Below are 131,921 nucleotides of genomic sequence, written 5' to 3'. Positions count from 1 at the left end.
TTCTGCTCCACCAGAGGCCAAGTTTGTTCATTACAAACATTAGAAGACTCTGTTCTCATGCATTTGCAGCTGAATAAGGTCCATAGCTACAAAGTAGCACAGAAGAAGCTACTTTTTTTTTTTAATGGAAGGTCACCCAGATGGCTTCATAGGCAATTTAGAGACCTTCCTAAGCTGCTACTTTTAAATTACTGCAATATATCTAGACCTACAGATAAGAAAAAAAAACATTTTAAAAAGGAGAAAAACATTTATATTAGGAATTTCCATGCCTGTGTAGAAGCACAGTGCTCTCTCTGACTGCATCAATCATTGTATGTTTCTCCTTCCAAGTTTTACTTTCCAGTAGTATACTATGCTTATAGAATTTAAATCTTTTTACAGCTGCATCTCAAGTAGAAGCATCCTCTATGTTCCTGATTGCTAATGACTCAACACTTGAATCTTCACCTCTTAGACAAAGGTAAATAATTTCAGTATTGCAGTTTTAGCCTTGTTTGCTGTAACAATGACAAATTCTGCAAAAACTTTTTTTGCATTCATAGTCTAAAGTAGGTGTACATTCTCCTTCAGAACACAAAATTCAGGTTTGATCCCTCTCCTAGATCTTACGGCGTCCAGGTCTCTATACCAACCAAACACATCAGCTTCTCTGGCTGCTCAGCAAAATCTTTATAAAGCAAAACAATCCCTCCTAGACCAGATGATGAATGATGAATGTGCTGCAAAGTGATACAGAGCTTTCCCTCCAGGGATGTTCCACACAGAATGAGCACAATGTATGGGTAATTGTTCAGTTGAAGTAACTGTACTCTGACAATATTAAAACACTTTTTTTTTCCATTTTCTGTAGCAAATTCATGGACATTCTGGAGCAAAAAGTTTATTAGAAGTGGCAATTATGGTAACAGGCAGGGTCCTTATCATCCTGCTGTGAGACCTGAGTTCACCACATCTTGATTGTCTGAAGACAGTGACATAGGTTTATTTCTACATCAGTCTCCTATTTAGAGACTTCTTATTCTTGGAGTTGAGCAGAATGAGCATAGCTCTTGTGCAGTGATCGCTTTCTTGCCTTTTTTTTTCTTTAAATAAGTGACCCCCACATAGTGATCCTCTTTCACCAGATAACTCCAGAAAAGATATAGTAATTGTGACAAGTATTTTACATCCAGTCTTAATCCTGTTTGGCAGCAACTTCACTCCCTTCCCTTTTAGGGAAATTGTTCCAATTGGTTTAGCAGAAGCAGGATGGATGACCATGTTCTATTCAGCCCTGCCTTGCAATGAAAGATTTAATTTCTGTAAAATTAATCGGGATGAGATGAAAAGGGTGTTTCTTCACAAAATTTTCAAAATCTTGTCCATGCCATTAACTTTGACCCTTTAGTTCTTACCAGCTCAGAGAGCAATATGATTTGTACTTTTTGGGTCGCTTTTTTGTTAAAAATTTCACATATGAGTAATTAAAATTGAGTCTTAACATCTACATACAAGGAATAACAAAATCTACATTCTTGATTTCAGATTTACATGTCTTGCCTTAGTTATTTCGGGTAAGAAATTCTGGCCAAAATTACTAAGCAATAATAGAGAAAATAGTTTCATAAAGAAAGTATGGCTTACTTGGAAAGGCGCCATACTGCAACAGGGGGAAATGAAGACAGGAGAGATAGAGCAAGGCAAGGAAGAAAATGACAGCGGCAGAAGAAACAGATAAACACCACAATTCCCCGTGGTGATTTGGCTCTGAAGAATCAGTCCTTCCCCCTTTATTATCCTAGCTGAAATCAGCAAAATTACCCTGCTCATCAGTAAATTGGTAATGCCAGTAGTATTTATCCTGCAGCTTTAGGCAGGATTCTAGTTCATAACCGTTTAGTGGTGAAGTTCCGTAGCACCCTAGAATCTTCCATCTATTACAACATTATATTACAGATTTGGAGCCTTCACCTTGGCACATGCCTGGCTTTATGAGCTGCAAATAGCCCCACTGAATTCAGCAAGGTAGTGACCCCCCACTTTGGGAAGCTGACCATATAAATTAGTCTTCTTAGACTTTTTGAGCAGCATCTTCAATAAAAGATGTGGGCCTGATCCAATTCCTAGTAACGTGCATTAAAATCCCAAATAAGGTAACTGAAAGCAAAAATCTGGCTGCATGCACTTACACTTGTTGGGTAAGTGTACACTTTCAAAATGAAGGAGCTTATTTTCACCATGTCAGGAGCTGAGTGTTAATGACCCTGGGGCTCTCTGAGTACTCTGGGAATGCTGACTGATGAGATATAGAGCAAGCGCCACTGAAGAAATGCTGTATTTTTCAGCCTTTTGGTAAAATGATTAATAAACCATCTTTTCTCATTCACAAACTGCCTATAGAGGAAAAGGGAGCTGGATTAAAAGATGACAAGAGATGAAATTGTCTCACAAAAGTTCTTGCTGATGCAGCCAAGGGAATAGGGAGAGCTGTCTCCAGCCCTCTGATAAATCACCCTGCACGTTTCGATAGGAAATGGACTAGGGTATAATTAGCAAGTGAATTCTCTCCTGTCAGCAAAAAAAAAGGTGTGTGTGTGTTGGGGGGGGAGTTAATTTGAAAAATAAAATCAGGACTTCAGATGCCAACTGACAAGTTATAAGCTGAGACTGAAGCTTATAGAGCATAAATTCACATGGAGATTCACCCCCATTATAATCCATGCCGTATTGCTAGGAATTTCCATAGCAAGAGCTACAGTTCAAATAAATGTTTGTGTTGTGATGGGATTAGATTAGCTGCTGGACTACTGAGGACTCTGTTTGCAGTCCAAGGCATACAGAAATCACGCAATGCTGTGTTGGCAAATAAGTGACATGTCTGTCTCCCACTGAGGTATATTTCATTTAGTTACATCAATTCACAAGCCATAGCCAAAGGTTTAGATACTCTGGTCCTTTTGCCTCCTCAGAGCTAAGGCTAAAAGGCAGCTTCAGCACACTGTATAAACACTAAAATAGGATGATGATGTATGATAGGAGAGACCTGCTTAATCTAGGTAGGCAAAGCCAAAGTGAGAGCTGATGGCTGAAAATTAGGGTTAAAGGAAGTGGAGCAGTTTACCAAAGAGCAAACCAGACCTGCATTGCCTTAAGTCAAAGCTGTGCATCTCTCACCAACAGAGATGCTCTTACTCCAGCAGCAGGTGCAGATTCATGGAAAGACTTATCAGATGGAAATTGATGGCCTGTGCTATGCAGCCAGTCATATCAGATGATCACAACAGCCCCTTCTGACCCATAAAAATCTCTCTTTGGTGCTGTGAAAGTCCTATGTGTTTGGTGATGGCATTATGAATAGCTGTGCTTACTACCGTGCTCAGTGGGATCTGAATTGTATTAGGTTCCTCGCATGGATGGCATTGAACAAGATCTGCAATTTTGTAAGAGCACAGCAAATTTCCTGTAGAGCCTGGGCTTCAGCTACAATAAAGCCTCTGAGAGTCTGCAGTAGCCTTCCCCTGGACCTGCCACCAGACAGGGTGGCAAGCGTATGGTCAATAGCAGCAGTGCCAGCAGTGGCTGTTTATTCCAGCATTTCCAGTAACAGCGACATGTTTCAGGAAAACACCCACTGATGAAGCTGCTGAACTCTACTGGCTTTGTCCATACAAACTTCAAGGACAGCCTCCTTGTGGGAGGTTGTACATCCACTTCTAAGGGGAGAAGGGGACACTAAGCGCCAGGCAAAGAACAGGAAGACACCAGTGAAAGAAAAACTGACCTGTATTGCCTCCCAGTGGATGCATGCTACAACACACTGCGGAACAGCTAAATTCATCCCAGTAGCAGCTGCTAAGATTAGACTGACAGGCTAATTCCAAAGTGGATCTTACGCTCACCATTTAAAAATGGTCATTTGCAAAGATCTCAGCGGGCTCAGGAGAGCTGCATTCTATCATGCATACTGTCATCCTGTTCCTGACTTCTGTTTGTAGCTAATTCACAAAGCCTCAACTTCGAAGTGTTTATATATTTCTTTGCTACTGCTGCAACAGCCTCAGTAATGCCAAACATAGTTACTGTGTGGATGAAGAAGGCTACAGTCCATACCTCAGACCCCATGCTGCACTAAGCCATGTTGCTGATAATGCAAGAGGTTAAAAATGAGTGTGCAGCCTAAGCTGACTCTTGAGCAGCCTTGTTCATCATTCAAGCCAGCTCTGCGCTTTAAGTCAGACAAAGCACACTATCTCCTGGCAGAGTTACATAAAGGCACAGTTCACCCTCAGCACCCTGAGGATATCCCATCTGTGCTAGGTTTACAGCATCCTCCTAGTTCTCTGGCTTTAGCCTTCATGTTTCTGAAGTGCCTCCTGGACTTAGAATCTTAGAATCAGTATGTTTGGAAGGGACCTCTGGAGATCATCTAGTCCAACCTCCCTGCTCAGCAGAGTCACCTAGAGCATGTTAGACAGGGCTGCATCCAGGTTGGCCTTGAGTATCTTCAGAGAAGGAGACTCCACAGCCTCTCTGGGCAACCTGTTCCAGTGCTCCGTCACTCTTACAGTGAAGAAATCCCCCCTCACATTCAGGCGGAACTTCCTGTGGTTCAATTTCTGCCCATTGCCTCTTGTCCTGTCACAAGAGACAACTGAAAGGAGTTTGTCCCCATCCCCCTGACATCCTCCTTTCAGATACTTACAGTGATCTATCAGGGGTTTTGGCAGAAACCTTTCCAAAATCTGCTGTGGACTGTCAACTAAATGTTTTTTTACATCTAGATTAAAAAAACGCTAAATTAAAACTGTTCTAGAACTGAAAGCTGCATTACACTCACTACAGCCCATAGCAGAAAGCATAAGATGCAAGGATACATCTTTGAACTCTATTTGTAATAACGAGTGCAATTTCCCTGAACAGTTCAAACAGCCAGAGAGGGGAAATGATAAAAATAAATAAATAAAATTAAAAAAGAGAGAGAAAAAAACACTTCAGTGGACATCCCCAAGCCATGGAGAAAGCAAGGAGAACAGAAGAGCAGCTGTGCCAAAAGCACGTCTTTCTGTACCACCATGTAACACAGAAGTCAGACAGCTATTGGCATCTCCAGATCTCACTGCTCTACCTTGCTCTGTTACTCATACCAAGACAAAAGCAAGCAGTAAGTGCTCAAAATGGAAGTTGGGTAGCACAGAAAAGAACATTTTATGACAGTGACTATACTGGGGCAAAATTCAATGTGCAAGCCCCTCACACCCTGGTTGGTGGCTCTTAAATCCAGATGACCACGTGATCTATGAAACCTAGAGTAAAGACATTCTCCTACTGTCTTTGGAGTTTTTTTTCCACATAGTGCTCAGGGCTCAAGGGCATGACTAACACCTAGAGTACTAGGGACATTTACAGGCACATTCTAGCATAATACGAGGCAAATCTTTCTGAGGAGCCATAGGTATGTTCCTACTCCCCCCCCCCCCCAATTTGTATTCCATGCTTTCAGCAAGGAGGGAAAAACCTGGAGAGTAAGGCAGAGTTCTAAAATGGCCATGGGACACAACTATATGCTTGGTCCTTTTTGTATATGCTCGCTCCTTTTTGGGCACAAGCCAAGCAGAAGTCAGATGAATGCTCTTACCAGTAAAAGTTTCTCTGAGAAGACTAGGGGTTGAAATTTGTCAGCAAATGAGTGTTACTAAAGGACAGTTATTTTCCCTACTTGGGAATGCAGGCAAATCAGAGCTTCTCCTTACCAATTCCTCCTGGTGCCTGCTGTAATCTTGTTCTGCTCACTCTGAAATTATTGGTCATCTTGCTGTGTCATTCCCCACCTGGGTGGGGTGAGCAATACTGGTTACAGTATTCATAAAGGGTACACTTAGTTTTGGAATGGGTGTCTGGCAGTATCTGCAGAAGAACCAGCTGCACGGCCCTGAAGAACACTGTGAGAATGACGCAAGAGGCTCATATTCAAAAGGAATAGGCGTTAAAAAACAAACAAACAAACAAAAAATGTACTAACAAACAGCAACCATTTCAGAAAGGCTTAGACACTCTGCAGGGGGTTTTATAGGATCAGCTGGAAGCAATGAATTTTCCTTCAACATCCCAATAGCTGAAGGAAATCAGCTTATGCCAAGAAGGATGAAAATAACTGGCTAAAAACCTGTGATACAACATTCACGTAAGATTACTAACTCCAGTGATCACAGAACAGCTACAGACTTTTTTTAAAAAAAAAAAAAAAAAAAAAAAAAAAAAGCCTAGTTTTCAGAGCTGGTGAACGCACAGAACATTGAACATTGAGTCCAGTCAATGACTGGAACTGAATGTGATAATTAACCCTGAGACTAATTTTCAATTTAGCAAAGATCTCGAGCTATCACAAAAAATGTTCTAACTTGGAGACCTACCTCTAACTGTCACAGTATAGTTAAGATTCTCTTCTGTGACACTTGCAGCACAAAGAAAAAACCTGGTCAAGACAAACAGTTAAAGAGGAAGAAGCATCTTCTAGAAACATAGCTTGAAGATGGACTAAGAGCTATAACAATTTTCACATGAAATGACACTTGTTTTTTTTCTCACTTTTGCTGTAAGTACAGAAGTCACATTCACATATTTTGCAGAAGAGTAGACCATGAAGGGACTACCTCATGAAAGATGAAAGCCAACTACTCTCTGCTATTAGCCTTATGTTTTTTTGTAGAAAAGCCTTTCACAGAATTACCATGGGAAGTAAGTATCGTATCATCAGTGTGACCTTTCTTTCCTAAATTATCTCAGCTACATGTGCCGTCCACTGCAGGGCAAGGGGGAACCACCAGGCCTCACTTCACCACTGCATTAACATGTACCTTAAGTCAGGAAGAATTACTCATACTATAAGCTTCTAGGCTCTTGCTGGCTTTAAACTGGGGGATGCCCAATTCAAAGGGATAGGTGGGCTACTAAACTGTCTACTGTATTATGCAGACTATGCTATTGCACTTTAAAAATAAACTCTTAGCGTGATATTCCAATATTGCTCAAGACTCACAAGAGCACAACTGCCTCCAAAGAACTCATCTTTTGCATTGGCTACACTTAAAGTAAGTGTATCAGCCACTTTAGCTTCCATTTTCCATGTCTCAGAAGGTCAGAATGATTAAGAACCAAAATTCAAAACCAAAACAAAAAAACCCTACCATTACCAACTTTCCCCTTTCCTCCTTATTCTGTCTGTTTCATTTCTGCGGGGTTTTTTTCTTTCAATAAAACAAACTTTCAAAGTCCATCAGTCCCCTACAGTATTAATCTCCAAAGCGTTACCCTCCCCAAAAACACACCAAAACCCATATTACTTTTGGCAGCAGTTTGCTTAAGGAATTTCAACCAGTCAGCAAGGCATGACCTCTCATTCCTGGAACCACACAGCCCTATCTTTGATCAAATTGTGTGTTCTCACTTGTCCCGTATTTGATCCCTTAAAAATAGTTCCTAGGTGTCTCTCCTTCCTCCCACCCAACACACAGTAAATCTAGAACAATCGCATGCCTCTCCACCATTAAAATAATAATTATGCTCATTTCAATCTGCATGGAAATTTGCACATTAAAAGAAAGTTGATGAAACCAGCAATGAACCTTCAAAAGCAGTTTCATACTGTGATGAAAAAAAGTTTTTTTCTTCTCAAACTGGACAGAAGGAGGGATATGGCCACACTGTCTTCTACACTAAGCTAAGACGCATCAGAGGCTGTGCATCATGAATTAGAAACAAAAAAGACCAGAAATTCCATAAATTTGACAGCATCCAACTCTTTATGCAATGATTAAAAGTTATATTTAAGGTCTTCTAAGCTGTTTTGGAAAGCTAACATGTAACTGGATAACACCACACCCTGTTTCTGCAGTGTCTTGCTTAGTACATAAAAGTGTGTAGAAAACAAACTGCAACACGATTTCTCCTTCCATGTAGTTAGATAAGGATTTGTGTTTCCAAAGAAAATTAAAAAGTAAAGGTGTCTTGTGGAATACTGAACAACTTAAAGTCATCTCATTTTGTCATGCATGTTCTGTATAAACACACCATTTATGCTTCTCCCTTCCCCCTCCCCCCATCTTCATTATTTGGAGATTTGTTAAAATCTTCCTCCTATCTCTTATGTCTAATTGATTCACCATCTCTTTTAAAATCTCACTGAAAACAGCACTTCTCAGGCTACTTTCTATGCCTTCTAATTTCCTGCTCTCTCATCTATTACAGCCAGCTGGAAGCAGCTAGCATTCTAAGGGTCGCAGTCACTCAGGAAGAGGAATCGTGTTTAAGAATTCCAGGCAACCTCTCTGCATTCCTCATGGGTGGCAGCTATCACTTGGAGGCAAGCTCCATTAAAGGTTTGGGATTTTTCTTTCCCTTACTCTCATCAGTTGCTATTTTCATGTGCAAAAACATGCATTTTGAAGTTGGCTAGACCACAAGCTGCATTTATACATTCAGTTACCATTATTAAACAGACTCCATTTTTATACAGGAAGTATTGATATCCTGACTTTCCAGAGGACAGTCCCAGAAAAGTGTCTGCTTGGTGTAAACTCGTCAAATCATTGATAAATTTTCCAGCAAAGTTGTCTTACAAGAGTTCTTTAGTATTCACACTAGTTTGCTAACACTAGTTTGATAACCAAGATAAATAAACCATTTAAAATACCTCCAAGTCCCTCAAAGATCACCTGTACATGGTGATCATAAAACATCAGAAGCCAATTGTTAGTGATTTAAAGTCTGCCTATGTTGAGGGTACCTACATAAAAGTACTTGTGAGAGTAGGATCATACTGCTGTAACACAGCTCAACAGCTGCAACCCAGCAGAACAGTGAGGTCAGGTTAGTTACCAGAGCCCTCTGGGAAGAATGTATACAGCTTATTAAAGGCCAAATTGAGCATAAAAGCCAACTGGAGTTCTTTTGCGAGCCATGTGTCATCTCATCCACTAAAAATATTCATTTATGACCAAAAACAGCATAGTCAGATCTCCCCACCACCACTGTTAAATCATGCTGGTACTGATCCCACACTTAGAGAATATGAACGCTCACATTACCCTTCTTCCCTTTGTTAATAAATGAGAAAAAAACTTGATATATATTTACTTATAAAATAAACTTTACGTAAAGTAGGACTTATGCACCTTGTGCTTTAGGGATGGTCATGAAAGCAGTAAGCAAAGGTCTAGTTTGTTCTGTGCCAGCTTCACCATTCTACGCAGTAATGATTTTCCAGAAGTTTACAATAGTCTTCCCCCCTACAGCAGACTGGCCACCTACTTCAGCTGTAGTGTGCACACATTCATTTTCACTGGAAAATATTTATATTTAGGAATCTTTGACAATAAAAGAAAACATTATTCATTACCTTAGCTCCTCTATCTGGTAGGTTTTAATAGCAATAAATTTTCCAAAACCAGCTGGGTCTAGTGTTTGAAGAGGTTGACCAAGGCTGTAATCATACACCCTACTTTGGCTGCAAACAGTTGACTGAAAGAGTTACTGCCTCCGATTTCACTTCACCCCCTCTTCCCAGAGGCTAACACCCTCCAGATACACATGCACATTCCCACTGGCCTGTGATACGGCATCACAGACAATCTACATAAGGGGCAGATCAGCAGCATGGCGGACTGCTCCACGGCAACTCACAATGGGCGAAAGCATCAAGGCCAGTATCTCTCCCTTCCAGCATCACAGCACAAGGCTGAGAAATACCACTTCCCCAGAGCCAGGCCTTCACAATGGGGATATTTAGTGGGGGAAGAGAAGAATGAAAGAAAGCCTCTGGGACAACAAATCATGGACCATATTCCAGGACTGTTTTAGTCAATCCAGGGTACTGTCATCTTAACGTAGTCACTATCTGACCATTTTCTGCAAGAAGTCTGTTGACATATTTGAATAGAAGTCCACACTGACTCAATGCCCTGGGTAATTTGTATATTCTTTCTGCAAAGTCAGCCAAGGTGATCTGTCAGGGAACTGATCATCTGACAGAACCAGGCTTTTTAAAAGAAATTGTACCGAAGCCTTTAAATTTAGAATTTTAAAGAACTGCTTCCCATTGGCCTCTCTGCTCCCTCGTGGTAAAAGACTAGCTTTGGATTTGACTGACGCAGGCACCTTCACATTGTTAACAAACCATTAAGGTAAAAGAAACCTGGAGAAGTATTTACAGTTTCTTGGTCGTCATGAATATTCTCTTGCCAGCAAAGTATCTGTTCTCCAGTCACGGTCTCAAAAGCAAGAGTGATAGCTTACATTGTATGTCAGGTGCAGTAAATGGATTTACTCAGCAGAGAACTAGGTCCTACATGCACTAATATTAAATAATACTGCTAATTTCTTATGATGCTTTGCTGAGAGAAAGACTACATTTGAACAGATTGTTAACACATTATTTGAACAGCTGAGTGTTAAGGTACAAACTGCACACATTAAAACCTAAGGCAAAATACTGATTGCCTTGGAATCTAATGTAAACCTGTCCCAAAGGGCTTTCAGCGAGTAGAAAGATGGTTTCATGGGAATATGACTCATTCCACATTTATGAAAAGGCAATCAATTTGTGAATACCACCTTGTATCACTTAGCAAAACAAACAACTGCAGTTAGTTGAGGCATCATTCAACATTTTAGGAGAGTGCTCTTCACACATCCTACAGAAGCCCCAAATACTTTGAAATTCAGCAACAGACACTTGGGAAAACAACAGTCTGCTTCTCAGGAAGTATTTCACAAACAGACTCCTCTCTCAAGAGGCCTTTAGAAGAATGTGACTTCTGAAAGTTACAGTTAGAATACAACCTGAACAAGACTCCCTTGAGAAAGAGAAAGAAGCTCTGTTTAGGAAGCAATGGGTAGAGCTTAAGAGCTTTGGGCTTTGACTCTGGAATATGCCACCATTGGTATGACTACTTCTGAAAGCAGTAATACTGAAGTACTAAGAAAATACCTTGTTCATGGAGAGAAGCTCACATGAGATTCTTGTTGCATGTAGCATACTTCTAGATGCTGCTAAATTAAATCAAATTTGCATTAAAAATAGCAGTCTTTAATAAGAATACTACTCAAAGTATGTTTGTCCTAAATAATGCACCGTTCAGTTCCTTAAATGCTTCTTGTCCCCATATGGATGACAGGCATTTTATACAAACATTTATGCTTGAGAACATAAAAGTAGTCAGTACTGCTTTGGAAGCAGGTCACTCAGTCTCTGTGCTTTTGGTCAGAAAGGGTTGCTGTTGACCAGTGGAGACAAGCACGGCACTGAGGAACTAAATAGAGGAGTCCACAGTGAAGTGCCCATTCTGAGAAAGTGTTCTGCGGTCTGTAGTGTTTAACTTCACTACTGTAGGGGTGTATCTGGAATTCCTATAACAGATGAAGCAGAGGATCCTCCGGAAGGTGCTGCGCATCTCATTGTCCCTGTAAGAGTAGACAATAGCATTTATCAACGAGTTGATCTCTGCCAGCAAAAGGACGTATTTCTCCACAGCTAGAACATTGCAGCTCTTGCAGCCCAAGCCATCCAGTAGGAGCACAACTTGTCCCGGTGTCCAGCAGATAACAAAGGCACCTGGGAAGAGAAGAACCCTTGTTAGAGAAAATGCAGGTTCTTGGCCCTGCCTGGCCACTCATCTAAGAGATGGATGCTCAAGGGAATTATTGCCCTTTGGAAACACCAATGAAAATGGAAACACCATTTGGAAAAAAAAAAAAAAAAAAAAAAAAAAAAGGTTTCCCCAAGCATGAAGCAAAAATTTAGAGGAGGAAGACAGGATTCAACCAGAAATCATTCAAAATGAAGGCAATGATTCTTTTATCTAAATTACTTTCATTCAGGAAAAAAAAAAGTTTCAAGTGGCATTGCTTACCTCCCTTTGTCCCCCTTATTCCATTTACAACGTAGAAGATAAAGCATCCATATTTTCTACTTATATGCTACTCCTTCCAAAAGGGGGAATGGGTCATAAAGTTAAGAGTCAAAGAAGTACATTTTGAATGGAGTCATCTCTCCAGTTCATACAGTTATGGGGCTTTCAGTCAACAGTATAAATTCAGAAGAGTCCTAGCCAAGATTTGGGGCAGTTCAATGAAGTCTGTTTCATACCACTGCCTGCTGGGCAGAAAGTAACCAAACAATGGGCTGGTCAGCATGAAGACAGAGCTGGACAGGCTCCACAACTGAGTCAGTCAGGCCAATACTGTGTTCTTGCCACCACCTGCAAAGCTCTTTAGCAAAAGGATAATTGCTGTTTTGCATGATGGAGTGGGAGGTGCCTGCAGTTCCTAAAACCCTGCTTTTTACGGTCATGATTTTAACTTTAAGGCTGACGTAAATGGAGCACTCACCCATCAGTGCTCCTGGAACTCATGCATAAGGTTCTATCTTAAAGCATGGGAGCTGCACCCTGCTGTGCCTCCTGGGAAAGGGTGGAAAAGAACGGACTCACTGGGAACTTTAAGACTGCACCTTTTACTGAAAAATAGCTGACAGGAGAGAAAAACAGCCAGAAGAGTTGCACCAGAATGAGAGGCTGAATTTAACATGCTCATTAAATGAAAGTCAAAGAAACACAGGGAAAGGATCTCCTAAATTTCCGGTTATATGTTCCCTGCTGATTACAGGCAACTGTATCATGTAACCCTTTTTATTTAAGCTAATCACACAGAGGGCCAGCACAGCAGCCATCATATCCGGGCCAGGCAGCTTTCTCTGCGCTCACAGACATGACTTTGCTTTCTCCCAATTTAAAGTTATCAAAAATATAGACTTCTGGCTGTCCTGAAAGCAGATCCTGATACTTGTTCTTGTAATTTGTGTGGGCCTGCAGAAAAGGGACTTCCTTGCTTAGTGATGTAATGTTTAGAAACAGTTTATCAGCATCCACAATGAAAGCTAGATTCTGTACAGAGACTGGCTCCCAGCAGCATTAAATTAAGGTACATCAAAGATGGGAGCAGTGAACAGGTACCTAAAGTTTTAGTCTTGTGCCTGCAAGTCTAGTATTAATAAAGAAAACCAAATTCTTAACAATCTCTGCCCAGAGTGATCATTAATGACTCAGCTGAGCTATTTGCTCATCATTATATCCTGTCCAGCACAACTAATCTGTGGGAAAATTTGCTGTTGGTTTCTAGATGTACCTTAGACTTTTTATTACTGGTTTTCAGATAGGCTTCCGTAACTATTCTTAATGCTCATGACCTACAGGATTATAAACTGCAGGTACCTTGCCTTCCAATGAAGTGACACATACACACAGCTTCTACTACTCCCTCAGCTTCCTTACACACTCACCAGCAGCTACGCCCTCTGATGCATAAGGTGCAAAGTATTTCTCTGTGCAGAATCCAACTTTGCAGACGCCAGGGATCTAGGGTGGAGGAGGAATTACACCAGGGCTTTCACAGAGGAGAAAAAAAACCTCTGCTGTCACAATTGTCTGTACTCTGAGTCTGAACTGAGAGGTATTTTCCCAAATTGAGCAATTAAACCCTCTCGCTTGCTCCCTCTGCCTGCATTTCCTCCTGCAAAACGACTTATACACAACTCATTACCACTTCTGACACTGCCCCACTGAGAAAGAAAAAAAAATGCTTGCATTACTTTACAAGAATCACAAGGGCCTGACCACCACCCCTCACTGTCCCTCACCACTTTCCACATCAGGTACCTGCCTGTTCTGTCCATCCTAGTACTACCACCAGTCCCAATTCCTTGTGAAACCGCAGCAGCTCTTCTAAACCTTCTCTGATCCAACCTTTTTCGTAGCTTAAGGCAGAAGGCAAAGGCAGGCCAACTCAGGAGTATAAACATCGAGAAGAAAGAGACCTCCCAGAATAAGGAGATGCATTTTATTTTTCTTCCAGGCCAGTATTCCCATCCTGCTAACCCTGTCCTTCTGGTTGGTCTTGTGAGATCCCATAAAATTAAGCAGTCCTGCTGATCCCTCTGGGTGACCCTCTAATACTGTTCAGGAAGGAAGGGGAAACAAAACAAGCATTCCTCCACTCCTGACTATGCAAAATACATGAGGTAGCAATTCTTCAGCTCTGCTGAACCTCTGTGCTGCATCTGATCAGCTCCACAGCAGCTATGAACTCCTTGCCGACAAGAGATACGGAGCGACTGTCAGGAAGGGAAGAGGACATCACACAGACAGCAACAGGCAAAATAGCCTACTTTCGCTATTCACAAGTTGCAACAGGACTCGCAAGCTCATGTGCCCCCAACAGGGACGCAGGGAGGAGGCAGACAGCTCTTTCCCCATTGCCCCCGCCCCTCCCCTCCCCCGCCGAGCCCAACTCTGCCAGCGGGAGTTTGCAAGGGAGTAGTAGTCTTTGTTTGCAGCTACGAGGTTTTACTGACGGAGCAAATTCTGCACTTATCAGAAAAGATTTGCAAGCAAAGGATTGTCACCATAAGCCCGGAGTCGAGTTGCATTGTAGAAGATCTGAACACACTGACTAATTTCACTGAAAAACAGGGAAAAAATCTATATATTAAAGCATGAGGCAAAAGCAGTTGAGAAAAATCATGAATGATATGCTGCTGAAAGCACAATGCAGGAGTGCAATAGCCTCTGTTATTATAAAATCGCTAGTATTTCACAAACATACGGCACCTTTCAGAGACACCCGCAAGCTCTTTGCGCTGGTGTGCTGCTGCTTATGGGTTAAAGAGCAGAAGCCTCCACACAAAGAACCTATAAAATAAGGACAAAACTGGGGCCAAACTCCTCAGATACATGGAGCAGAACTGTTTCAAAGAAGCTTTACCAACTCATATCAGTAGCTTAGCCGGCTTACTAAGATGCACAGCACTGGGCAGAACAACATACACCTGAACAAAACTAAATATCCTGGAGAGGTAGAGCCTCAAAATCAACCACTTCCAGTTACTGATCTACTTCTATTGCACTATGAACTGCTAATGTAGACAGAGTAACTCACAGGCAGTTAGCACTTTGCTGGAGAGCCAGTGATCATGGAGAGTAGCCTTGACTAAGTTTAGAGTTTTCAGTGACATATTTACCAGAACAGATTGAGACCCAGTACTAAGCTGTTAAAGAAAGAAAGAAAGAAAGAAAGAAAGAAAGAAAGAAAGAAAGAAAGAAAGAAAAAACACAACACCTGACAGAAGCTTAGTGCTCTATTCCAGTAAACAGTCTGTAGAATTTGGACACAACTTCCATATTATTTTCCTGTTACCTTATAATGTCTGTTCTCTGCTCATTGTGCTTTCCATCCTTTAAAGAATGTTTAAAGTGCTGCTTCTTTATAAGGCCTCATTATAGCTCCTAATTTCATGCACATTTTTAGTGTGCCTTCTCCATTTAAGAGTAGAATGCATAAAAGAGCCTCTTAGTGTCCAAAGCATCTGCACTTTAGTAGCCAGAGACATTAAGAAATCAAATTAATAACAGTCCCTCTTGTCTCTGCTAACCAGAGGAGCAGCTCCTGAGCACAGCCATGTCAGAAGAGAAGAGATGAAGAGATTTAGGAGCTTGCGCTCCCCTCTTACTGCACAGTTGCTCCAGTTACAGCTCATACAAATTCAAGAAAGTTAAGTCAATGTTTTTAGCTCAGCTTCATTTAAGAAATAAACCTGACAAGTGTTGAAGAGAAGAACACACAATGATAATTTCTCCAATGACAAGAAAATAATAGAATGAGCTAACAGGACATTAACAGTTTCCAATACAAACAAAACAGTAGAAACAGATAGATAAACAATTTGTTATCCTAGCAAGCAACTAACAGCCCTGGAGCTGCTGTGCACGTCCTACAGTACCCACTTTTAATGCTCATCCAAGCATGGATTGGAGCAAGAACATTTCCTGCTCTTCCTGAGTAAAAAAGGATCCTTCATAGCACTACTGCAGAGAGTCAGAAGTAAGCACACTGACTAGCTGAGAGCTTGCCTAGACTGCAAGTGTTCCCTGTAGCAGCTGGTCACTTTTATAACCCCTGTGTCACTGTGGATGACACCATGGGTAGGATGGAGGCATTGGGAAAGAATCCAAGGAAATGCTAGCAGCCAGTATCCCACAAGACACTTCCATGAGGAGCTACTGCTCCCACCCATGGGCTAGAGCAGTTCTGAAACCACTGAGATACCCAACAGCCAAACCAAACCATCACCCCAGCAGCTTCAGACACCAGGAAAGCAGGAAGTTGCTTCGTAATAGTCCTAATTGTCCAGAGCACCTTCACCTCTCCAGCCCTGCACAACCCAGAACGGAGGCACAAAGCATAATTTAGATTAACCAAAGCAAGCAGACTTACTGAGTATAATAGTGACCGTCTTGACAAGGCTGATCATGGTCTCCTTGTAGCGGGGATGGAAGCTGGTGTGCTTGGACATCCGTGTCATCTTCCTCTTGACATAGATGAAGATGTGTGTGTACACGACCACCATGATCAGGAAGATGACCAGGTTGGAGATGGCCCAGAAGGTCAAGTAGCTCCTGCTGTAGAGCGGTGCCATGCTGGAACACTTTTCCAGGGCACAGAGGCAGTGCCAGCCATAGGATGGGATGAGCCCCAAGAGCAGGGCTGTGACCCAAATACAAAAAATCAGGATCATCACACGCTGGTTGGACATTTTGCTGTGTAACTGCATAGTGAAAACAGTCTGATGCCTTTCTACAGCAATTGCTAGTAGGTTCACCACAGAGGCGGTCAGGCTGGTGTCCAGCAGGCTCTGGCGGATGAACCAGGTCTTCAGGGAGAGCTCTGCTGTCCTGGGCCCCGTGTGGAACATGAGAAACATGTATGCAATGCCAGCAAAGAGGTCAGCAGCTGCCAAGTTCCCCAGCAGGTAGTAGATGGGATAGTGGAACCGCCGGTTGATGACAATAGCAGTGATGACCAGCAGGTTGGTCAGGAGCACAATGACACTCACTGTCAAGCCCAGGGCAACCACCAAGACATCCTTTGTCCTCCAATATGTGGTCAGCTCTTTACGGCTATTGTTGTAGAAGAACCCCACAGTCTCATTGTAGAAACAGTGCTTCATCGCTGCTGTCCTAAAGAGGGAAGAGAGTCTCATTAGCTTACTGTGTCCATAGACACACACACTCAGCTATTACAGCCCAGGGAGATACAGTGCAATAGAAGTGCCTTTGACACAGATGGACTTGGGAGTGGAGCTTGAAGCATATAGAAACATCAACAGGAACCACAAGAAACTACTTCTGTGCTTGCAACAGAACTATACATCTCATGGGCAGACTCCTCATCTGTCCTCAAAGTTATATTGAAGATGCAGTGCTGATGAAGAATAGGAGGTTTGCCCCAATCTGATAAGGGATTCTCCCTGTCCCAGTCCAAGTAGTTTTGCATGAGTGATAGACATAACTATTACTGTTGTCCCAGCTGTCCTATTTCAGGAATGTAAAAACAAAGAAGTAGCAGAGAAGTTTATCATAGTCAATCACTAAGCACTACTCTATGAGTCTTTGCAGCTGTTGCAGTCCCCAGGACTGCTGCTCCTAGTTCAGTGAGCACATCTTATGCTGCTTGGGGTAATTTTATCTTAAAGTCTAATGTACCTCACAGCTGCTTCTTACCACTGCTCTACATCCAGTGCTTGCTGATCTTTCCAAAACAGACAAGTATTTCCCAAACTCGGGACCTAGAGCTGGGCTGGAAAACACTCCTTAGCCCAGAACAGTAAACGGTAGGAAGAAGTCAGCATATACTGCCATGGGACTGGATCTTTGGAAAAGCTGGATAGTCTCTAACGTCTGCAGCAATCCTAGGCTACGTAAAAGTGCATGGGTCAGCACCCCATGCTTCAGAGTATCAACAGGTAAATCACTTGGGCAGGAAGCAACTCCCTCCTTCCCTTCCAGGTCTGGAAGGCATTGCAAGGCTGCAAATCAAAACTCATTGAACTCACTGGAAAAGCTTGATCGGAAAAGATACATTAGTATCAAGGAAGGGCTTTTCACATTTCTTTGAAGCACTAGGCACTGCTGGAAAAAAGACCATATCAGCTATTTCTCTCTGTCAGAACATTAAGGTTTAATTTTCAAAGTCCATATACCTCTCTGATAATCTAACTTTCTGTCCTGCAGAGGACCAAACAGGAAGCGATAATAAGTTAGAAGGTGCTTTCTTTAGTTTATGCATTCACAGTGTGAACTTAAACATGGTAATTGACACTTCTGTTACTTGTACATTTTGTGAAGTTACCCTATCACAGCAAGTGAAACAAAGTGATCAGGATTCTGTAGGAGAAGGAAATCAATTCATCATGGTATGCCTCTTCTTATTTGGAGCTGGATTTCCTTTCTTCTGTAAATAAAGAACTTTCATATACGCAATTATTACTCCAGAGCTACCCCCTTTTCTGCCCTTTTGTTTTCCACTTCCTCCTCCCCCTGTCCCCCCAAAAGTAAAACCTCCCCCAAAGAACTCAAAACATTTTTGGTCAAGCCTGAATCATTCCTATCTCTTTTCAATCTCCTAACCTTTTTAAAATGTAAATATATGAATAATTTGCAACCTCAGACAATTACAATGTCTCATTCTGTAGCCCAGGAAATGGACATGGAAGGGAACAGTGGGACCAATCACAGCTTCAGGACAGTCAGCAGGGTCATAGCGTTTGCTTTCTTAGAGCTGGTGGTTGTGTTCTGCAGTCAAAGAATTCCCTGGCACCTGGCTGCAGGAGTTTCCCCTGCCACATGGGTTATGAAAAGAATAATTGAGTTCATTGAACAGACTAATCTTGTTGTATAACCATAAAAAGAATACAGCATCATGAACAAACTAGAGGGATGAGGATAACCCGGATTATTACACCCTGCAACATACCAGAAATTTATGTTTCTTTCCTAACCAAGAGCTTGGAAACCTCAAGTCAGGGCTGGCTGCAATCCCTGCCAGAAAGGGCAAACTCAGTTTGGAGCCTCCCTCTTCACAGCACTGTGAGATGCTGTAATATGACACATTTTTTCCTTACTCTAGTGTGTTCTGCACATTAAGTCATTGGTTCTCCATGTCCTTTCATGAGCTTAACTGTCATTCTCATTTTAGAGAAAGTATTACTGAGGCCATGCAGCAAGAGTACCATCCTGTTCAGACAGGAAGAAGTCGCAGGGTTCGTGACTTGCAATTCACCATAATTGCCATTGAACCAAAAGCTCAGAATATTGCTCAGAAATCTTAACTGGTTGTGCCTCCCTCCATTCACTAGACAGCAGCTCCTCAGTTTTCCTGGACACTTGAGTAGCAACTCTTGGTGCAATAGCAACATGGTTGTTAGTAACAGGCAGGTGAGGTCATCACAGGCAGGCCAGCTTATTATCACCTGCACCGCACCCACCTCTGCCTGCACACATGCCTGCTTGTGCAAACAAGATGGCTGGGCCTGCAAAGCATATCATACTTGCAGCTGAACTTTTGATCTCAGCTGCTTAATAGGTTCTTTACCTGCCTGCTTGAGTATATGGCTATCTTTACCATGAGATGAGAAAGCTATACAGCCATGAACTAATTTACTTTAAAAACCTATCCCTGCAGCAGGTTAGGGAAATACTATTATTCTTACAAATACTGATGGGAAGAAGAAAAATGAGATAGAGGAATCAACCTGCCTCATGGGCAATCATGAACTGGTACTGTAACAACACATCCACCCTTCCTCTCCTTTGAGCCCTCAATAAGTAATAGGGTGTCTATAGATCCCAAGCTATAAAACTGTTTAGGAGAGCGACATGGTCCAAGTGCAGCTCAGGCAATGAAAGCAACCAAATAGGTTCTGCAGACTTACAGTGTGGCGAGTTGGCAGATGACTGGAGTTTTTGGCTTGAACAATGGAAAGCGATGGAAGAATAAGGAAGGAAAATTTGGGAATAGGAAGAACATAATCACTAAGAGTCACAGGCAGATAAATGGTCACCAGTGTAGGGCATCTCAGGGAGGCAGTGGTCATTCTCCATTCATGTGGAGACATAACATCCAAGGCTATGCTATTAAACTTTGAAATTTAAATTACAAATCGAGAAGGAAATTGCTGATGAAGTTAGATGAATCACTTCAACTTTTTAAGATTACAGATGCCTAGGAAGAAAAGCAGGACAGCAGGGGAGAAGAGGCTGGAGGAAGAGAGACTAAGGTATAATCTGGGTACAGAGCACCCCATGATTATCCAGCTGTATAAACAGGAAGCAAATGTCAAACGCCATTTAGCCCCGTTCACATTTTTGCTGTGGAGTGGCATTAAGTGTCTTCCTTCCCCCTCACTCCCATCCCCTCAGTTTATAAAAGAGTTATCTGACACAATGAAGATCATCAGGGAACTTGTCTGTGCACGAAGACAGCGTAAACCATGCACGTTTGTGGTTTTGTTTTGTTTTGGTTTTTTTAAGTATTGAAATATCAGGATGAAATAGCATGTTGATAGAGCTGGGTTTCTAGTCTCAGCCATTTTTAAACCAGCACTGTGAAAAATTAAATCTTGATAAGAACTAAATGTAATAGCTAAAATTATGGAGAGCAATCTTTTTTTGTGAAAATTAAGGATTCGGCAGTTATGATAGGCCCCATAAACTTCTTGTGTAGACTGTGTGCTTACTTGCAAATTGTGGACATTTTGTTCAAAACACTATACAGGTATTGGTTCAATGGTACTTTTAGCGGGGGTGGGGATTAGTGAGCTGTATAAACCCACTAAGGAACAGTGTTCTGCATGTATAATACTTGAATCTAGAGAAACAGTCCCCCAGCATTAATCCTAATGACAATGTCTTTAATGTTACTTTAGACAACACCTAGTTTGAGTGCAGGAAAGAGTTTGAGAGTTAGCAAATCCCTCCGAAATGTATGGAGGTTACAAACTAGATCTCTGCAAGACTAAGCTGGGTGGGGTCCAGGAGGTACTGACAGGTAAAAGCCTGTGACTGGTCCTGGGAGCTTGTGTGCCATTTCAGTGCTACTCTGCAATTAGAAAACTGACCTTGGAGCTCTGCATCAAGGGCAGACAGTGCCACAGATCAAAATTTAACAGACAGGCTGGGGAAGAGAAACACCCTACCCACAGCAGCAAGCAGATAGAAAGTCAGGCTGGTGCCATGATGCACAAAGGAGCTGGATGAATCTATTGTTCAGTGTCTGAGCAACCCACTTCCAAGGGCTTACAGTCTTCAAGATCTCACAAGATTTTTCCTTACCAGTGTTGTTTACTTGGTAAAATAAGATACTAGTTACAGGCAACAACAATTCAGCAGCCCCTTTTCTGAGAAACACACAAACCCATACTCTTCTCTAACCATACTACCTCAAACTCTGCTTAAGTCTCTTCTTTAAAACCAAACACTGCTTGCAAAGCAGTACTGGATAGGAACCACTGCTCTGTGTGAGCACACAAAATGAGTGCAAAATGCATCTCTTCTCCTTGCCTGAGCTGTTATCACTTTACACAAGCTATCTTCCTTCTTACTCAGTTAATTACTGCACTAGGTTCACAGTAAGTTCAGATTCCCGGAAAGTAAAGATGCAAGTGTCCTTGGTTTTTTTCTAATTTCTTTGCTTGCAAAAGTGGAAAATGCTACTCAGCTGCCTGAGGTCTGGGAAGATGTTCAATACTTGTGAGCAGAGCGATATCCAATGTAGTGTGGAAATGATTAGGGATGAATGGCTGGATTTTTTCTCCCACTAATAACCACAATCAGTGCTGACCAAAACAGAACAATGGATCTCTAGAGGCTAACTCAGCTCATAGGGACTCTAATCCAGCTTGTTTTACCACTGTCCACTGCACATGAATTTACATGGCCAGACATTCAAGTTCCTGCTCCCCCCCCCTCGCCTTTTTTCCTTCTTTCTGTTTAAGCCATAAACAGTAAAAGGTTTTACTCTAAAGAACAGCATTCTTACCTGAAAGCACAACCACTGCATCCAAACCTGACATTTAGCATTGGTCTCCCCACCACAGGAAACCAGGGCAGCTACTCAGCAAGGAGATCCTCATTTCTGGAGGACAAAGGTGCTTTCCAAGCAAGAGAGCCAAGGGCTTTACGGGAAAGTTTAAAACAAGCGTTATGGCCCCAGAGCGTGTCACGGACAGCTCTGAAACACTGCTGCTGAAAGGCAAGTTTGCAAGAGCCCTGAAGAGCCCGTCCCTCCTTGGGCCCTCCCCTAGGCGGGCCTTACGAGGCCGCACACATCGGCCCGGGAGGAGACGCGATCCACCCAGGGGCTGTAACCCGAGTCCTTGCCTCCTTTATCGAGGCCAGAGTCATTTTCCAAGCACCTCTGGTCCTGGAGCAGCTGGTCTGGTGCTAGCTGGAACAAGTTTGCTCCAATCTTCTGGTATCACACTCCTGGCGGGAGGAGCGTGAGCACGGCCCTGTTGTCCCAGAGCTGGCACCCCTTGGTCCTACTGCTGCTGCCGCACCAGCTCAGCCCACAGACTGCTCACTCATGCTCTGCCCGCTACCCCCGAGCTTCTGCCCCATGGCAGCAGTGGATTAGTTCTTCCTCTGGAAAAAACAGGCATGCTTCTCTGATAGAGGAGCCAAGTTTGTTTTCCTGGCATCTGGAAAGAGGGCCTAACCCGGGACAGCTCCCTTTCCAAGCAACTGTAATGCAGTGCTGAATACCCACATCCTAAGCAGACTGTTAGGTTAGGATCTAGCCCTCACATCCGTTACAGCAGCCACACTTACCCAGTGCTACACAAGAAACCTTGAACTGCATGGGCGAGAAGGGGAGAGTAAGACAGCTTTTGTGGTAGCACGTAGGAAAGATATCAGGAGACAAGAGAAACTGAGGCACAGATTAGAAGAGTTTTCCTCACTGTAGCCTGGTGTAAAGGATACCAAAGCTAGAAAAAGAGCTCAGGCTTCTAATGTCTGTCTAGCTGGTCCTTGACACATCTCACTGAGATTATTTTACCTGCTAAGTACTGCATAGATACCAAGAGTACACCTAGTGCTAACAAACTACAGCTGTATAAATTATGAAGGAAAAACACTGAGTTTGCAACATCCATTCATTTTGATTCATGCCTGCTGATTTTGAAGAGGCCCCAGTAATTTCCATTCTACTCCGATTTCCTATTCTCCCACCCTCCTTCTACCATCATCTGTTCCCAAAGGAACAATGTTATCACAAAGCACAGCCCTGATCTACTGCCAGTCAAATACTTCATGGAGCTTGGCAGAGCCAAGCAGTGTTATGTAAAGTAGGCAAGGGATTTACAAAGAGGGCCCGACACAAAAGGGAAAGAGATAGGGCCAAAGACCCAAGGAATCATTAACAGAACAGGGTAGCCAATAAATGGGAGAAGGTCACTAATAACACTGACAGAAGTAAAGATGGATGAACAGGACAGGCTGAGACAGTAATTCCACTGATATGAAAGGGGCAAGTATGGAGTACCACAGAAAGTGAAAGTTATCTCAGGTTCCCTGTATTTTCTCTATCCTGCAGCCCCCAAAAGGCCAAAATCATGTCAGAAAAAATCTGCCAGAATGTTACGTAGTCTACAAAAAAAAAAAAAAAAAAAAAAAAAAAAAAAAAAAGAAAGAAAAGAAAAAAGAAAAAAGAAAGAAGAAGGATCAAGAACCTACAATCATCACCTTTTTGCAAATTGTACACCTTCAGACTTGTGATGCCATCTACAAGATATAGGTACAGGGGCTTTTCAAGAGGTTTCTATATGCATTTTAGAAATACATAGAGGATAAAGTTGTGTAAACATATTCCAGAATCCTTTCTTAGGCTATCTGAATTCTAACAGACTTGCTTTCTCATAGCAGAGAGCAAGCAAGGTGTCAAGAAGTCAGGTCCTGACTTGGAGAGCGAGGAATACTCAAAGTGATTAGGCCCCTTGGTCACAGATTTACAACAATACTATAATTACAAGAAGGCATTGCAAATTTGAAGGAAGTGCCTTTCACCTTCCCATGAGTCAGTTACGAGCCTGTTGCCTATGCAATTAGTTTAAGACCAGCCAAGGAGATTTAAATCCAAGCTGCTACTGAATAAAGCAGTCCCACATTTCCTCTGCCCACCCTTCGGTGTGCTCCAATACTCATGCTGCCACCAATAGATTTAAGTGCTTTGATCCAGCTCACCACACTGCTGCAGAAGCAGCAGAGCAGAGAGAAACAGCAACCAGGTTAGGGCAACCATTTGGCGGCAGCACTGGCTTGAATAGGCTTCAGATAGTATGTTCACATGTGTTCTGCAGCTGTGCAGTTTGGGGGGGGCAGTAGTCTAAAAATACTTCTGATTTCTTTGTGCCTTTAAAGTTTCATATCAGCATTCACTGAGCGCTTTAGAGGCTAGATGCTCATAAACAATCAAACACTCACAGCAAACAGGAAGACTGCCCAGCATAACTGGTTTCAGCTGAAGTGTCAGCAGTCCATCATAATAGATCAACATGTCAGACAGACCCAGGAAGTTTGTAGCACCAAGGGCTGATAAAGGGTCAGAAGCATGTTTACGATTCTGTCCCCAGCGCACACAAGAGTTGGGGCATATGAAGCATAGATTGGATGAGGCCAGGGCTCATGTGGGCCTGTCAAAGACAGTATCTCGTTTCATAGGGAGGTGAAAGAATATTTAGGAATTCAAGGTCCTGGCCTTTATAATAGTAATTTTCCTAGTCCCTCTGTCTAGATATAATCAAAAAACTAACTTTACTTCCCTGCATAACAGAAGGAATAGAAACATAAAGAATGTTTCTTTATTTTCATGTTTTGGGGATATTTGAAGAAACTGAGGTGCATGTAGTTTATGTCTCTAACCTAATGATAGACAGAATTTTGGCCTGGCCCAATATAGACCCACTCTACCTGTGCAGGTATGCTACCTGCACAAAACAAATAAACAAACAAACAAAAAAAATCCTACATTGCACCTGAAAATATCACACTAGCTTTTACAGTCATGCAAACACTTTCTAAAGATTGAGCTCATATGTCTTCCAACAGTGGTACTGCTGGAAGCCAGTACCGAACACTGAACACTGGCAACATCAAAGAGATCAGATTCCCATCGGGTCCATCTCCTCTTTCCTATCCCTTCCAACCTTCAGTTGCTCCATGAGTCTTTCTAGTTTCACCAGTTCAGGAGGAGTCCATCATATATTGAGCAGCTTTCCCCCATAAGGAGAACGACTCAGCCTCTTGGCTGAGTAACCTGATCTGATGCAGTCTGCAGATCGGATCACATTCTGGTGCCTAGCAGAGAACTGGTAGAGAAACTTTTCCAAATGGGGATGTTTGCATTCCCTTTATTGCTCTTACTTACTTACTTAAAGAAAGAAAGAAAGAAAGAAAAACAAGCAAACAAAGAAAAGAAAGAAAAAAAGTAAAAGTTAAATTGTTTTAGTAGATTTTGGATTTTCAAGTAAAGTTGAAACCAAGATTTTTCTTCAGATCTCACAGCTGTGACTGTTCCTGTTCATGACAGTCTGAAATTCTCTTTACTGTGACCCCTCTCATGGAATCCCAGGAATGTTAGAAACCTTGTGGAAGGAGTTCCCCCTACACACTGCAGATCTCTGCAGAGAATCACTTGCTTAAATTGATACTTCCCAAGTTCCATCTGGCCCAGCGATTCCCAATCTGGAATGGGAAACACTCCCTAGAGTCTGACAAAGGGACAACACAGTCTTTACAATTTCAGCTAATAGCAAATCTTTAGGTGGAAAACAGCATATACACCAGCATTAAAAATGCAAGAATTTCATAACACCCACTGCTGCTGAAATGCAGCCAGTTCTGAGGTGGATCAGAGCTATTATTTGCAAGCCTACAGCATCAAAGAACAGTTTTCAACAAAGAGGTATGGAAGAAAGTGATCACTGCAGCCTTGCCTACAGTAGGAATTCTCTTTAATTCCAGCAAGTTAGCAACCATTTACAATCAATTGCTTCAGAACGAATTGCAAAGAACCTGGAAAATTTCTTTCCTATTTTCCTCTTTCCTTGAGGTTTGCCCTGGCAAAGCATTTACATGCTGCAGAAAACACCTTAAAGCAGGGAGATCACTGAAACAAAACATAAGATTGGAATTTGTCATGTTTGTCTTGTTAGAAAAATTTGACAAACAGCTGAGAAAAAGAACAGCCTGGAATATTTTCTTAAATGCCTCTGGGTCCTGGCAAAGTACTCTTACCTTCCCCCAGGTAACTATCTTGTGAATGGATTTTGATGTGTGTAGTGCTAACTTCCTTCTGCACAGTTACTGGATACTCGAGCACTCTCCAAGATGAAAACATTTGTTCTGCGGCAGTGGAAAGAAAACAGGGTAGGGAGGGAAGAGAGGGTTGTTCGCAGTGGTGTTTTGTTTGGAGTCAGGATGGTCTAGGGGCCCCTCTGCTGCTTCTCCTAATTCACACAGGAAGAAGGAGATTATCCTACACAGAGACAAGCAATACTGAAGGCAGAAGCAGCACTTCAGAGGAAGAATAGCTTGGCCCCTGAATGATGACACATTATTAGAAGCCACACTGAGGTTAAAGTCAAGTCGGGATGCTGTGTTTATGAAGCAGGACTTAGCCTCATCTTCACCCAAAGATAATTTCATCTGGCACTTTGCACTATTGTCAATAAAAACAAAACTGGATGGAAATTCCCTTCCTGTGAACCACATGCAGGCAGCACTAAGCTCAATCTCCTTTTGCAAGAAGGCTTGCACCCTGCTTTGCTCTGAACTCCTCTGATCTTGGCTGGGACCCAGCAAGATGAAGTCTCCCTGTTTAGCTGGCACACACTGGAAAGTAAGGGAACTTTACAGAGACTCAAGCTCCACATGCTTCTGCTTTTGCTTTTGTAGGAATTATTTCTGAAAACCCACTTCCCTCATGTCTCCATTTGGTTTGATGTCAGATGCCTGCAGCTTATGGCTGGAGAGTCATAAAAAGCATTTAACATGCCTTTCTGCTTAAGTCTGGAAATAAAAAACAAAACTAGTTCAGAAAAGCCTCCAGCCAAAGAACAAGCACACACAGCACAACTGCAACTTTATCTTGAAAAAGGAGCATCGGGAACTGACACTACTCTTACAGCTACTACTCTTAGCAAGAGAAGAGGATATCTGTCTCTTCACAGAAAAGCAACTTCCTCCACAGAGTCACTCTTTGGGGCAGTCTCAGTCAAGCAGAGTTATCAGTGAAGGCAACACGGCTTTTTCCCAGTTAGGTGAAAGTTTCAGATCGTGCCAGTGATATTTCATTGTATCTACAACCACCTTGCTGATGAACTGAACCACATCACCAAATTTTGTAGTTCTTATCAAGGATCAGCAGTAGTGAAGTTATGCCAAAAAGAACAACAACAAAAAGTTTGGGTCCCTCTTCAATGCTCAGAAGACATGGAAAATTCAGCCCCTGACACCTGAAAACTAGTAATAAAATTAAAAGAACACATTACTGGTCATTTTAAAATTGTTTACAGGGTTTGGGATCCCCTGACTAATGATTGCTCAACAGTGGAGGACCAGCATAATTAATTTTACGAAACCAAGTCTCCTATATTGTAGCATCAGAAACTCGACAGTCAGCAGCTTCTTCTGCTCCCAGAGGAAATACTAAAGCAGCAGATCCTAGGCAGATCTGCTTGGCCAGCACCCAAGCCCATTTGTTTTTCATTGCTCTCACCACCAGTGTCCAGATTCTGTTTGCCATTTACCATATTGCTAAGTGTGGACTAACTGAAATGACTTCACCAGATTACTCCATCACTCAGGCCACAGTCTGACCCATAATGTTGAAGATTTTCATTACAAATGAAACACAGCCTTTTCTACTGTTGTCAACAAGGACATGCCATTAGTTCTTCAACTTTTGATCATTTTTGGTGTCATTTTACTAGTTTCCAAAACCATTTATTAACTTTTTTTTAGTATGTTTCTAATGGGAAAGAAAATACTTGAGACATTTGCTTCCATGCCTTCTTCCATCGCAAAAGTATTAAAAGCAATGAGAAAACCATTGCTCCTTTTAAGACGTACTTTCTTAATTAAGCCATTTCTGTCAAGGGCAGAGGAAGCCTTTGAGTTCCATTTATTAAACAGATTTATATTGAGAAATATAACTTCTTTAAACCAGCTTGGAAGATATCTACAAAGCTGACTGTCTCTAGGGCCCTCATTGCTAGAGGTCTGAAACTCGCTGTATAAGCAAAGCTTGAATTACAGTTCTACAAGTCTTTTTTTAAAATAAATGATAGAGGAGAGCAGCCAGTGCCCTTAAAGGATTCCAGCCACAAGCTGTGGGTCTTAACAGGCAGACATGCATATTTGATTTAGTTCATTCCAAACTTTCTCCTTCCATGAGTTTTTCTTGAATGTCTTAAGGTATAATGCCCATGAGCATATATTCATACAAATGACAGGACAGAAGCATATTGTTATCCAGCATCTTTGGCAAAAATCCACTAAGTAGTGTTCTCTGAATTCCAGATTAGCAAGTTTCAGATGATTTGATGTTCATATACCTCATCTACTTCCTCTCACATCTTCCATGTTGCTATAGGTACTATTACTCTGTGCAGCCACACACACAAAAAAAAAAAAAAAAAAAAAAAAGAAAGTGTAAAATATGGAGGGGTAGGGGGATGGGAAAAGAAAATAGAAGCCATTTGTCTCCAGTGTTATGAACTCCCAGCAAGAGGTTCAAAGAAACTTGCTTTTCACTACCTCATCTACCCAGCATTCTGCCTCATCTGGTCTGCTAATTGATTGCTGGAAGACGTCTTTCAAAAACAAATAAAACAAGAACACAATAATGCTGACATATCTTATACCCTGCAGTATTCCAAATATGTTAAATATACAAAGTGTAGACAGGAATTTTTTCATTTGCCAATTGAAAGGAAGAAGTACACAGCCACTTCTGCCATGAAACTGCCCACTACAGTACAAGGCAACAAAACAGCTTAGAAGAAAGAATAGAAATGAATTCTGTACCTACCAGTAGGTGTGAGAATAATTTAGCAAGGCTGAATGTAGCGGCCTACACTGGTCTTTAGCTAAAATTGAGCAAGGAAACATCTTGTGCAAGAGTAACATTACTCTTTTTGGAATTTGCAAATTCTACAACCAAATATGAGTTGTGCCTAAGCTAGCTTTAGGAAGACAGTAGAGTTGCCATTTTATAAATAGTTCCCCATTCAGGCTTCTCCCTGACTAACAGATTTATAGAAAGACCTTTCTTATCTGCTCAAATAAGCATTAAATAGCAGCTTATCTTCTTATGAGCGTTCACTCAACATACCCTCTAAGGGCATATGTGCATCTATGCCACACAGCAAACACTGACCACTCAGAGTTGGCTTGCTGCAAGCACGTATGCCTCAGTGACTCCTCCTGAAGTAGGCAGCAGGTGACCTATAAAGGGACTCTAATCTATAAATCTGTTTCTTGTGACTCTACCTTGTCTTTGGGTTGGTTTTAAAAAGCAACAAAGACCATCTCATTTTACATTTTGGAGGCACAGCCTGATAAATGCTGCTGTACTCCTTACCCTTAGAGAACAGATCCTACAAAGCATGAAAGCCCATCAGAAGAGCCTGCTTCCAGGAAAACTTATTTAACAGGACAAACTCCAATAAGCTTTCATACTCCCTCACCCCTTAGAAGTTTCAGACTGCAAGCAAGGCAGTAGTCCCTAGCTTTATATTTCAGGGATGCTCTTTCAAAGACAAATGATGAAGTACTAGGGGTTCAAAAGGCAACACCTGAGAATGAAGCATGTTCCCAAGCAATAACTGGCATGAACTGTCCTTTGCAAAGGCCCTCCTCTGGTAGGTAGTTTTAGGAAATAGCTTGTGTATTATGAGCTCCATTTAGCTTCTGTCATTACATTGTAAGAAACAATGATATAGATGAAAGTCAAAATGAGAAAAAGAAAGGATCAAGAATTGCTCAAAGCCCTGAGCTCCTAGGGAAAAAAAAAAAAAAAAAAAAAAAAAAAGAAAAAGTAGTGCCTTTTGCTTCACTTCATCTCGGATTGCTGGCACACTGTAAAGGTAATTCCTCAGCAGTCTCTACTGGAAAACCCCCCAATTTTTCCCCTCAAGACCCCTGGTACATGCTGATCTATTTGCACTGACTTTTTAAAAGGACAGAGGAAAGAGGTTTTTTTGTGTTTTTGTTTTTGTTTTTTTTTTTGGGGTTTTTTTTTTTTTTTTTTTTTTTTTTTTTTTTTTTTGCGGGGAGCAAGTGTAAGGCAGGCCTGCTGAATTTGTCTGAGAACTCCTCTAACCTATCCTGTTCACAATTAAACATTCAGTGATCAGATATCAACAAATTCCAACTGGCTTCTTCAAAGAAAATGAATCTGATCTCTGTCTAAAATTTAACAGGTGCTTGAGTTCTCCTAACTCAATTAAGAGTTCAGTTTATGCATCCCAGCTGGCGTGTCACAGCAATGGTAGCAAGATGCTCTCAATGTGGAGCTAAGATCCTTCTTAGTGAGGTCCTGGGCTGGGGCGGGGGGTCCTTTAACTTGCTTACTGGCATGAGGGCTGCTGATTCTTTCTGAAGCTCAGAAACACCTTGACTATCTGAGATTAGACTGTTGCATTGTGCGCTGAATTCACACTGGCTGATGAAAATAAGCTTGAAGCAAGAAGTCAGTTTCTTGGTTGTTTTACTGATAAAAGATTTCTTGATAAGGTTACTATGGCTTTATGTCACAATTGTGTGGAAAAAAGTGCAATCCTATGATGTGATGTAGCTCCTAGTCAGAGGGTCAGACAGCCACCTACCCAAAGTGCTGCTGTGAAAGCAGCCAGCTGCAAGAAGTATAAGTAGCAGATAAGATATTTGCAAGGGCTTCCCTGCTTCTGCTTTGAAGTGGGAATTAGGAAAAGCAGTAGGAGACGATTCCTGTTCAGTGCTTCACAGAATTTACCTAGGACTGGTGCCTGTCCCTTGCCATATGCGTGTGCAGCTGAGGTTGTTCCTTTAAAATGAATATACAGTCTTAAGGAGGTCAGGGAACTTGGGATACTGACGCTCTCCCCCTGCGAATTTGTTTGAAATTTAACATCACAGTTTCCAAACTAGACCAGATTAATTGTGGCTGGAAGAGAGAAAATAATCGTGACAAGCAGAGGGAGAGATGTTTCTGACCATGCATCCAAACTCTCTCCGCACAAGTGAGACTTGGCAGCCATACAACTCTGCTTGGAAATGTTGCTTTGACAACTCTTACCCTCAACAAATTACTAGCTCTGCAGAAAGCAGCAAGCAATGAGGAGTTACCGGGGAAGAGTGAGCATGTTTTCTCTAATAGCATTTTTGTATGTATTGGACTCCTTGAAGGAAAAGCGAAGGGCAGAGGTGGATGGCAGAAGCTGTACAGCTTGTACAAGCCTGTAATGTTTCTCCTACATGGAATGAATCTTCTAATTAACTATTTAAGTGTGCAGCAAGAAAAGGAAATGAGGATTTTAACAAGCATCTTGTTTTAGCTCTGCTAGTTCCTCAGGTTATAAACTCTCCTGGGCAAATGCTACCTTCATTTCATAAATACGTGAGCACACTCGGCGTTTTAACAATAGTCCGATAAGTGTTTACTTAAGGTTTCACTATGCTTATTTAGCAAATACAGAATCAGCTTATAATAAAACACCCAGTAATTTACAGAAGCTCTACATTAAAAGATAACTTAGTATTCAAAAATAATATATTAACAAATACACATTTTTTCCAGAGATGCAAACTTTCTCTCTCTTTAGCCTAAACTGTACAAATACTATGAATAAATCCCTAGCATTTCTTTTACAACTATGTTAAGACACAGAACTAAAACATAATCTACTGATGAGATTAAAAAAAAAAAAAAAAAAAGCAAGGTGGATAGTTTAATCTCTTGAGCTGGTTGAGGCCAGTGTAATGTTTTCTTTTAGCATTCGTCTCTGATGTCTTCATATACATCCTAGCGTCTTTGCAGCTGATTGTAGTTGCTGAAATTTACCCTGACGTGGAAGCTCTTACACTGTCATCTGAATTTTACCCTACATACGCAACCAAACGGCAAGGAAATCCGTAGCATCGCCCGCTCCGCGACACAAAGCAGGCCCGGGAAACGAGCGGCGCCGCGGGCACCACCAGGGGGCTCTGCAGGACAAGCGCGGCGCTGCCGTCGGCGCGGGGCGGCGGGGCGGCTCCGGCGGGGCGGCTCCGGCGGGGCGCCGCGCCGAGGCTCCGGCCGCGGCAGCGCCGCCGGGCTGGGCGGGACCGCGGCGCCCCTCCTGCGGCGAGAGGCTGAGAGAGCTGGGACTGTTCGGTCGGGAGAAGGGAAGCGTGAGGGGGCAGTCTTGTCGATGTGTGGAAGTACCAGAAGGGAGCGTGTAGGGGGGCAGGGCCAGACTTTTCAGCGGTGCCCAGTGACGGGATGAGCGGCAACGGGCACAAACTGAAACGCAGGCAGACCCATCTGAATCTAAGAAGACCTTCTTCTCCTGTGAGGCTGTCTGAGCAGTGGTTGCCCAGAGAGACTCTGGAGTTTCCATCCTTGGAGATACTCAAAAGCTGCGTGGACAGGGTGCTGGGCAGCTTGCTAATCATTCTTGAGCAGGGAGACTGGACTAGATAATCTCTAAAGGTCCCTTCCAACCTCAATCATGCTGTGATTCTGTGAATATGAGGGTAATCCACATGCATGTGAGGCAGAGAACTAGAAAGTTAGGGTTACATAGACAGACCAACAAGAATCTCCCCATTTGTAATGAGGTTCAGGGGACTGACCTCTTGATGACAGCAGGAGCTTCACATGGAAGAAGCTCAAAATACTTCAAGGGAAATAGAATTAATGTTTTGGAGAAAGGAGGTCCAGCTCAGAATGCATCAGCGTCTTCTTGCTTTATAAAATGACTTTGTACTAACTAGAAATTTGAGTCTAACAATGGAAGCACAAGGACCTAGAGTACATGAACTTTGCCTTTGTACTCTGTTCTATTAGATTTACACTGAAAAAACGCTGTGAAATAAAAACATTTTTTTGTGCACATTGTAGCTGCCATAAAATGACTGTTTAGGAATGCTTTCTTTCCAATATCCTACATTTCAGTCACCTCCTTTCTGTCTACATCTTTTTAGCCAGACAATCTGTGTTTTCCTTTACTTCATGGAACCACCCTGAGCGTTCCCATTCAGATAGCCACCTGCTGTCAGACATTCACACACTTTTTTTTTTAATATATATATTCCACAAATAGAGCCTTTGAATTTGCTTCTTAGCACTCATACGGTTTCTTAATAAAAAGCAAATCCTGGGCTAGCTCAAAATCTGTCAGGTAGTTCACAATAGAAGTTTTTTTCTCCAGCCTGTGTTGTAAATACATGTTATCCTCACTCCATCACTATTCCTTTCTTCAGCAGAAAGCATGGTGTGGGATGTCAGTCCTTTCTCCCTTACCACTGCTATTATCTATTATCCTCAGTGTCTTTCTGTAGCAGTATCTCTGAGTTGAGGTTCACTGCTTTCTCAGTAGACTCTGTGCTCTCCAGAGACAGCTCAGAGGACGTTGAAGTGTCTTCAACTTTAAACTTGGAGACAATCCTGGCAGTTTCCTGTGTGATCTCAAAATGTTTGAGTTGCTGTTTCCCACCTGGGTGACACTTGAGTGTGCTCATGTCTGGTGAGCTGTTCCTACTCCTACTGCTCTCCTCCAGGTTGTCCTTTGTTGTGGAGCTGCTGTCATTAGGGTTGCCTTCTGCACCAAACTCCATTGCCATGCTGCATAAAGTAGTAGTTCTCAAAGGCAAACTGGAAGACTTGGGAATGACTGGTCTCATTTTTGCCTGTGTTCGAATATATTTTACTGGCTGACGGCTGAAATGGCCTCTGGGCTGGGTCCCTACGACCATGTCCAAATCACTGTCTGTCTTTTCCTGCACAGAGTCCTCCGGGTCCTCCAGCTCAGAGTCAATACTTCTATCCATCTCTGAACAAAAAATTAGAGAGATATCTTAGAATGGTGAGACATGGTAACTGTGACAGTATTAAGTACAGTTTTGTTTGATGATTTCTTTTTCTAGTAGAAAGGATATTGATAGCCCTTCAGTGCTGCCATGCTAAAAATCCTCCAACAACTTCATTAATCAGGAGCAATTGGAAAGATAAGCATTTAAAAGAGGTGTAACATGAATCAGGCTTACATTCTTAATGCTATCTGTAATACATTAAAGCAAGGAGAGTTTTCATGTGACTTCAGGCCTGAGAGCTGAGGCAGTAAAAGAGAAAAGCCTTTCCAGAGACAATGGAAAATGTGCTTGCACTTTCAGGCAAAGGTGGTTGTTGTTCTGCAGCAGGTTATCTGTACAGAGTGAAAGAGCCCAGCTATGCTTCCTCTGCTGTGTAATGTAGAGGCAGACAGAGACAAGAGGTGTGAAAACCAGCAAAGACAAAGCAAGACAAACTATACTAGCACCATGATCACCGCTTTTACCTAGAGCATCCGTGTTTAATGGACTGTGGGCTCTCTCCAGAGTCAGCTCATTGATGGCTTCCCTGGAAGACGAGTTATCAGACACATAGTCCACATTTAAATGATGTTTGGAGGAGAAATTCTGTTGGAAAAAGCCGTGAGTGTTTATACAGGACTCTGATATGAAGATACTGTCCACTCCTACTTCACCCCAAATGCTGTTATAGACAAGTGAATGGAGACAACTGACTGAGTTAAAAATGCCTTAATTTGTCTTACTTTACCAATAATGCTTGAGCTGCCTGGTTCAGCAAGATGGAGATGCAGCATAGCCTGCAATATATGCTAGCTTTAAGCCTGTTCAGGAAAAAAATGAGTTTTTATTATAAGTGCATCTAGAGATGCCTTGTCTGCTAGATATTGTGCTTGTATGTCTAGCAAACAGTCTCTGTCTGGAAGTGCTTGTGGTCTAACCAGACAGTATGGGTGAGGTGGGGGGCCGGGGCAGCAGTGAAAAAATAGGAAAGGAGCTTGCAGAAGATCACATGGCAGGGCCTTGAGCGCAACTTATGGTTCCCGACCAAGCAAGTCCAGCACCCAGACTAGCAGACTGCAACAACTGCCACAAAGCTCACCCTGGAAAGCAGACGTTGCTTTCTGTGGAGAAGCAGTGTGCTGAGTGACATCCTTGTGTCCTACATGATACTGAAATAACCCATTTTAAGATGAGAAAGGGAGACATCAGACATCAATGTTTACTATAGCACGGTAATTATGATCACATACAAATGGGACGATGAGTCAATTACTTGGAAGTTCTTGGGAATCATAGCTCATATGGAACCAGTGCAAGTTCACACAAGGATTATATCACCTGAACAGGGGCTCCAGAAGTTGGTTTTATTAATTACAAAATGAGAGTCACATTAAAAGCAACTCTCTTTTCAAAAGTTTACAACACCTTTTGTAGAATTCAGTTATGCTATAGAATTATATAAATTGGCTTTGAAAGTATAAATCTAGTCACAGGTAATAGTTGTGTATCTCTCAAAGTGTTCTCTGTGAAGATTTATTAATCCTGCAGGATTTCTGCATACCAGAAATGAATTGTATCTACTCTGGTGATTTTATTTCAGCTGTAATCACAGTTACTTTAATTTCTGCTTCCTCAGTGAGCAGGACCTGTACAGAAAGCAGGATTACTGCATGTCGGACATGCACGTGACCATTGAAGACATGGAGCGTCTCGCACATAAGAATCTGTGACTTAAAAGTAGGGAGTGAAGAGGCCTAAGAACAGGACCCCACTTTTTTTTTTTTTTTTTTTTTTTTTTTAATTTTAGGAAAGTCATTTCCTCCTTCTGGCTTAGCCAAACTAGCTGTGAAAAAGACAGAATCACCACATCCCAGTTCAGAGATGCTATGCCAATCTGTGTTTTTAAATTGCTATGAAATAAGCTGTGAACTGCTGTGAGGCAAGAGTTGGGGAGCTTTGGAAAGATACAGAGCACTCAGTAGCAAGAAGATAAAGGGTCTGTGGCTTCTGATTGGGAATGCAGCAGAGCCCTGTAGGGCTGCACAGAGGAATCAGCTGGGTCTTATGTGCACATATCTGTCTCAAAAGTTACAGTGCTGTTTACAGAGAGAAACAGCAGTATTCCAAGTAATTTAGTATGGAGAAACCCACAACTTCTCAGAATGACTGGGTTCTAAAACATGCAGTAAAAAACACCATCCAAAGTGGTCTGAGATCATGCTGAGTGATCTGTAGCTCAAAATTTCTTCAATTTCTCTCTCTCCACATGCAATGAGCTCTCTGCTCCTTCCTCTTTGAATAACTCTCTGATAGCAAATGGTTTCCCTTCCTGTGGAAAAAACCCCTTTAATTGCTAGTCCACCCTCCTGTCTCTATAGCAGGGTCAGTAAGCCCAGCTCGGTGTCTGGGAGCTCTACCTCTAGAGTTATATTCTGGACTTTGTCTGGGTTCTGATGTCCTTCATCCTTCTCTGTCGATGCTTCTTGCAAAGGATTTTCACATCCAAGGGACAGGGATGAAGGCAGGTCATCCATCCCAAACACCCTTTCGTAGTTCTGAATGAGAAACTCCACAATCTGGGCTTGATACCCAGAGTCAACAAGGCACGACATTGAGACATCGCTTCCTGAGCATGGCCGGATCAGAGTTGGCCCAAATATTATGCCCAAGTTGTTTGGGGACATCTTGTTCTCTTCGTATTTCTCTGCCACCCTGGGGAAGGGAAACATGACTGTTAGGGGCTTCCCAGTTCTCAACCCGAATGCACAGAGTGTACAAATGGAATGAACCAATACCCCCATTTCCTCATAGAGAAACCTCAGCTTTTACGGAGGAACAGCATTCTGGTTTGTGCACAGAAATTCCAGAGAAAAATCTCAAAAGTTGCCTGGATCTGTCTGGGTGGTACAGCTCTAAGCAGAGTGGCTGCTTCTTATGACTTGTGTTCAGAGCTGGGTGAAAGGGGCCTGCTTCATGTTCTTCCTTCATCTCTTGCTCTGCACTTTAACTATGAAGCATAATCAGTAAGAAGTTTATAGTCCTAACTGGTCATTAAGACCTTCTCCTTATTGCTGCAAGATGTCAAATAGTCCTTTCTACGAGTGATTTTTCAGCCTCCTCACAACTGCCTATAAGGCTTTAGATCAGGCCTCTCCCCAATTAAGGAAGCCCAGATGCTATTCTATACACATTTGATGCTGTGCTAGCTGCTTCTCTGGTAGTGAGATTTCAACAGTGATCTCCTGCGGTCAGCACTGGAGTTAACATTAGCCAGCATGACAGCCAGCACACTCCTCACCTGTACAAGTGTGCAATGAGATGCCGCAGGGTGTTGTAGTTGCTTCCGGGTAATTTGCTCAGCAAATCCTTCATGCACTGGATGGGGTCTGAAGGGAAGCCTGCACAGTCTCTCTTTTCTTCGTTGAGTTTTTGCAAATCTTTGGCAAGAGCAATGAGATCATCATAGAGCTGGTATAGCAGCACAGGTCCTGAAAGCTGCAGGGAGTGGGGAAAAAAGCTTGTCACTTCATCCTGTTGGTATGACACTGAGGAAAATCTCTTCATCTTCTTCTGTGGGCAAGTTGTACTTCAGCCTCACACGCTTTGACTCCCACCAGCTCTCATCCTCATGTCATAAAGGTTCCCTCATTCTAAGGGACTATAAAAAATGCCAAGCACTGCCAGAATTGCCACATACCTGGAAAAAATACTTGAGGCAGACTCAAAATCCTGTAAGACCTGCTACTGATTAGAGACTCAGTCTCATCATCCCACTAAAACTATAAGCAAGGAGCTCCAAGTTCTGGTGAATCAGAACAACTCTCAGCTATTGTTTTAATGTCACATATAGCATTATTGCACATGTCAAGGCCAGTGACTAGGAGGAAAGATCCAGCAGAACTAAGACCATCTCCCACCAACGATGTGATATACCTCAGCAACTTGGTACTTAACCAAGAAAACCGAGAGTAGCCTTCTTTGTAAGGGAGTGTCAGAAATTGAAAGCCAGTGTATGCAGCTGGCTGAGCTCTGCCCTCTCAACACAGCCTTGGTACCCACTTCCTTCAGAAAATGCTTCAGGACCCCGGTGATATCATGGGGGGAGTGCTCGGAGAGTTCCACCAGGCTCCTTCCATTTTCAAAGGCCTGGCACAGCTTTTCCACCCGGGCCTTCGATCCGCTTATCCGATAGATCCCCTGCATTGTTAAAAGGGGGAGACATTAGGAATTTGAGATACAGAATAACAACAGAGCAGAGAAGAAGAGAGGGTTAGAGCAAGATATTTGGCAGAATAACTTAGAATTTCTGGATCAGATTTCCCTTCAGGGTCAGTTAAAAAGAAAGGAAGGGAGAAAGGAAGGGAGAAGAAAGAAGATACCTTCTCCTTCTTGCTATGAATAATGAGGAGAGTGTCACAAAGTGTGACAAGATTTACTAGTTATCTTCTCTATGGTAGGACTTTACAAATACCCAAACAACAGAGAGTGGGGGAGATTTCTTCATTGCTGTTGTATTCTGTGTGAGGAGGGAAGGGTCAGAGCCACCATGGGCAGTGCATCAGGGAAACATCTCTTAGCTGTTTTGAGAGAACAGTCGCTAAGCAAATGTTTAATCAAAGCTGTGGAGAATTTTATCCTAAACTCCAGACTGAACAGAATTATACCCATCTGCACAGAGCTGCAGCCACGCTACTCACCTGCACTCCAAGGGCACGAGTTTCAATTTCTGAGGTGCATTTCACCACTATGAAGGGAACTTCCTCTGGGAAATCTCGAGGGACTTGCGTGAAGTCAATGCCAAAAAGAGGTGCTCGGTTAGGCAACTTCTTGTGGCCACAGGTGATCAACAGGTTCTCTAGACACTTCTTGTGGCAGGCCAGGTAGCACTGAAATGGCAGAATCATCCTTGATTATGGTCTGGTTATAGCCCAGACGTCAGCAGTGCCTGGGTCTGTTGTTCAGGTCTCCTTGGAGGACTTGTCCTGGTCCCCTCTCTCTACAAAACTACCACAGAATCATAGAATCGTTGAGGTTGGAAGGGACCTCTGGAGATCATCTAGTCCAACCCCCCCTGCACAAGCAGGATCACCTGGAGCATGTTAGACAGGATCACATCCAGGTGAGTTTTGAATATCTCCAGAAATACCTCCACTTAAGGTATTTGTAGACATTGATAAGATCCCCTCTCAATCTTCTCTTCTCCAGGCTAAAGAGGCCCAGCTCTTGCAGCCTTTCCTCATAGGTGAGATGCTTCAGTCCTCTAATCATCTTTGTAGCCTTAACATAGCCCTACCATGTTGCCTTCTCAGTATGGTGGAATAGCAGGGCTGTTTGGAGCAAGTGGCAGTTCATGGCTTATTTGCTCATGAACAGAAAAATGTGCCTCATGTAGTACATGGGGAGAAAAATCACATATTTTACAGAGGGGCCCTTCATTTCCACAGTCCTTCAGTGAGATAATAATTATGATTGGCTCCCTTACAAGGTATCTGCAATGACAGCTGATTAGTTCCAGCTCTCACCTCCTCACACTCAAAGCCATTGACCATGAAAGTGTCACATTCCCTGCATTTAGATGCCCCCCAGAGCTTTCTGAGCCGGTGGGTCTGTGCTGCACTGGAGAGAAGGATGTTCTTAAACTGCTGCTGGGATGTTCCATTTTCTGTGGAAACAGAACTGATAAATAAGCAAGAAAGAACAATTAGTTCCTCCATATCTGTGAAATACCTCTGTATTGCTCACCATTTTCAAAAGTTTGCAATGAATCTCTCTCTTCAAAATCATCGGAGGAGGACATGGTGCCAGTGGATGGAGCTTTTAGCAATTTCCTGTTAGAGTTTCCTTGAGACAAGAGAAAATACAAACAGTTATTCTCTACCTCATAATGCACAAAGTAGTTCAGTGTATTTTATTTCCATTTTAGTTTTTGGTTTCCACATTAGGCAGGAATTTTTGCTGTGCTCACCTGGGCTGGAACTGGGAGAGTCCATAGATCGTGATTCACAGCTCCCACCAAGACTTTCCGTGTCACTGCAGAGGGACTTGCTTATACCTGCGGAGGATGTATACAGTGACAGACCATGCCAGACACTCTTCTAGCTGAGGCAACTAGTGAATGCCTCTGCATGGATGTATATTCTTTTCAATTATTTCTCAAAACACCTGCTCATCTGGGACTTCCTTAAGCAGAAAACCAGGAAGGTACATAATGGACCAAAGCAGCAACCTATCCCCGTCAGGCTGAGCTTTAAAAGACTTCTAGGGAATGTCCTTCTGTATTAGAGAAATTTAGACAGTATCTACTCTAGAGATAGATGTATTTGAGATGCTGTTTGATGATGAAGTAGGTTTGAAATTTGTAAAGAAATGTGATTTTCTTTGCTAGAAAGACGTAGATATGCTAAAAGGACAGGCTGAAGCAACAGTTATGAAAGGCTCTCGGGCTACACTGCTACATCACAGTTCATCCTAAGCCAGGATTTGTACAAGCAACAGTTGACTATAAATCAAGGATGGGTTTACAAACATAGCTGTACAGACATATGTGTTGGTAACAAACACAGGGCCAAAGTCCAAAGCAAATTTCCAGAAAATCCATCCATATTTTTCAATATGTATAAAAACAAGAACAGAAAGATTAAGAGGGAGTGAGTGAGAGAGAGAGCTAGAGGGAAATCAGCAGGAGAGGTCTCACATCATGACAGAGGTAAAAGCTTCAAAAGCAGAGGGGCAGGTGTGTCCTGGCACAGGCCACAGTTAGCCTGGCAGCATGGGCGCAGCTGCATTTGCATCAGTGGTCACCGGAGACCAATGGTGGCTGCTGACTCGCTTCTCTGTGACACGCAGCATGTAAGATGCACGCCGGTGAGAAGCAACAAGAGTCTTGATTTACTTAAGGAATAGATTTTTTTGGATTCTGAATTCTGTTGTACAAAAGCATGATCTCCAGTGCTACAGCCTCTCCCAAACTGAGGAGAGCCTTAAGTATTGCCCTAAGAATTTGAGCTCTTCACCCAGTTTTTTTGGCTGTATCATTGTATGTATTAAACTACAGTGACTCAAGAGAAAATCAGATCTTTAATTAAGTTAATTAAGTTAAATTAAATTTAAGTTTAATTAAGTTAAACGTACTCTGTTCACCATTTGGGGAGAACTGCTTTCTTGATGTATCTTCTGGAGTGCTCACATCCTTTGCTGCAGAAGGGGCTCCTGTATAATGCAACGTCGTCTTTTTTTTGCCAGCCGGTGGGGACCTGAGGAGAGGTTGCAAACAATTTATCAGCAGTGAAGAATAATTGACAGTACCGCACCACAGAGGTACTTTATGAATACTGAGACAAAGCATCTGTTTCAAGGAGTTTACACGTAGGTATAGACTGAGTTTTTAAGGAGACCATAATAAACACTTCCACAAAACTAGGAACTGTTTCAGGAATTTGTTCATTACAGTTTCGCTTTTCTATCCACAGCAAAAGTACAGAACATAAGTCAAATATCACCTATCTGAGAAAAAAGCGATTCAGGCCCACAGTACATAACTGCTGCCCTGCTTTTGCTAATGCTGGTCTTGTGAGCTGCTGCTCATCCCAAGGAAATACATACACCTTGAAAGATCTGTTCTCCACTAGTGTTAACGGAACTATATATAGAGAAAAGACCCTAACATTTGAGGCTTCATGGTTTTTCCTGAAATTACCAACAACAATGCTGCAGCATTGTTAGTGACTTTATAGTCATCTGTGTTTTAAATTTGTCTTTTTTGTTCTGCACATTATATATTTTGACCTTTAAACTAGAATTTAAGATTTTCACTTTTTTTTTTTTTTTTTTTTTTTTTTTTTTTTACCTCTGCCCCCCAGAAGCAAGTGGCTCAAATTCAAACACCTCTATATGGACTTCTTTCTTCTGCAGAGTCTGAATGAATTCCAGGTATTTTTCGCCCACTTTGTATGGTCTGCAGACCTCAGTCAGATGCTGGTAATGCGCTGGAATCTGCTCAGACTGAATCTGCCGCTGCTTGAACATCCTTAATGTGACCTTATAGAAAAAAAGGAAAAAAAAAAAAAAAAAGAAAGAAAGCACTGAAAGTCAAAGCAGAGATAATCTTTCCTCCCTTGGATATCTCTGTAGTTAACCAGTCTGCAGTTTTTGTGTAATCCATGCTCAGTTAGCTGCACTTTTGCTTATTGATAGTTTTGCTTAACAGTGTAGACAAAAAATGTTTGTCATTGTTTTTTTGTGAGTTTTTTCCCTCCAAGTCAGTCTTTTCCTGTGGATATCTATATTCTCAAAGCAGCAGTAACTGAAAATGTGCTTATATGTCTGAGAATGGTCTTCAACAGGTCAGTAACAAAGCAATGTCCACAGCACTTCTCTTATTTTGACTTTTTGAGAATGGTTTGTTATACAGTAATTAAACCATAAAATAATGAAGGATATAGTGGTCTTATCCCTAACAGCAGCTTCCTTAAAGGTAGAATTGGAGGAGAAATTAGAAGACTGCACATACCCATGTCAGCACCTCATCTCCTTGGTAAATGAGTTTCCGAATATGGGAGATAATCCGTGCCCGCACTTTCTCCAGCTCTTGTCGGCGGAAGTTGGCATCACTGATGCACGTCTTGTACAAAGCTTCTGTTTCTTGAACCTTTGTGCGGTGAGACACAAAGCAAGGGAGGTGAAAACCCTCAGAATAAGGAGGAAGATAGCATAATGCAGTCAGAGTGCAGGTGTGTTGGAGGTAAGAGCACTGCAGTCTAAACTCATCACCTTTGCTTGTGCCTCCTCGCAAGACCGGCGGCGTTTCTCCAGCTGCTTGTTGGCACTGCCAGGATGAGTGACCGCTGTACTCTGGTATTCATCCTCTGCCTTGGCACTCAAGTGCTTTGCTTTCTCCAGCTCCTCACAGCGCTGTATATATTGCAGACGGGACTTGCGCAGGGAGGACAGGGATTCATTCTGCAATTGGAAAAGGAACAGATTTAGGAAACATGGTGAGGCAGTAGTGCAAATGGATACAAATTTGAACTGCATTCCCTCTCTTCCAGTCTCAGCAGTCAGTGGGAGGTAATGGGATCTAGCAGGTAGCACAGAGAGGATAGAACAGGAATGCCGCTAACGTTCCTCCCCAGGTACTCTCTAAAAAAGTGGAATATACTTTTATTCAATTTGGTAAATAGAAGGATGTATATTACATAATTAAGTTACTACTTGTTGGTACTGGAAGGTTTATGCTTCCAGTGTTTGGGCTGTAATTAGCATAAAGGTCAGGTCCATCTTTTGACTCTTACCATTCGCTTTTGCTCCTTTATCCACTGATCTTTGAATTCTTTCCTCCACTTCTCAATTTCGTTCTTCTTGGCTGACAGAGGCTGAAGAGGAATAATAGTTATGACAGCAACAATTCCTTACAAGGTAGGAAAAAGTATCTGACAGATGAGGTCATGACATTAAAAAACAAGCTTTGTAAGATACTGCATTCTTGAAAATTAATGCATCCTTTTCCCTCAAACTTGATGTGAATTCTTCTCTTTTTCCCCCCTCAAACTAAGGCATATCATTTCTATGAGGCCTTTGTAATGCTCTAGCGACTGCCTCTGTCTGATTTTCAGCACAGTTGTCTAATCTAAGCAGAAATACATTACCTGATAGAATTCTTTCTGTTGAAGCAATCCTGCAGCCTCATTAGCTGAGTTTCCAATCATAATGTCATGTTCCAGGACCTTTGTGTAGAGTGCCCGAAGAGGCATGTTGGACTGCAGAAACCAAAAAAGTCAGTGTGCAATGCTGGATACTCACTCCAGTTTTTCTAAATTAAAGGGCTTTTGTTAACTATGAACAAGATTGGTTACAGAAAGAGAAGAGTGTCTTCCATGGTTAAATTAGTGCAGGTTTTTTTCAGACAACTCAGACTGCAGAATGCTGGAAGCAGAAGAGCTGTTATGGTGTACAGTATTGTGCTGACTTCTTGCTAGTTCTTCCCTCTGTCTAATTTTCTAAGCAGTCGCTCTATATGTTATAAATATATAGAAGAAAAAAAAAGAAAAAGGAATTGTTCCAATACTGAGAGGCTTAGGAAAGTGTTTAGAGGGGTATTTGCAGTAGAGATATTTGAAGGAATATTTGTTGTTGCACTCTTAACTACAAGCAAGTCATGTGTGCAGATTGCCTCACATTTGCTTGCTGTAGGATTCTCTTCCTTCTTCTCTGAAATATCTAGTTCTTTTCCCCATCAGAGGCCAGACAGGTAGACTGCAGAGCTAGTTATTCTGACATGATATCGGCATTTAGAGTATTGCCAATCTTCTTACTTAGGACTGTCTGTTGAAAATTGCTGAGCTTCTCTGTATTTTCCTTGAACAAAGAAGAAATTCTGTCATGCAGGTCTTACTGCTATCTGGAACAGGCACACCTAGCTCCAGGAACTGTGTTTGCACAGGGCCATAGCAAACTCTGTGCCGTGCAGCAGTGAGGAAGAGCCATACCTGATGGATAATTGCATTTCTTCCTGATTCTGCTATCTTCACAATCCCTTTGGCAAAATCTGTTTCTGTGAAGGAGAAGAGTGGATTAAATGCTTTACATTTACAGTTTGATTTACAGTTGCACGGGTGTGTTTGTCAAAGCCAGAGGTGCTTTCAGGCAGTGTGGCAATAAGGATCATCCTAACGGAGTTCTGAAGGAGGATGAATTTCTTCTTCAGATAAGAAGAAATTCTCACTTGACACCTTCATCTTTATATTCATCCAAAAGCAGGTAAAAGGCTTGGCCTTTACTCTGTTTTTCACTGGTGTATTTTCATGCACAACTGTGTGCTCTGACCCTCCCAGTTACCTATGAAAAAAATAAAACAAAACACCCCAAAGCATACAGACTCTCAGCTGGTACTGTGCATGCTGATGACTCACCATAATTCAGACGTTTTTCAATCCAGCTAAGAAGCTCTTTGACATATTTACACCACATTTTGGCATATTCAAGTGCTGCATCAATGCCACCTTCACATTTTATCAACATTTCATCTGCCTCCTCAACTGCAAAAAATAAATCCAGATTCAGAATGGCTCTAGCTGACAGGCAGAGGCTCCCCCAAAAGTGATAAAACTGGAGTCTCCTTAATAGTTGGTGCTGTGAAATACTCAGATAACAGCCATAAAATAGATCTTCACTGAATAATGCCATTATGTTCTATTTCATGGCAATCCCATACAGTCTCACCTACAAAACCATTGCAAGTTCCCAGCAACTTAGACACATATATTGCCCACTTCTCTTTTTATTAACATTTTGATTTAATTTATCTTGAAAATCAGAAGTTCAGTACCTAATGCATTTTTGGGGTGACAGTTGCTATATTGGGGAATTGCAGTAATGATTCTTGTTCCTGGCAGAACCTAAGGTAGAACCATCACACTGTAGTGAGTAATTCTAAAATAATTTCAAGTTAAAGTCTGTCACTGAATACTTAGAAAATGTGTTTTTTTTCTTCATATAAAGTCCTCATGAAATAAGAAATTGCTTAAATTGCATAAATGCTTTTACATTGCATTTTATGATGCTAGCAGCAACTACAGAACAGATGAGACTCCCAGTGGCCACGAAAAATGCTTCAGATTATCCTGAGTTTTATTGGGTAGCCACTTACTGTGCATCAGACTAACAGATATTTTTTGTAATTATTGTCTCAGTACTTAGAAGTCAAGACAACATAAGGGTCTAGCTTAACAAGACGTTAATGGAGGAACAAGTAAAGGTCTGCAGAGACAGGGAGCTCAGCATGCGCTAGAGGAAGCAGGAAGACTGCAGAGCTCACTAAGCCAGGCATCAGTCTTGCTGGGAACTGGCCTGAGTTCAGTTTTAAACTAGTGGCAGCAGTGACACAGCTGCATTACTCGTTCTTGCTATGAGTCTGTAGGAACTGCTGCCAGGTAATTGACCAAATATTCTCATGTCGCCTTTTTAATTTTATTTCATTGTGTTACCTGTTATGTCTGTCTGCACTTGCTTCTCTGAACTGTTTTTACTCTTGCAGAAACTTTCACTCAGCTGTAGGGGGGGAGGGAAAAGAGAGGAAAATGGTAAACCAAAATGAGTATTTGGAAGTTTAGAGGATCTTTTTCAAAACAGTCATCTGCAGTGCTTCTTTTGTTTATCTAAGCAACCCAGTGCAGTTAGAATAACAGCCTGAGATTTGACAGAGGGAATGGAGCATGGCATAAAAGTCCACCACTAACAAAAACATGGAGGGAACAAACACATTGTCAATGCAGGGGGATTAAGGCCAGAAAAAGGCTGCTATGACTGAATATTTCCAGCTCTCTTTTTATCTCAAATCTCAAAAAATTTAAACTTTTTCTTAAATTTTAGTTCCAGGGATAATACAATTACATGAGAACATTGGCTGCCAGAGAAAAATTAAATTTCTAGCCCCTTTGTTTACACAGAAAAATATGAAATGAGGCTGATTAGCCTCCAAAAGTCTCACTCTGCCAAAAACAAGGAAAAGAACCATTAATTTGTATTTTAAAGGGATTCTGTTTCTTGAGGACAAAACTTTAATTTTTGAAGCTTGATGTGTACCTCAGGTATATTTTGGGCTTGAATGCTGTTGTCTCATTCGATCTTTTTCTTGGCACACAGAATTTGAGCTAGCAATATCCACATTTCCTTTTTCAGAAAAAAAAAAATCCAAACAGTACCTGCCTGAACAGTTCCACTAAATATTATCTGTTCTGTTGCCACCACCATTGTTTCAATAACTGAGTGTTAAAAGATTGTTATCTACTCAGATAAGAGACATAACTATTTTTTTCAGATGGTCACCGGAAAAACAATTTGAGTAACAGTCACTTTGGCATGGGACGTTGATTATTTCTTTTTTTAACACGGATCTCATTCTTTGCCTACCGGAACGATCTCTCTTTCTGGGGTCAAGTCTATGTTGTCAGTGCTATCCAAATCACCAATGAACATATCAACTGTCCTGTTAAAATACAATACAATACAATACAATACAGTACAATACAATGAGATTATAACAACATAGAAAACTTGTTCTGTCGCATTTCTTTACATACGCATTTCCAATTGAGATTTCTATGGCATCCAGACTCCGGAAAATCTCACTGTACCGCTTCTTATTTTCAGGTACTCTCTCTTGGCTGTCAAGACCTGGAGTTGGAGAAGAAATATTTTCACTAAAGTGCTTGGCCCAAAGTTTCTGATATCTACAGGACAGTTTCTGGTGATGCAGTGGAATATGGCTCAGCTCTACTCTCCTGGGTGAATTCACAGGGAAGTGAAAACTGTTGTGGCCTGGCAAAGTATAACAAGGTGAGGCCAACAATGAGATAGGATTTAAAAGAAAACATTGGAAATAGTATATTTATCAAGATTCCTTGGGCAGACCCCCCCCCTAGAAAATAAGTTAGTTGATGTCAATGGGAGACATCTAAGCCATTTTTAGGGCTTGCGATCTGACACAAGATCAACTGTGAAAACTGCATGGAATTCTCTGTAATAGATGCTCTGAGCTAAAGTCAGGACACTGTCATTAGTTCAGTGTTGGCAATGCGCTGGCAGGCCTGATAGAGGGATTTACAGAATACAATGGCCTGCTCTGTACTTAGATCAAGTAAATGATCAGCTTCTTATTTGGAAGCCAGGCCCAGGTAAGCAATGCATGTACATGCTGTTAAATGTGCATTTGGAGAACCATGTGCATATGATGGTGGAAGAGCAGACATTGGTGCAGTCAGAATTGTGGGGTACAGGCAGGGCTGAGTTGCCCAAGCTGTTCATTCCTTGCACATCACATGCATGTTTTGCAATGTGTTTGTGTGCAGTGATCATTTCTCAGCCTTAGGCATGCTTATTTATGGTGATAATCTACATTGGGAAATATTCATCTCATTCAGTCCATAGCAGGTGCAATTTATTGGGCATGCAAAGCATAAAATGTGCATGTCTCTGCTTGAGAAGTTTTCAAACTAGGCAATGCATTTCTGCCTTGGATCTTCATAAAGGCTAAGAATATTCTACCAGCAGCTGGACAAATAGCAGGGTGGAAGTGAGCGTAGGCATTTTACATGGGTGATCTGCGCAGTTAATCTTGCTTTCCACTCAATCATGCATTGTGACTGAGGACAGAAACTAAAATTGACTCAAGCTGAAAGTCACTGCAGAAAAGACAAAAACATTTTAAAATATAAAATTGGGGACTTTTGATGTAAGTAAAAATTCTTTGTCCCCTTGACATTCCAGGAAACAGGGTATGGTTGACCTAAATCTAGAGTTGTTTCGCTGGTAGTTGAGTCTTTGACAGTGAGCAAATACTTGCAAATGTCACTCAGATGATGCCTCATGGAAAAGTCAGTTTATGTTTCATTTAGCTCTAGCTTGTCTGGACCTTGTGTCAGTCCTGAAAAATGCAGATTTTCAAGTCAGGTTTTTATTAGGAGCTGCCATATATTAGCCTGTCAACTTAAAAATAAAAATAATAATAAACCACTGAGGCCTGAAGAAACTGTAATGAACCATTCAGAATGGCTGGTCTGGTTTGAGAACCTAGAAAAGGAATTTAAAAGCATCAAAGGAGCTAATACAGACCTGTAAATGTACCTAACCTGCATTCTGGTTGATCTTTATAAATCAACAATTATTTATTACCTCCTGTGCAGTGAAAGCGAGCAGTCTGAAGCCGAGAACTTGGCTCACCTCTGCTGTATTAATGGCAAGTCCCCATACTGGTAACGAATAGCATCAAGGCTCTGGGAAACAACTGTAACCCAAATGTCCAGGAAGTGGCTTACAGGGGATAGCCCAGAATACTTAGTGCAATCATATGAATCTTGTACTGTGATGAAAAAGGCAATTCCTATAGCCTCTCATAGCTTCAGGATTGTAACCTGGATTAGTGGCAGAAGAAGGATCTTTGGGGCTGGCGGTTTCTAAGATTGGCAGCTTCTGACTGTTTTTCATTAGTAGAAATTTTTTTACTAGGTCTCAAACTTAACAGTTCACAATTCGTTTACAAAACATCTCATTCTGGTTGTCAGGAAGAGACACAAATTGTTCATAATCTGAGGCATAACACAACAAATTAAATACACATTAGTTTAATCTGAATCCTAACCAGTCTCGTTACTTTTCCTGAGTAGATATATTTCATTTCTCTTGTTTACCGTTAGTAGAGGCAGAAGGATTGTACAACAGGAAGTGACTCAACTTAGCAGCGCTGGGGATGGGCAAAATGATACATGGTGCTTTTGAAAGCGATCATTGTAAGGTACAATAAGATAAGAAAGAACCTCAGGTTCTCACAATCCTTTTGCTTTATCATAAGTAAGATAATATTATATGTACTACTACAAAAGTAGAAAGTTAGAAGAACTCCAAATAAAAAGTTTTCCTAGCCTTGCCATATCTGATGTTTTAAAATGCCTTCTTACAAGTTTAAACGTATGCTCTCCCATATGCATTCCCTTTGCCATTCAGGAGCAACACCAATTTGTCCTGGTCTATTTGAAACCTTTCAAGTGGCTTTTTGGCACACGCAGGCCTGGGCCAAATGCTTCATGTGCCTCATACACACCTCATGAAGGAATTGCCTTGAATGTGTTCCTTCTCACAGCTCTCTTTACTCAGCCATCTGTCAGACACTTTCAAGAGGCCCTTTCCTGCTTTCACCTGATGAACAGTGCACCCTTGACTGCCCACTTGTTAAATGTGTAAATATCAGTATCATTTTCCTGTACTGCCTGGCAGGCTTGTGAGGGCCCCTGTAAATATCCATAAACTAATTCATCTTTCAAATCCCTGCTCAAATCCCTTTATCTTGTCCAGAAATGATAAGGTGACAATGGTGACAACAGGAAGGCTAACCCATAAATTCTCTGTTCTGGTGATTAAAAGTCTTCTATATTTCTAGTCTCAGTTTCTTGAAGGACAGTGCATCCTTAGTCTTCTGTGTCTGTGCCTTAAACTGTTTGTCAAACTCCCTGATGCTGTTTTCTCATTGTTTGCTCGTACTTCCAAGTGTGTTCTCCTGTCCATTGTCTTAAACATAGCTCTTTGGAACACAGGCCACAGTTTTATTCTTGGTTTGGCACTCTCCAAATACAAATTAAGAATTAGAATTAAATACATTTGTAGTGAGAAACTACCTTGAGACAAATGAGGAGGCTTAACATCATGTAGTTAAACACTTTGATGGTCAGCAGCAGAGGAGAAATGGAATAACATAATTTTGAATGTATTGTTTGTGTGCCATATAACTTTTTTTTTTTTTTTTTTTTAATGCTATTCTTTAATAGTAGCTACTCAGATGATCTGGACTACTGAGAGAGATTGGGCTCTGATACAGAATTCTCTCACAGAGGTATACCACTTGCATTGCTTTTCCCTCTCTTTTTTTACCTTCAAAATATACACATGAATATATGGCAGTTTTTCATGATGCCTACTAACTCTTGGACAAAGAGTAATGCATGGAAGTCGGAATAAAAAGCCACTTGGTAAATGATTTGCTTTCGTCTGTCAAACTCAAGAGGCCTGAACATAATTTACTATGATGGACACAGCTATCCTAGCTATACAGATGAGGAAACTAAGACTGAGGCTACCCAAGCACCTAGCAATTTTCTCTTAAAGCAAAGAGTTGGTTTGAAAAATCAGTGTTATATTGTTGCTAGAATATACGATGAGCATTATCTTTGACTCTGAGTCTGCTTTCAAAAATCTCTGGCCTTGAGGTCAACAATGATTAGGTTCTAAATATCAGTGTAAGTGGTAGCAAATGAAAATAGTTTGCAAATATTTTCCATTTTGCATCCTCTGCAAGTGATTTTGTTTAGTTAGTTCTTATTCTCCTTGACTCTAACAAGTTCTAATGATGGAACACAATTCCCTTCCCACATCACCAACAGACCTGCATACTAAAGAAAAGTATCTGTGTGGCTAATGCTAGCACTAGAGTTGGTCAGCTGTCATGCAAAGCTCTGCCACATCCTTGGGTCTTGAATGAGATGAGACTGCCATTCAACCCATATCTACCTTCTGAAAAGCACATTGCTCTTTGCCTCCTTTTGCTGCTGTTGTGGAGAGAACAGGCTCCCACTGCGGGGGTGTGCAAAGCATCATGGATATTTTTAGAAGGAGAAGTTCTTGTTCTGTAAATTAGCAGAAGCATCACTTCCTTTTAAGCCACAGTTACCATGAAATGAGGTAAATGTCTAAACCCTAATTTACTCTTCAGTGTGGCACCATTGCTAAACATCAGTATCATAAGCCTATTTCAGGAGTTCCCAGTAGCGCCTACCTCTTTGCGCTCAATTCTACAGTTTGTGACACGACACCTGAATTTTTCCACTGGTTCAGATCTCCCGTTTCTGATAATACACTCAAACTGGAAAGTTGGTGACTGCATGCATGCACTGTGCTTGTACTGGGGCTTCACTTTCGGCACATAATACATTTACATCATAAGTCATTCTGGAAATTGCATTTCCTCTGCATATAAGTACTGATGCATATAAGCAGCAGCTGTATAAAATCCACTGTTTGTTAGGTCACAATACAGTTTCAACCAGATACAAAATTCAAGTCTGAGAACTATCAAATTGTCTTCTGCCACTCCTATCCGAAATCCTCTCTCCATCCCTTAGTGACACTCTGATTGTGGCTAAGCGCAAAGAAAGCTGCCCCAGCTGCCTAGATCAGGGTCTCTCTACCTACTTGAGGAAGAAGGGTTTTAGAACAAACTAATTCCAGTTCCCTGAAAACAGCTTTGCAAAACCAAGATCCCTTCGCATTTGTCACACTGTTCTTTCTCCTATTTTCTTCCTATTTCAATGGAACAAAGATCTTAGAAAAAAATGAACTTACAAATCAACTAATTCTTTAGGAGACCGGAACTGCTACTGAGCTGCACGCTCACCCACAACTGGCAGGAAATAGACTGGCAAGATCAGATGTCTCTAATAGTAGTACATATAAAAAAGGTGCTTACTGAAACACCTCAGGGGGGAAAAGGAGAATTTCAACTTAATACATTAATTCATAAAAAAGTGAGTGTGCAGACTCTAAATATTTCTGAGATGTCTGACAGTAGAAACTGAACACAGGTGCAATAGCCTGCAAGATAAAAATAAGGTAATTATTTCAGTGTTTTGTTCCCCTAAAGTTAGCTGAGCTGTGTCTTGATAGATGGCAGGCTTCCTACAGTTTCTTACTTGGTTAATAAACCTTGAATTTTAAGTAAGGACAAAAAACTATATTAAACTTCTAGTTGTTTGTTTCTTCGGTATTAAGAATAAGGAAATGTTAGATATGGTAAGAAGAATTCACATTGGCAGTGAAGCACAGCAGATATGTTTCTAGTACTGGAAACTAGTGAAAGGACGTCCAAATTAGAGTGATAGCAGACCCCCAGAAAATAGTGGAAGAATTAATTTAGGATTCTTTATTTGCCAAATAATAAGACCAAAAAAAATAGTATCAGTTATGTTGGCTTTGCAGAAGAGCTGTCAAACACCTCCCCCCCCCTTAAAAATACTAGATTCTGCTGGTAAAAGGTACTCTATGGATATAGTACACTTTGATTTCTGAAAGGTGTTTGATTTAGAATCATGTCACATTCTTATTCCATTACATGGAATTCTTGGTCACATATTAAAAACTATTTCACTGACAAACCCAAAAATGTATCTTTAATCAATGTATGGGGCTATTTCTACAGGGATCACAGAAACTGCTTTCTGCTCTTTGGTGTATTTATTAATGATCAAGCTTTTATAAAAAAAAATTTTCCTGGTAAAATGCTTGATGTCAGTAAGGTTGTAGACCCATAAATTAGGCAGACAACCATGTATTATAGAGTGTTTAAGTGGCTTCTGAAATGGTTATGCTTCGACTGCAGAATGTAGCTGAATGCCTGCAAAATAGGTATGGATGTTGTATCTCCAGGCTGGAAAACTTCTCTTGAAAAGCAGAGATGGACACAACAACAGAATATTGCCTAACACAAGTTCCACAGGCGCTGCTGTAAAAAAGAGGACCTGCGCAAGCTTTGGATATATACAAAAGGGGAAGATAAAGCAGAAATAAGGCTCTGCCTATGCCTTTGCATGCAGTAGCAGTACGTTAGCTGCAGTGTCAGTTCTAGTGCCCATGCTGGCACAAAGATGTGGAGACATTGCTGAAGATACCAAAACAATCTGGAGGGGAAGGGTGGGCATAAAACTAGTCTCACAATATAAAGCTAAGCAAATGCAGATTATTCAGTTCAGCTATCCCTGTGTATGATCCTGAGACTTAGAAATTAAATGTTAGCTAATGTTTTTTCCATTTTTCTGACAAAGACTTAACAACGTCAAGTTTGTTGAAGTTTTCAAGCTACAAGGATAATGATGCATTTGAATGTGACAGCTGGGAAAGTACTAATGGTACTTATTGTGTTTCCTTCATTACAGAACCACTGAGATTTTTTCACCACTCTCTGAAGCACCAGAGATTGTCCCCCTGTTGAACACGGGACTCTGGCAAAAGGGAATCATGCCTCCAGGTGGTACAGAGAACTCTTTCTTAGATGCTCAGTTGGTGTTACTCAGATTCAAACTGATTATCTGAAAAATAATTGGAAAGAAACATTTACAAGTTGGATTAGCAAGGACCTTGCTGGCAGCAGCTGGGGAGAAGGGACAGATGGAAAGGGCAGGGGAGGAGCAAGGCTTTCTCTGCAGCCTTGTGTAGTTCAGCTACTCCATCTTTGGGCATCTGTAACTCAGCTCATCCGTTAGCACAGGACCAAGCACCTTCAGCTACTCCTGCCAATGGTACAGTTTAGTCTCTAAAGGAATGGAATGCTTTAACTAAAATATTTGATTTTAATACTGTGCTGTAGAGGGAAGCCTTCTCTGATCTTAAGCCACAGAAGACCTACTGCTGCCCCCTGGCTTAAGCTATATAAAGTATTTCATGAAAGCAATTTATGTTCATAATTAAGAGTTTATGAGAGCAAGGATTTATGGGAAATTTTCGTCAAGGGGACTTTAACTAAAGGTACGCAAATACCAGCATTATGTATATTCCAAGTCTCTTAGGAAAGAGCAATGCAAATTCTGACTCCTGAAAAGGGAGGTTTGCATCCTTTCCTCTTATAAAAGTCAAAATCTAGTACAAATACATCAAATAACTTAACCTGCCAGAGAAAGATTCAGTGAACTGAACAGCCAACATCCTCATAGGAACCCCCTTCAGAGGAACTTACAGCTGTATAATACCCAGATTTGCCTAGTGCCTTATAGGTTGATCTGCATCTTGTGTCGTATCATGCCCCCAAAGCTTACGCTATAAACAGTATAAGGTTGTTTCGAATGCCTTCACATACCACTTGGTTCTTGGTCCCCCATGGCTGAATCCTCAGGGTTTTGGTCTGAAAGCAGCAGAATCCCAAATGACCCAACTGTGAATCACAGCTGAGTTAAGTAAAACACAAATCCTTGGTCAGAGCAGATGTTAGCAAATTATCCAGTAGCCCATGATAGCTGCGCATGAAGAAGACCTGTCTGAAATATTTGGCAGCAGTGTCTATCAGTGAGTGTGGCTGCTGTAGCCAGCCTACTTCCTGCAGACACACTTCCGTGTAAGGAAACAGTGTGCAGTGCACATTTGATCATGCAATTTGCATAACTCAGATCTGTCTTGGTAATAACAAAGAAAGGACCAATTCAGATTCCTGGCTTCAGTGCATGCAGCTATCACAGCAGCCTGAGTGCTTGCTTTTGCAATTCTTGTACACAGGTAGCACTCACTCACTGTTTTCTGAAGAAACCACCACCTCTGTTTCTAAATACACACAATAACTTACTGAGAAGCTGTCAGTGATGAGGGGAAAGGGCCATTAGGTTAAAAACCTTGACTGAAAAAGGGAAGGCATCAGCATCTCAGGCTCCAGCTACCACCCTGTAGTTTTAATGCCCATTCATCACCAATGATTATGCCCATGAACTACTGGGCCTCCAATATGTTGTTAAAAATTTCATCCAAATTGATTTGCTGTGGGTGAAGAGTTACCACAAAAACATGGCCGCTGTTTTAACAAACTCTTATTCAAAGCAGTGTACTTCATGTCAGGCCGGGAGGATTGGGTTTGGGGCTGCAGGTACTGAGACGATGGCAGAAGGGGGTCTGAAGTGGTCATTATCTGCACTTCTCTCCCTCCACTCTATTCAGTGGTGTGTGGGTTTAATGGAACCTTCTCAGAGCTCACAGCCTTTCTCAAATTTAACTCAGCAAAATTGAAATGTAAGGTTTTGAGAGTTTATTCTGTAAATTAAGAAAAAAAGTCCTGATCTCCTAAGTTTTGATACGCTAGAGAAAAATGTATCTCCTGCTTGCATCAATATATTCTTCAGCCTGGAAGCGTGTTCAGACTGTGAATCGTGATGTAAACCTTTAAGTCACAACTATTCCTCTTGTTAGATGTTGTGCCCTAGCTCAGTTAAAAACTATGGATTTACTGGGTGGAACCATGTAGCTGATGTTGCTGATTTTAAAATCTGTTAATTTTCCCTTCAGTTTAGAAACAGTTAATGATTTAGTGATGAAACTGTGAGATGGGAAATAGAAAACAGATTTATTCAAAGGGTATAGATTGAAGTGAGCAGAACTTGGTTTTTTTTTTTTTTGTTTTTTTTTTTTACACAATTATTAATAAGAGAAGCATATGGCAAAAAAAAAGTGTTAGAAACAAACTTGTGCCCAGCAGTGAAGCTCTAAATTATAAATATTTTTTTAAAAAATCAAATTTCTCTGTGCAACATAAAAATATAGTATTGCTTCAAATGTGTTAAGATCACGCTACTAAATCTCCATAATTTTAGTTTCCTTCTCAATATGAGCAAAACCTCTACTAGCTGAGTTTTTTTGGTGTGTGGAGCATAGGAAATCATTGCCAGTTCTTCAGAGTCTTTGTCCTAGAACCAGCCCTTTGTTCACTTAATAAGTGAGCAGGAGAACTGTTTTTGTGTGTCATGATACAAGCAGAATCCACTGCGAAGCTCACAGCTTCATATATATTTCTGCTCATACAGCTGCCTGTGGGCAGGTATCAAAGGCTATAATACAGACTTGAGTACAAACATTATTGTTAGAGCACAGTGGCTAAATGTTGTTCACAAATTTCTGTTTAAAATACAGAAATAGGGATGCAAAAGCGTGACATTTTCTCTAAGTCATCCTCCTTTTTCTCCTCCTCCTCCTTTTCCTCCTTGTCCTATTTTCTGACTCAGGTTTGTGATCTTGCCTTCTCTCAAGTGTTACGATCTGAGTGGAAAGTTTGATCTGTATCTTCTGTGGCAACATACAGAGCTGACCTGAAGGATCAGCTGCAGGCACACTGTAATTTTTTGTGGCTTTGGGTTCCCCAAACCTGCCATTTCCGCTTCCTTAACATCTGCTGGAGACTTCAGTAAAGCTGAATATTGTCTGCAAAAATTCTCACTGCAGTTGCATCGCAGACTTAGTGGCAGCCAAATCTACTAGCTCCTCTCTCACATTAACTACAGGCAGTCAGGCCTCCAACACTTCACTGGCACAAGTCAGAATTAAGACTTGCTGACTTTTCTTTCATAAACACTTGTTTCATTTAAAAAAATCATATAATCACAAAGCTACTGCTTTAGTGTCAAATGTTTAAGGCTCAAGCAAATGTTGTGTGTGTGTGAACTCCGAGTTCTGTTCAGACAGCAGAATTAACAGTTAACTCTTGAAAAAGAGCTGGCAAATCAGGGTATGTAACTGCAGGGAAGTGCTGCTGACATCAGTGGAATGTCAACATCTGCTTTGATGAGTTTCTCCCATCAAGTCTTCCCTGGCCTGTGTCTCAGTTGCTTATGTTCAACAGGTATAATTATTATTACCCAGTTTGTAAAGTGTTTTATTTACAAGTAGGAAGTGCTAGAAAAAGTGGTTTTGTAGTGTAAAGGCATTTATAGTTAAAAGAATTGCAACATGATAAAGCAAACCCCTCTTTTCTTTAAAAAAAGGAAAAAACTCATAAATCTAATAAGTGCTAATACCCAGTGCTAACATAATAAAGGGTGTTGCTACCTACTTATCAAAACTGGAACTCATGGTCCCAATTCCCATTGTGATCAGCCCATCTTCTAGACATTCTTCCTGAATGAGTATCTTCCCCCTCTTTTTTTTTTTTTTTTTTTTTTTTTTAGGTAGAGATGGTAAAACCCCAACTTTTCTTTTGCAGATAAAAGGTTCACAAAAGGAAAGTATGTGAATTCTTAAGAAATGGACCGTCTTCCACTGCCAAGATAACAAAGAATTTTATACAGCATAGTACTACCCAGCATTTTAATCTCCTGAGGTACAGTCTCTCCACTTGCTGGTATAGTCAGATCATCATTTATCATGGAACAGAAAGCAGTGAGACTGCCACAGATGTTCCTGGGAGCCCTTGTGCCAGTCCTAGCTCTGCTCGAGGGAGGCCCATGCATCAGAATTTTGGCATGAGACATTCAGTATTTCCTTCAGGCTCTTGAAGCTCAGTTCAGACCCAAAACAAAAGCAAGAAACCACTGTGCCTTTCTTTTGAGGTGACAGAGAATAGTTTTCAGATGAGGATTATCCACTAGATTTAAGCATACCCAAGCTCCCAAGAAAGTTACTGCTGTGCAGAACAGGAATAGAAAGAACTTGAAGGATTCCTTTTCAAATGTTCCAATCCAAGAAAGCCGTAGCAGGAGAGGACACTACTCTTACTTCCTAAACGCTAAGTTAACAGTGTCTCAGTTATAATAGTGTGTAGCTCCTGCAGATCTCCATGGGATGTGTAAGTAATATATCAAAGTAATTCTGTGGGTCAACATAATTCCCCCTCTCTCCCGTGCACTGCAAGAAAATATGTTGACAGGTAAAAACCTTTTGTATGAGGTTTTACAGGAATTCAGTGCAGAGAGAAGATACATACCTACTTACTTTAAGAGCTAGACCAAAGCCAAGAACAGGTCCTCAGAGGCTTTCGTTTCCATTATTTGGTTTAACCATCTGAATGCAACACATCTTTATTGGTGGAAAACACAGATATGTGCAGTTTGCCAGCATAACTGCCAAGCTAAGTAGAAGAGGTCTTCTCTCTAAACTTTTCTCATGCTTTCATACATTTTAAAAGCAGAGTGTTCCCTAAAGATGAGATCTGAATGTGAGTAAACCTTCATGATTACCTGCTGCTCAGCTTCTGTAGTGACATGTGCTTTATCTGCACATGGATACCTATGTTTGTCTCTGCTGAGCCCTGTGAGAAAGTGTTCCATTCCTGGCTGAACCCTCTGCCATTGAACAGAGGGCAATAAATACAGCACTGCTTAGGTTCTCGCAGGTTATGAATTTCTCATTGATAGTGATGATAAGGGCTGCTACAGCAGGCTGAATGGCATCTCCAGTTAAAGCAGGATATGTGTTCCGGAAGGAAGAGATAGCTTGCAATAAATCTGCCAGTTTGGCTTCAGCAGGGCCTGAAATAACTTCCCCTAAAATTGAGAAAAAAAATTTTTTTTTTTCACATGCATAAACTCTCATCCTCACCTCCCTGAAGATAAAATCACTTTAGTACAGCAGCACAGGTGCCCCAGTTCCTACATACAAAATTTCCATGCAAAACAGAAAACAGCAGAGGTTGGAGACTGAAACAAGCAAAAAACTCACCTGCAGTGGTGAGGTGGATCTGGAAACTGCCCATTCTTTAGTCTACGGGCTCTTGTTCTCAGGTCTGTAATGTGACTCCTGCCTATGATGTGCCTTGTAGGTTTTGTTTCCGTTGCTTTCCACAGCTTGTGAACCTTTAGTAGTTATGAAAAAGGTGTGACTGTATCTCATACTTGTGTCCAAAATACATTCATAAGCATTATGGCTTGTATTGGAAAACAAACAGGAAAGCAAAAGAGGAAATACAGAGCTTGTTTCGCTTTATTACGTTAGCACAGCAGCACTTTCCATTGTTAGTAGTTTCGCTTTTCACAGTTGTTCAGTGCCTGTTGCTTGGCATGTTGCTCTTCCCACACGATAACCAACAAGAGTAACTTTTTGTTTTGAGCACAGCAAAACATGGTGCATAAAAATGGACAGGACAGGACAATTTCATATTAATATAATTAACAAAAAGTCAAGTGGTCCTTTTACTAATGTCAAAGGTCCATGAGGGTCAGAAGCAGCACCTGACTGCGTATGAATAGTTATAATATTAAAATGGACAGCTCTTACAGATAAAAGCATTGCCCTTTGCCTCCCTCCCATACTGTCATCTCCTCAGGCTCCTGATTTGTGATTTAGAACTTCTTTTTTTTTTTAAAAAAAAAAATACTGTTGTAACAGTCTGATATATTAACTATTGAGCCCTAAGTAAATGGAATAACATTTTATTAATGTTTTTATTTATGTCATTTTATTAATGACAGAGTATATCTGACAGTATAGTTTTATTCATCCAGCAGATATGTCATCTGAAAGAAAAGTTTTATTTGTATCTCTTTGCTCAGTGCCAGCATGTCATACAAAATACAGGAAGCATCCTGAAGGAAGAAGCCTTCTTGCTGCTCATGTGGCTCTTCCAGGATCCTTTAGTTCATTTTTCTTTCTCATTTGTTTTCTCAGATTGTCTGTCACAGGCTGATAACAAGTCAACTGGTTAATCTCTTTTTCTGATTTTCAGATTTTTTCAGATTGTTTCAGATGAAGAAAGTATATTTTTTCTTTTTTTTTCTTTTTCTTTTTTCCATAGGAATCTCTGTCTGTCGGACATATACCACACCTGCAGCTACCATTCTTTTACAAATAGAGCCAGATGACCAGGGCTTTTGATCGTTCCTCCCAATCATTTGTTTTATATTTCTTTTCCTTCATCTCTCCTCTACCTATCAAACTTGCTGGGTAAGGAGAGGGAGGATTAAGAGAGAAAACAAGTTGAACAAGCTGGCTTTGCACTGCTTCTCTGTCTGTCTTCAACACACACATCTGTTTTCAGATCCTTCATGTATCCAGTAAGGTTTTTAAAATCCTCAGCTCCTCCCTCCATCAGTGATATAATTGAGAACAAGGGACCAGAAATGAGCAAATGAATTCTTCTTTGGTCTTTCACAGGCTTACTGCTTTTCATATTCCTTAGTTACTGGAGATGCCTCCATCTCCAGGCTGCAGACTCTGCAATCAAACTTTTGTATGCTCCCAAAGGTGTCAAAATACCATCTTAGTTGGCTTCCTACTTCACCCAGTGATTGCAATGGTAGGCAAGGATAGACGGGTCTTTGACCTGACTGAAGCTTGCCAGTCGTACAGTTAGGAATATTTATGCTCAGGAATTTCTTCAGTGGAGCAAAGGCAGGATTCCTTGAAGGAAGCTTTCTTTTAAGGTTGTGCCCAATTAAACGCTTTCTAACAAGACTGGAGCTCCTGTCTGGAAAAGGGACCTGAGTTTGCTGCTACAGTGCTCAGCACTTGATGTCTTCCAGCAGCAGATGGCAACCACGATTAGCAGAGAAAAGGAAGAGCTTCACAGGGCTGAGGCAGGTCACTGGGGCAGCCACTGAATGTCACATTGCTGGTCCTGAAACAACCTATTCATTAGCTCTCAAATGAATCTGGCTAAAATGTAAACTTGCAGCAGTATATTAGCAGCAACACGAGAGATTTCTCAGGACTTGCTCACTTAGCCCATGGATATCTTTCTGTCTCCAAAAAAAAAAAAAAGAATACATTGGCTTATTGTAAGGATTCTGTTCTCACTGTTGTTGGTTATAGCTTCTCAGTGTCTTCACAGCAGACCATGGACATGCTGTTTTCTTTTTCTTTTTTAATACAGATTCCTTTTTTAAAAAATGTTTTTACTGACTCATTCACTGAATGCTGCTCTATAGTAGTTACCTTTCTTCTAATGTTTTTTAGTAAATGAACAATAAAGACTTTACTGCGAGATATTTTACTACAGCAAATGTAAGGGTCCTGGAGTCATAAAAACAAAATGTGATTTGACCAGGCTCGGAATGCCCTTAATATGCTAACCAATTTTCCAGATACCACAAACTGTATGTAAAAGTAGGATGCATTTGTCTCACAAAAATTTTCCTTTCCAAAAACTGGCAGACTTTTAAAATACAGATAGATGTTACTGGACACATCTATAAAGTCCAGGTGTCTGCCTCATCTCCCCACTCATATGCTGACTCATGCTAAGGCTTCTGCAGCTATCACCACGATCACAGTAAATCTTAGGGATGCAAAAATTAGATAAATAGACTTGCGTTCCTGAGACTGCTCACAGCTGGGCTGAGATACTCATCTGAAGGAAGTCCAAAGCCATGTCAGCACAGCAGCTGCAACCTCGTAAGCCCCTAACAAGACTCTTCACCTTCCTCTTTCTTTTCTTCCTCCTTTGTCTTCTTGTTCAGTTTGTATCTGAGGCGGCGGATGGGGTCAGTGATGCTTCTTCTAGCCAGGTCATCAAAGTCCTCTGCCAAGAGGAAGTTTCTGTCTACTAGCTCAGCAGCCTCCTGCCAGTTCCTGAAGCAGGCAGGACCCATGTGCCTTATCTCTTCCACAGCGTTTCCAACAATCACCTCCCCATTTGGCTTCAGCACCACCACTGCAGGTACATCAGACACTGCAAACTTCAGCTCCAGTTCTCTGGAAGGCAATGGCAGAAGAAACCATGAATCAGGAAGAGCAGTGATCCTCCAACAGTGCTGGAAGTTCCTTGCTATTCATCTAGATGCCTACTGCTGAGAAAAGGAGGGCTACCAAGGCTACTGTCTGCATGCTGCTAGGTTTCTACTGTGAGAGAGTTTGCAGATCTTGTAGACAAGACTGCATGATGATATATTCCTAGTTGCAGTATATAGATCTGTCTTGGGCAAAAAGTGGTCTTGGGAAGTAGTTCACAAACCCTGTCCATTAGGCTGAGATCTGTTAATTATGCAGATGTCTTATCCAGTAGTGCCAGTAAAAAGGGAAGGGTATTTACATACTGCCACGTCAGGGCACCAGTAGATGCAAAGTGACTGCTTTAACTTGTTCTACGCAAGCAATGTAAGACTTCAAAACTTAGTAAGAAGTTTGATTTTTTAACATGCTCCAATTTATCATCAAAAGGAGCCAGACATATTCTCAACATTTACTATTTAATCACAATTCTTTCTGCCACTAATGAGGTTACATTAGATAGTGGCATGTTCCCCTTTCAGCTGAAGGTACACTTCAGTTACTTATGCAATCTTTCACTTTATTTATTCAGCCTAGAGAGATGATGTGCTGGCAGGAGTCTTTAAGACTTAAAAATCAATAGTGTGTTATAAAATAAGAATACAAATATATTAGATCAGCAAAAACTAGAAGTAGAGGAAACATTTTTTACTCTAAGCCCTTTATAAAAGTTTTCAATGAAGTAGATTTAGCAACTTGTTCTTTTTTCCTTCCAGCCAAACAGAACCATGAAGGCTGTAATATCCTCACTGCTTCTTCTCTGCTTAGTCTGTGCCTTCCTATTCCCCAGCAGTGATTTGAGCACCAGCACCACAGAGGACCTTCCTCTGTATTTGCACAGTGTGGTGCCTGCCTCAAGCTGTCAATTGAATATATGAATGCACCACGCTGACCAGTCCTGTGGGGACTGAATGTGGAGATTTTGGAAAACTGTATAAATGTTTGAAAATACAGCATGGAGTTGCCTGAAGGAAAGTTACAAGCTGATAAATTCTGTCTTGCTGCTTTATTCAGTGCTTACCTTTTGAACTCATCCTTGAAAGGCAAGGATAGCCATCTCTTCGGCATGGTTTTCAGGAATTTGGTTTGCTTTTCCTCTGTCTCATCCTGAGACACGTACACCAGGACCAGTTGCGAGGCCCTTTCCACGTAAAATTCATCTGTGAGTCTCACAAAGAAATCTCTGAGGAGCGGCGAGAACTCCTGGCATCGCGGGCACTCGCCAGACCCAAAATACAGCAGCAGCACCTTGTTGTCCAGTCTGTGGCCCAGCTCTCGCTCCGTGTCCAGCTCGTCTCGGGCACTGTTGTTAACAACCAGGACCTTCCCGGTGAAGAGTGATGCCATGGGCAAGCCCAAGGTGGGTCACCCGGAGGATTTAGAGCAAAAAGCAGGGGATTTAGAGCCAGGGAAAAAGAGCAACTGTGCTGCTTTTCAGCCCCTCGAGGACATGGGGCTCCCGCCGTAGCCTCCTCCGGGCACCTGCCCTGCTCTGCCCGGTCCCGGGGTGCTCCCACCTCCTGCTCCCGGGCTATTAATAAACGTGGATTCCACGAAGTCTCCCCTAATCTGCTTAAAGTGTGAGGCCAGCACTTAGGACAGAGGCGGCGGGATGCGGCAGCTGGGAGGAGGCGGGTGCGGGGAGGCGGTCGCCGGCCATGCGGGACCCCGGGCCTTGCGGGTCCTGGGCTATGCGGGATCCCTGAGCCGTGCCGGTCCCGGGCTATGTGGGACCCCGGTCCGATCTCGGGCTGTGCGGGACCTCGAGCCATGCCGGTCCCGGGCTATGCAGAGCCCCGATCCCGCCGGTCCCCGGCTGCGCGACACCCCGAGCCGTGCCGGTCCCGGGCTATGCAGAGCCCCGATCTGCTCCCGTCCCAGGCCTTGCCGGTCACTGGGCCCGGGGCCCGGCAGCGGCGGCAGCGCCGCCCAGGGGGCAGGGCGCGCAGCACCCACCCGGGCCACCTCCGCCCCCCGCGGCGGCGTCTCGCAGGCCTTGCCCACCGTCCAATCGCGGGGCGTCAGCGGCTGCCCTCCGGCCTATCAGAGCTGGCACTTTCGGCGCTCCCCCCCTCCCCCCCCTTCAGGGCGCCGCGCGCGGGGCGGGGGGGCCGCGGCCACCGGCGACGCAGAAGCCGTTGAAGCCGCTCAGGTAGCCGGGCTGGGCCGGGCGCGCGCGCGCGCGGCGGGCCCGAGCCGGGCTCCTCCGGGCGTCTGGGCGCCGCCTCCTCCTGTGCCCGCCGGCCGCAGCCGGGGGGAGGAACCCCAGCACGGGAGGCCGGCCGCCCTGACGCTTGCCGTGTCCCCGCAGCATGCGCGCCGTCGGGGCCTGCACCGCCTCCCTCGGCTCGCTGGGGCTGATGCGGTTTTTCGGCGTGCCCTGGTCGTGGAGCCTGGCGGCCTCGCTGGGCGTCTACATCGGCACCGGCGGCTGGCGGCTGCTGCGCGTCGTCTTCAAGACCGCCCTGCGGGACCTGTTGTGAGTATTGCCCCGCAGTGCTCAGCGTTTCCCCCGAGCCACCTTCGCTGCCCTCGGGAGACCCGTGGGGTTGCGCTGTCGTCCCCGCAGGACGGGAGGTGTGGGTGGGGGCAAGCGTCCGCCTTGCAGCTCGCTCAGAGGCCAAACGGTGCAAAGCGTTCACTGGAGGCAGCTTTTCTTTCTGACAGCCTTCTCTGTGCGTAAGGAGAAGCAAAGAGCGATTCGGGAGGCTCAGTCTTACAAGGAGCAGGTGAACAGCTCGCGACACGGGAGTACGAGCTGCAAAAGCGCCCTTATATGACACGAAACAAGTAGTTCCTAAAGCATTTTCTTAACCTGTGGGAAGAGTTACAGAATGAAGCGTGCTGCCGTTTCGCCTAGACGTAGAGACAGTCAGTACTGGGCCATGTAACCTAAAATGATCGTTTATGACCTACAGATTTGTAAGTCTTTAGGGCTGTCTTCATCTCCTGGGAGTCTGTCATTGCTGTCTCATTTAGTTCCGTGGTTTTTTGGGCCTCTCTGAGGAGATCCCTTTATTGTAAAGGATTTAGGGCCCTTGGGATTGCCAGGGACTGCCTGGCTTTACTGTGGCTGTCAGTGTGCTTTGAAGAGCTGTTTCCTCCTGATTGCATGGCAAGCTAGGAATAATGGCAGAAAATAAACTAGGCAGAATGGAGCCCCTTAAGTATCTGGAAAGTGCAGCTCACCAGTGAAAAGGCTCTTCTGTTCTGTATTTGGCACAGCTTAGTGCAAGGTCACCATGAAAGCCCAGCTCAGTCTGACAAATGCCAACAACTTGTTTCTCAAATGTACCCTTCCCCCTTCTCCAAGGCTTCACTGACCAAGGTTCCTGGTATTGACATTCACTCATGAGAGTTGCGGGGGTTTTAAGTACTAATATTAAATGACCTTTCAAATTTCTGGGGGTTCTTCTAAATTCTTGTTGCACAACAATTTCCTATTTGATGGTGGAAAAATACTGCCTCCGTGTTCCTATCTCCAAAAGGAGATGGAACCCATCATATACACCCAGATCTGCTGTTCTTATTTTGATAATGATGTTATGGAAGTGTACTTTTTGGATATCAGTTATAATTTAGATCTGAAAATCAGCTTGCTAATCAAGAGAGCCAGTATGTCTCTAAATTGTAGTCATTCAGCCAGTATTCATCAGGAGAACCAGAACAATATAAGTGAGACAGTTAAAGTTCAGAGAAGGACTTTTTAAGCTGCCATAAAGCTTAAACTGTGTCAAGGTTTAACTTGCAGCTGCTGCCCAACAGACTTAAGAGAACTATGTAAATTACAGAAGACAGAAAAGCCTCCGCTTCCCTTCCTGATGTGGAAACTGATATGAGTAGTTATCCAGAAGCATCATCCTTAAAAAAATAAATAAATAACCCCCCCCCACAGAACTGCAACATAAAAGGAAGAATTTTTTCAGATTACAAAAAACCATGACAAACATAGTTGCCCGAGAGGTAACACAGAGAATATCCCAGCACAGAGAGGTTTTTCAGTCTGTATGTCTGCACAGAAGCTTGAATCAATATGTTTTGGTGTGAATATTGAACTTCGAGACCTTCATAATTTCTGCTGGAGTTATGCCTTCTCTTTCTTTGCTGCAGTGGCCTCTCAGTGCTGTTACGAGTCAAATATAAGTTGCGAAGGCATCAAAAAGCCAAAAACACTATTCCGAAGATGTTCCAGGATGTTGTCCGCAGGCACCCTGACAAGGTGGCTCTGATTTATGAGGCCACTGGTGAGAAATGGACTTTTAGGTGGCTAGATGAGTACTCCAATGCTGTGGCTAACTACTTCTACCAGCAGGGCTTCCGTCTGGGGGATGTCATTGCAATCTTCATGGAGAGCCGTCCTGAGTTTGTTGGCCTCTGGCTAGGGATGGCAAAAGTTGGCATTGAAGCAGCTCTTATTAACTTTAATTTGCGCTTGGATTCTCTGGTTTACTGTGTGACAACCTCAGGTGCAAAAGCTGTGATCTTTGGAGGAGAGCTGTCTTCAGGTGAGTCACCTGGATGTTTGTCTACATTGTGGTCAAATCGTGCAGTGAAGTGTTAGCTTGGTTCTGAATAAGGCCAAGTCCCATTTAGTGCAGAGATCGACCGTACTAAAAACAAAAAGATATGGCCACATCTGGTCATATTAAAAGTTAGGAACTATACGAGGATGGTAAATCTCCAAATGATTTAAAAATGTGGAAGTGTTCAGTTAATATTTTAGATTAAAGGAGGAGCAGTGCTCTGAGTAGAGTTGTAAGTAGCTTGGTTTCATATGCTGGTGTCTTTCTGGTGTCAGAGGGCACAAACTGAACTTATTGGTTTGATCTAGTTTCACTGGATCTGAAAGAGCTGTGTCTGGAATTTTGTACTTTAGCATAGAAATAGTGAAATGTGCCACTAGGCTTACTTATGTTTCTCTTTTCCTTGGCTAATCACCTTTGCTTATTTTTGCTTAACTTTATCTGCTGTATAATAGGTTTATCAGTGGATGCTGTTTTTAAATACAGCTTTGCTTTTCTAATCAACTTTTCTTCCAACAATTATTGTTAGATGTGATAATTTAATATTCAAAATCATCTGCTTGAAATCCTTCTAGATCATTTGAAGATCATGGCATGGTGGGTCATGTGGAAAAGTAATTTTGCCTAGTTTTGTGATAGGGTCTTTGCTGAACCCAGGACTGTGACTACAGTGATGTTACCTGAACAGATATGACATAAGTATTGTTAAAGAGTCAGTGGTTCTGCAGGTCTTTCCATTACAGTGATGTCATTAGGCACAGTAGGACTCCACACAGTTCACTTTTACCATCGCCTAGAGTGTTGCATTTATTGCAAAAGAGACTTGTTTTGTGTTTCAGCAATATCTGAAGTGAATGGGATGCTGGGGAAGAACATGGCAAAATACTGCTCTGGTGACTATGACCCAGATGTGATTCCTGTGGAGACCAGACATCTTGATCCTCTTCTGAGTACTGCATCAAAGTCGCCTTCAAGTCAGGTTCCAGTCAAAGGTTTAGATGGTAATTTTCTCAATGTTTTTTATTTTTCAATGTGATATGAATAAGAACTGGACTAGGTGACAGTGAAACAAGAAAAATAAGCAAATAAAGAAAGAGAAATTGTTAACTTGCTCTTGGGCTCACAAATAGAATAATAAAAATAAAAGAACAGAACAAAAAAATAAAATCTTGGTTCTAGGACTTTCTGGATTAAGCTTCTCATTATCTGAGATTTCCAGGCTTTACAAAACTCATGTATTTAATACCTAAATGAAGGAGATTGGCACATTCCCTAAGACAACTCTTCCATTGTGTAAGAATGGCTGTTGGAATGCACAGATGCAGAAGCTTGTATTTCCCAGGCTAACATCTTGCTCCGCTACCTTTGCAAATTTATAGGATGTAACGACCTGTGTTGTTGTGTACCCTCTGTCTTTTCCCTGCAACTGACTTGTATGTAATTAAAATCTTCCCTTGTAATAACCCTGTGCTGCAGCTGAGCATCAATGGGTTTATAATAAAGCAGAAGGAAGGAAAGAGGCTAGCTGTGACTAGTCTGTATTTCATATTTTAAGAGAACTAATCACATCTGAGATCAGTAAGGCAGTAGAGTACGTTTTGGTACTTTGGGTACTGTAGGAGGAATGATGCTGCCTTGGGGCTTGTGGTATCTCTTCCTTTAGATTATCTTTTTTGCTATGGAATCTCAGAAATCCTGCCCTACTGTCAGTCACAGTTTGAGACCTGTCCTCTGGAGTCATCTCCCATTAGTGTCTGACCTAGAGAGTTAACCTAGTTCCATGGCAATTTACAAGTAGAGGTAAAATTCGCGACCTTAAGGCTTTGAAAACCAGTTATTCAGGTTTCTGTATTTACCGTCACAGATGACATTCAGGAGCACCACAGATTCCGTACTAGGGCTGCAAATTGACTTTTGTGCCAGCTTTGGCAGCCTACTATCTGCTGTGCTGTCACCATTTCAAAGCAGTTCCTCAGCTGATACGAACAAAGCCTAAAATACCAGCCCTGTGGGGATTTTTCTCAAGCAGGTGAGAATAGTCTGTCTGGCACCTGACTCCTCTTTCTGTTCTTCTAGATCGACTCTTTTATATCTATACTTCAGGTACAACAGGAATGCCGAAAGCTGCCATTGTGGTGCACAGCAGGTGAGGACCTGAAGAGGTACTTCCCCCTTGAGGTACTTTTCACATAGTGAAACTCAAGGTTTTACCTATTTTACCTCCTGAGCACGCACTGTGTTCTTACAGGTATTATCGGATAGCAGCCTTTGGTTACTATGCATACAAAATGCGCCCTGATGATATCCTCTACAACTGCCTGCCGCTGTATCATTCTGCAGGTAAACTTGCTTCCTCTCTGAGGCAGAGGTCCACCCCCATGCATGTTATGATCCTTTTGCTGCTGGGATCCCTCATGTGCCTTTACAAGTGAATGAAGTAGAATGACCAAAGCTAACAGCAGCGATCCTTGTTTTCCAGGTAATATTATGGGAGTTGGCCAGTGTCTAATCCATGGCCTCACTGTGGTAATCAGGAAGAAGTTCTCAGCCAGTCGCTTCTGGGATGACTGCACAAAATACAAATGCACGGTGAGGGAGCTGATGAAACTTCTAACAGAGCAGTTGCTGTCTTTGCTGCCTAACTGTAGTCTCTCTGGTGCTGTCAGTATGCTGCTTAATTACTGATCTCCAGATAGTGTTTCCCCATTGTTAGCCTGTCACCTGTCCCTTTCTTTTCTTACTGGTCTATATCAGTTTTTGCCTCCTGTGTTCCTGTCATTCCTTCCTCATTGTTCAGTAGCAGCTTTTGTCCAGTTCTGAATGTCCTTCCTTTGCCATCTATCCCTTGACCCTTGGTAAATTTAGAGGTACTGGCACCAAAATGTGTTTGAATTGCCAGTGCCACATCAGGAACGCGGGGTTTTGCATCCTCCTCTGGCTGGAAAGCTTTTCCGGAATCTTACTGCATGAGGAGCGTCTGCTGAGGAATCTTCTTTGCATTTCATTGTCAATAAATATCTGCTTGTGTTTGTTCCAACGTTATCTTCTAACTTGAGCAACTCTTCATCCTTCTTGGTGGTTTTCTTGCCCTTCCCCCCTCTGCCTCCCCCGGATATTTATAGATAGTAATTGGATCTCCACTCAGACTTAATTTTGCCAGTTAAGACAAGCCAAGTTCTTACTTTGTGTTTGGCTGCCCATTCCTCATATCCTTCTAGAGGTCCTTCAGGACCTGTTGAAGTATGTAGCCATACCTGATGTGTACGTGTAGCTTGATGCATATTGAGGAGTCCCTTCTCCTCTCTCTTTCCTGATGTTAATTTGCTGGTTCCTGAGGGCAGCAGCTGTATTACCTTTACATAGTTTTTCATAGAAACCCAACTTAAACTGTGAATGTTTACAAGTTTATTAAAATGTCTGACATGTCTAGGTACATTGACGCCAGTGGCCTCTTAGTTGGCTTTTTCCAAGGCACTGTAAGGATTACCTGAAGCCTGAGCTATGTTTTTGTATTTACCACTTCAGATTATTCAGTACATCGGGGAAATCTGCAGGTATCTTCTGAATCAGCCAGTACGAGAGTCGGAGACCCAACACTGTGTGCGACTAGCAGTGGGTAATGGTTTGAGACCCACCATATGGGAAGACTTTACAAAGCGCTTTCGAATTAAACAGATTGGAGAGTTCTATGGAGCCACCGAATGTAACTGTAGCATTGCAAATTTGGATGGAAAGGTAAGGAAAGAAGTGATTATAGTGGAAGGCTAGGGAAAAGTACAAAGAAAGAAAAATCTCTGCTTGCGTTCCTTACTGCTCTGCATATTGCATCCTAACCTTCTTGCAAGGGATGACAGAGAACTAATATGATGATTAGGGGTATCATGCACAAAAATAGGGGATAAATCTTGTATTTGGGGTAAATTTGTTTGTTCCCTGTTAAATGGAGGAGAAAGAAAGATCAGAGAATTCCCAGAAAGCAGTAATACATAAACTAAGGAATTTACTTTAGCCTTTTGTTTTCCTCTACCTTTTGGAAGGTTGGTGCCTGTGGTTTCAACAGTCGGATATTGCCCAATGTTTATCCCATTCGTTTGGTGAAGGTCAACGAGGACTCAATGGAGCTGATCCGTGATTCTAGGGGGCTGTGTATCCCCTGTCGCCCAGGTGAATGTTAATCTCAACAAATGAATAACAGCTTTATTCTTAAAAAGAAAAGAAAGAAAAGAAAGAAAAAGAAAGAAAAGCTAATGAGCTCTGGTTGGTTTAAGTGGTTTCCTGTGGTTTCCCATGCAGTACATAGACTTCCACTTCTAGCTATTTCCTTCAAAGATACTTGCTTTGACGTCTTTGACGTACAGCAAGCACATATTGATGTTTATAAAGTTTAACCGTTTATGAAACACCATCAATTGTTGTCATCCTATGGTGTCTGATCCTGTTTTCTGTAGGAGAGCCGGGATTACTTGTAGGTCAGATAAATCAGCAGGATCCCCTGCGTCGATTTGATGGCTACGTCAGTGAGAGCGCCACCAACAAGAAGATAGCTTACAACGTGTTTGAAAAAGGGGACCAGGCGTACCTTTCAGGTACTGTCAGTATGAGCACTGGATTCACCAATACTGACTGCAGACATTCTTCAGCATTGTGTAGGAGATGATCTTAAATTTTCATTGATAAAATTCTAAAGGTTTTAAATTTTATCTGAGAATAGAGAGATTTTTCTTTTGAGAGACAGACTGGTGAGAGTTTAAAAGTTACTAGCTTTTGAGCTGTTCTGAATTTAATGAGAAATATTTAAATCTCAAGATGAGTATGTTCAGGAGAGGTTTTTCCTCTGCTCTTCTAATGTTTGCAGAATCACACAGAATCACAGAATGGTTGAGGTTGGAAGGGACCTTGGGAGATCTAGTCCATCCCCCCTGCTCAAGCAGGGTCACCTAGAGCACGTTGGACAGGATTGCATCCAGGCAGGTTTTGAATATCTCTAGAGGAGACTCCACAACCTCTCTCGGCAACCTGTTCCAAAATGCTGGAGTGTTTTCTTTTTTGTCCTATAACACGGTGATGCAGTATGCTGCAGTGAGCTGAAAAGTCACTAGTCTAGCTCTGTATCTCCCTGGGAAGAAGGCAGTGCTGAATCTGCATGGCGAATCAGGGGACAGGAAGGCAGTTTTGAGTGCTGCAAAGCCTGAGGTCTGAGATGGTTTGGTGTCTTCTGTCTCCCTCCCAGGGGACGTGTTAGTGATGGATGAACTGGGTTACATGTACTTCAAAGATCGCAGTGGGGACACCTTCCGATGGCGAGGAGAGAATGTCTCCACCACAGAAGTAGAAGGAATTTTGAGTCACATCCTCAACCAGACAGACGTTGCAGTGTATGGAGTGGAAGTACCAGGTAAAACGTAGGTCAGAACTCTCAAGGTTTAAGGAGAAAAGCAAGTATTAGTCAAGCATACTAGATTTTCATTGAACTGCAAAACAGGTAGAAATCAGTCACCTCTGCTAAAACTGGGTACCCCAAAATGAGCAGGTATGATAGAGACTGACAGTGGAGTTTGACATATCTGTATCTGTTCTGAGCAGTAGAAATAACTTGACACCCGCTAGTGATCCATGCTGCTAGAGGTGGAGTCTTCATTTGGAGGAAGGTATGTCATTTAGAGATTTGTGTCTATTTGTTTCTTAATAAGGAAAGTTTTTATGATGAACTTCACAGAAGCTCTTGGTGTGAAAAGACCCTTCCGTAGAAACAGCTGGGTGTTTGCGCCCTTAAATCTTCAAGTAATGCAGAAAGGGAGATTGGGGAGAATGGGTCAGAGGTGGGCACAAGGATGAGAATGCAATGGCCAGTCATTTGTTCCGGGTGGTGCTACTCCAGTGGTGAAGATCTGGAAGATCTTGGCTCCTGAAAGTTTTCGTTTGTGAAGCCTGGGTTTCTGGCACAGCGAAGTAATACAGAACAAAACAGGTCTTTTGGAGAGGATGTATAAATAGCTCTGAAGCAATGTAGGTTTAAATAAAGCGTTTGGACAAAGTTAGAGTGAACAAGAGGGAATGTCCCCTGAGAGGAGAAATCTGTCTTGAGCAAGTGTTGATGGGAGTGCTTCTCGTTACGGCAGTTCGGTCCCCTAAATTTTTATTCTAGTGTATGTGAGAGAAATCTGATAAAAACAAGACCTGTGCTAGCTTTTGGGGGCAAGGCTTTGTGGTTTTACCCACATGGGAAAACCGCATGGGAAAACTGGGAATCGCAGTCTGCACTTCTCTTCATCAAGTTGCAGTTTGCTTCAGTGTGAAGGTGGAAGGGTGAAATATCTGTGCTTGAATCTGTTAAATATTCCATACTTAACCCAATTACTGCTCCTCCTTTGCCTGTAATCTTCATTTAAGCTGTGCTGTTTTATTTCAGGGGTGGAAGGAAAAGCTGGAATGGCTGCGATCGCAGATCCTAAAGCTAAAGTGAATCCCAACGTTTTGTATCAGGAGCTACAGAAGGTGCTGCCTCCCTATGCCCGGCCCATCTTCCTCCGTTTCTTACCCCAGGTTGACACCACAGGTACCAGTGTTTCATATGTCAACTGTTCTCTTAATAACTCTGGGGCTGTTGAGATCCAAAAGGAAACTGGCAGGGTCAGTGTTGTACTGCAAAAAGCTGAGAAACCTGTACTAGATACTTTAGACTGGAGTTGATTGGTTGCTGTCCTGTGCTGCTCTTTCAGGCATTTCACAATGCAGTCCCTGAAGTGCATAACATCTAGAATGCCAGGCACATAGTCACCATTAATAAAAATAATGACTGTAGTAGAGTCTTAAACACAAAATTAGCTAACTCTAAGAGAGAAGACCTTTATAGGGAGAGGAGAAAAAAAAAGAAGCCTTTGTCCATTGTAATAATTCCTGCAAGATCTGTGCCAGTGTGGACAAGTTATTTGTACAGGTCAACTGGAGCCTTTTACCCAACGGTGAAGCTCTTGTAAATAGTATCTGGTTAGCTCTGAAGTAACCTAATGGGTATGCACAAACTGCTGTTGAACAAATGTGCACAGAAGCTCTTGACTCCTTTAACTTTTTCACATGCTAACGTTTGGCCTTACTTTAGTCATTCAACACGCACATACTCTTAAGCTTTCTTATGGTACGACTAACAGCCACCTCAACCGCTAAAACAGCTAATGATCTGGCTGCTTTTTGTTTTCAGTTTCTCAGGAATCCAGACACTCCTTTTCTCAACCTATGTGCAAGAAGAAGTAAAAGTTGCACAAACTTCATATAACTGAATAACAACCCATTTAGTTACAAGCTTCAGTAAGTTGCTAATTCTCAGTCAAAGCTATAAACTAAAAGTGAAATGCCAACTAGGATGTCTTCCTCACTGTTTAAAAAGGTTTTTTGATGCTAATTATTTTTAATGTTTGTTTTTTCTTTTTTCTCCCTTGAAGGTACATTTAAGATTCAGAAAACCCGCTTACAGAGGGAAGGATTTGACCCCCATCAAACATCAGATCGGTTATTTTTTCTGGATCTAAAATTGGGGAAATATGTTCCACTGGATGAGTGCATTTATGAAAGGATTTGTGCTGGAAAAGTTACTTTATGATCTAGTCTGAAGTCAGTCTTTCTACAGAAAATTATGACTAATTGAAGGGGTGATGCTTGTGGGAAGCAGTGGATTCCTGCTTAATATGCAATGTGAGTTCCTTAAACGGTGAATCACTAGCAGCGAAAAATCCTGTGAGATGTTTCCCTTGCCTAAAGCACATTAACCTGAGACCTCCTTCAGTGAGCACTGACATGCCATTAATCTGCTGTTAAATATCTAGAGAGAGTATTTTTTGTAACCACTACAAACCTAGGTCCTTTGTGCAACCTGGGAGAAGTTTTATGGTTATATTTATTTATGTCCTAAGGATAAATGGGGATGTTCATGCCCTGCACAGGTTTCTTCCTGCTTCAACTCTGAACTCTACTTACCAAGCTAGAAGACTCTAATAGTGTCTGCTTCAGGCAGACCTTAATCATCTTTTAATTGTCTAAGCTCACATTTTACCCTAACTATACATTGGAAATCTCACATTGAAGTGTGTCATGCCCTTAGGGCAGGAGAATTATGGACATTAGTTAGGATAGCATCTGGAGTCATTGCAGGCTTTGATATACAGGACGAGTAAGTTGCTAGCTAATGAAGACATACTGTACGTGCTGTGGACTCCAACTGTGGAACATGAGCGGGGCGATGCTGCTCTACAGAGCTACACCTAGGAGAACAGGCGAGTGAAAACACCAGTGTGCTTTTTCCTCACCCAGGAGACAGCGTGGTAAATGGCCGTGCCAGCCAGGAGCTGTGTGGTGATGTTACACCATGCTAATGCGAAGCCTTAGGAAATGTTAATTTTGATGCTGCGGTGCTTCGATTTGCCCTGTCAGCTTTCATTGGCCGTCTACAGGAGAGGAGGCAAGCTCCAAAGACAGGCCCGGGTCACCGGAAGCAAACCAGGAGAGCAAATTTTTGTTTCAAAGGCTATTCTTCTCAATATGGGAGAAACCTACAGCTACAGGACACCTGTTTCCATATGTTGCTACCGGCACTACAACTCTGTTCTGTTCTATATTTAGGATTTACAGGCTTGGCCTTTGTGCCTCGGTCTAATCATTTCGAGGCAGGTGCCTGCCTGTGCCCCCGCTTCACCCCCCAGAAGGACTGGGAGTGACTCCCACCTGGCCGTGGCAGCTCATGCATCCATCCCCCGATGCCTTAAGGAACCTCAAACGAACTAATACTTGGTAATGCAAGTTGTGGTGGAGGAGCCATGTTCTGCTGCTGCCCCTGTCACAGGGGTGGTGGCAGTGTTTGCCTGGGGAACACAGATGTGGGAGTCTGACCCGAAGCCTCTTCCTTGCTCTGTCAGAGACTAGTGCTTCGTGCACGGTCTTTTTATAAGGACCTCGCTCGTGCTTTTCAGTCATGATGTTTAAGTGTTTGGATGGTGGAAATTGAGTTAACTGCCAATGGTGTAAAACTGTAAACATGATAGGTAAGGTGCCTATTTTGTCTTTTTTTCCATCCAGCTGCAGCCAGGGCAGGAAATTGCTGTGCAGCAGCGGCCGGGCGCGCTTCCCGCGGCGTGTCGCGGGCGGGCGGGCACCCGTGGGGCCAGGCGGCCTGCGCCCGAGGTCCCGCGCTTTCTCCGAGGCGCTGGGTTGCTGGGCAACGCGGCGGCGCGGGGCTCCGCCCCTTCCGGCCCCGCCACAGCGGCCCGTGCAGGGTACGGCGCGCAGCTTCCGGCCGTGCCTGGCGGCCGCCGCCCCCGCCGTCTTTCTCGCAGCCGCCGTGCCCGGCCCGGCCCGGCCATGCCCCGCTCCGCGCCCCGCCACATCTCGGTGTTCCCCTCGCCTCAGGAGCTGGGCTCCTCCCTGGCCCAGCTGGTGGCCCAGCGCGCGGCCGAGGCCGGCGGCCGCTTCTCGCTGGGGCTGTCGGGCGGGAGCCTGGTGCGGATCCTCTCCCAGGAGCTCCCGGCCGCCGCCGGCCCCGCTGCGCCGGCCCGCTGGCTCCTGGCCTTCTGCGACGAGCGCCTGGTGCCGCCCGAGCACCCGGAGAGCACCTTCGGGGCCTACAAGGTGAGCGAGGCCGGGGGTGACGCGGGCCGCCGCGCCCAGGCCGCCCCTGACCGCCCCTCGCTCGTCTCCTCAGGCCCAGCTGCTGCCGCGGCTGCCCGTGCCCGAGCGACAGGTGCTCGCCGTCACCCACAGCCTGCCCGCGACTGCCGCCGCTGCCGACTACGCCGCCAGGCTCCGAGAGGTACCGCCGGCGGGGAGCAGGCTGCACCGGCCGCTCCGGGCCGCTGCTTTCCCGGGGGACGGGCAAGCTCCCTGGCCCCGGGAGCTGGTGCCTCCTGTGGGGGTTACCGGGCTCCGCATCCCCTCGCATTTCTCCTGTTAAAAGGGTAGCATCTCGCTGGCCAGACAGCAAGCACTATGCCTGCAGGAACGGGGCTCTTCTTTGAGCTGATGAGGTGAGCGGGCTTAAGGAAGGGCCAGGACTGAGGAGAAGCTGTTCCACCCAGCTCTGTGCGTGCTCTTTATGATGTTCTGTTCCAGTTTAGCTTATCAGTGACTGCTCTGGCAAAGGGGCGTGAACTGCTGCTGTTCTTTCTCCCCTGTCAGGTGGTTATACCACATGACAGTGCTCAAGCATAGAGCACCTGAGAAGCTTTAAGGCCTGACCATAGAGACTCATCAGGATACAGTAGCAGCAGCATCCTGCGCTTCTACAGTTCAGTTCCCAGCATAATTTACTCCTTTTCAAAATGCCACCTATCTGAATGACCAGAGTTTTTATCTTCTGTTTAATCTCTTTTTTTTTTTTTTTTTTTTTTTTTTTTTTTTTTTTATAGGCTTTTCAGGTTGAGAACCTCCCCATTTTTGATTTGCTGATTTTAGGAGTAGGGCCAGATGGTCACACTTGCTCCCTCTTTCCATATCATCCCCTTTTACAGGTAAGCTTGTAGAACCAGGAGGGGATTTGGCTTAACAAAATATGAGTTGTGCTTATTGGACTGCTCCGAGTTTGTCTGTCTTCCTTATAACTCTGACTTTAACTGTCCTTAGTTGATGTGCGAAACACGGGACCAGTGGCTCCTCGTGTCTTGTTTTTTGTATGTATGTGGTTGTGTTTATGACTGTAACTGAAAGTCATTGTCTGTCCACTGGAGTTTAACTCTGACGAGTGAATATGTGGATGTTATCACTCTGCTGTTTTGATAAGTAGCTCACAAATTGCGTTCATAAAACTAGCAGTCTGATCTTGGACTCCTTGGAGTGAACAAAGGCAATCTTGGTTTAGGCGGAGACGTGGAAAGTTTACGAATCTGCTGCTGTAGCCTAGATTGTCCTCAATAACGATCTTTTGCCTCACTCATTGCTTTCAGTTAGGCAACTTACTTTTCTGTTTGGAACATATTGCATCTACCTTGATTTGGTAGTTCTCTTGCTTTGTTCTGATTTTTTTTTCCGCATGTTTTTTTGCCCTAATAGGAGAAAGAGAAAATTGTTGCTGCTATTACTGATTCTCCAAAGCCCCCACCAGAGCGGATAACACTAACTCTACCTGTGCTTAATGCAGCACGAACTGTTGTGTTTGTTGCTACAGGGGAAGGTAAAGCTGCTGTTTTAAAGGTATGTATGGTTTGAAAACAGATAATTAACATTTTTAATGTAAATCGAGATTATCAGCAGATATTTTGGGAGAAGAGTGCTTTACTGACTTTTCTGGAGAGCCAGGCGCTATGGTTGCGCCTGCCATTTAATCAAAGGTCTATTTTCTATAGCAGTAGGGGTAAAAACATGGCAGTATTTTAGTGAAAGTCTGAAACTTTCTTTTAAGATGTGGTGAATCGTTTAAAGTTCGTGTTGGTTTGTGATACTCTTTCTTTCAGTCTGCTGAAACATTGTTCTGTTTCTTTGAACAGCGCATTTTGGAAGGTGATGAGGAAAAGCCCCTTCCCGCTGCTCTTGTTCAACCTCATGCTGGGCAGCTGCACTGGTTCCTGGATGAGTCTGCAGCCAAGGAACTGACTGTTCCCTTTGAGAAACATTCAATCTTGTAGAACCAAATGTTTGACCAGGTTTCCTGGTAGGAATCTGGCAGCGGTAAATGCAGTACCTGCACAGATCAAGGACTCCACATTTGGTTGTAGTACTTGGGGGTGGCACAAAACTAATGTTATCTTTTGTTTCTTTTTCTTTTTCTTTGTTTTTCCACTCCACAAGTGGTATTTTGTGGAGCACTGTGTAATAATCTCTTTGGCTTGGTATGGACATATGCATCTGGTTTCTAGTTGCAAATGGATAGGCTTGGAATTGCACAAGGTAACAATATAATGCAGTCTGTTTTGTGGATGGTCGCTGTGATGTCAAGTGAATGTACAATATTAAAGATACAAATTTCAGCTGTTTTTCTCTTGTTTACTTTTTCACCTGGTCATGATGTTGTGTGAATAGCAACCAAGAGTTGAAAGAGCAGGTGCAGGATTTTGGATATCCTGGACTCTTGCTGTCTGTCATCTCTGTGTCATCGCGCTGTCATGCAGATCGTGTTTGAACACCCCTGAACCCTCTGGTTTTAGAGTAATCTTTTGTTTCCCTTGCTGGTTTTATTGGACTGCTCTCAGGTTATTTGTCTTCATTATAACCCTGACTTTAACTGTCTTTAGTTTACATGTGAAGCATAGGGACAGTGGCTCCTCCTCTGCTGTTTTTTGTAAGTATGTAGAGGGTCTGTTCTTTAGTTTCTATTAAAGATCTTTGGTTGTGCTATTCATGAATCTAGACTGTTGAGAGGTTACCACTGAAGAAACTCATACATGTGTTTTGGTCATCTGAAGAGGGAGAGGGGCTGTTGCTCTTTGGGTGGCATCCTGAAGCTCAGATAAATTACAGTGATGCAGTCCTAGGAGTGTAACCGGTCCAAGAAGAAGAATCTGTGAATGGACTGAGGTAAGTTTTTGGCTCAAAGGCTTTCAGTCCTCCTTTTTTATGCCTTCAGCTGTTGGTTTTGGAATGTTTTGAGTTTGCATGGAGTCCAACGATCTGTTAGCGCATAGCAGGAAAGAAAAGAAAAAGTATTCCAGTCTTTACAGATGAAGCTCAGTCAGGAAAGAAAAATGACTTATTTGCTAGGAAATGCAGCATTTCCGTGCCAGACTTGGGAACAAAAGCCATGAATTCAGATTCCTGGGTTATAAAAGGAAGGTGATGTGATTTTTTTTTTTTTTTTTTTTTTTTTACAAATCAGTTGTGCGGAAGCTGGTCAGGACTTTGAGCATTTTTGTTGACAGAATTCTGGTAGGAGCTATAAAATAGGACTGGTTAGCGACTGTTCTCGTTGTTCCCATAGGCTATGTTTGAAATTAGTTACGAGGAGATCCAGACAGAATGTCACAAACATCTTCGCACCTGTGATTTTTGCTGCTGTTCCTCTCTGAGGGCAGATGTGGTCTTGGTGCTGGAGGAGGAAGCAAACTTGCCAACTGAAATGCTAGGCAGAAAAATGCATCTGTACTCCTCTGATTTTCCCCTTCGCTTTCCCCTTCCCCCATGCATACAGGGAAAGGAGCTGCGGAGGAATCTTGTGTGCAGTGCTTTCAGTGTTTGACTGCAGCGGTTTCCTCCTCTCCACCCACTGACTTTTACTGCTGCTTTCATCTTTCTGCTATTCACAGACAAAATTAAACATATTTTCCCCAACATCTGGTGAAGTTTCCATGTCTCTTTACTAAGAGCTCTATCTTCTCCGTGAGACTAACGTCTGGTGAGACTCCTGTGACTTTGTGACTGGTTATCGTGTCAACCTGCCTTTTTACAGTTGTTAACTCTTTTCCAGTATTTGAGTTCAGCATCTAGAGAAGCCTGAATTGTTTCCATTCCTTTTTGATGTTTTTACTGCTCTTTAAAAGATTGGGTGTGCTGTCAGTTTTGGAACTCTTATCCTTGTTTATGTTTTATTCTGTTACCCCTTGTTTTCATTGCCAGTTCTTTGCAGAAAAGAAGTAATGTCAATTTCATTGGTGAACTGGTGAAAACTAGGAATTGGTGAGAGTAAAAAGTGAGTTAAAGAAATACAAGCTTAACTAAAATCATGTTTATGTCTGCCTGATTATTCAGCTCTGCATCTTAAAATATGAAGTAAACCAGTAAAGCAGATGTGTACAGACAAGACTTTCAAACTCAAATTAATGTAAATTGCACACAGCATCTCAAATGACATGTATCCTTGTTCTTATGCCTGATGTACTACAGAACATTTAATAAGATAATTGTGCGAATGTGAATCCAGAAGTGCATGGTGCTAGATTTTCAGACAGCCAAGAGACACAGCTAGTTCATCCTGCCTCCAAATGCCATGTTTGTAGAAAGCTGCTTCTTTCAGTTATGTAGCACAGTATCACCCTTTTAATGATTCTGAACTCTTTTTCCATCTGGGTTTTATCGTTTTTTTTTTCTTGTTTTTTACCCTAAAGTCTAATGTATCGATTTCTCTATATTGGAAGTACTTTGGCTTTTTGACCAATGTAAGACTGGTCTTAGACAGTCTAGGAGTGATGCAAGTGCTTAATGTTTCTGCTTAGGGTTTCCTGTTTCTACATGTTCTGTGGAGTGTGAAAGGTATCAAAAATTGTCAGTTGCCTAACAGTAACAGTAGAAGGTGATTTAGTTCAGCTTAATTAGGGAACTGAGAACTGAGGGCAGCTGTAGAGTAAAGCAGTGACCAGTGTTGTTTTCATGACATGTGCTCAAATTTAGAAATAACTCAGAAAAATCCCCTCATCCCACTTAATTCACTTCTGCCTCACTCCCAAATTCATTACCCCCGTCACAAGCAGAGACCCCTTCTTAAGTTTGTTGTGATGTTGAGCACGAATTCATAGACTCCACAGTCTTGAAAATAAAGCAGAAATCAAGTTAGTACCCTTTTAATGTTAGAGGCTTAGGAGAAAAGGGAGTGTGTGGGCAGAGAAAATGTGGTGCTGCTGCCTCTTTAAGGTTTATTTTGTGAGTAGGGGTGTAGACAAGGGGCTGATATGAGAAATGTTATTTGAATATTTATGAGCTGATGAGCTGGAAGAGAGCGTGACAGAAAAGGACAATTCCTGCCGCTTTAAGAACTTAAAAAAATCGGTGTGTGGTATGTCCTCTGTCTTCCTCAGACCCTGACCTTGAAGCCTGGTAGGCAGTGAGCACGCTGAAGCAGAAGATGGGAGGAAGGTATTCAAGCCCACTGAGTGGGAAGCAGCGCAGGTATCTGAGAGGTAAGAAATGGCTTCTAGCATCTCCATTGCCTTTTGAAGAAAAAGTTTCTGTTTATAATTGATTATAATTAATTTTGTATATAGCCTCATAATCCCCCTTACTTACATTTATGTATTACCATCTGTATTGGGCAAGGGAAGACTGCCACAAAACTGTCCTCAGAAAACATTCACGGGACAAGTGTTAATACAATCATTAGACTGGGCTGTAAAGAGAGGGCAAGATCAAACCTACTGGCAATCAGCTTAGCGAGCTAAGATATTACGTAATAGTTGTTTAAATAGTAAATTAAATGCAGTAGTGTATTAGTACAGGTGGCAGAGGGTCCTCTATGAAATTCAAGAGGATACATTCAGCTCTATTAGCTGCTTCCTGCTTGCACTGAGAGTAACTCGTGCTCAGGCTGGTTGTTTTACAGGACACTTTCTCTCCCAGCCTTTCCTTTCTACTGATCTACTTGATCCAAGCCTGATCTGGATATTTTCCCTGCTGTTAACATATGAGTTGCATTTTCACTGAATCCCTTACTAATAGCAAATTGTCCCTGCAAGCTGGACTCCAGCAATGCTCTGTGGATAGTTCAAAGAAAGCTGCCCAGCTGAAGATCATTTGTCAGGAAGTTCCAATCCTTGACAGTGTCAGGTCTGCAGTCTTTGAACTTTCATAAATTCTGAACTAGGTATTTTGTATGTGCTTAGGTTGACTGATGCTTTCAGGTGATTTGTGCCATCTTTGGTTTTGGCCTAAAACCACTCAGATTTTTCTTGCCACTTTGATTTCTTTGGGCAACATTGGGGAAGGACTGAATAACTGCAACGGTCGAGATATAGTGCAAATTCATTGTTCAGCAACTTTCAGGATCCTTCTGATACTGTTTAGCGTTTTGCTTATTGCATACAACAGTGATCATCACCAGCTGAATCCCAGTGCAGGGGACAGAGAATGTGGGTTACATGTGCGGTGTGGAACCAGCTTTTAAACCTTTTCAAGCCTAAAAAACTGGGGAAAAGCATTTGAAACAGGCAGGACAGGAGTTCAGTTTCTTCCATAACAGCCCGACTGTCCTCCTGAGTACTGAATGTAATTAATCTGTATATATGTCGCAAGGAGAGTTCTGTGCATCGACTTAAGCGTGGGGATTGTACGTTCAAAATGCTTATTGATGCGCATACAGTGGTCCCAGTAAAATGTCAGATGTGACTACCCTTTCCGATTCTACTTGTTGCTGTGTCGAACGAGTCACTTTAACAGTGATTACTTGTAAACTGGCTCCTCTACACTTAAGTGAGATTTCTACCGTTGAAGCATCATCTCCGAGGCAGAGATAAATGAACTCGGAGACATTAATAAAGGGAAATCCTTCTTCCTGAAAGTGTGATTTTTACCACCACAAGAGTACCAGTGAACTCCACAAGTCTCCAGAAGAGATAGCTGTTTCTGAATTCCTTTTCTGCCATCTGGTAAGTTCTAGTGCTTAGTGTAAGTACTTCTCAACATTGTAAGGCTGCCAGCATTGGCTTAGTGCTCGCCGAGCTTAAATCTGGGCTTTGTGAGATGTCAGACCTAATTTAGGTGTTGATTTTAAGGCATTAATTGGACAAAAAAGGACGGTGTGTGTGTGTGTGTGAAACTAATCTGATAGCCTTCTTCTCTGGTACCTCCCTTTTTGAATGGTTCTCTGTGTGAGAATTAGGAAATGCCTTATTTTTAGACTGTTGGCTTCCTCTTGCCTTCCTGCCTCCTCCTGTTTCTTGAGCAACATATTTCTCTGCCTCTTTGCGATCCCTTATAGTAGCAGGGTAGTCAATGTGCTGTTGTTGGAAGTCTCCGCAGCTTCAAACTATGGTTTTAGGCATGACATTTCAACAACTCAGCTATCAGTGAATTTGCTCCCTTGTTTTCATCGTTTCAGCTGATGGAGAAAATGTTTAGAGAAGCAGTGGCATATAGAAGTCTTTTATTTTTGAGTAGTGTCAGACCCTCTGACATTTTGGATCCTTTTTCCACTAGACATCTTCACATGTTATACTGACTGGATTCCCAAGATGATAAAGCGTCAACAGTTTAGGGTCCAGTGGTGACTGCAAGAAATGAGGAACTTGGCCTCTCTGGACCTTCTGAGATACAAAAGGGTTGCTTCATGCCTCTGTGCTCAGTTTCCTCTACTGTAAAATGGCACTGAACTGTATCGCATTTGATGCAATTTAAGGCATTGGCTTGAACTAGTCAAAAATAGGAGTGCACATTCCCTAAACTGCCTGGCTTGGGTTAGGCATTTGCAATGCAATGTCTGCTGTAGTAGAGGTCTCTCTGAGCAAGTGGCATTATTCGGAGGTTACAAACACATAGCAGCACAGTGAGGAGAATGTCTGGATCGCAGAGGTCACGGTGAGTTTTTAACAATTCTTGCAGAGCCTGCCTGTAGCCTTACAGCAGCACTGCGTGTCAGGCTGCCGTGTTTGCAAACTCTGGGTGTCTGGAGCTTAATTAGCAGCCTTGCTTTTTGGAGAGTTGTCTTTCTAATTCAAAAGCTGGTTTTGGAGGAGAGAAAAACGCTAATTAGAAACAGAAGGCTGCCTCCTCTATGAGGAGACTACCAAGTGAACCAGTCTCTGTGGTTCTCCCCCAGGTTGCACAGCTGCCATGATGAAGAACTTTTTGCCCTATTACCAGAGGCAGCTTGCAACTGCCTTTCTGCGACAGGTCTCAGGGGAACTGGACCTGCAAGGCAAATTTGCCCTGCAGCTACTACAGAGCAAGGTAAATGATAAGCCTTCGCACCTGATGTCACATCACCCAGAAACGCTTTCCTCCTGAGGTTGATCTTGGGGACGCACGTTCTCTTATGAATGTGAAGACTGACTGCTATTCCCTATCTCTTTGCAGCTTCGTTATATAATTGTTTAATATTATGCAAATCACTGACCTATTACTAAGGGATAGTTTATTTTTTATGGCCTAAAAAATAGATGTTTAAGAACGCATTTAAGATGGCTGTGACAACAAACAGTACGCTTGTGTTGTCACGTGGCCGTCTATGCGTTTCATGCCTCTGTAAAGGTAGGCAAGCTCGCTTCTGAGGGACTTGCTCATTTGTAGAATTAGAAGACTAGCATCTCTACCACCTGCATGCGTATCTTCCTGACCACACTAACTCCTTCAAGATCAAGATAAATATATAAAGCGCTGTTAGGGAACTGAGAGGTGTTCTCTTTTCCTCTGAGTGCCTCAAAGTTGCTTCTTTTTCTCCTAGTCTTGCACAATTCTTTGCACTTTTTTTCCCCATTCTCTCTGTCATCTTCAGATGAGAAAAGGGTTCTTGTGTTTATTAAATGTGCAGGTGTTTTTTTGTTGTTGTTCAAGTGAGAGAACTTGCATGCCTCTGACCGGCACCTGGGAATAAGAATTGACACTTCCATGTTCTGATTCTCATTATTCTATTATCATTAAAAAGCTGTCAGCTTTTTGTGTGGTGTATTTGTAATACCATTTTTTTCCTATGCTAAGCATTGTGTTAATATTTTAGATGAGTAGGTGGGATCGATAGCCAAGGCTCTAACTCACAGGTTAGTGTCAAAATCACTGCAGAATCACTGCAGATTACCAAGGAGTGTCACATGCACTTGATTTAGGTGCTTTGTTTGCTTTCTGTGACCGCTAGGTGTCCTTGTTCAATTGCTTCTTGCAATTATTTATGCTGTGCTAATAGCAAAAGTCTTGATTGGGCCAGGTTCCCACTCTGTACTGCTCACAGCGTAATGTGACTTTTCTTTCTTACAGAGCTGACGCTTCTGCTGGGGTTTGCTCACTATTCTCTCTTGTGTATTCTCAGATCCAGAGGGCACCTCATGCTACTTTGTATGATGGATTGCTCTCTCAGTATGATGAAGATTCTCAAAGGTGGAAGGAGAATTACTTTGTTCTTCTTGGGGATTTTACCCTGGAATGGTTTGCAAGCAAAGAGGTAACTATGCACCTTTTGCTACAATTGTAGAGGTTGTAACGTCAAGGGTTTTACGTGGTCATTCTCCTTGCAAACGTTCCTAGGCATACCCCGCAGGCGTGACAGAAGACAGCACAGGACTGTGCAAATGTAGATAACAGGATATAGCTGGTATCCTGTAAAAGCCTGCCACTTCACACCTGGATCTCTGGAAGAAGATTCTCTTTGCAAGGGCAAATATACTCTATCTCGTTAAAATTCATCCCGGTTTACTGTGTTGCCTTATGTTCCCTCCCTACCTACTCTAACTGTTGTCATTCTGCTGTGTAATAAGCTACTGAATTCTACAGCTGTTGGCCTTGTAAGTGAAGTCATGAGAAACAAAACCACTTGCTGTTGCCAGCTGCTCTAAAATGCTGAATTGAAATCTGTATAAATAATTCTGCTTGTAAACCTGCAGTGAGAACACTCCATTTGATTTCTTTCCCAGGCCTTGGGAAAAGGCTGTGAGCCCAGAGGCTTGACTGCTTTGTCTGGCTACCTGTTGTTGACTTCACTAAGTGAATACACCAAACTGGTCAGCAGTCTGTGCCAAGGATTTGCAGGTAATTCTATGATGTGTCGATCTTAAGAAATATATATTGGCCCATTTACGAGCGGAATCCAGTTGGGCATCTCAAAGCATTACAAAAAAACCAATGCCTCGAATGGCGTGTTAGCAACGGTAGCAATAATGCGAGGCAGGTTCTGTGTCCGTTTATGAGATCTTGCAGTTCCTGCCACAAAAGAGGGTAATGGTCTGACACAGAGGAATCTTCATTACACATAGACAGAGCTACAACATTTGGACACTAACCTGAACGTTTTATTGATGTTACGCGGACTCTGTGCTATCAGGATCTCAGACAGCTAAATACGTGTTTTTTCTATGGTTTTCCTTATTCTCTTGTGTGTCTTTCCCCTGGAACATGACAGCTATGTTTAGGACTTCTGGCAGATTGCAAGACCTTACTTAGCTAGCTGAAAAACTAACAGTTTAAAACGAAGTGGTCCAAAATTAGAAGCAGATGCAGAGACATTTCTACCAATGACCAAAATTCATTGGAAATGGTTTTCTCTTTCAGTTTTTCAGTCTCACTTTTACAAGATAGCTGCATACTGAAAAAATGTATACCTGACTGTGATATGTGAATTACTGATGGCTTTTTATATTATGGACAGCAATTAAAAAATTGCTAGTGGAACTAGCGTCTTTCCAGTATGCTGAAGATGCTGCTTAAAAAGGAAGTGAGGCTTTACCAATTGCATTTAGAACAAAATATTTGTAATAGTTTACATGGTCCTTACTGTTTATAATACTATATCAGATTTGTATTTATTATTTCTAATAGTGCTAAAAAAAAAAAAAAAGGAAAGGCAATGACTATACAAACTCCCAATCTCACATCATTGGTTTGGCATTTCCCCTGCCACAGAGTAAAGGCTGAAATCTGGCTGGTTCTGATCACCCTCTGTGTTGTTTCCTCATTGTCTAATAAGCTGCTGATTTACAGCAGGCCTTGGATCACACATTGATACAGCAGGCCTTGGGCATTTTATTTCGTTAGTATAACGGTGGCACTCAGTGAGAGACAACAGACCTACCAATAGTTGCTGGGAAATTGCTTTGAGTTTATAGAAACATTAATTTCAAATTGTTCCTGTGGTGGCATATGCTCTCCTTTTTTTTTTTTTTTTTTTTTTTTTCCCTTTCCTCCACCCCAAGGTGGCTATTCCCAGCAGGGCTGGAACACCTTAGCTGATCCTCCAGGAGAGTTTTTGTTTTTCCTCTACCATCCGTTCCGGAGGCACTTTTGTTTCTGCACAAACTCTGCAGAATCCCAGCGGATCTGGAAATCTGCTCTTCAAGATGGGATTCGGTATCACAGTACAGGTAATGCTCTGGAATCTGGTAGGTGTCTGCCTCTAGGTAGTCCCTCTAATGAAGAGGTATCATCCGTGAAGGCGGAGAGCATGAGCCCTCTACTATGAGGATCTTTCCATGGAAGAGCCAGCAATAAACGAGGTCTCTCTAAATTCTTGGGTTTCTAATTCCTATGCCTAGACAGTGAGAAAATTTCCTGCAGTCTTTATTCTCCCTTGGAATAATTTTATAGTTGCTAAATTCCTGCAATATCACATGATTTGGCTGGCACTCCTTTAGGAAATACTGAGAATCAGTGTTAGGCTGCTGCATTTGGATTCACTAAAGTGTTTAGAATATCTTCCCCTCTTCTTTTCCACCAGTACTGTAATTTCCTCTATGCAGTAGGTTTCATACAAAATTTGTCATCTTGGCATTTTGTAGTCATCGTGTTGTATTTACATACATATCATTTGAATGTGATTAAAATCAAGTAGGTTTTTCTAAGTAATCTTTAATTAAATGTAACTTAGGCTAACTTGTCTTTTGTCTTCAGAATTACAGAGGAGAGATTCTTTTGAAGCTGAAGCATTTCTGGAGGCTGTACGATTTTATAGACAAGAGAGAGGTAGCTACAGGGCAGGCGATCTTCTCTTGGGTGTGGAACCTGAGGTTTGTGAAGTGCTGAGCTTTCCAATACCAGAACATTTAATGCAAGTTTGTTGCCTGGAACTTGGTTTAAATAGTTTTTCTGATGGGGGGGGGGGGTTTAGATTCTTGGCAATGTGCTAATGGAAGACTTGCTGCCAGTGCTGCGGTCTCAAGTGCTCCCGCGTATCAGAGGGTCAGAACCTCAGAGAAAGCAGCTGTGGCTCCAGGTAAATGCACAGGTCGTTACTTGCTCCTGAAAGTCTATGCTGGCTCACCTAGTTTTTTTTTTTTTTATTATTATTATTTCTTCCCCCCCTTCTCCCCTCCGCACCACCATGGGAGAAAACTCTCTCTGCTGTTGGGAGAGCCTTATCCAATTTGGGGATACCTTCTGCCTGATGCAAGCTGCACAATCGCAGCATTACTTGTAACACTTCAGTGCGAGATTGCATAACAGTGAACCAGTGCGTGGTTTGTTGGTCACAAACTTACTCATTTGCTTCAAGGAAAGATGAGTTCTGAGATGAAAGCACTGTGGAAACTGCTGGTAGGATCATTTTATTTAAAACTCTACAGTTGGAGAGAACAGAGGAGCTATAAACATGACCTTCACTTACAAACTTTCAAAATAAAGAACAATTTGACAAACAATGTCCATTCCAAGTCTTCTCTGCCTTTTCTTTCTCCCGTGAAACAGCTCTCTGTAGTGGTACACTGTGCAAAGACAGAGAGTGTTATAGTGTGTGAAAGGTATGTTTAGTTCTGGTTTGCTGCATACGGGCAATGAGGCAATGATTATAAGGGGAATGAGGGACAATGAATTACTTCATATTTGGGCTAAGTGAGATGCTTCTGGATGAGTTGAGAAGAATCTTACAAGTGTGACATGGATGGAAGACAGTCTTTTGTTTACTGGTGAACCTAGTAACCCAACAAGGGATTTGCTTCTGTTAGAATAGACAATAATGTTTCCAAAACTTGCCTAAGGCCTGTATGATGCCTCTTACCTTTCCTTTATTCTTTCTTTCTCTCTCTCTCTCTGGTTCACCTGCTCTTTAATGGCCACCCAGTTTCTGCAGGAGGCTTACACACTGATCCTCAGTCAAGTCTCCAGTGAGTTCAAAGTTTTTCAGAGGGAGAAAGAAAAACTACAAATTCAGTTGGAGAAGAAAATTCGCCCAGACCTGGATCAGATGCTGACTTTAAAGGATCAGATAGCCAAAAAACTTCAAGGTTGGACAAACGGGGGCAAAAGGCTGGGAGAAAAGACAGAAATATCTGCAGGTTCAAAAAAAGAATTGGACAGATGGATTACATTCTTAGAGGCCTATTAAACATGGGACCTTGTTCTAGCCCAGGAACTCCTTTTGTATGTTAGGCCTCTGCTGTTGATGGCTGTTGAAAACAGGACACTGGGTCACTTCTTTGGCCTGACAGCAAAGCTGTTCTTATTTTATGTAGTCTGTATTACAGCTGATAGTCTTTACTTTGCAATTTTCTTACAGGTGTGAGTAGCATGCATAATCTGCTAACAGTGAGGCTGGAGAAGGAATTAATTCTTCACAAAGTGCTCTTTAAACAATTCTGGTCATTTTACTGTTGCTTAACAATTTGTTTTAGTTGAATATCCATATTTATACTGGAAATTCCAATAATTTTTCATAGGAGGAACTTCAAGTCTCCTGCCCATAGTTGCAGTCCTTAATTTGTGAACTGCTGGCTTAGATATCACTGTTAGACCAACAAATACCGTGGTTGCATGTAATAAAACATTGACCGTGGGCAGAAATTATCGGGTGGTGGTTTCTATGCAGTCCGAGCCCCCGCTGTCTTGGATTTGTGCCTAGTGGATGCAGGGCAATGTGAAGTCTCGCACAGTCTATCGCACAACCCATAGCTTTCCATTTTGACAGCCACAGTGCAAAGCCCAGCAGAATCGTGCTGTTGCCAGGGAGTGGAGCCTGATCTGGACTGTGTGATGGAGGAACTCATGCGTCCGATCAGCTCAGGAGTTGAGTTGGTGCGCTCGCTCTTTGCTCAGAGAGTTGATGAGATGGTCAGAACTGTACGGAACTCTCCTATCGCAGTTTTGCAAAAAGAGGTAAAATACATAGATGATATGATGAAAGCAACTGCTTTTTTCCGGCTCCCTGCAGACCGTGTTGCTGTTAAATCTGCAGACAGGAATACAAGCATTCTACCTACTGTGGCAGTTGTCAGTGCAGAACTGATTCTTGAGGCAGTATATGCTTTGCTGTCACAGTGTCACAGCTAATGTGCAGATATTGAATCCTGGCAAGAAGGTTCTCACTGACCCCAAGATTGAGCTTTATTAAGCATAAAGTCTCTTCAGTTGCATATAGTATTGGAAAGGTATACTAGGAAGTTGTCATAGTATGCTTTTCTCTTTCTTATACCATTTCCCTGAGCACATGTAGCTGCCTACTGTCTCGCTGTCCTGCATTCCTGAGAGAATCTGAGGCCTGACCAGAAATGGAGGAAAGGTAGAAAGTGGGAATAGTACAGAGGAATAGTACAGAGCTGGGGCTCCAAACGTAGGGAATGAATATTAAAAAAGAAAAAGGACACTGTATACTGTGTAAGTCATGCACTATTGCTCTGTTGTAGCTTCTGACACTTGGGAGAACGTCTTGGATGCCTGAAATCATGCAACAATGTTATGAGAAGGCTGATGTTTATAATGAAAGTCTGCAGGGACTTGAGAGATTTGGCTTTCACAGCGTGACAAGCTTGGTCCTCGGAGCTCAGAACCTCATGCAGCAAGTAAGTGGTGAGACTTTGAGAAAACATGCTTGGAGAAAGCTCAGATGGGCTGACCTTGTGAATGAGCTCCAATCTTAGCTATTAGTTTCACTTTTTGTGCCCTCCATCCTTAATTTCTTCTTAGGCTGCCCTGAAGGCATGAAGCAAAGGTTTGAAAAGGTTTCTGACTAAGCAGGAGAGTCACTCCCAGTTGGGGTGAGATGCAGAGTGAAACCCTGTTCCTGTGTGTCTGGTACCCACTCAGTAGACTTTTGCTTTTTACAGCTAATGCAGAATTCCGTCTATACTTTCCAGCAGCTTTCGGAGCAATGCCTTAGCCAGGCAACCGACTGTAACCAAGTCGTCCAAATGCTAGAAAATGTCAAAGATCGCGTGCTAAAGGTAAGGTGTGAGATGCCTTCTTTGTCCTTCCCTGCATGTTTGATCTTACTTGGATGCATAAATCTTTGGGCTTTTTGTTTTTCTGTGGAGTGGTGCTGCTTTAATCCAAGTATTTCCCCATGATTCCATGTGCCGTTTTAACACAACGGATACAGTGGTGGCTATAGAGAAGGCATCTGACAACAGAACTTTTTCTGCTTTGAATTTCATTGTCATCTGCTTGCAGAAATTTGACTATGACAGTAGTTCCACCCGGAAGCAGTTTGCTCAGGAGTGGTTGGTTAAGATTTTTCTTCCTTTTCTGCTGAAGCATTTGGAGTCCAGGTGTAAACTGGTAAGGTTGAATCTGAGAGAGTCTGGAAAGGGGTCTGACTGCTGAGATGGAAAGGGGGCTCATGTATGCAGATTTTAGCTCAGCAAAAATAAAATCACTTGGTTCTTCTGGAAAGCTGTGCAAACCCAGAAGTTTTTACTGGATGGATAAGTGATTTGTCTTCCCTTCATTACAGCTTTTCCCTCTCTAGTATTCTGGTGCTCAGGAACTGTACTGTAACCCTGAAGAAAAGAGCTTTTATGTAACTGTTGCCATCACAGCCCTCTTGCACAAGGCACCCAATAAATTTCTTCCAAATGGATATAAGTCATATTCTCTTTCACACTGTAGATATGACTGTCGTTTAGCAATTTCACAGAACATTCTCCTCTTCCCCCTCCCCCCTTTTTCATCTACTGCCTTGTGCCAGAATGCTGCTTGGACTGATTCCTGTTGTAGCTAGTCCTAGTGGTGGTTTCTGGATTGCTCTTACTGAAGGGCACTCCACTTGGGAGAAAATATTTCTGTCTCTGGAATTTGAGAGCATTGATTGCTCTCCTTTCTTCTTCTGCCTGATTTCTAGGGAGTCTTAACTAATTTCTGTAGGTTCTTCCCGTCCTGGCTGCTGATTGCAGTCTTTCCTTCTGATAAGCTGTGAATACAAATGATGTGTTATGCAGGATCGTATTGAGGGAATTAATGGTTCTAATTAGCAAGGGGTAATGTTGAGTGCCTTTAGCAAAGAAGCAAATGTTAGAGGAATAAGCAAATGTTAGAGGAATATGTTGCTTTACTTGAAACGCTGTCAGACCAGTACTGGCCCTGATCGTATGTCTTTGAGGTGTATGTGATACTAACGTAGCCTGACTGTCCTCTCACGTGTTTCCTTTGGTAGGAGCTGCCAAAATATGAAAGTTACGTGTTTGCTGATTTCAGTGGCATCATAAATGTGGAAAATATTTATGAAGAAATGGTTCTGGCTGTATTGCTGAAAGCCATTAGCAAAGGTAAAGAAATTGTGTTCCTCTGCAAAAGGCAAAGCAGATGGATTTATAGCTGTTGTTCCTCCTTTATCTGCTAAAGAATGGAGGGAATATCCTGACACCAAAATATTTACTGCTGCTAGGCTTGTAACTTCTGTTTTGTTGTACGCAGCTGATTTTTTTTAAAGTAGTTATACAGTGATTTCCATGTTTCTGTGTTCAAGTTTCTTTCCAGATGTTGCCTTGTGGTTAGAATACTAATGTTGCCAGAATACTAATGTTGAAATAGCTTATTCTTGCCAATTCTCTTTCCTCCCCCCACTGTTCCCACTTGCTCACTGTAACCTCTAAACCTCTACCGGCCAATGTGAGCAAAAAAATCTCATTTTACAAGCATGATGTCATGGGAGGACTGCATATTTACTGCTTCCTTTTAAAGTGTGGAACAGAAGAGCTTTTATGCTAAGGATGAATCATTAGTGTGGTCTGAACATCTGCTACGACTGGTTCCTCTAAACACACTGGCCTTAACGGTCTTTTAAAATTCTATTTAGATACATTAGGGGAAGAGAAGGAGCAGAGGTACACCCTTGACAACAGTCTTTTAAGTGCCTCTAGAACAGTTTGCACCATGCTGCCGTAGTAGAACTTGGATGGGTCAGGCAGTAGTGATTTGTAGAAGTAACCTCGGATTTAAAAACAGATACGCCTGTGGCAAAGTCAGCATTTATGTTTGTTGATGTTTTACATTACTTTTGTTCCTTTTTTCAGCCCTGAAAGAGGCCTCAGGTCGTAACAAACACAATCTTTACCGTGACAGTTTCTTCTGTGTTCTGGAAAGCACCGATAACCTGCTCCGTGAAGTGACAGCCCGGGAACTCTCTGAAATAAGAATGGGAGCACTGAGTAGCAATAGTGCATTCGATACTAGATTTTCCCACCTCCCCAGTCAATAAATGAGCCTCAGGTGAGAAAATAGGGTAAGGCACAGGCTCAGCTGAGGTTGCAAGTCTTTGCAAATGTGAGGCTCCCTGCTGGCATAAACAAGCAGGAACACATATAAGAGTATGGCCTAAGCATGGACGCTGGAGGCAGCAGGCGGCTTCAGAACGGGACGTCTGCGTTACAGGACCGCTGGGCCAAAACAAATACAACGTATGAAGTGTCCCCCTGTTACGGATGAAAAGCCTCTTGGATCTGGACCCCCTCCTCTGCCCTGGGGGGAGTGTGTTCTGCAGACACCTCTGTCGCCAAAACCGCCGCATGGGAGGGGGAAAACGTGGAGCAGGGCGGGAGGGAGACGTCGCATTAAAGAGTTTGAGGTGGCAGTAGGGGCACGGGGGGGTGAAGGCAGCCGCGCTGCGCTCTCCCACGACCCTCCCTTCCCCACCCCCGGAGCGGGGGCGGGGGGGGCTTAAGGGGCGTGTCGCGGGGGAGGGGCGTGTCCCGGGGCAGGGCTTTGCCGGAGGGCGGCGGCGCGGCGGGCCATGGCGGCGGCGGCGGCGCGGCTGCGGCTGGCGCTGCTGCTGGCGGCGGCGCGGGCCGGCGCCTACTTCCCCGAGGAGCGCTGGAGCCCCGAGTCGCCGCTGCGGGCGCCGCGCGTGGTGGTGGCGCTGCTGGCGCGCAACGCGGCGCACTCGCTGCCCGCCGTGCTGGGCGCCCTGGAGCGGCTGCGGCACCCCAAGGAGCGCACGGCGCTGTGGTGGGGCCCGGGTCGGGGGGAGGCGGCGGGCGGGGCCGGGGGGCGGCGGGGGGAGCGGCGGGGCCCGCGGCGGCGGCGGCTGAGTGCCCTTGTCGCAGGGTGGCGACGGACCACAGCGCGGACAACACGACGGCGGTGCTGCGCGAATGGCTGGTGCGAGTGCAGGGCCTCTACCACCGCGTGGAGTGGCGGCCGTTGGAGGAGCCCCGGTGAGCGGCGGCGGGCCGGGCCGGGCCGGGGGCGGCGGCGCTCCCCGCGGCGGGCCGGGCCGGGGGCAGCCGCCTCACGGGCGCTGCCTTCCCGGCAGGTCCTACCCCGACGAGGAAGGCCCAAAGCACTGGTCAAACTCCCGCTACGAGCACGTGATGAAGCTCCGGCAGGCAGCCTTGAAGGCTGCCCGGGACATGTGGGCCGACTACATCCTGGTAAGGGACCTGCCGGCCCTTAGGGGCCCTTTGGCACCCAGGTGGCGACATCCAGTTTACGACCTGATGGCTTTGGCTTACGCCTGGTAGTTTTTCTTTGCTGTTTGCTGCTGACTTGGTCAATGTGCTGGCTCTTCAGCAGCGTCACAGAAGCGTGCAAAGAGCTAGGTGTCGCGTTAGTAACTCGCAGGCCGTGGAGTCCCTGGCGTTCCATTTTGGGTTCTGGCCAGTGCGTTGCGACCTAGCAAGCGAGTTTAATTCCTGCGGTGCCCTGACAGATCGCGACCGCTCTCTCTTCTCACAGGGAGTACTCGGTTGGACTGTGCTGCTGACTGTAGCTGCTGGATAACGAGTGCTGCTGCATGCTCTTTTTCCCTAGTAGGGAAAAGCAAACCGTTCTGAAAGCTCCAGTGCTTTTGCTGCTGTTGTGCAAGTCACGTTGGTTGCTGTTGAATCTTTTGAGAGCTGGGGATGTGTAACAACAAACAAAAAATTGCTCTTGTAAAATGTCAACTTGGCTGTCACAGGTGATCTAGCTGTTGGGATAGCTGCTGTTTATGTTATACGTTTCATTTTGCATTTCTCATTCTCCTGTGTGAAAGATTTCCTTTGGAGAGTTTTGTGAACTGCTTCTGTATCCTGAAGATGTGTTCTAGGCCTTCTAGTTGAAATATCAGCTGCTCTGTAATGTCCTGCATCCGTGCTGGGTTGTGTCCTGGGCACTCTGGTACATAGTGACGCGCATCTTGGTATGCCGTGTACTTTCTGGGTGGGACCGGTCACTTTGTCTTCTAATTTCTTGAAAGAGAAGAAATGCCTATCAGTGTTACTCTGGCTTTGCAAAATGCTGTGTAGGATGGAGCATGTGTAGTCGTGGGGGTAGCCTGCAGGGCACGTGGATAACCAAGCAGAAAATATTCACTGAATGGCATGCTAGACTAATGCTAAGAGAGACTGGCTGCAACATGACTAACTGCGTGCATTGGCTTTCTCTGTGCTTGTTGCAGTTTGTTGATGCGGATAACATCTTGACGAATCCAGACACCCTGGACTTGCTGATGGCAGAGAATAAGACCGTGGTAGCACCCATGCTCGATTCTCGTGCTGCCTATTCTAATTTCTGGTGTGGAATGACTTCTCAGGTAAGAGACGGTCTGAGTCTCTAGCTCATATTATTTCTTTGCTACCCTCCTACTGCTCTGAATTATTATTAGTAAGGGTGCTAATCTTCATGGAGTTTTGTGTCTGTCTCTCCCTGGCTCCTGCTCACTCTAGAGCTGCGCTCTCTTCCCCTCTGTGCTCCTCCCTGGAGTTTCTTTCTGCCTTAGCTTGGATAGTTCTGCAAATGCAGGATGCAGAGAAATATGAAAAGCAAACCTAAAGGCTTATGTGTCAATCTTCCTTTTTCTCAGGGTTATTATAAGCGCACTCCTGCCTACATTCCTATTCGGAAACGAGATCGACGTGGCTGCTTTGCTGTCCCCATGGTGCATTCCACTTTTCTTATTGACTTGCGGAAAGAGGCCTCCCGAGACCTTGCTTTCTACCCACCGCACCCTGATTACACCTGGTCTTTTGATGACATCATTGTTTTTGCATTTTCCTGTAGGCAGGCAGGTGAGCTAGTGGGTAATGGCTTACTACTGTTTCTCTTTAGTTCAGCCTGAAGGATATTTTTGTATTTTTGTAATGGGCTGGATTTGTGAGGAAGTGGGATTTGAGCACTGTTTTATTTGCTATACATGTGTGTTAATTTTAGAAGTCCAGATGTTTGTTTGTAACAAGGAAGTTTATGGCTTTCTTCCGGTGCCGCTAAGATCCCACAGCACCTTGCAGGATGAGATGGAGAGTTTCATGCATGTCCAGCTAGAGATCATGGGTAAGTGGTACTGGGACTGCTGTGGGTGGAACTGAGGTCTACGGAATTTCAGTTCAGATCTGCTCTGTGCTACGTTCAAGCTGTACTGCTTACCTGGGGTACGCCTTTGAGTCTTTCACCCGTCTTGGATTTCTTGGTGATTGCAGGAAGAGGTTAAGAGAGAAATAGTTAATACAGCACATCTAGAACTGATCTGTGCCTTGCAAAAGTAACTCTAAGGGAGGTTTGGTGTCTCCTGTAGGCGTGAAGAGGGTGGTATAGCTAGGCCATTTAACATCTGGTTAAACATATTTTTTGGACTTTTTTTTTTTTTTGTGCCACATAAAAGTAGAGACCGTATCTTCTGGCCTTGCCTTATCGCCTCCCAACTTCCAAGGGCTGTGGTCTCTCTGGATTGCAGTTGGCTCCACTGACTTCTATTTCAGCTTTTCCTCTTCTCAGCCTCTGGTCTCAGGAAGATCTCTGTGGCAGCACCCTCTTCCCTTGGCATACACAAGCAATGTTCTGAAGTCTCATGTTTACAGTATGAGGAGGAGAATATTTTGGAGTTTGCTGTACTCTCTCTTCTCCCTTGGGTATCCTGCTGCCTCAGGTTCACAGTACATCTTTGGTCTTGTCTGCACAAAGGTTCTTTTACGAAAGTAGAGTCTCTGCTGGTATTTAAAAGGATGGGACAGAATTGCATGAAGGAACATCTTTGTAAGTGTGAACCTTTCAGGAGAGGTAGCCCAGGCCTCAAGCCAACATTGTTTTGAAACAATGTTGTAAATCTGAGGCTCTGATGCCAGAGGTTTATTTTCAGTTTTCTTTGGCCATTTGCAGACTGCATGCGTTCCTTCGTGTTTCGCAAGTTTCGTTCTCCTTGTCCGCAGAAACAGAATATTTCTGTAAATTCAGCTCTAGTCGATGGTCTCCTGTTCAAACATTCTCTTATTTGCTCATAGATCTGAGACTGGAAAGCTCTTATATGAAGAGGAAAAGTCTGAGGTGAATAACAAATGAAAGTATAATATAGTAACTTGTCAATCAGCAGTAAAAGCTAAGTATATCTTTCCTGCTGGATGTATGGGGGGATTGAGTTAGTATTACCAGTTGGGTGCTTTGCTGTTCTGGCGGCATAAAATGAGGTGAACATCACGGAAGAGATGTCACGCTGTTTTTTCTTTCTCCATCCCCAGTAGACTGACGCGACTTTTGTTTGTTTGTTACGGGTATTTGTTTAAGCAGTTGTCCTTGTGTAGCCATAGTTGTACCCTAAAAGGAATAGGCGCCACTGGTGGAGATCCCATGATTGTGTCTGTGTGTGTTAATGCTTTGAGTAAAATGGAATGCAAACGGGTTTCTTTATTGTTCGCCTTTAGTGAAGAACCCTCCAGCAGAGCCTTCGCAATACGTATCTGTCCCACCCAAGATCCCTGACAAGATGGGCTTTGATGAGGTAAGCTCTGCGCTCTTGCTTTATATGATCGTGGCACTGAGAGGAAGAATGACGTTTAGCTTGCCTGAACTGAGCAGTTGGGCTACCCTGTTGGTCACAGGTGCTCCTCTGACCGGTCTCGATGGATCTGTTGGTGAGCGGTGGCTGTTTCTGCCGTTGAATTCCAGGCAGAATGTGGCAGGACTGCTGCTTAGTCTTTATCTTCACACATAAAGCAGGAACCTCCCTGCAAGTTTGTGACAGCAGACATTCTGTTTTCAGGTTTTCATGATTAACTTGAAGCGCCGGACAGACAGACGAGACCGAATGCTGCGAACGCTGTACGAACAGCAGATTGAGTGCAAAATCATTGAAGCGGTGGATGGCAAGTGAGTCCCAAGAATCAGGCTCGTGCCAGTACAATTCCTGGCAGTAGAAGGAGTTGAAATGCCTCCAGAAAGGTCCCTGAAAAACAGAACTTGGCGGGAGGGGATGGAGGATGGCAACACACATTTCAGAGGAATGGTGCTTTTTGGAAGAGAAAGAGGAGGCCGATTTTTGTCACTGATGCCTCCTGCGCCCATCTGAAAGAGCTCTGCCCAAAGAATTCTGCCAAGGACTGTGGGGCTTTTCTCCTTCCATTCTCCCTATCACGCTGTGATTCGAATTTTGGTGACCAGTACTTGGATTTGGATGCTCTGATATTTTCTGTGTGCATATGCACAGCCTTGGAGGGAAGGCAAAAAGATGCTGGCTGAGTAGCTCTGTGAGCCATTGCCATATTATAGTGATACGGGCTGCCTGTGTTCTACATAAACTTGCTAGGAAAGCGAGAGTCCTGAGGCCTGGGTTTGATTCTCCTTGTGGAAGACTGGTAGAAATAGCTTAGGGATTGCCTGGGAGGAAAGTTTCATCTGAGATCCAAATCTGGCAGCTGTCTTGTGTTTAATAGGAAGGTGCTAATCCTTGTTCTGTGGATTTACAGAGCTATGAATAGCAGTGAGGTAGAAGCTCTGGGAATTAAAATGCTGCCAGGTTATAAGGATCCATACCATGGCCGTCCTCTCACCAAAGGAGAGTTGGGTTGTTTCCTCAGTCACTACAAGATCTGGAAGGAGGTGAGTGAGTGAATGAGAAACTGTTCTAAAGAGGGCTTTGGGCATCTTGGTGCTTCTGCAATGAAAGAGCTCTCACTGGTCATATGCTTGCAATCTGTCATACTGTTGCTGATGCTCCCTCTGCTGTGGCTTTGCGGGTGGGGGGGCAGGCACAAAGGGCAAGCATGTGGACACAGGTTTTGTGGATGAGGAGAAGGGGAAAGATTTGGGAGAAGTTTCCACTGGAGACATTTGAGAAAGCGCTGTCTCTGCTTTGTCAGGAGAGGAATATCTGCAGGTGCTTTTTTGGCCAGATGATTGGCGTGAGCATTAGGAAAACGATTTATTGGATCGCACCAGAAGTTCTGAACAGGGTGTGCGTGGAGGCTGACTTACAAATTAGGCTTCTGTCTGGCTGCTCTTGGTAACTGGATGAGTTCCTAATCCTGATGACAATGAAAGGGAGCCTGTATTTTATAGCTGTCTTGAGAAGGCAAGATGTAGGGATGGGGCTGATTTGCCAGCTCTGTAGGTCCCTGCGTTGTTCTTGGTTCTAGAATTTCTAGTCTTTATTGTAGTAGCAGAAGAAATAGGAAGAGGTCTTGGGCAAGAAGGAGAGGAACACGGTAGTCAGTGTTGGTTTGGGTTTTTTTCTGATTTGCCTGTTTTTTTAAAAAAAATCTTCTGCTAAATTGCCAGATTGTTGAGAGGGGGCTGGAGAAATCGGTAGTGTTTGAGGATGACTTGCGCTTTGAGATCTTCTTCAAGCGGCGCCTGATGAATCTCATGTATGACTTGGAAGAGGAGGGTTTGGACTGGGATCTGATGTAAGTACAGAAAATCGAATGGCCAAACTTAGGCATCATGAGGCTCCCTCTCATAATTGTAAGTAATTATTTCTGCAATGATGCATTTGCTGCCATATATTACTGCCACAAAAGGCTAGTGCCCTACGGGAAGGCTATATAACTGGTTAAGAAATCCATAATGAGTCTGCCTTCTCATTCTGGTAGTTGTCACACACTTTTACAGGTGTTCAAGGAAAAAGATTATGGGCAGGAGGAGCCTGTTTTGAGAGGGCTCCAGCTAAGGAGACGGATGGCATCCTGGCCAACTTGGGAGCGGCTGAGACCCTGTCAGCTCCTTTGTGCTCATGCCTGGAAGCTGTACTTTTTGGTCATGGCATAGGGCAATTTGCTGAAGGTTATGCCTTTTCCTTCTGCCGTGGAACATCTTGTTGAAACTGCACCCTGCCTGCCAGAAAGTCAATTATTTTATTAAGCAGGGAAGTTTCTTTTCTGTGGTGTATGAGCACCTGGATCCTCTGCTCTCTACCTGTAGTGAATTACTGTAGAGACAAGGATCGTCTAAGTCTTGCTGCCCTTAGCTTTTGCTGTTCTTGTCATGTGAGTACTCTTCTTAGTGCTTCTTAGCTCAGAACCTGGAACGTGTTTCTAGAAGGAGACTTAATTTTGCACCTTCCTCTACTCTTGCAGTTACATTGGGAGGAAGCGGATGCAGGTAGAGCATCCTGAAAAGTCTGTGCCTCATGTGCGGAACCTCGTGGAGGCTGATTATTCCTACTGGACTTTGGCCTATGTGATTTCACTACAGGGAGCTCATAAGCTGCTGGCAGCTGAACCGCTCTCCAAAATGTTACCCGTTGATGAATTTCTTCCGGTCATGTTTGACAAACATCCTGTGTGAGTCTCGATTGCCTTCTCAGGGGACCTCTGCCGATGTCGGTAGCTGGGGGTGGGTTAGTGACAGACATCTTGGGAAGCGTGCTTTGAGGATGGCGCTTGCTATGGGCAGAGCTCCAATGCAAGTACTCCTTGTGCAAGTTTGGGAATGTCTCCAGAGCTGGAGTCCGTTTCCCCTGGAGAAAAGCTCTTAACATAGTCTTTGTCACACTCATATCAAATTCAGAAGCACCTTTTGTTTCCCGGACTGTGACTCGTTTTGATAGTAACCTGTAGGTTTGGTCTGGAGATACCGTGTCTGTGGATCTTTCAGCTTCCTCAGGCCTTGCGAGTAATGAAAAGCTTTCAAATGTCTCTTGAAGAAGGAGGCCCCTCATAGGGCTTTTTTCTTCCTTTCTTTCTCTTCTTTTCTTTTCCTGTTTTTAATTGTTCACGTAATAGCTGTATTTTGTCAAAACTGGAAGTCCTATGCTGTTCTGTATTCAGAGCCACACAATGAATTTACCGAGTTACTTAAAAGGCTGTGCACGCTCCTAGAAGCATATGCGAAAGGGACATGCCGTAGCCCTTCTGCAACTGGGCGGCTTGATGTCTATAGAGGGATTTGTTCCCTAGGTTTGCCCATTGATACGGTTTTAAAAATCTCTGCCACTGTATCGTGGCAAGCAAACCTGCAGCAGATCCTTCGCCAGGTTGAGAAGCTGTCTCACTGGGAGGAGGCTGACAATTATCTGCCCTAGTCCAGGCCTTTGCTCTTAGACATTCTTGCTGGATGTTACCTGCCTCTGGATAGCATTCAGTAGCTGCTCTGGACGTGCTGTTGTGCTGGGTAATCCCTCTCTGCTTGGCTGTATAACGTGGTCAGACCCCTACAGAACTCGGATATGGCTGGAGCGTGCCGAGAAATTTGGAGCTGGCCTCGAAACATCTGACTAGCTCTAGATTCCTAAAGGTACCAGATTTTCTTCAGCTGCTGCTGCTGCTGCCCTTCTTTGGGAGAAAGAAGGGTTTTGCAGGAAGACGGTACTTCTGAAGGAGGGACTTGGTTATGCGTGCGCCTGGAGTAGTTATGAATTGAGCCCGAAAGGATCGTTGCGTTCTGCTGCTGTCCCTCCCTTGGAGAGACTGCGGATCGAGAGGTTGAGCAGGTTAGGATGTGCTATGCAGGTTAAGCTAAGGCTCAAAGTGGACTGCAAAGTGAATGGGGGACGTACGATGCTATTTTCTTCTGTTTTGTGCACAGCTCTGACTACATGAAGCATTTTGAAGATCGGAACTTGCTGGCCTTTTCAGTGGAGCCACTGTTAGTTTATCCAACTCACTATACCGGTGATGATGGCTACATCAGTGACACAGAGACCTCAGTGGTGTGGAACAATGAGAAAATAAAGACTGACTGGGATCGTGCCAAATCCCAGAAAATGAAAGAGCAGCAGGAGCTGAGAAATGAGGCCAAGAACTCAGATGTGCTACAATCCCCTCTCGACAGTACTGCTCGAGATGAGCTATGACCAGATCAAGCCTGCCGTAGGAGATGGACAAAAGGACTGGCTTGTAGGGAGGAGTGGGGTTAGATGATGAGAAAAGGTATAACATTCTTTATATGCAGGGGGGGGAAGTAGGGGGATTACCGGGGCTTCATTCTCTGTTCAAGGATGTAAAGGCAGATTTGGTTAGGTGACGAAGCTGGCGAGGGTTTATGTTTGGAGCCCTGCTGACCTCCAGTATTTTGGGATGCGAGGAAGAGAATGCTGAAAAAACTTGGCCAGGCTCGCTCCATGGTTCTTTTCAGCTGTTGCTCCTTGGTGCGAGACCTTTACGCAGGCAACTGCTGTAATGTCAGTGCTTTCTTTTCCATTTTGGAAGTTGGTGCTCAATAGGCAAATTGTCTTCTGGCTTGTGCTGCTGCACACGTGCATCTGCCCTGGAAGTGTATCTTGTGATTAATGTTGACTGAAGGGTGGGAAAGCACGGTAAAATGCAGCCAGGTCTGTAGATTACAGCTATCGAAATTCCCTGACACAAGCTGAAGATCCCTCTCTGTATGAGAGAGATGTTTTTCCTCTTTTTATAAAATCTTTGGCTATGACTTGGACAGTCCCATTTCCTCACCAATAGCCCAGAGTACCTGGGGAAGGAGCATGGCACAAGCTGAACTCTGTTGAGCTCAAACTCGCTTTTTAAGTATTTTATGGTAGAGATGCTTCACAGCCCTGGAGGCTGAAGTCAGTTTATAGTAGGGGCAGCAGTTTTGGAAATCTGCGGCTGCCTACCCTAAGCGCCTTGGGACCTGGAGGAGCCCTAGGTCCCTTTGCTCAATGTGACCCTTTCCCTACTCAGTGTCTTCTTAGGGAGGTCACTGCTATTTGTATTGTGGGTACATGTCTTACGAGCTGGAGCGAGACCCCTGATGTTTCCTACCAAAAGCAAGACTACTAAACTTATTGTTAGGGGCTGGAGTCAGCTGTGACGTACGGTGCGTTGCAAGCTAAAGGGAGAGAGGCTGAACAGCCCATGATTTGCCTGGCGTTTCCCACATCAACCCAGTCAGTTCTGCCCTGAAAAATTAGACCTACCTCTAAAATACTTAGGAAGGCTTCCCCTTTCTGAAGGGTCACGGGCTGAAGGGCTAGTGTGTTGTCCCCCCAAAGCGCCAGTCTAATAAAAGTCTTTACCTCTTGTACAGCACCGATCTGTTTTTTCAGGGTGCGTCCAGGCTGGCAGCTCTGCGAGGGCCCAGTGCGGCCCAGGGGCTGCCGCGGCTGGCTGGGCCAGACCGGGTGATGTGGGGCCCTCTCTCTGCCCCTCTCGCTTGCAGGCTGGTTTTTGTTGGTTGTGTGTACCTTGTTACTGGGTTTGCAGCCAGTGCTGAAACATGGTACTATGTAAAAGCATGCTTGTTTTCACAGCCTTTTTTTTTGATTTGATTTGGTGATCAGAAAACGATTTTTGGGGTGTTTTCCTTCTTACTGAAGTTGAACTGCAAGTGGGACGTGAGCAGAGTAAGAGTTAAACTTACCGGCAGTGCTCATTTCCTTGGGCACTTGGAGAGGGACAAGTAACATAGCAGGCAAGAAAGCCTCACGGACGCGCACTGCGGAGCTGTTGGGGGGGGGGGGGGAGCGGGACGAACGACGGTCGCCGTGGAGATCGCGCATGCGCACTGCAGCAGGGCGAGGAGGGGCTACCGCCCCGGAACTCACGCACGCGTGCTGGGGCGGGGCGGGGCGAGACAGCTGCCGCGGCGCCGACGCATGCGCGCTGCGGCTGGGCTCGCGGGGCTGTGGGGGTGGGGTGGGGGGCCCTGGGGCTACTTTGGGGGAGGGGCATCTCTGGTGAGACCAGGCAGGGTTGTCCCAGATGTTGGTGCTGTCCCTCTTGGTAATGGGAGAGGTGAGGGGGAATGTGAGAGGCTGTGCAGGCTCCTGGTAGTCACAGTTTTGCTCAGAAGTGGGGCAGTTAGACAACAGCTATGAAGAGCAGCGGTGCTGGGAGGATTCAGTGCAGAACTGTGCAGTCACACAGCACAAGGGAAAGCCGTCCAGGAAATGTGACCAGCGCTGCTTGTGTCCGAGGGTCCTAAAACGGCCTGAGAGACCCTGGAGCGGGCACAGGCACTGCACAGGAGCTCCGGGGATACTATGTCACTGCCTCCCAAAGTCATGACATTCAGATACCTTTTACTGTGTGGAAAGAGCCTGCAGGAGCCCCGGCACAGGTACAGAGAATCCTAGTTGCCTCAAAGGACCTGGAGCTGTATGTGTTTTCTTTACCAAGACGTGATCTCTTGGATGCCTTGCTGCTGCTTCTGTGATGCTCTGTGGAGCTGAGAGGACCAAAAATACTAACAGTCTGTAACAGAGATGAGTTAGTGTTTGCACTGTTTCAGGTAGGCTCATTGGAAGTGCAGCTTAGTGTAATCCAGCGGCATGATTCTTGCACATGCTTACATTTGAATGTGGCTAAAACCAAGCCTGTGATCAGCAACTTTGACACGTCTGGTGCACGTCTTCCTGTTCTGCTGCACGTCTGAATGAAGGGAAAACTTCTTAAGGTATGAGCAAAACTCTTTGGCTTCGCTTTACTGTTTTCATGCTCATGGGTGCTTTGGTGTTTCTTGCTTAGAGCTGAGAGTTTGAAGTTTTTCACTTAAGGTTTCTTGTTTAGTTTGTTGTTGGGAGTCTCTCATACAGGAGTTATGGTTTATTACTTTATTTTGTAGGGGCTCAGTCTTCATCAGACAAGGGTTACAGTTTGCTCATTTAGCGATCAGGGCACAGAATTTAAAATACAACCTCATCCATAACTTGTAAAGCCTCAGCAACCACAGATTCTAAGATTTGCAGTTTGTCACTTAGGTTGGAGGGTTTAGGGTGAGGGGTTAGGTTAGAGGGTTAGGGTTCAGATAGGGTTAGGGGTAGGGTTAGGTTAGGGGTTAGGGTTAGGGTGGGGTTTAGGGTTAGGGTCATTTAGGGTTAGGGTTTAGGGTTGGGGTTGGGTTAGGTTAGGGGTTAGGGTTAGGTTAGGGTTAGGGCCATTTAGGGTTAGGGTAGGGGTTAGGGTTAGGAACACCATTTAGGGTTGGGGTTGGGGTTAGGGTTAGGGTTAGGATTGAGAGAACGAGAAAGGCAGCGCGCGCCATTGTTATGAATGTGGACAGAGGGTGCCCAAAGAAGGTGTTGGCAGCCAAGAGAGCTGGGCTGTAAAAGGGGACATCTTGAAGAGAAGTGGCTACAGGTAGCGAACCAGCTATTTGGTCATCACCTATGAGGCAAGCATCTGAGCGTAAGAGGAATCTGGGAGCTGAATCGAAAAAGGTGATAGGTCGGAAACAGAGACAGGCACATCAAGTGCCGTCCTTCTTCCGTGTAGTTAAAGACCGAGGGAATTGTCGGTTAAGCGGGTGCGTGCGAAGGTTTGAGAAAGGGTACGGGACAGTAACGATAGTACTGAAGCAGGATAAAAACAAGGCTTCATGGAAGATGGCGTAGGTAAGCATTAGGTGATGCGCCTGCCCGTCTAATAACCTAGCCCTAATTGCTGTACGGAATGTTTCCAAACAGTTTACCCTGTAACGTATGATGTAAAGTGCTGTATTGAGACCTTTCCTTTAAGAAAGGAGGGGAGAGGAGAAGAAAAAAACAGTATAAAAAGGGGGAAGAACACGGGAAAGAGAAAAAAAGAACATGCGTAAATGCTTTCGTTGCCTTTCATTGAGAGTAAAATGCCAGCTTCTCTCTTTGTTACAGAGCTAGAACCAACAATAGTAAATGCTGACGGAGAGGAAAGCCGGACAAGCGGTCTTTTTGTGATTAATACCTGAGGGACGAAGTGAATGAAACGAGGAAGCAAAAATGCAGTAGACCCCTGATATCCCCAGCACCTGCTGCAGAAGGAGGTGTTCTGCCACGGGCAAGTAAGGTGACTGTTGGTAACGACTGTTTGTTATTTCGGCCTCCCAGAGGCAGTACTGAAGGCTAAGCAACCCTTTCCTGCCCTGTGGATACCGTTAACTGCATCCACCTTAGTTTTGCTTTGGCTGTTTGTGTTTTGTCTTGTTATCCTAGGTGTGCAGATAGACAGGGAAGGATACAATACTTACTCTTTCGGACAAATTGCCAGGGCTGAAGTTGAAGAGACCAGAAAAACGTAAGCAAGCCGAGGTGCGAAAACCACGCGGAACCAGCCGAGAGCCGTCTCCGTCTCCCGCGAACGAAAGCCCGTCCTTCCTGACTAGGAAGGCTCACTGTTAGTAGCGATCGAAATAACGGATCACAGACGTATAACGAAGGTCTGTCCGCCTTACAGCGAGCACGCTACGTACGCGTGTTTCTGCGCGTGTGACTTAACACGTTTGTGAAAGATCCTAGTTTAAAAGCTATGAGACTGCAAATTATTATCTTAGGGGAATGATACTGAAGTGGCCAAAGTTTCCGAAGAAGGAGAGGGAGAAAGAGAGAGAGGGAGAAAGCGCACGAACCGTAAAATTAAGAGATGGTTTTCAGAGGGATCAATTAGTGCAACCCCCCGGTTAGTTACCTGGCGGTGGTATTTGGGGAAAGAGGAAGGCAGCGGATAGAGGAAACGTTAAAGCCTCGTGGAATTGAGTAACATCTCCTGCCCTCAAATTCCCGCGACAAGGCAAGCCTTTCTCAGCAATGCTTTCCACATCTGCTGACTCTGTGGGAGCAGCACCGTTAGAAAACAGCGGTGAGGGAAAGCAGGTGCCAGCAGCGAGATCCTGGCATCCCCTTTGAGGCCGGAACACAAACTCTCTGGGTGTGAGAAAGGCCATTTAGCAGCGGTCTGGGCTGTAACGGTCTTTGAGACTCCTACCTTTGATAGGACAGAGGCAATCCAACGCGCTCAGGTCCCTCTGTAGAAGTAACGCCCGGCACGCGACTGGACGGCAGGGGATCATCTCTGCAAGCGGCTCGGCGGGCGCTCACGTTAACGAGCCGGGGAGGGGGGGCTTACTGTGCGAGCGTTGCGCGCGGCGAGTCTTCCTGCGCGTGCCTGAATTGACTGAGGGGCAGAGCACGCTTGCGCCAAAAACCAGGACGCAGAAGGTTTCCGGCAGGTTAATCTCTAGCGGCCACTTACTCTAACTTCCCTTTCACAGCACACCCGAGCGTCCTCACACCTTCCAAAACGGGTGGGGGAAGTGGTGTTTGTGGCCTGCGTATTCCCCGTTTACCTTGCCTGCCTGCGTGCGTGCGTGTGTGTGTGTTAGAGCTGCTTTTGTGCTTATAAACCGCTTTGGATTCTCACGATTTTCTGCAGAGATTTTTTTTTTTTTTTTTTTGTGGTTTTGGGGGGAGGCGGTTTTTTTGTTTTGCTTTCCTCTGTACTTTTGTAGGGTGACGGATTTTACTATGCCTCCATCGACAAGTGCTGGCAGACAAAGTTATAACGTCCCAAGGCAGACTCTTAGGCAAGACGGAGGAGTTCAGCTAGACAGCCTGCTAGAAGAATGTCACCCAAGAGGGGTCGCTAGCCCCCTCTTGAGCTCTAGGCGCTGATGCATCTGCATCGTCCTGTCAGACACACGGACGTTTTCTTTGCTCGCAGACGTTTCAGCACGTCTTTACGCCTTACAGCGGTAGCGTTTATAAACTGCGTTAATCCTAGGCGTTCGTAACGTCGGGGAACGACTGCACGCTGCCGTGAAGAATTACGGGCTACCGCCCTCGGACCTCTGCAAGTTATCGCGTGCCAGGAGCGGCCGGTAGGATCCAGATGCCGGCGGAAAGGTTCTCCTCCCGGTCCCGACGAGGAGCCTTCGGCCGTAGGAAGGTCGGCCGCGTCCTTACCTGTGAGTAGTAAGCCGCAATTCACAGGCGGGCAAAGGGAGCGGGGAATAGCGACGGGTAGCCCGGTCACCGTGGCCCTGCTGTTGCTGGCAGGGTCACCGGGTCTGCGTGAAGCCTCAGCTGCCTGCTTGGAGCTGTATTTTGCTCTGTTTACCTGGAAGAAGCGGTGAGGCCTAAAATAAGAATTTTTGTGGCGAGATGAGTAAGCCGGGACCCCACCTGCCTTTTGCCTTGCTTTGCTGCTTCACGTCATAAGAGCAACTTGGGATCCCAGGATGAAAACTGTTACAATGCTGGGGGGGGGGGGGGTGGAGGGGGGGGCACTGCATCTGCCCAGGTTAGGAAACCATCGTTAAAGGTTTGGGAGGGAAAAGGCTCTAAAACGAGAATCTCCCAGGTGGTTTGATTCGCGTTGAGGGTCAGTGTCGGAGCCTAGTACTCTCTGACAGGGTTCTTCTAGATATTCCACACATACGGAGGGCGCAATGTTATTACAGTGGCTTAATTTAAAGGTATGTGACGTTACGTGAGATTTTTGATTTAGGGGAGTGATACAGTAATATACTGAAATCACAGTACAAGTGTAAATCTTCTTACCGGACTCTATAATACACTCACCGTCACGACGTCGCCGGGAAGGAATACGTGGGTTGAAGCCAGCTCCAGCCCGTCGCTCTCTCCAAAATTTCCTTTGTTGGTTGTTCAGGCCTTATACTCTGTGTTGGGCTGAGCCACGTATGCACTTATACCGTTCCTGAGCTTCAGGGGCATCTTGCCTGCGTTCGTCTCCTCTGAGCCTTCTTTCCTTACAGGGGTTATCGGTCGGTTACGGTCGGTCGTAACTGTGGACTAGGGAGTAGCTCTAGGAGGGCCGTGCAGCTGCCTGGCCTCTCGGTAGCTGTTCCGGCCTCTTTGCAGGTGCTGAGCGTAGTCTGGCCGTCGAAAGAGCGTTGTCGTCGCCGGGAGCTCTCCGCGGAGATCTGCGTCTGGCCGCCGAAGACGAGCGGAAGGCGAGCCCGGGCTTGCGGCGTGGACGCAGCTAAGTCCCGGGGCTGCGTTGCGTGTGAGCAGGGCTGGGACGTGGCAGTGGTTTTGCCCTTGGCGGTTACGGGCGTCACTGGCCGTGGATGGTTGCCCGCGGAGCCGAGAGGAGCAAAACTATCAACGGTCCGTGGGGGAGACGAATTAGCGCTTGCGGCGTTTCAGGTGCGTTCAGTGGTCGCGCAGCCTGGCGCGATCCAGCGGCACGATTTGTGCACGTGCTTACGCTTTAGCGGCGGCTAAGCCCAAGCCTCTAAACAGCAACTGTAACAGGATTGTGGTGCACGTCTTCCTGTTCTGCTGCCCTTCTAAATGAAGGGGAAAGTTCCTAAGCTGTGGGCAAAACTCTTTGGCCGCTTCTTACTGTTCTCACGCTCGTGGGTGCTGTGGCGTTCCTTGCTTAAAGCTAAGGGTTTGGACTTTTTCACTCGAGGTTTATGTAGTTTGTTGCTGAGGGTCTCTCACGCCGCGGTTGTGGTTTCTCACTTTATTTTGTGGGGCTCGGTCTTTATCAGGCACAGTTCACAGGTCCCTCATTTAGCGATCAGGGTGCAGGATTGAAAATGCAACCTCATCCCGAGACTTTACAGCCTCAGAAACCATTTGGGTGCCAAGATGTGCAGTTCGTCACTTCAGGTTCAGGGCTTAGGGCTTCCTGATGAGGGAAAAATCCGTAAATAATAAACTGTAAGCCCTGAAGCCCGAGCAGCGGGCTGCAAGTCCTCCTTCGGCGTTTGCCATCTTCCCCTGTGCTAGCGCTCCGCTCTGCGTGCCGAGCTGAGGCCTGGGTTTGATACGGTGCAGGCCCACCACGCGGACACTGGCGACGTGCGGCGGGCGAGCAGAGAGCCGTGCGAGCGTTCCGCGGGGCTCTGGTCTGGGGTAGAGCGGAAGCGCAGGCATGCGAGCTCAGGCGTTGTCCTCTCCGATTCTCAGAGCTGAATCCTATCCCCGAAGGAAAAAGCAGAAGGGGCAGGCCGTCGGCTACGCAGACGCCTGCCGCCTCGGGGGCTGCGGCGGGAGCTGACCCTTCCCTGACGGACGGGCGGACGGTCGGAGAGACGGTCGCTGGCGTGGCGATGACTCTTCAGGTGTCACAGGGTAAGGGGAAGCATGCCAGCACCGAGCTCCGTGGCAGGCTCGCTCCCAGGTGGCGTTCCTGCCCAGTAAAACAATAAACAGCTGCTTCATTCTTTGCGGTCGTGTCTGTGGTTCCGGACGCCCCCCTGCCTGAAGATGACGCCCAGGGGAGAAGGTTACACGTTGGGCGCCCGGGGCCAGGAGCCGGTGCCCGAGCCTCTTGCGCTTTGGAGCGCCTGCGGTTCCCAGGGGACGCGGTGCTGTTCCCGGGGCTGTGGGGAGTTGCCCTTGCGTGGCCTGGACCCTCGGGACTCTTGGGGGTGGTTCCCGTCGTCGTGGGGGCAGCCGGGGCCCCCCCTCCAGGGCCCTGCGAGGGCACCGGCCTGCTCCCTGGCCTGTCTGGGGCCGGGGCCCGCGTGCCCGGAGCTGGGAGAGCTGCGGGCGTCCGCAGGGCTGCGGAGAGCCTGCAGGCGCCGGTGCCGTCACAGAATCACGGAACGGGTAAGGTTGGAAGGGACCTCTGGGGATCGCCTAGTCCAACCTCCCTGCTCAAGCAGGGTCACCTAGAGCACGTTAGACAGGATCGCACCCAGGCGGGTTTTGAATATCTCCAGAGAAGGAGACTCCGCCACCTCTCTGGGCAACCCGTTCCAGTGCTCCGTCACTCTCACGGGAAAGAAATCCTTCCTCGCATTTGGGCGCAACTTCCTGTGGTTCGGCTTGTGCCCATCGCCTCTAGTCCTTTCGCGTGGGACAACTGGAAAGAGTTTAGCCCCATCCCCTTGCCACCCTGCCTTCAGGTACTGATAGATTTTGATAAGATCCCCCCTCAGTCTTCCCCAGGCTAAGAGCCTCTTGTCGAGGCTAAGTCAGCCGCGCTGAGCCCCGCGACGTGCCTTACGGCCCCTTCGGTGTGCCCCGAGGCCCTTTGTCTGTGTGTTGGTTTGCCCCGGAGCCCTGCGTTTGCCCTCTGATGCCCTCAGGAGCCTTCAGTTCACATTTTGGCTCGCCCCCACGGCCGCCGTGCGCCTCGGAGCCCTGCGCTCGCTCTGCAGCGCGCGACAAAGTTCTCTGTTTTGTCGCAGAGCTTTCTGGGTGTGCCCCAGGGCCCTCCTTTTGCCTTTTGGTGCTCCCAGAATCACCCTGTTTGCTCTGTCTTTGCATTGTAATATACATACATACATAAAATGTGTGTGTGCGCGCACACACACACACCCCCCGTTTGTTGCACCTGCAGCTCTCAATTTGTTTCGTTGTGCCCTGAATGTCCCCTTTTGCTCCCTGTGCACTCCAGGGTTCCCTGTTGAGCTTTCAGGAAGCTGCTCTCAGAAGCCGGGGGGGCCTCTGCCCTCTGCTGCCCTGGCAGTCCCAGCTGTCCCTGATGGCCTGCAGCTCTGGGCACTGTGGCTGGGACAAGTCCCAGGTGGGGCCTGTTTGGCTGATTGCAAGGGTAGGAAGTGGGTACATGCTGTCAGCTGGGTCTGCATTTGGAAGTTCATGTCAGTGTTGGTCCAGGACAATGGAGCTGCTGCCACACACTGCCTGTTGGGACTAGAATGTTGGCTGCACTGCAGAGGAGGTGAGCAGGGCTGACGGGGGGGCTGGCCGACGGGTCATGCACGTGCTGCCGGTCTTAGCGGATGGAGCAGAACTGAGGCGGACCGTGCTGGGGCAAAGTGTACTGGGGGTGGGGGGGCCCATGTATTGGGACAGTGGGAGGCAAGGACAGGGTGGGGAAGAGCAGTGCATCAGGGTCATAGAGGGTGGGGAGGAAGGCAGTGCGCTGGGGCTGGAGGTGGAAAGATTAATATATTGCATCAGGGCTGTGGTGGGGTTTAGTGCACATCAGATTAGTGAGGGGGGGTCCAGGGTCAGATTGGGACTGTGTCCTGGAGGGGTAGAAGGGGTCCCAGGGGAAGCACTGGGGAGGATCACATGGGCCTGGGCAGTGTGGGAGCTGACTCGGGGCTACTCGAGAGGGTGTTGGGGAGCCCCGGGCCCGTGCTGGAGATTGCAAGGCTGCAGTCTGGGCTGTGTGGTGGTTTCCGGCCCTCGAGAGCGAGGGGGGAGCAGAGAGGGGGCAGGCCAGAACAGAAGTGCCGTAGGTGCAGACACCACCGAGCGCTGCAGCCCCCCGAACCCCCCCCCTCCAGCATACCGGAAACAGGAGCAGTAGTCTTCCGGCACCGGGCTTCCGGGCGGACGTGTTGTTTTGCGCGGCATGCCGGGAGCAGTAGTCTTCCGGCACCGGGCTTCCGGGCGGACGTGTTGTTTTGCGCGGCATGCCGGGAGCAGTAGTCTTCCGGCACCGGGCTTCCGGGCGGACGTGTTGTTTTGCGCGGCATGCCGGGAGCAGTAGTCTTCCGGCACCGGGCTTCCGGGCGGACGTGTTGTTTTGCGCGGCATGCCGGGAGCAGTAGTCTTCCGGCACCGGGCTTCCGGGCGGACATGTTGTTTTGCGCGGCATGCCGGGAGCAGTAGTCTTCCGGCACCGGGCTTCCGGGCGGACATGTTGTTTTGCGCGGCATGCCGGGAGCAGTAGTCTTCCGGCACCGGGCTTCCGGGCGGACATGTTGTTTTGCGCGGCATGCCGGGAGCAGTAGTCTTCCGGCACCGGGCTTCCGGGCGGACATGTTGTTTTGCGCGGCATGCCGGGAGCAGTAGTCTTCCGGCACCGGGCTTCCGGGCGGACATGTTTGTTTTGCGCGGCATGCCGGGAGCAGTAGTCTTCCGGCACCGGGCTTCCGGGCGGACATGTTGTTTTGCGCGGCATGCCGGGAGCAGTAGTCTTCCGGCACCGGGCTTCCGGGAGTTTTTTTTTTTTTTTTTTCCGCGCGCGGTATGCCGGGAGCACTAGTCCACCTGAATCTGACTTCCGGTCGGCCATTTCAGTGTGCAGCGGATGCCGGGAGAGCTAAGCTTCCTGTCGGCCATATTGTTTTGCTCTGCATGCCGATAGATGTAGTCTTCCGGCAGAGAGTTTCCGGGGAGCCATTTTAGCCTGCCGCGCGTGCCAGGATCTGTAGTCTTCCGGCACCAGGTTTCCGGAAGGGCGTTTTCATATGCTGCGCATGGTAGGAGGTGTAGTCTTTCGGTACCGGGCTTTTGGGAGGCCATTTTTGTCTGCAGCGCATGCTAGGAGTTGTAGTCTTGTTCCTGGAACGCTGCTGTGGAAACCCTGCAAGACTGAAGGACAAGGGAGAGAGGCTATTGTACCACAGTAATGTGAAGGACGAACAGTTCCAGCTGAATAACATCAAGGAAACAACACTTTGAACAATGTGAAGAGTTGGCAAAACAAAAACAGTAGAATAACCCAGTAATCTATAAGTTCATTAATACTTATTAACATATTAAATTACTCCCCTAAATCAATGAGATCAGAATGACATGATAATGACATAGTAATCATGTTACCACCTTCTGAGCTTCTTGTGCTAATTAATAGGAATGTTAAAGTGCAAGCATGGAGTTAATACATGATATGATAAAAACTGTAACTAATAGAAAAACATGTGTAAAGTACTCCCTGAAAAGTGTATATATAAATAAAGAATGAGGAAAGGAGAAGGTGCGCTAGCTTTGTGGATCTACCACTTAGCACCTATCTCTGCACAGAAATATAATAAACAAATATTTCAATCCTGTGTGTCTATCGGTTCCTTGCATACCAGATAACATGATTAAGGGCTCCACCCCGCTTTAGTAGCCCGCTTCTCTGCTTTGCCCTGCTCCTTTGGCCTTTTATTTTCCATCTGCTGAGCTCTGCTGGCCTTCCAGACCCCTTAGCACCCCTCTCGCGCACTTTGCATTACTCTCGCAGCCCTCCTTGTGCCTCACAGCTATCTTTTGTCCCTCCAGCAGCTTTAGCACCCCTCTACTCCCTTCAGAGTCCCTCTGCAGGCCTTTATTCTGCCCCAGAGCACTCCTTTGATCCTCTAGACCTCTGTGTGACACTCCTTTCTTCCGGCGCTGACCTCTCTTCTGGCCCTCTACACCCATTAGCACCCCTGCAGTCGCTTCAGAATCCCCCAAGAGATCTTCTTCCTGCCCTAGAGCTTTCTGGTTGCCAGTCCAGTCCCTTTAGCGGCCTGCCGCTCTGCTTTGGCCTGCTCCTTCGGCCTTTTATTTTCTATCTCCTGAGCTCTGCTGGCCCTCTAGATCCCTTAGCTCTGCTCTCGTCCACCTGGACTATCCTTTCGGCCTTTGGCGTGCCCCAGAGCTGTCTTCTGGCCTCCCCGCCCAGGCAGTTTAGGAACTCTCTAGTCTCAGAAAGCCTCCTTCTTCTCCAGAGTCATCTTTGCATCCTGTAGCACACTCCAGAATACTCTTTTAGCTTTTCTTCTGCTCCAGAGGTTTGTCTTGGCACCCTGTAGACCCATTAGCCCCCCTCTTGTCCCTTTAGGATCCCCCAGGTGCCCTCCTCCTTGCCCTGCAGCCCTCAGTTGGTGCTCCAGCAGCCTTTAGCAGCCTACTGCCCCGGTTAAGCCTTCTACTTTCCATCTGCTGACCTCTGTGGCCTTCTAGACCCCTTAGCATCCCTCTCATGCTCTCCGGACTATTCTTGCAGCCTTCCTTGTACCCCACAGCTGTCTTTTCCTCCTCCAGCCTCTCTAGCACACCTTGAGTCCCCTCAGAGCCTCTCTGAAGGCCTTTATTCCAACCCAGAGCACTCCTTTGGTCCTCCAGAACCCTGTGTGACGCTGCTCTGCTCCGGACTGCTCTTTTGGCCTCTGTGGTGCCCCAGAGTCTTCTCTTGGCCCTGTAGAGCCCCAAGGACCCCTCTCGTGCTCTCTGGACACCTCTTTTGGACAGAATGGGGCTCAAGAGCAGTCTTCTGCCTTTCTGGACCCTTTCAGGACCACCTAGTCTTCTCAAAACCCCTCCAGATTCCCTCCTTGTTCCTGAAAGTCTCTGTTTTGGCCCTCTGGATGGCTTAGGATCTCTATAGTGCACTCTGGACTATTCTTTCAACTTTTCTTCTGCCCTAGAGCTCTCTTCTGGTCCTTTACACCCATTAGCACCTTGCAGTCCCCTCAGAATCCCCTTGGAGCCCTCTGGTTGCCAGCGCAGCCCCTTTAGTAGCACTCTCCTCCAGTTTAGCGACCTCTTTTGGCCTTTTATTTTACACCTGCAGACCTCTGTTGGCCCTCTAGACCCCTTAGCATCCTTCTAGTGTACTCTGGATTACCCTTTCAGCTGTGTGCCCCAGAGTTCTCCCCCGCCCCACCCCAACACTTTGGAACCCTCTAGTCTCCTCAGAACTCCTCCAGCTATCTTCCTTGTTCCCTAGAGTAATTCTTTTTGCCATGTAGATTGCTTAGCACTCCTAGTTTCCTCTGGATGTCTCAGCCTTCCTTGTGGTCTTGATGTGTCTTCTGGCCCTCTGGAATCCCATTAGAAAGCATGTAATTTTCTGATAGCCCGTCCAGGTTTCTTCTTTATTCCCTAGAGTCATTTGTTTGGCTATGTAGGCCCCTTTTGAACCGTCGTCGTACACTTTAGACTAGTTGCTTCCCTTCATTGTTTGCCAGAGCTGTTGTCCGGCCCTCCCCCTCCCCGGATCCCGCAGTCCCCTCAGAATCCCTCTCGAGCGCTCCTGCCGCCCTAGAGCCCTCTTAGCGCTCCAGCTCTTTGAGCAGCCTACCGCTCCGCTTCGGCCTCCTCTTTCGGCCTTTTGTTTCCCGCCCGCAGACCTGCGTTGACTGCGTAAGCTCCCCCTTAGCACCATGCTACTCCCCTGGAAACCCTTCAAAAACTCTTCCCTTTAAAGGCCCTTTTCGTGCCCCAGAGCTGTCTTCTGGCCCTCAAAGTTGCTTAAAACCCCTCCAGTTGTTCAAATGGCCTCCTGAGGCCTTTGGCCCTATATATCTCATAAAACCTCTTCTGTGCCCTTAGAATACCTCTAGAAGTCTCTCTCGTTAGCAAGTTCTTAATTTTTGGCCATCTAGTCCCCTTACGAGCTCTGGTCTGCTCTGGACGCTTCCTGGGATGCTTACTGTGCTCCAGAGATTCTCTCTGACTCTCTAGCCACCTTAGGAACTGTCTAGTCTCCTCAGTAGCCCTCCAGCTATCTTCCTTGTGCCCCAGAGTCATTTTTTAGCCATGCAGGTCTGTTAGGAGCTCTCTAGTGCACTGTGGAGTCTTTTGGCCTTCCATCCTCCCTAGAGCTGTCTTTTGGCACTCTAGCTTCTTTAGGATTTCTGCAGTGTTCTCAAAACTGTTCCTGAGCTTTTTCTTATGCCCTAATCCCTTTTTTCTTTTTTTTCATTCAGCTGCCTGAGCCCCCTTTTCTCCTCTGAACCCTTTGGGTGGCCTTGGTTGGACTTTTTGGGGTTTTTTTTAGTTGTTCTCTAGTATCTATAAGAGATGTTTAATGTGCTCTGGATTCTTCTTCAGAGCTTTACTGTGCCACGTGCACCTCTGTTGGCCCTGCAGAGCCCTTAGGAATCCCTTTATTTTAGTCTGGACTATTATTTCAACCTTCTTTTTGTGCCCAAGTTATGTTTTGGCCTTTTCACCCTTGTAGGACTCCTCTAGTCCCTTCAGGACCTCATTCTGAAGCCTTTGTTGCGCCCTAAAGCGCTGTGTTGGTTCTGCAGCCCTGTTAGTACCTTTCTTGTTTTCTGCGAGTCCTCCACTTTGAGATACAGAGCTAGTATTCCCCTGGGGACCTACCTATCCCACCTAGCAACTGCATTTTCTTAATTACTCCAGGTACTACACAGGAAACACCCCTCTTGGGAAGCAGTCACCTTACAGAAGCAGGCTTATTCCAAGAGTTTATTGCGGTATCTCGGTTTGCCCTATAGGAAATGGTGTCCTGCCCGAACAGCTGAATTGTATGCAGGTCTGAACCAATCGACTGTGGTATAATATTCCCTTTAAAGGTTACGTGGAATGTTGTCATTTTCTTCCAAAGCATAAGCAGAACCGGTTTCTAGTTTTGAATGCAAAGGCTCGTGCTGGTTAGAGTAAAAAGAAGTTTAACAACATACCTCCTGGTATTATAGAAATAGTAGATGAAGTCTCAGTAGCAGAGTAGATAACTCTTTCCGTCAAAATGGTCTGCTGATCCTTTCCACAGTTTGCAGTCTGAGCAGAAGAGAAAGACCTGCTTCTGCCCAGCCCTATGTATTTATGGCTTCCACTGCTTTGCTCCGCCCCTTCCAAGGGCTTGTGGGTAGGGCGGTGGGCGGGCCTAGCGTCACATAAAGGCAGGCTCTCAGCCCAGGGAGATCATTCTGGCTTTGCTCTCTCATGGGAGTAGAGCTCTGGAATTGCCTTAAAATAATAAATGCTGTAAATAACAGCATTTGAGGAAATAAAACCGCCTGCAAAATTTATTGCTGCATTTAGCATAGCAAGGGTCACACCTTAACGTAAGAGCGACGGGACGGCCGAACGCAGAGACGCGAGTACGACAGAAAACCCCTCGTACCCCGCGTTTTTTCTCTCCGGTCGGTGTTTCGGTACGGGGCGTTCAGCGGCGGAAAAGGACTTCCGGGTCTCCAGGTATATCTTCTGTTAAGTGTCATTATTGGGTTCTGGCGTTTCTGTGTTTATTGTGGAAGGGTCCCAACTTCATCACTGGGTTCTTCCCAGATGATGAGACCTGAGAAATTATTTGCTCTTCTCTTGGACTGCGGACAAAAGGAGACAGCAGAGGTTCTCAAAAAGCATTTTCTCCTTCTTTCACAGCCTAGGCGGTGGTGTGTTGTGTAGCATCTCCAGTAATTCAGATCTGTGTGAGCTGTTGCTCTCATCAGCTAGTCTGACAGCTTACTTGCTGGATGTTTTGCTGCTCCTCAGAAATATTGTCAGCCCTGTCAGGGAGATACTGCTTGAGATTTTTGTAGTATGTAGACTTGTAGAAGAGCGTAGACTTTATATGAAGAGAGAAGGAAGCACCCTTCCTCCCTACCACCGCAGTATGATGAGAAACGTAGTCATCTCATTGGAAACACAACCCCCACATAAGTAAGCATATGTGCTTCAAGAGCTCAAAAATCAACCTACATATAGCTAATCAACTCCCCTCTTTTCCTACCGAAGCATTAGGGCCGAACAGGAAGAAACTGCTGGACTTCCCTGGGCGAGCAGCAAGCGATTTGCAGCGTTGCCTTCCGGCGCCTTTCTTATATTTGTGCCCCCGAACATGCTGCAGCGTACAGTTTCGCGGCTGTGCTTCTGACCCTTACTCTGGCTTTAGGGGCCGCCCGCTCTGTTTTTTCAGGTACCGTGCGGCCCTTCCAAGAAACGGCTGAGCGTTTCCGGTGAGGCAGAACAGGTGATGGTACCGGTGTTTCAGTTGTTCCAGGGCTGGTTAGCGCTGCCTGGCAGCACAGTAAGTTTGTCGCGTTGGTTTTCCAGGTACCGTGGACGTCACCGCAGAGAAGTTGCGGGAGCTCGGAATCGGCGTGGCACGGGCGAGCGGCGCACGCACGGCGCTCGGGCGGAGGAAGCTCTCGCGGACGAGGCCGGAGCCGGCCGGCACGGGGGCGACCGCTCGCGTTCCGATTTGGCGGGCGATGAAGGTGAATGTGGCGACCGAAGGAAGATCGGAGAGCGTGCGGCTACCATTGCGGATGTTTCTTCAGTACAGATAGTGACCCCAAGAACTCCAAAAGCTAAGTTGAGGGGCAAAGAGCGTTGGGGCGTCTTGGCTGCGTGTGTGTGCCCGCTGACGTTCAGTGCAGTGCGGAGGGCTCTTCTGGTGCGTGCCGTGTGTGAGGCAGGCGCGGCGGAGGGTGGATGGGAGGAAGCGAGAGCGAGCTAGGCGGGGCAGCTCCAGCCTGTGTCTATGTTCGTGTGTAGTTTGTGTGTTTTAGCTCTGCTACCTTTTGTTCAGGTCTTGATGTTGCTTTTGTCCTTTGCGCTCAAGGAGCATGATCCACACCGCGCAGCGGTAGCGCGGTAGGCATCCGTCGTCTTTTGCCTGGCGTGACTCATCGGCGTCGCGGCGACAGATCGCCTCTCGTTCCGCGTGGCCGGCTAAAAGGGGCCGTCCGTCGCTCCGGCTTTGCGTCGTAGCCGTTTGTGGCCAATCATCTTTGCCATCGTCGAGGCATCATCGGCCGCTCTTTTTTTGCGTCTTTGCGGCGTCCTTTCAGGGTTTTCTTCCCTGCGTCATCGCCGCGTCGGATCTTTCTCGCCGACCTTTCTCGCGTCGATCTTTCTGGCTTTGCCGGAGCTCTCGCCACCGGAAGTGGTGGCACTTGGTTCCTTTCTGGTCTTGTGCAGAGCATCAGAGCTGTGCGGTCATGATGTTGTAGAGCTTTCTAACCCACAGCATCTTATGTGTGGGAGTAGTTCTTTTTGTGTAGGGCTTTCCTGCATGTTTGTGTCTAATGTTTCTTATCTGTCTGTTTAGTGCTGGAGCTGCCTTGCGTGTGGGTGTTAGCAACGGTAGTGTGTAGAGCGTGTCAGTGATGGACCGGAGCGGCAATCGATCGGCCTCCTTGCGCTCTGCTTTGATTTTTTGCAGCTATGCAGCGGCTTTTCCAGCGGGCTGAAGAGAGATGGAGGAAGAAAGGGTTGTGCTATAAGAAGATGAGCTAGAGTTGTTTTTGGAAGGAGAGCGGTGTGGTCAACGGTCCCCTTGTTAACTTTTGCTTTGTGCTTGTAGGTGTGGAACAATGTGCAGCGAGGGTCCCTCTCACCCGGGAGGAGCGCGGCGAGGCGAGCGTCAGTCCGAGAGAGGATGCGGAACCTAGTATAGAGCCGTCGTCTTGTCGGCGCCGTCCCCGTTGCCCACCGCCGTTCTGATTTTACAGGTGTGTGGCACGCCTCGGCATGGCAACCCATAGCCTGTCGGTCAGGATGGGCAAGCGGAGCAGGTAAGTGTTATAGTGAGGTATGGTTGCAGACGGGGTGTGGTTTTTGGCATCACCTCCAGGTGTAGTCTTTTCTCTGGTTTTGCAGGTTTTGCAGGAAGTCGTGGAGAGGAGAACGTGAGCGGCAACAAGAAGGCTGAGCAGGTGAGAGGGGGCACTTGTCAGCTGGAGTTCCCCTGTCCTGTCGGGTAATGCCAGGCTGCTGGTCAGTAACTTATTTTTTTCTTTTCTTTTCGAGGTACTGTGTGGGCTTTTCCCAGGAACGTTTGAGTGTTTGAGATTAGGTAGAATGGGTGAGTATAATGGTGTGACAGTTCTAGAGCTAAGTCGATGCCGCCTAGCAGAAGAGTACTTTTGTTGTCTCGTTTTTTCCAGGTGCCACGGGTGTTCTCATAGCCACGACGGAGCGTAGAATCGGTGCGGTGCAGGCGAACAGAGCAATTATAACGATTGCGGGGAGGGTGCCGTCGCAGAAGAGGCCGGAGCCGACCGGCACGGGGGCGACCGCTCGCGCTCCAGTTTGGCGAGCGACGAAGGCGAACGTGGCGACCGAAGGAAGATCGGAGAGGATGCGACCGTTATCGAGGATGACTCGTGAGGACAGACGGTGACTCGCAGTACTCCAAAAACGAAATTGAGGGTCAAAGAGTGTGTGTGGGGTGTATATGTGCACACTGACATTCAGTGTAGCATGGAGGGTTCTTCTGGTGATTCCTGTGCGAGGCAAGTGCAGCAGAGGGTGTACGGGAGAAAGCGAGGGTGCGCTAGGCAGGGCAGCTGCAGCTTGTGTCTGTGTTGTGTGTAGCTGTGATACCTTTTTTTCTCACGTCTTGATGTCACTCTTCTTCTTTGTGCTCAAGGAGCACGGCCCATACTGTGCAGCAGTAGAGTGATAGGCATCTGTTGTCTTTTGTCTGGCGCGACTCATCAACATCCTGCCAAGGGATCCTGTCTCATTCTGTGCGGCCAGCTAGAAGGGGCGGTCCGTCGCTCCGGCTTCGCGTCCCGGTCATTTGCGGCCGATCGTTTCCGCGGTCGTCATCGAGGCCTGGTCGGCTCTCATCTTCTGGGACCGCTCTCGTTTTGCATCTTGCTGGCACCCTTTCAGGGTTCTCTTCCCTGTACAGGCACAGCTCGGGGTCTTCCGTGGCCGGCTGCTTCGGCATCGACTCTCCTGCCTTTGTCGGCACCTTTGCATCACGGACGCTGGTATTTGACTCTTTTGTGGACTTGTCCAGAGCATCAGAGCCGCACAGCTGTGGCATTGTAGGACTTTCTGGCTAGCAAGGGTGTGTGTGTGTGTGTTTCTTTTTGTGTAGGACTCTGCTTTGTGTTTGTGTCTGTCCGTCTGTTTGGGGCTGGAGCTGCCTCGCCTGTGGGCGTTAGGAACGGTAGGATGTAGAGTGTGGCAGGGATGGCTCAGAACACTGATCTGCCAGCCTGTGCGCTCCCCTTTATGCTGTTTTGCAGATGTGCTGCAGCAGCCTACGTGCCCAAGGGAGATGAAGGAAGCGAGAGGCATATCCGCTCTTAGGTTCAGGTGCAGAGCAGCATTCCCAGTGGGCCGAAGGGAGACGGAGGAAGAAAGGGGCACGGTCTTAGAAGGTGATCTAGGGGTTTGTTGTTGGAAAATGGGGTGGTGTTGTGCTACGGTTCCTGGATCAGTTCTTGCTTTGTACTTGTAGATGAGGAGCGATGCGGAGGCCAGATTCCTTGCACCGAGGCAGAATACGGCAAGGTGAGCGTCGGTCCCAGAGATGAAGCGGAGGCTATATAGGGCCGTTGTCCTGTCGGCGCCGTCCGTGTCGCACACCGCCGTTCTCGTTTTACAGACGGGCCTCGACACTGTGACCGTAGCATGGCAGTCAGCAGGGGTTATAGGAGCGGGTAAAGGTGTGGGAGCAAATGCTTGATGCGGGTGGGCTGTGGTCTTGCACGCATCACCTCAGTGCACGATTGCTCTGTGCTTGCAGGTTTTGCAGAAAGCTGTGGAGAGAAGTCGAGTGCTGGCAAGAGCCTGAGCAGGTGAGAGCGTATCTTGTTTGTGTCAGAACGTTATTGTGTGGTGGGCGGTGTCGGGCTGCCCCTCGATGACGTCTCTCGCTCTGCTTTTTTGCAGGTACCGTGCAGGCCTTTCCGAGGCGTGCCCGGGGTCGCAGGGGAGCAGTTCGGTGCCTGGCATCACGGGGCTGGCGAGCATTGTCTGGGCGAAGAGCAATTTTGTTTTTCTGTTTCTTCCGGATGCTGCGGGTGGCCCATCCAGCCGCAGCGTCGGGGTTTGGAAGCGTTGTAGCGAAGGCGAGCAGAGCATCTGCGGTGCTTTGGGGGAGGGTGTTGTCGGGGATGAGGTAGGAGCCGACCGGCACGGAGGTGACCGCTCGTGCTGCGGTTTGGCAGGCGCCGGAGGCGAACGCGGCGATCGAAGGACGACCGGAGAGGACGCGGCCGCCGTCGCGGGTGCCTCCTGAGGACAGACGGTGACCCGCAGGCTCTGCGCTCTAAAAGCTAAGCTGAAGGGCAAAGGGTGTTGGGGTGTGTTGGCTCAGTGTGTGTGTGTGTGTGTGTGTGTGTGCGTGTGCACGTGTGCTGACATCATTGTAGTGTGGAGGGCTCCTCAGGAGGAGTGCTGTGTGTGAGGAAGAGATGGTGGGGTGTGTGTGGCAGAAAGCGAGGGGGTGCTAGGCAGGGCAGCTCCAGGGTGTCGTCTGTGTCCGGGTGTCGTCTGTGTCCTGGTGTCGTCTGTGTGTTGTGGCTGTGTTCTCTTTTGCTGAGGTCTTGACGTCGCTCTCGTTCTTTGTGCTCAGGGAGCACAGCCCACACTGCGTAGGAGCAGCGTGGCAGGCATCCGTTGCCCTTGGCCGGGCACGAGTCATCGGCATCGCGCCAAGGGACTCTCGTCTCATTCCGTGCGGCCTCCCAGAAGGGGCGGTCCGTCGCTCCGGCTTCGCGTCACGGCCGATCGGGCCGCGGTCGCGGCCTCGCCGTCCGCTCCTCTTCCGAGGCCGCTCTCGTTCCGCATCTTTGCGGCGCCCTTTCAGGGTTCTCTTCCCTGCGTTGTCCCGGGCTCGGGTCTTTCTCGCGAGCCTCCTCTTCCTCGGCGTTCCCGGCTTTGCCGGCTCCTTTCCATCGCGAGCGGTGGCCTTTCCCCCTCTTTTCTGGACTCGTCCAGAGCATCTGAGCCGCATAACTGTGCCATTGCATGGCTTTCTGGCTGACAGTCTTGCGTGTGTGTGTGATTCTTTTTGTGTACGATTCTGCTTTGTGTTTGTGTCTGTCCATCTGGGGTTGGAGCTGCCTTGCCTGTGGATGTTGCAATGGTAGGATGTAGAGTGTTGCAGTGATGGACTGGGGTGGTGATCATTCAGCCTTTGCACGCTGTGGTTTATTTCTTGTCAGATGCAGAGCAGCATTCCCAGCGGGCTGAAGGGAGATGGAGGAAGAAAGGCGCGTAGTCTTAGACGGTGATCTAGGGGTTTGTTGTTGGAAACGGGGTGGTGTCGTGTTGCGGTTCCCGGATCAATTCCCGCTTTGTGCTTGTAGATGAGGAGCAATGCGGAGAGCAGATTACTTACGCCCAGGCAGAGCACAGCAAAATGAGCGTCAGTGCAGGAGATGAAGCGGAGCCTATGTAGGGCTGTCGTGTAATCGGTGCCGTTTCTGTTGCGCGCCGCCGTTCCGGTTTTACAGGGGCGCGACAGAGCTCGGCACGGTGGCCGTAGCCTGGCGGTCAGCAGGGGTTATAGGAGCGGGTAAAAGGGCGGGCACAAATGCTTGATGCGGGTGGGCTGTGGTCTTGGACACATCACCTCAGTGCACGATTGCTCTGTGCTTGCAGGTTTTGCAGGACGCTGTGGAGAGAAGTCGAGTGCTGGCAAGAGCCTGAGCAGGTGAGAGCATATCTTGTTTGTGTCAGAATGTTATTGTGTGGTGGGCTGCCCCTCGATGACGTCTCTCGCTCTGCTTTTTTGCAGGTACCGTGCAGGCCTTTCCGAGGCGTGCCCGGGGTCACAGGGGAGCAGTTCGGTGCCTGGCATCACGGGGCTGGCGAGCATTGTCTGGGCGAAGAGCAATTTTGTTTTTCTGTTTCTTCCGGATGCTGCGGGTGGCCCATCCAGCCGCAGCGTCGGGGTTTGGAAGCGTTGTAGCGAAGGCGAGCAGAGCATCTGCGGTGCTTTGGGGGAGGGTGTTGTCGGGGATGAGGTAGGAGCCGACCGGCACGGAGGTGACCGCTCGTGCTGCGGTTTGGCAGGCGCCGGAGGCGAACGCGGCGATCGAAGGACGACCGGAGAGGACGCGGCCGCCGTCGCGGGTGCCTCCTGAGGACAGACGGTGACCCGCAGGCTCTGCGCTCTAAAAGCTAAGCTGAAGGGCAAAGGGTGTTGGGGTGTGTTGGCTCAGTGTGTGTGTGTGTGTGTGTGTGCGTGTGCACGTGTGCTGACATCATTGTAGTGTGGAGGGCTCCTCAGGAGGAGTGCTGTGTGTGAGGAAGAGATGGTGGGGTGTGTGTGGCAGAAAGCGAGGGGGTGCTAGGCAGGGCAGCTCCAGGGTGTCGTCTGTGTCCGGGTGTCGTCTGTGTCCTGGTGTCGTCTGTGTGTTGTGGCTGTGTTCTCTTTTGCTGAGGTCTTGACGTCGCTCTCGTTCTTTGTGCTCAGGGAGCACAGCCCACACTGCGTAGGAGCAGCGTGGCAGGCATCCGTTGCCCTTGGCCGGGCACGAGTCATCGGCATCGCGCCAAGGGACTCTCGTCTCATTCCGTGCGGCCTCCCAGAAGGGGCGGTCCGTCGCTCCGGCTTCGCGTCACGGCCGATCGGGCCGCGGTCGCGGCCTCGCCGTCCGCTCCTCTTCCGAGGCCGCTCTCGTTCCGCATCTTTGCGGCGCCCTTTCAGGGTTCTCTTCCCTGCGTTGTCCCGGGCTCGGGTCTTTCTCGCGAGCCTCCTCTTCCTCGGCGTTCCCGGCTTTGCCGGCTCCTTTCCATCGCGAGCGGTGGCCTTTCCCCCTCTTTTCTGGACTCGTCCAGAGCATCTGAGCCGCACAACTGTAGCGTCATAGGTCTTACTGGCCGGCAACATTGTCTTCGCTGCCCTTTTTCTATGCTAGGATGTATGTTTGTGTCTGTATGTATGTCCGTGTCTTTGTTTGGAGCTGCCTTGCCTGTGGATGTAGTTATGGTAGTGGGTAGAATATAGTAATGTAGCTATCCTAGTTATTAACCCCCCCCCCCAATAAGAGGTAGAGGTATTTATTTATTTATTATTAGTTAGAATTTCCAGTCTGGGGGGCTTCCCGGTCATTCCAACGCAGCATTACCTTTAAGAAGAACGGTAGCAGATAGTTACGTTAGCTCAGGGGATGGATGGCCATAGCGAGCGTGAACGGGCGGTTGTTTGGTAGTGGGATGGGTCTAATGTTGTATGCTTTTCTTTTTGCCTCTAGGTTGTAGTTAGCATTTTAAATTTATTTTTGGTTTTTATTTAAAAAAAAAAAAAAAAAAAACCCCAGCTGGGGGATTTTTTTTTTTTTCCCCCAGCTGGGTTTTTTTTTCCCCGGTCCCGGCCACTCTGCGAGGCAACTGTTGTTGCCCGTGTCAAGGCGGAGCTCTGCCTCGGGACTGGGTTTTTTTTTTTTTTTTTTTTTTTTTTTTTTTTTTTTTTTTTTTTTCCCAGCTGGGTTTTTTTTTTCCCCTGGTCCCGGCCACTCTGCGAGGCAACTATCGTCACCCGCGTCGATGCGGAGCTTTGCCTCGGTACTGGGGTTTTTTAGGATTTTTTTTTTTTTTCCTTTTTTCTTCTTGGTAACCGTGTTACTGAGAGCTACCTAAAATAGGAGGGGATCGCCTATTACCGCAGGAAGGTAGCGTATGTGCCGGGCGACGTGAGTAGAAGCTGTGAGATTATAGAGACGGATGGCGAGGAGTATGCAGAGCCGCTCTAGGACGTGGAGTTGCTTGTTGAGGTTTTTCTATTGTGATGATCGAAGGCCAAGATATCTTGTTGCGATAAAGAGATCGTTGACCGGTCTCGAGCAATAAAGACAAAGATAGTTGCGTGCGTCTGTTCTTTCGAATAAAGACGGTTTTGTTTGTTTGCGTCCTCTTAATTAAATCACATTCATCCCCTCGGCTTTCGATCCGGCCGAAACGGTCCTTTTTTAGAAAGAAGTCATAGACTGCTGCTCGCCAGGCTATGGCGCTTTATTCTCTCCTCTATTCCGCTTTATTCTCTCCTCTCTAGGCCGTCTTCTTTATTGCTAGACTACTGCTTGGGAGTCAGCTTTCTTCTCCCTGTAGTTATCTGTTTTAATTTGCATATACCATGCCTTCCCTAGCAGAGGGAGGATACTAGCTCGGAGCAAATATTATTAAAAAAAATTTAATAATTAATTTTTTTTAAATATTTTTTTTTAAAAAAATATATTTTAAAAAATATTTAAAATTTTTTTTTTTAAAAATAATTATTAAATTTTTTAATAATATTTCCTCCGAGCTAGTATCCTCCCTCTGCTAGGGAAGGCATGGTATATGCAAATTAATTTCCCATTTTTATATTTTTTCTTATTTTTTTTTTCTTTTTTTTCTCCCCACCTCTCTCCCTCCTTTCCCATCCTCCCTCCCACCCCAAGCCCCCCCCCACCCATCCTCTCTCCCCCACTTCCCACTCCAAGCCCCCCATCCTCCCTCCCAACCCTCCCCCCCACCCATCCCCTCCCCACCCTACTTCCCACCCCAAGCCCCACCCTACTTCCCACCCCAAGCCCCCCACCCCTCCTCTCCCCAGCCCACTCCCAACCCATCCTCTTTCCCCCACCGCCCACCCCAACCCCCCCACCCATCCTGTCCCATCCCAACCCCCCCCACCCCTCCTCTCCCCACCCCACTCCCCCCCACCCCTCCTCTCCCCACCCCACTCCCAACCCATCCTCTCCCCCCCACCTCCCACCCCAACCCCCCCACCTGTCAGGGTTAGGGTCAGAGGGTTAGGGGTTGGGGGATTAGGGTGTTGGGGTTGGGTTAGGGTTAGGGTTAGAGGGTTAGGTTTGCGGTTAGGGTTGGGGTTGGGGTTAGGGTTAGAGGGTCAGGGTTAGAGGGTCAGGGTCAGGGTCAGGGTCAGGGTCAGGGTCAGGGTCAGGGCCATTTAGGGTTAGGGTCAGGGTTAGGGTTAGGGTTAGGGTTAGGGTTAGGGTTAGGGTTAGGGTTAGGGTTAGAGCCATTTAGGGTTAGGGTTAGGGTTAGGGTTAGGGTTAGGGTTAGGGTTAGGGTTAGGGTTAGGGTTAGGGTTAGGGTTAGGGTTAGGGTTAGGGTTAGGGTTAGGGTTAGGGTTAGGGTTAGGGTTAGGGTTAGGGTTAGGGTTAGGGTTAGGGTTAGGGTTAGGGTTAGGGTTAGGGTTAGGGTTAGGGTTAGGGTTAGGGTTAGGGTTAGGGTTAGGGTTAGGGTTAGGGTTAGGGTTAGGGTTAGGGTTAGGGTTAGGGTTAGGGTTAGGGTTAGGGTTAGGGTTAGGGTTAGGGTTAGGGTTAGGGTTAGGGTTAGGGTTAGGGTTAGGGTTAGGGTTAGGGTTAGGGTTAGGGTTAGGGTTAGGGTTAGGGTTAGGGTTAGGGTTAGGGTTAGGGTTAGGGTTAGGGTTAGGGTTAGGGTTAGGGTTAGGGTTAGGGTTAGGGTTAGGGTTAGGGTTAGGGTTAGGGTTAGGGTTAGGGTTAGGGTTAGGGTTAGGGTTAGGGTTAGGGTTAGGGTTAGGGTTAGGGTTAGGGTTAGGGTTAGGGTTAGGGTTAGGGTTAGGGTTAGGGTTAGGGTTAGGGTTAGGGTTAGGGTTAGGGTTAGGGTTAGGGTTAGGGTTAGGGTTAGGGTTAGGGTTAGGGTTAGGGTTAGGGTTAGGGTTAGGGTTAGGGTTAGGGTTAGGGTTAGGGTTAGGGTTAGGGTTAGGGTTAGGGTTAGGGTTAGGGTTAGGGTTAGGGTTAGGGTTAGGGTTAGGGTTAGGGTTAGGGTTAGGGTTAGGGTTAGGGTTAGGGTTAGGGTTAGGGTTAGGGTTAGGGTTAGGGTTAGGGTTAGGGTTAGGGTTAGGGTTAGGGTTAGGGTTAGGGTTAGGGTTAGGGTTAGGGTTAGGGTTAGGGTTAGGGTTAGGGTTAGGGTTAGGGTTAGGGTTAGGGTTAGGGTTAGGGTTAGGGTTAGGGTTAGGGTTAGGGTTAGGGTTAGGGTTAGGGTTAGGGTTAGGGTTAGGGTTAGGGTTAGGGTTAGGGTTAGGGTTAGGGTTAGGGTTAGGGTTAGGGTTAGGGTTAGGGTTAGGGTTAGGGTTAGGGTTAGGGTTAGGGTTAGGGTTAGGGTTAGGGTTAGGGTTAGGGTTAGGGTTAGGGTTAGGGTTAGGGTTAGGGTTAGGGTTAGGGTTAGGGTTAGGGTTAGGGTTAGGGTTAGGGTTAGGGTTAGGGTTAGGGTTAGGGTTAGGGTTAGGGTTAGGGTTAGGGTTAGGGTTAGGGTTAGGGTTAGGGTTAGGGTTAGGGTTAGGGTTAGGGTTAGGGTTAGGGTTAGGGTTAGGGTTAGGGTTAGGGTTAGGGTTAGGGTTAGGGTTAGGGTTAGGGTTAGGGTTAGGGTTAGGGTTAGGGTTAGGGTTAGGGTTAGGGTTAGGGTTAGGGTTAGGGTTAGGGTTAGGGTTAGGGTTAGGGTTAGGGTTAGGGTTAGGGTTAGGGTTAGGGTTAGGGTTAGGGTTAGGGTTAGGGTTAGGGTTAGGGTTAGGGTTAGGGTTAGGGTTAGGGTTAGGGTTAGGGTTAGGGTTAGGGTTAGGGTTAGGGTTAGGGTTAGGGTTAGGGTTAGGGTTAGGGTTAGGGTTAGGGTTAGGGTTAGGGTTAGGGTTAGGGTTAGGGTTAGGGTTAGGGTTAGGGTTAGGGTTAGGGTTAGGGTTAGGGTTAGGGTTAGGGTTAGGGTTAGGGTTAGGGTTAGGGTTAGGGTTAGGGTTAGGGTTAGGGTTAGGGTTAGGGTTAGGGTTAGGGTTAGGGTTAGGGTTAGGGTTAGGGTTAGGGTTAGGGTTAGGGTTAGGGTTAGGGTTAGGGTTAGGGTTAGGGTTAGGGTTAGGGTTAGGGTTAGGGTTAGGGTTAGGGTTAGGGTTAGGGTTAGGGTTAGGGTTAGGGTTAGGGTTAGGGTTAGGGTTAGGGTTAGGGTTAGGGTTAGGGTTAGGGTTAGGGTTAGGGTTAGGGTTAGGGTTAGGGTTAGGGTTAGGGTTAGGGTTAGGGTTAGGGTTAGGGTTAGGGTTAGGGTTAGGGTTAGGGTTAGGGTTAGGGTTAGGGTTAGGGTTAGGGTTAGGGTTAGGGTTAGGGTTAGGGTTAGGGTTAGGGTTAGGGTTAGGGTTAGGGTTAGGGTTAGGGTTAGGGTTAGGGTTAGGGTTAGGGTTAGGGTTAGGGTTAGGGTTAGGGTTAGGGTTAGGGTTAGGGTTAGGGTTAGGGTTAGGGTTAGGGTTAGGGTTAGGGTTAGGGTTAGGGTTAGGGTTAGGGTTAGGGTTAGGGTTAGGGTTAGGGTTAGGGTTAGGGTTAGGGTTAGGGTTAGGGTTAGGGTTAGGGTTAGGGTTAGGGTTAGGGTTAGGGTTAGGGTTAGGGTTAGGGTTAGGGTTAGGGTTAGGGTTAGGGTTAGGGTTAGGGTTAGGGTTAGGGTTAGGGTTAGGGTTAGGGTTAGGGTTAGGGTTAGGGTTAGGGTTAGGGTTAGGGTTAGGGTTAGGGTTAGGGTTAGGGTTAGGGTTAGGGTTAGGGTTAGGGTTAGGGTTAGGGTTAGGGTTAGGGTTAGGGTTAGGGTTAGGGTTAGGGTTAGGGTTAGGGTTAGGGTTAGGGTTAGGGTTAGGGTTAGGGTTAGGGTTAGGGTTAGGGTTAGGGTTAGGGTTAGGGTTAGGGTTAGGGTTAGGGTTAGGGTTAGGGTTAGGGTTAGGGTTAGGGTTAGGGTTAGGGTTAGGGTTAGGGTTAGGGTTAGGGTTAGGGTTAGGGTTAGGGTTAGGGTTAGGGTTAGGGTTAGGGTTAGGGTTAGGGTTAGGGTTAGGGTTAGGGTTAGGGTTAGGGTTAGGGTTAGGGTTAGGGTTAGGGTTAGGGTTAGGGTTAGGGTTAGGGTTAGGGTTAGGGTTAGGGTTAGGGTTAGGGTTAGGGTTAGGGTTAGGGTTAGGGTTAGGGTTAGGGTTAGGGTTAGGGTTAGGGTTAGGGTTAGGGTTAGGGTTAGGGTTAGGGTTAGGGTTAGGGTTAGGGTTAGGGTTAGGGTTAGGGTTAGGGTTAGGGTTAGGGTTAGGGTTAGGGTTAGGGTTAGGGTTAGGGTTAGGGTTAGGGTTAGGGTTAGGGTTAGGGTTAGGGTTAGGGTTAGGGTTAGGGTTAGGGTTAGGGTTAGGGTTAGGGTTAGGGTTAGGGTTAGGGTTAGGGTTAGGGTTAGGGTTAGGGTTAGGGTTAGGGTTAGGGTTAGGGTTAGGGTTAGGGTTAGGGTTAGGGTTAGGGTTAGGGTTAGGGTTAGGGTTAGGGTTAGGGTTAGGGTTAGGGTTAGGGTTAGGGTTAGGGTTAGGGTTAGGGTTAGGGTTAGGGTTAGGGTTAGGGTTAGGGTTAGGGTTAGGGTTAGGGTTAGGGTTAGGGTTAGGGTTAGGGTTAGGGTTAGGGTTAGGGTTAGGGTTAGGGTTAGGGTTAGGGTTAGGGTTAGGGTTAGGGTTAGGGTTAGGGTTAGGGTTAGGGTTAGGGTTAGGGTTAGGGTTAGGGTTAGGGTTAGGGTTAGGGTTAGGGTTAGGGTTAGGGTTAGGGTTAGGGTTAGGGTTAGGGTTAGGGTTAGGGTTAGGGTTAGGGTTAGGGTTAGGGTTAGGGTTAGGGTTAGGGTTAGGGTTAGGGTTAGGGTTAGGGTTAGGGTTAGGGTTAGGGTTAGGGTTAGGGTTAGGGTTAGGGTTAGGGTTAGGGTTAGGGTTAGGGTTAGGGTTAGGGTTAGGGTTAGGGTTAGGGTTAGGGTTAGGGTTAGGGTTAGGGTTAGGGTTAGGGTTAGGGTTAGGGTTAGGGTTAGGGTTAGGGTTAGGGTTAGGGTTAGGGTTAGGGTTAGGGTTAGGGTTAGGGTTAGGGTTAGGGTTAGGGTTAGGGTTAGGGTTAGGGTTAGGGTTAGGGTTAGGGTTAGGGTTAGGGTTAGGGTTAGGGTTAGGGTTAGGGTTAGGGTTAGGGTTAGGGTTAGGGTTAGGGTTAGGGTTAGGGTTAGGGTTAGGGTTAGGGTTAGGGTTAGGGTTAGGGTTAGGGTTAGGGTTAGGGTTAGGGTTAGGGTTAGGGTTAGGGTTAGGGTTAGGGTTAGGGTTAGGGTTAGGGTTAGGGTTAGGGTTAGGGTTAGGGTTAGGGTTAGGGTTAGGGTTAGGGTTAGGGTTAGGGTTAGGGTTAGGGTTAGGGTTAGGGTTAGGGTTAGGGTTAGGGTTAGGGTTAGGGTTAGGGTTAGGGTTAGGGTTAGGGTTAGGGTTAGGGTTAGGGTTAGGGTTAGGGTTAGGGTTAGGGTTAGGGTTAGGGTTAGGGTTAGGGTTAGGGTTAGGGTTAGGGTTAGGGTTAGGGTTAGGGTTAGGGTTAGGGTTAGGGTTAGGGTTAGGGTTAGGGTTAGGGTTAGGGTTAGGGTTAGGGTTAGGGTTAGGGTTAGGGTTAGGGTTAGGGTTAGGGTTAGGGTTAGGGTTAGGGTTAGGGTTAGGGTTAGGGTTAGGGTTAGGGTTAGGGTTAGGGTTAGGGTTAGGGTTAGGGTTAGGGTTAGGGTTAGGGTTAGGGTTAGGGTTAGGGTTAGGGTTAGGGTTAGGGTTAGGGTTAGGGTTAGGGTTAGGGTTAGGGTTAGGGTTAGGGTTAGGGTTAGGGTTAGGGTTAGGGTTAGGGTTAGGGTTAGGGTTAGGGTTAGGGTTAGGGTTAGGGTTAGGGTTAGGGTTAGGGTTAGGGTTAGGGTTAGGGTTAGGGTTAGGGTTAGGGTTAGGGTTAGGGTTAGGGTTAGGGTTAGGGTTAGGGTTAGGGTTAGGGTTAGGGTTAGGGTTAGGGTTAGGGTTAGGGTTAGGGTTAGGGTTAGGGTTAGGGTTAGGGTTAGGGTTAGGGTTAGGGTTAGGGTTAGGGTTAGGGTTAGGGTTAGGGTTAGGGTTAGGGTTAGGGTTAGGGTTAGGGTTAGGGTTAGGGTTAGGGTTAGGGTTAGGGTTAGGGTTAGGGTTAGGGTTAGGGTTAGGGTTAGGGTTAGGGTTAGGGTTAGGGTTAGGGTTAGGGTTAGGGTTAGGGTTAGGGTTAGGGTTAGGGTTAGGGTTAGGGTTAGGGTTAGGGTTAGGGTTAGGGTTAGGGTTAGGGTTAGGGTTAGGGTTAGGGTTAGGGTTAGGGTTAGGGTTAGGGTTAGGGTTAGGGTTAGGGTTAGGGTTAGGGTTAGGGTTAGGGTTAGGGTTAGGGTTAGGGTTAGGGTTAGGGTTAGGGTTAGGGTTAGGGTTAGGGTTAGGGTTAGGGTTAG

At 45.5% G+C, this 131,921-nt stretch overlaps 7 protein-coding genes and 2 long non-coding RNA genes across 13 annotated transcripts; 6 read left to right on the top strand and 3 right to left on the bottom strand.

Annotated features, from left to right (window-relative positions):
* Positions 1-416: 416 nt before the first annotated feature.
* On the top strand, positions 417-843 carry LOC134152828 (uncharacterized). Its single transcript, XR_009961081.1, has 2 exons — positions 417-463; positions 606-843. It is a non-coding gene; the product is annotated as an uncharacterized LOC134152828 (long non-coding RNA).
* A 10,256-nt stretch (positions 844-11,099) lies between these two features.
* On the bottom strand, positions 11,100-17,044 carry LPAR2 (lysophosphatidic acid receptor 2). The gene is made up of 2 exons (XM_062598457.1): positions 16,306-17,044; positions 11,100-11,590 (listed from the first exon to the last, which is right to left on the bottom strand). The coding sequence occupies exons 1-2, from the start codon at positions 17,036-17,038 to the stop codon at positions 11,289-11,291; spliced, it is 1,035 nt and encodes a 344-aa protein (XP_062454441.1). The 5' UTR covers positions 17,039-17,044; the 3' UTR covers positions 11,100-11,288.
* Positions 17,045-33,245: 16,201 nt separating this feature from the next.
* On the bottom strand, positions 33,246-58,713 carry GMIP (GEM interacting protein). The gene is made up of 22 exons (XM_062598323.1): positions 58,680-58,713; positions 58,368-58,504; positions 47,039-47,133; positions 46,869-46,944; positions 45,944-46,007; positions 44,870-44,995; positions 44,447-44,511; positions 43,607-43,717; positions 43,253-43,333; positions 42,732-42,920; positions 42,472-42,609; positions 41,809-41,999; positions 41,094-41,215; positions 39,928-40,014; positions 39,705-39,803; positions 39,485-39,624; positions 38,660-38,848; positions 38,022-38,159; positions 37,261-37,457; positions 36,380-36,674; positions 34,448-34,568; positions 33,246-33,943 (listed from the first exon to the last, which is right to left on the bottom strand). The coding sequence occupies exons 1-22, from the start codon at positions 58,711-58,713 to the stop codon at positions 33,423-33,425; spliced, it is 3,216 nt and encodes a 1,071-aa protein (XP_062454307.1). The 3' UTR covers positions 33,246-33,422.
* A 2,644-nt stretch (positions 58,714-61,357) lies between these two features.
* Positions 61,358-63,071, bottom strand: NXNL1 (nucleoredoxin like 1). Its single transcript, XM_062598499.1, has 2 exons — positions 62,746-63,071; positions 61,358-61,649 (listed from the first exon to the last, which is right to left on the bottom strand). Exons 1-2 carry the CDS (start codon positions 63,069-63,071, stop codon positions 61,358-61,360), a joined length of 618 nt encoding a protein of 205 aa, XP_062454483.1.
* Positions 63,072-63,811: 740 nt separating this feature from the next.
* SLC27A1 (solute carrier family 27 member 1) lies at positions 63,812-74,179 on the top strand. Its single transcript, XM_062598412.1, has 13 exons — positions 63,812-63,876; positions 64,036-64,203; positions 65,835-66,229; positions 67,087-67,248; positions 68,324-68,393; positions 68,496-68,587; positions 68,727-68,836; positions 69,773-69,982; positions 70,285-70,411; positions 70,696-70,833; positions 71,478-71,642; positions 72,657-72,803; positions 73,687-74,179. Exons 2-13 carry the CDS (start codon positions 64,037-64,039, stop codon positions 73,842-73,844), a joined length of 1,941 nt encoding a protein of 646 aa, XP_062454396.1. The 5' UTR covers positions 63,812-63,876; position 64,036; the 3' UTR covers positions 73,845-74,179.
* A 1,321-nt stretch (positions 74,180-75,500) lies between these two features.
* Positions 75,501-78,192, top strand: PGLS (6-phosphogluconolactonase). Its single transcript, XM_062598434.1, has 5 exons — positions 75,501-75,862; positions 75,936-76,043; positions 76,639-76,740; positions 77,279-77,419; positions 77,713-78,192. Exons 1-5 carry the CDS (start codon positions 75,596-75,598, stop codon positions 77,848-77,850), a joined length of 756 nt encoding a protein of 251 aa, XP_062454418.1. The 5' UTR covers positions 75,501-75,595; the 3' UTR covers positions 77,851-78,192.
* Positions 78,193-80,900: 2,708 nt separating this feature from the next.
* Positions 80,901-93,183, top strand: NIBAN3 (niban apoptosis regulator 3). Of its 2 annotated transcripts, XM_062598376.1 has the most exons (14): positions 80,901-81,051; positions 83,682-83,812; positions 84,885-85,016; positions 85,486-85,600; positions 86,761-86,928; positions 87,455-87,570; positions 87,672-87,776; positions 88,620-88,782; positions 89,463-89,650; positions 90,178-90,333; positions 90,598-90,714; positions 90,941-91,048; positions 91,923-92,034; positions 92,782-93,183. In XM_062598376.1, exons 1-14 carry the CDS (start codon positions 80,997-80,999, stop codon positions 92,964-92,966), a joined length of 1,851 nt encoding a protein of 616 aa, XP_062454360.1. In that variant the 5' UTR covers positions 80,901-80,996; the 3' UTR covers positions 92,967-93,183. The 2 variants fall into 2 exon arrangements, with proteins under 2 accessions (XP_062454360.1, XP_062454361.1); XM_062598377.1 differs by lacking the exon at positions 90,941-91,048.
* On the top strand, positions 92,925-102,916 carry COLGALT1 (collagen beta(1-O)galactosyltransferase 1). Its single transcript, XM_062598378.1, has 12 exons — positions 92,925-92,977; positions 93,811-93,921; positions 94,020-94,137; positions 95,145-95,279; positions 95,550-95,754; positions 95,897-96,016; positions 97,378-97,454; positions 97,716-97,822; positions 98,419-98,551; positions 99,230-99,357; positions 100,027-100,233; positions 101,477-102,916. The coding sequence occupies exons 1-12, from the start codon at positions 92,967-92,969 to the stop codon at positions 101,742-101,744; spliced, it is 1,620 nt and encodes a 539-aa protein (XP_062454362.1). The 5' UTR covers positions 92,925-92,966; the 3' UTR covers positions 101,745-102,916.
* A 648-nt stretch (positions 102,917-103,564) lies between these two features.
* Positions 103,565-109,782, top strand: LOC134152825 (uncharacterized). 4 transcript variants are annotated; one of them, XR_009961078.1, is made up of 7 exons: positions 103,565-103,951; positions 104,123-104,287; positions 105,483-105,654; positions 105,801-106,024; positions 107,365-107,548; positions 108,465-108,752; positions 109,524-109,782. It is a non-coding gene; the product is annotated as an uncharacterized LOC134152825 (long non-coding RNA). The 4 variants fall into 4 exon arrangements; XR_009961079.1 differs by having other exon boundaries at positions 103,565-104,287; positions 105,483-105,649; XR_009961077.1 differs by having other exon boundaries at positions 103,565-104,287.
* Positions 109,783-131,921: the final 22,139 nt, after the last annotated feature.

This window comes from Rhea pennata, chromosome 33 (genome assembly GCF_028389875.1).
Source record: "Rhea pennata isolate bPtePen1 chromosome 33, bPtePen1.pri, whole genome shotgun sequence".
Classification (NCBI taxonomy): Eukaryota; Metazoa; Chordata; class Aves; order Rheiformes; family Rheidae; genus Rhea; species Rhea pennata.
The sequence above is the reverse complement of the archived record's forward strand: the minus strand, read 5'-3'. Positions and strand labels throughout refer to the sequence as shown.

Coding starts and splice junctions, on each gene's coding strand:
- GMIP (XM_062598323.1), bottom strand. CDS start 58,713: ATGGGCAGTTTCCAGATCCACCTCACCACTGCAG. Junction 47,134..58,367: donor CCCTTATCATCACTATCAAT/GAGAAATTCATA, acceptor TCTCCAACTCCA/GGTCTTGACAGCCAAGAGAG. Junction 42,610..42,731: donor GCGAGGAGGCACAAGCAAAG/GTGATGAGTTTA, acceptor CACCGCACAAAG/GTTCAAGAAACAGAAGCTTT.
- PGLS (XM_062598434.1), top strand. CDS start 75,596: ATGCCCCGCTCCGCGCCCCGCCACATCTCGGTGTTCCCCTCGCCTCAG. Junction 75,863..75,935: donor GCACCTTCGGGGCCTACAAG/GTGAGCGAGGCC, acceptor TCGTCTCCTCAG/GCCCAGCTGCTGCCGCGGCT. Junction 76,044..76,638: donor ACGCCGCCAGGCTCCGAGAG/GTACCGCCGGCG, acceptor TTTTTTTTATAG/GCTTTTCAGGTTGAGAACCT.
- NXNL1 (XM_062598499.1), bottom strand. CDS start 63,071: ATGGCATCACTCTTCACCGGGAAGGTCCTGGTTGTTAACAACAGTGCC. Junction 61,650..62,745: donor TTCAAGGATGAGTTCAAAAG/GTAAGCACTGAA, acceptor ATTGCCTTCCAG/AGAACTGGAGCTGAAGTTTG.
- SLC27A1 (XM_062598412.1), top strand. CDS start 64,037: ATGCGCGCCGTCGGGGCCTGCACCGCCTCCCTCGGCTCGCTGGGGCTG. Junction 68,588..68,726: donor GCCGCTGTATCATTCTGCAG/GTAAACTTGCTT, acceptor CTTGTTTTCCAG/GTAATATTATGGGAGTTGGC. Junction 71,643..72,656: donor GTATGGAGTGGAAGTACCAG/GTAAAACGTAGG, acceptor GTTTTATTTCAG/GGGTGGAAGGAAAAGCTGGA.
- NIBAN3 (XM_062598376.1), top strand. CDS start 80,997: ATGGGAGGAAGGTATTCAAGCCCACTGAGTGGGAAGCAGCGCAGGTAT. Junction 83,813..84,884: donor TGCAGCTACTACAGAGCAAG/GTAAATGATAAG, acceptor GTGTATTCTCAG/ATCCAGAGGGCACCTCATGC. Junction 90,334..90,597: donor CTCAGAACCTCATGCAGCAA/GTAAGTGGTGAG, acceptor TGCTTTTTACAG/CTAATGCAGAATTCCGTCTA.
- LPAR2 (XM_062598457.1), bottom strand. CDS start 17,038: ATGAAGCACTGTTTCTACAATGAGACTGTGGGGTTCTTCTACAACAAT. Junction 11,591..16,305: donor GACGGTCACTATTATACTCA/GTAAGTCTGCTT, acceptor TTCTCTTCCCAG/GTGCCTTTGTTATCTGCTGG.
- COLGALT1 (XM_062598378.1), top strand. Junction 97,823..98,418: donor ATTGAAGCGGTGGATGGCAA/GTGAGTCCCAAG, acceptor GTGGATTTACAG/AGCTATGAATAGCAGTGAGG. Junction 100,234..101,476: donor ATGTTTGACAAACATCCTGT/GTGAGTCTCGAT, acceptor TTTTGTGCACAG/CTCTGACTACATGAAGCATT.